At 52.3% G+C, this 101,754-nt stretch overlaps 6 protein-coding genes across 25 annotated transcripts; 2 read left to right on the top strand and 4 right to left on the bottom strand.

Moving 5' to 3' along the window:
• Nucleotides 1-23,717: 23,717 nt before the first annotated feature.
• Nucleotides 23,718-34,295, bottom strand: IBA57 (iron-sulfur cluster assembly factor IBA57). Of its 2 annotated transcripts, none has more exons than XM_043467095.1 (3): nt 33,804-34,295; nt 25,504-25,847; nt 23,718-25,100 (listed from the first exon to the last, which is right to left on the bottom strand). In XM_043467095.1, exons 1-3 carry the CDS (start codon nt 34,142-34,144, stop codon nt 24,709-24,711), a joined length of 1,077 nt encoding a protein of 358 aa, XP_043323030.1. In that variant the 5' UTR covers nt 34,145-34,295; the 3' UTR covers nt 23,718-24,708. The 2 variants fall into 2 exon arrangements, with proteins under 2 accessions (XP_043323030.1, XP_043323031.1); XM_043467096.1 differs by lacking the exon at nt 33,804-34,295 and adding an exon at nt 33,449-33,691.
• A 6,476-nt stretch (nt 34,296-40,771) lies between these two features.
• GJC2 (gap junction protein gamma 2) lies at nt 40,772-50,716 on the bottom strand. Of its 8 annotated transcripts, none has more exons than XM_043467070.1 (3): nt 44,615-49,709; nt 44,225-44,418; nt 40,772-43,082 (listed from the first exon to the last, which is right to left on the bottom strand). In XM_043467070.1, the coding sequence occupies exon 3, from the start codon at nt 43,035-43,037 to the stop codon at nt 41,751-41,753; it is 1,287 nt and encodes a 428-aa protein (XP_043323005.1). In that variant the 5' UTR covers nt 43,038-43,082; nt 44,225-44,418; nt 44,615-49,709; the 3' UTR covers nt 40,772-41,750. The 8 variants fall into 8 exon arrangements, with proteins under 8 accessions (XP_043323005.1, XP_043323007.1, XP_043323006.1 ...); XM_043467072.1 differs by lacking the exon at nt 44,615-49,709 and adding an exon at nt 43,877-43,933 and having other exon boundaries at nt 44,225-44,602; XM_043467071.1 differs by lacking the exons at nt 44,225-44,418; nt 44,615-49,709 and adding an exon at nt 50,386-50,716.
• A 728-nt stretch (nt 50,717-51,444) lies between these two features.
• Nucleotides 51,445-61,727, bottom strand: GUK1 (guanylate kinase 1). Of its 9 annotated transcripts, none has more exons than XM_043467086.1 (8): nt 61,247-61,398; nt 54,103-54,231; nt 53,842-53,883; nt 53,637-53,733; nt 52,312-52,450; nt 52,153-52,237; nt 51,884-51,969; nt 51,445-51,750 (listed from the first exon to the last, which is right to left on the bottom strand). In XM_043467086.1, the coding sequence occupies exons 1-8, from the start codon at nt 61,305-61,307 to the stop codon at nt 51,715-51,717; spliced, it is 675 nt and encodes a 224-aa protein (XP_043323021.1). In that variant the 5' UTR covers nt 61,308-61,398; the 3' UTR covers nt 51,445-51,714. The 9 variants fall into 9 exon arrangements, with proteins under 9 accessions (XP_043323021.1, XP_043323022.1, XP_043323016.1 ...); XM_043467087.1 differs by having other exon boundaries at nt 54,118-54,231; nt 61,247-61,397; XM_043467081.1 differs by lacking the exon at nt 61,247-61,398 and adding an exon at nt 61,573-61,727 and having other exon boundaries at nt 51,445-51,969.
• On the top strand, nt 61,417-65,373 carry MRPL55 (mitochondrial ribosomal protein L55). 2 transcript variants are annotated; one of them, XM_043467094.1, is made up of 4 exons: nt 61,417-61,642; nt 62,370-62,456; nt 64,481-64,685; nt 65,100-65,373. In XM_043467094.1, exons 2-4 carry the CDS (start codon nt 62,389-62,391, stop codon nt 65,247-65,249), a joined length of 423 nt encoding a protein of 140 aa, XP_043323029.1. In that variant the 5' UTR covers nt 61,417-61,642; nt 62,370-62,388; the 3' UTR covers nt 65,250-65,373. The 2 variants fall into 2 exon arrangements, with proteins under 2 accessions (XP_043323029.1, XP_043323028.1); XM_043467093.1 differs by having other exon boundaries at nt 62,367-62,456.
• Nucleotides 65,374-65,518: 145 nt separating this feature from the next.
• Nucleotides 65,519-68,314, top strand: C4H1orf35 (chromosome 4 C1orf35 homolog). The gene is made up of 8 exons (XM_043467088.1): nt 65,519-66,228; nt 66,318-66,468; nt 66,631-66,676; nt 66,764-66,843; nt 67,054-67,126; nt 67,303-67,388; nt 67,811-67,933; nt 68,018-68,314. Exons 1-8 carry the CDS (start codon nt 65,988-65,990, stop codon nt 68,070-68,072), a joined length of 855 nt encoding a protein of 284 aa, XP_043323023.1. The 5' UTR covers nt 65,519-65,987; the 3' UTR covers nt 68,073-68,314.
• A 1,199-nt stretch (nt 68,315-69,513) lies between these two features.
• Nucleotides 69,514-86,649, bottom strand: ARF1 (ADP ribosylation factor 1). Of its 3 annotated transcripts, XM_043467091.1 has the most exons (6): nt 86,493-86,607; nt 84,689-84,811; nt 71,393-71,577; nt 71,208-71,318; nt 70,994-71,118; nt 69,514-70,829 (listed from the first exon to the last, which is right to left on the bottom strand). In XM_043467091.1, the coding sequence occupies exons 3-6, from the start codon at nt 71,538-71,540 to the stop codon at nt 70,668-70,670; spliced, it is 546 nt and encodes a 181-aa protein (XP_043323026.1). In that variant the 5' UTR covers nt 71,541-71,577; nt 84,689-84,811; nt 86,493-86,607; the 3' UTR covers nt 69,514-70,667. The 3 variants fall into 3 exon arrangements, with proteins under 3 accessions (XP_043323026.1, XP_043323024.1, XP_043323027.1); XM_043467089.1 differs by lacking the exon at nt 84,689-84,811 and having other exon boundaries at nt 86,493-86,649; XM_043467092.1 differs by lacking the exon at nt 84,689-84,811 and having other exon boundaries at nt 86,398-86,524.
• Nucleotides 86,650-101,754: the final 15,105 nt, after the last annotated feature.

Raw genomic sequence — 101,754 nt, 5'->3', positions numbered from 1 at the left:
AGACATTACTTTGCCAACAAAGGTCTGTCTAGTCAAGGCTATGGTTTTTCCAGTGGGCATGTATGGATGTGAGAGTTGGACTAAAAAGAAAGCTGAGCACTGAAGAATTGATGCTTTTGAACTGTGGTGTTGGAGAAGACTCCCTTGGACTGCAAGGAGATCCAACCAGTCCATCCTAAGGACTCAGACCTGGGTGTTTCCTTGGAAGCACTGATGTTGAAGCCTGAAACTCCAATACTTTGGCCAACATGATACAGAAGAAATGACTCACTGGAAAAGACCCTGATGCTGAGAAAGATTGAAGGCAGAAGAGACAGGGGATGGCAGAGGATGAGGATGGCTGGATGGCAGCGACCGACTCGATGGACATGAAGTTTGAGCACTTTCTGGGGAGTTTGGTTGGATGAACAGGGATGCCTGGCCATGCTGGCATGGGTTGCAAAAAGTCAAACACGACTGAGCGACTGAACTGAACTGTAGGCAGCATACAGTTTAACTCTACGCCTTTTGATTAGAGAATTTAATCCATTTACAGTTAACGCTTTTATTGATAGGAAAGGACTTACTGATGATGATATCTTGTTTTCCAGCTGTTTTGTAGTTTTCTTATACCTTTCTTCCAATCTTACTATTTTTTTGTGTGAATTGATTTTTCCATAGTTGTATGCTTAGATTGCTTTTTTATTTATCATTCATGAATTTACTGTAGGTTTTGCTTTATGGTTACAGCGAGGCTTATATAAAACATCTTATAGATACAAGTCTCTTTTAAGCTGCTAACAACATTAACTGCATCCACATTCAAAAGTTCTACGCTTTAATCCATGCACCACATTGTTTTGTTCTTGCTGTCATAATTTGTTTTTTAATACTGCATATCTATTAACAAACTATTACAGCTATAGCTATTTTTAACATTTCTGTCCTCTAACATTTATTCTAGACTTTTAAGTTGTTAACAAACCACATCACAGCGTTCAGTTCAGTTCAGCTGCTCAGCTGTGTCTGACTCTGCAACCCCATAAACTGCAGCACACCAGGTTTCCCAGTCCATTAGAAACACCCAGAGCTTGCTCAAACTCATGTCCATCGAGTTGGTGATGCCATCCAGCCTTCTCATCCTCTGTCATCCCCTTCTCCTCCCGCCTTCAATCTTTCCCAGCATCAGGGTCTGTCAAATGAGTCAGCTCTTTGCATCAGGTGGCCAAAGTATTGGAGTTTCAGCTTCAGCATCAGTCCTTCCAATGAACACCCAGGACTGATCTCCTTTAGGATGGACTGGTTGAATCTCCTTGCAGTCCAAGGGACTCTCAAGAGTCTTCTCCAACAGCACAGTTCAAAAGCATCAATTCTTCGGCGTTCAGCTTTCTTTATAGTCCAACTCTCACATCCATATATGACTATTGGAAAAACCATAGCCCTGACTAGATGGACCTTTGTTGACAAAGTAATGTCTCTGCTTTTTAATATGCTGTCTAGGTTGGTCATAACTTTCCTTCCAAGGAGTAAGCATCTTTTAATTTCATGGCTGTAGTCACTATCTGCAGCGATTTTGGGGTCCAAAAAAATAAAGCCAGCCACTGTTTCCACTATTTCCCCATCTATTTGCAAAAAATATACTAGAAGGAATCAATGGTGGATTAAATGATACAGAGGAACAGATAAGAGAGATGGAAGATGAGTGGTGGAAATCACTGAGGCTGAAGAGAAAAAATAAAAAGAAATAAGGACAGAGAGACCTCTGAAAAGACATCAAGCATAGTAACATTTGTCTCATAGGAGTCACAGAAAAAGAGAGAGAAAGAGCACAGACCATATTTGAAGACAATAGCTGAAAACTTCCCTAACGTAGGGAAACACACATCCAGATCCAGGAAGCACAAGGAGTCCCAAACCATATCAACCCAAAGAGAACACCAGGACACACTGTAATTAAAACAGGAAAAATTAAAAACAGACTACTAAAGCAGCAAGTTATACATAAGCGGACTCATTTTAGGCTATCAGTTGAATTTTCAGCAGAAACTCTGAAGATCAGAAGGGTTATTTACGTGATGAAAGGGAAAAACTTACAACCCAAAATACTCTACCCTGGACTTCCCCCGTGGTCCACTGGTAAACAATCTGATTGTCAGTGCAAGAATCAATCCATGGTCCAGGAAGATTCCACATGCCATGGGGCAAGTAAGCCCATGCACAACTACTGAGTCTGCACTCTGAAGCCCGTGAGCTGCAACTATGGAGCCCGCATGCCATAAACACTGAAGCCCATGCACCCTAGAGCCTGTGCACTCTTGAGTCCACACTCTGCAAGGAGAGAAGCCACCACAGTGGAAGCCCGTGCACCAGGGCTAGAGAGCAGCCCCTGCTTGTTGCAGCTAGAGAAAGCCGGCGTGCAGCAACTAAGGCCTGGCACAACCATAAACAAATAAATACATTGTTTAAAAAATACAAGAGACAAAAATCAAAACAACTTTCCTTTAAAAAAAAAAAAAGGAATTTATGGCAAGGCTTTCATTCAGATTTAATAGCAAAATCAGAAGTTTTACAGATAAGCAAAAGCTAAAAGAGTTCAATATTACCAAATCAGCTTTACAAAAAATGCTAAAGGGACCTCTCTAAACAAAAAAAAAAAAAGAAAGAAAGACTATACTTAGAAAAATGAAAATTGTGAAAGGAAAAACTTATTGGTAAAAACAAATATAAAGTAATTAAATCAATCACATACATTGGGAAGTCCCTGGCTGCCCAGCAGTTAGAACTAGGCAATTTCATTGCCAAGAGCTTGTGTTCAATCCCTGGAACTAAGATCCCACAAGTTGTGTGGCATGGCCAAAATAATAATAATCCACAGATAAAGCTGGTAAGAAGGTTAAGAGACTAGGGCAGTAAAATCATCTATATCCACAATAGTAAATTCTGTGTGTGTGTGTGTGTGTGTGTGGTAAGTCATGTTCAACTCTTTGAGACCCCAAGCTCCTCTGTCCATGGAAGAATAATGAGTGGGTTGCTACTTCCTACTCCAGGGGATCTTCCCAACCCAGAAATTGCTCCATCATCTCCTGATTCTTCTGCCTTGGCAGGTGGGTTCCTTACCACTGCACCACGTGGGAAGCCCAGTAAGTAGCTATGAGATACATTTAAAAAATAGATGTAAAATATGGTGTCAAAGCAATAATTGTGGGGAAGGGTAGTAAACATGCAAGGTCTTTACTGCTATATATAAGCTTTATGGTAACTACAAACCAAAACTCAATAATAGATACTCACACACAGAAGTTTAGAAAGGAATCCAAATATAACACGAAAGATAGTTATTAAATCACAAGGAAGAGAACAAAAGAAGGAAGGAACAAAAAAGAACTATAAAAACAAAATTCCCCAAAAATTAACAAAAAGGCAGTAAGTATATACTTAATTATTTTAAATGTAAATGGACTAAATGCTTCAATCAAAACATGTAAGTTGGCTGATTGGATACAAAAATAAGGCCCATATACATGCTGCTTACAGGAAACTCACTTCAAATCTAAAGACACACACAGACTGAAAGTGAAGGAATGGAAAAAAGCATTCCATGCAAACAGAAATCAAAAGAAAGTCAAGGTAGCAATAATTGTATCGGACAAAACAGACTTGAAAACAAAGACGATAACAAGAGACAAAGAAGGACATACCAGGATGATCAAGGGATCAATTCAAGAAGATATAATATAAATATATATGCATGCAACATAGGAATGATTGGACATAAAGTAAATATTAACAAACATAAAGGGAGAAATTGACAACAACACAAAAATACTAGGAGACAATAACACCCCACTTACATAAATGGACAGATCATCCAGACAGAAAGTCAATACGGAAACACTAGCCTTAAATGACACTTTAGTCCAAATGGACTCAATAGATGTAACTAGAACATTCTATCCAAAGGCAGCAATATATACTTTCTCCAGGATAGATTGCATGCTAGGTCAGAAAACAAGTCTCAGTACACTTAAGATCACTGATATCAAATGAAGCATCTTTTCTGACCATGATGCTATGAGACTAAAAATTAACTACTAAAAAAAATGCAAAACAAACAAAAAATGTGGAGGCTAAACAACATACTACTAAACAACCAATGGATCATCAAAGAAATTAAAGATGAAATTAAAAAAATACCTGTAACCATGTGAAAATGAAAACACAATGATCCATAATCTATGGGATGCATGCAGCAAATGCAGTTCTAAAAAAGCTTAAGGCAATATAAGCCTACCTTGGGGGAAAAAAATTCTCAAATAAACAATCTAACTTTATTCCTAAAGGAACTAGAAAGATATAAACATCCCAAAGTTAGAAGAAGAAAAGAAATTATAAATATCAGAGCAGATATAAATGAAACAGAGACTAAAAATGAAAGAAAACAGCAAAGAAACCAAGAACTCATACTTTGTAGATAAACATAATTGATAAGCCTTTAGCAAGTCAAATCAGGAAAAAAAAAAAGAGACAGAGGACACAAAGTGAAAAAATCAGAAACGAAAACCAGGAAAAGTCACCCACTGACACGCAGAAATGCAGGCTCATAAAGGACACATCAGAATCACTGCACCAGTAACGGGGGAGTGAACTCTCCTAAGAAACACAGAGGCTCTAAGGGACTCCTCAGACAACAGTGCACCAGTAACGGGGAGTGAACTCTCCTAAGAGACACAGAGGCTCTAAGGGACACCTCAGACAACAGCGCACCAGTAAAGGGGAGTGTGCTCTCCTAAGTGACACAGAGGCTCTAAGGGACACCTCAGACAACAGTGCACCAGTAAGGGGGAGTGAACTCTCCTAAGTGATTCAGAGACTCTAAGGGACACCTCAGACAACAGTGCACCAGTAACGGGGAGTGTGCTCTCCTAGGAGACACAGACTCTCTAAGGGACACCTCAGACAACAGTGCACCAGTAACGGGGAGTGAACTCTCCTAAGTGACACAGAGGCTCTAAGGGACACCTCAGACAACAGTGCACCAGTAAGGGGGAGTGAACTCTCCTAAGTGATTCAGAGACTCTAAGGGACACCTCAGACAACAGTGCACCAGTAACGGGGAGTGTGCTCTCCTAGGAGACACAGACTCTCTAAGGGACACCTCAGACAACAGTGCACCAGTAACGGGGAGTGAACTCTCCTAAGTGACACAGAGGCTCTAAGGGACACCTCAGACAACAGTGCACCAGTAAGGGGGAGTGAACTCTCCTAAGTGATTCAGAGACTCTAAGGGACACCTCAGACAACAGTGCACCAGTAACGGGGAGTGTGCTCTCCTAGGAGACACAGAGGCTCTAAGGGACTCCTCAGACAACAGTGCACCAGTAACAGTGGAGTGGACTCTCCTAAGTGACACAGAGGCTCTAAGGGACACCTCAGACAACAGTGCACCAGTAACAGTGGAGTGGACTCTCCTAAGGGACACAGAGGCTCTAAGGGACACCTCAGACAACAGTGCACCAGTAACGGGGGAGTGAACTCTCCTAAGTGATTCAGAGGCTCTAAGGGACACCTCAGACAACAGTGCACCAGTAACGGGGAGTGTGCTCTCCTAGGAGACACAGAGGCTCTAAGGGACACCTCAGACAACAGGGCACCAGTAAAGGGGAGTGTGCTCTCCCAAGAGACACAGAGGCTCTAAGGGACACCTCACACAACAGGGCACCAATAAGGGGGAGTGAACTCTCCTAAGAGACACAGAGGCTCTAAGGGACTCCTCAGACAACAGGGCACCAGTAAGGGGGAGGAAACTCTCCTAAGTGACACAGAGGCTCTAAGGGACTCCTCAGACAACAGTGCACCAGTAACGGGGAGTGAACTCTCCTAAGAGACACAGACTCTCTAAGGGACTCCTCAGACAACAGTGCACCAGTAACGGGGAGTGAACTCTCCTAAGAGACACAGAGGCTCTAAGGGACACCTCAGACAACAGTGCACCAGTAACGGGGAGTGAACTCTCCTAAGTGACACAGAGGCTCTAAGGGACACCTCAGACAACAGTGCACCAGTAACAGTGGAGTGGACTCTCCTAAGGGACACAGAGGCTCTAAGGGACACCTCAGACAACAGGGCACCAGTAAGGGGGAGTGAACTCTCCTAAGAGACACAGAGGCTCTAAGGGACTCCTCAGACAACAGGGCACCAGTAAGGGGGAGGAAACTCTCCTAAGTGACACAGAGGCTCTAAGGGACTCCTCAGACAACAGTGCACCAGTAACGGGGAGTGAACTCTCCTAAGAGACACAGAGAGCTCTAAGGGACTCCTCAGACAACAGGGCACCAGTAAGGGGGAGTGAACTCTCCTAAGTGACACAGAGGCTCTAAGGGATACCTCAGACAACAGTGCACCAGTAACGGGGGAGTGAACTCTCCTAAGTGATTCAGAGACTCTAAGGGACACCTCAGACAACAGTGCACCAGTAAAGGGGAGTGTGCTCTCCCAAGAGACACAGAGGCTCTAAGGGACACCTCAGACAACAGGGCACCAGTAAGGGGGAGTGTGCTCTCCTAAGAGACACAGAGGCTCTAAGGGACACCTCAGACAACAGGGCACCAGTAACGGGGAGTGTACTCTCCTAGGAGACACTGAGGCTCTAAGGGACTCCTCAGACAACAGCGCACCAGTAACGTGGGAGTGTGCTCTCCTAAGAGAGACAGAGGCTCTAAGGGACTCCTCAGACAACAGTGCACCAGTAACGTGGGAGTGTGCTCTCCTAAGAGAGACAGAGGCTCTAAGGGACTCCTCAGACAACAGTGCACCAGTAACGTGGGAGTGTGATCTCCTAAGAGAGACAGAGGCTCTAAGGGACTCCTCAGACAACAGTGCACCAGTAACGTGGGAGTGTGCTCTCCTAAGAGACACAGAGGCTCTAAGGGACTCCTCAGACAACAGTGCACCAGTAACGTGGGAGTGTGCTCTCCTAAGAGAGACAGAGGCTCTAAGGGACTCCTCAGACAACAGTGCACCAGTAACGTGGGAGTGTGCTCTCCTAAGAGAGACAGAGGCTCTAAGGGACACCTCAGACAACAGTGCACCAGTAACGTGGGAGTGTGCTCTCCTAAGAGAGACAGAGGCTCTAAGGGACTCCTCAGACAACAGTGCACCAGTAACGTGGGAGTGTGATCTCCTAAGAGACACAGAGGCTCTAAGGGACACCTCAGACAACAGTGCACCAGTAACGGGGAGTGTGCTCTCCCAAGAGACACAGAGGCTCTAAGGGACACCTCAGACAACAGTGCACCAGTAACGGGGGAGTGTGCTCTCCTAAGAGACACAGAGGCTCTAAGGGACACCTCAGACAACAGTGCACCTGTAAGGGGGAGTGTGCTCTCCTAAGAGACACAGAGGCTCTAAGGGACTCCTCAGACAACAGTGCACCAGTAACGGGGGAGTGAACTCTCCTAAGTGACACAGAGGCCCTAAGGGACACCTCAGACAACAGTGCACCTGTAAGGGGGAGTGTGCTCTCCTAAGAGACACAGAGGCTCTAAGGGACTCCTCAGACAACAGTGCACCAGTAAAGGGGAATGTACTCTCGTTAAGAGTGCACTAGGAAGAAATACACAGTATGAATAGACCAATCACCAATAATGATATTGAATCAGTAATTTAAACACTTCCAACAAAGAGAAGCCGAGGACCAGATGGCATCACACGTGAATTCTGTCAAATATTTAGAGAAGAGTTAACACCTAGTCTCCTGACGCTATTACAAAAGCTGAAGAAGTAAGGCTTCCAAACTCATTTTAAGAGGCCAGCATCACTCTAATACCAAAATCAAACATGGATATCAAGCATTAAAAAGTATTACAGGTAAATATCACCAATGAATGTAGATTAAAAAATCCGCAACAAATTAACAAACCTAATTCAACAATACTTTAAAAGGATTGATCATACACCATGATCAAGTGGGATTTACCCAGGAGATGCAAAAATGTTTCAGTATCTACCTATCAATCAATGTGATACACCACACTAACAAACTGAAGAATAAAAATTGTATGACCATCCCAGTAGAGGATGGAAAATCTTTTGACAAAATTCAACATCCATTTATGATTTAAAAATCCACAAAATAGGTATAGAGGGAATATACCTCAACATAATAAAGGACCCACATAATAAACCAACATGTAATATCATACTCAATGGTAAAAAAGCATTTGCAGGAAGGTCAGGAATAGTACAAAAATGTCCTCTCTCACTGCTTTTATTGAACATAGTACTGAAAGTCCTAAGCATAACAATCAAGAATCCAAACTGTAAAGGAAGAAATAAAACTGTTACTGTTTGCAAATGACATGATATTCTATGTAGAATATCCTAAGGACATCACCAAAAAAAAAAAAAATACTGGAACTCATCAATTAATTTGGTAAAGTTTCAGGATACAATATTAGTATATAGAAATCAGTTAGGGATTTCCCTGGTGATCCAGGGGTTAGGACTCCACACTTCCATTGCAGGGCTCACAGGGAACTAAGATCCGGCATGCCACACAGCATGGCCAAAAAGCAGGGAAGAAAGAAAAGAGGAATAGAAGGAAGGAAGAAAGGAGAGAGAGGGAGGGAGGGAGGGCGGGAGGGAGGAAGAAAGAGATCAGTCGCATTTCTATACCTAACAATGAACTATATGAAAGAGAAATTAAGGAAATGTCCCATTTTCCATTGAATCAAACAGAATAAAATATCTAGGAATAAACTTACCTTAGGAGGTAAAAGACACACGGTCAGAAAACTATAAGACACTGATGGAAAAAACTAAACATATCATAAATGGAAATCCATGTTCTTGGATTGGAAGAATTAATATTGTTAAAATGACCATACTACCCAAGGTAGATTGACTGCAAACCCTATCAAAATCCAATGGCATTTTTCACAGAACTAGAACAACTTTAAAATTTGTATGGAAACACAAAAGACCCTGAATAGCCAAAACAATCTTGAGAAAGAAGAAGAGCTAGAGGTGTCACACTTCCTAACTTTAGACTAATTACAAAAATATAATAATCAAAATAGCATAGAATTCACACAAAAAGTTACTTAAGATGAAAGGAACAGAACAGACAGCACAGAAATAAATGCATGCACTCATGATCAATTAATCTGTGACAAAGAAGGCAAGAATATATTGCGTTGGCCAAAAGGTTTTCTTGGGTTTTTCTATAGTATCGTGGAAAAACCCAAACAAACTTTTTGGCCAATCCAATATAATAGGGGGGAAAACAGCCTCTTCAATAAGTGGTCTTGGGAAAGCCAGACAGACACATGTAAAAGAATGAAATTAGAACATTATTCATACCATATACAAAAATAAACCCCCCAAAAGTATATATGTGTGTATATAAACATATAACTGAATCACTCTTGTATACCTGAAACTAACTAACACTGTTAATCAACTATACTCCAATATAAAGTTAAAAGTTTTTTAAAATGTTAGGTAATAAATGTTAGGTAAAAGTGATAAAGAATGTTTGATGAAAATAAAATAAAGACTTAATAATGATTAAACAAAAAGCTAAAATGGACTAAAAACCTAAATGTAAGACCAGAAACCATAAATTCCCAGAAGAAAACATAGGCAGAATACTCTTTAACATACATCATAGAAATTTGTTTTTGGATTTGTCTCCTAAGGCAAAGGAAACAAAAGCAAAAATAAACAAATGGGACCTAATTAAACATAAAAGCTTTTGCACAGTGAAGGAAATCATCAACAAAACAAAAAGACAACCTATGAAATGGGAGATAATATTTGCAAATAATATGACTAACAATAGGTCTTCCTAGGTGGCGCTAGTGGTAAAGAACCCACCTGATGATGCAGGAGACAAGAGATACAGATTCAGCCCCTGGGTCAGGAAGATCCCCGGAGAAGGAAATGACAACCCACTCCAGTATTCTTGCCTGGAAAATCCCTTGGACAGAGGTGCCTGAGGGGCTATAGACCATGGGGTCGCAAAGAGTTGGACATGACTTAGTGACTTAATACACATGACTAATAAGGGGTTAATAGGCTCAGCAGTAAAGAATCTGTCTGCAGTACGGGAGATGCGGGTTTGATCCCTGGGTAGGGAAGATCCCCTGGAGAAGGAAATGGCAACCCACTGCAGTATTCTTGCTGGGAGAATCCCATGGACAGAGGAGCCTGGTGAAATACAGTCCATAGGGTCACAAAGAGCCAGACATGACAGAGCAACTGAGAACACATACTCAAAACTTACAGAGAGCTCATACACCTTAATATATTAAAAAAAAAAAAAATGTAAAATAGGCAGAAGACCTGAATAGACATTTTTCCAAAGAAGACATACAGATGGCCAGCAAGTTTATGTGATACTCAACATCACAGATAAAGGCTAATAAAAAGCACAATGAGATGTCACCTCACACCTGTCAGATGGCTAGCATCAAAAAGATCACAAATAACAAATGCTGGTGAGGATGTGGAGAAAGAGAGTCCTTGTACACTGTTGGTGGGATGTACTGGTAGAATCACTGTGGAGAAGAGTATGTAGATTCCTTGAAAAAAAACTAATAAGAGAACTACCATATGATCCAGCAATCCCACTCCTGGGTAAACATCCAGAGAAAATAAAAACACTCATTTGAAAAGATACATGCACCTCAATGTTTACAGTAGCATTATTTACAATAGCCAAGATAAGACAGCAACCTAAATGTCCATCAACAGATGAATGGATAAAGATGTCACCCATATATACAAGAGACTACTCAGCCACAAAAAAAAAAATAAATTTTTGCCATTTGCAACAACATGGATAGACCTAAGGGTATTATACTCCATGAAATAAGTCAGAGAGAAAAAGGATGAATACTGTATATACTACCACTCACGTATGAAAACAAAAAACAAAATGAAGGAATATAACAGAGAAACAGATTCACAGATATAAAGAACAAACGAGTGGTTACCAGTGGGAAGAAGAAAGAGGGAAGGCAGTATAGTAGTAGGGGATTAAGAAGCAGAAACTACTATGTATAAGATAAGCTACAAGGATATCTTGTACAACGCAAGGAATATAGCCAATACTTCATAACTTTAAATGGAGTATAATCTACAGAAATTTTGAATCACTATATCGTACACCTTAAACTAATATAATATTGTAAATCAACTACACCTCAATGAAAATAAATTAAGTATACAGGAGGATGTGCATAGGTTATATGCACCATTTCATTTAAGGAACTTGAACATCCTCAGATTTTGGTATTCCAGGAGGTCCTGGAAGCCAGGGCTTCCCTGATAGCTCAGTTGGTAAAGAATCTGTCTGCAATGCAGGAGACCTCAGTTCAATCCCTGGGTTGAGAAGATTCCCCTGGAGAAGGGAAAAGCTACCGACTCCAGCCTGGAGAATTCCATGGACTTAGTTGTGGGGTCACAAAGAGTTGGACATAACTGAGCGACTTTCACTTTCACTTCACCATGGAAGCCCAAAATGAAATTTAGGATAGTTATTTGAGGGCTTCCATGGTGGCTCAGAAGGTAAAGCATCTGTCTGCAATGTGAGAGACCCGGCTACAATCCCTGGGTCGGGAAGATCCCCTGGAGAAGGAAGTGGCAACCCACTCCAGTACTCTTGCCTGGAAAATTCCATGGACGGAGGAGTCTGGTAGGCTACAGTCCATGGAGTCGCAAAGAGTCGGACATGACTGAGCAACTTCCCTTCCTTTCGTTTCACTTTCTGGGACCAAGCCCCCAGGACCAAGCGACAACTGTATTTCAAACCACATTCAATCTTTATTACCCTTGGTACTCTTATTTTCAAATTTGCCTACTCCCTAAGTTTACTTGTGACCCCAAAATCAATACTCGAGGTGCTTTCACAGTCTGCAGACTGCCCAGAGCAGTAAAAACTCAATTCTCCCAATGCCCATATTCCTAGAATGAGACATACTCTGCCTTTGTGTCACAGCTCTCAGGCTGTAAACAAATATCCTTTTCATAGTTGATTTATTGCCACATTTTTTTAATTGTTGTACTTTTTGTTGTTTTCACTGTTTCAAATGAGCCCCAAGCATAGAGCTGAAGTGTTTTCTATGTTCCTGAGCACAAGAAGGCTGCGATGTGCCTTACAAAGTTAATACATCAGATGAACTTCATTCAAGTCCAAGTTATAATGCTGTTGGCTGGGAGTTCAATGTTAATGAACCAACACATGTGAAATAAGGTGTCTTTAAAAAGAAACACATCCCAGAGGAATCGGGTGGAGAGGGAGGTGGGAGGGGGGATCGGGATGGAGAATACGTGTAAATCTATTGCTGGTTTGTGTCAATGTATGACAAAACCCACTGAAAAAATAAATAAATAAATAAATCAAAAAAAAAAAAAAAAGAAACACATACAAAATAAAGTTATCTACTGATCAGTTGACAAAAACATGACCAGAGATTGACAGGAATCTAACTCCATTCTTTCTGCAGGAGAAGTGGTTTAGTATTCACTAATTCAGTGTTTGCTGGAAGGTATGAAACATAACTACTGCAAATGACAATCCACATCTGAGAAATGACTGTTATTGAAATATATACTCAATAGTAAAAATTAAACCCCTCAATTAGAAAAAGGACAAAATTCATGAAAAGACATGTCACCAAAGAGGATACATGGGCGGCAAATAAGCATATGAAAGGAGGCTCAACATCATTTGCCATCAAGGAAATTCAAAGTAAAAATACCATAAGATACCTCTGCATGCCTGTCAGAAAATTAAAAACACTGAAAACTCCAAACGCCAGCAAGGATGCAGAGAAACTGTATCTCTGGCACACTGCTGGTAGGAGTGCAAAGTGGCATAGCCACTCTGGAAAAGTTTGCAGTTCCTTATAAAAGTAAACATGAAACTAACATATGGCCCAGCCATTGCTCTCCTGGGCATTTGTCCCAAAGAAATAAAACTTGTGTTCACAAGAAACCTGCATATGAATGTTTATAGCAGCTTTAGTTGTGATCACTCCTAATTGGAGACAACACAAATGTCCTTGAACAGGTGGATGGTTAAACAGGCTATGGTAGTTCATACCATGGAATTAGACTGAACCACAAAAAGGAATTAACAATTGACACAGCGGCAACCTGGACAGATCTCCAGGGACTGATGCTGAGGAGCAAAGGTCAACATATACGGGTTACTACTACACTTTACTAGTATACTACTAAATGTTCATTAACATAACATTTCTGAAATGACAGAATTTTAGAAATGAAAGATTGGTGGTGGTCAGGAGTTAGGGACAGGTCAACATGTCAACATGGGATGGAGATGTTCTGTATCTTGACTCTAGTTGAGACACACTAACTTCCCCATGTGAGAAAATGGCACAGAACTCAACACCTATACACAAATGGGTGCAGAGAAAACAGTGAGATCAGAATAAGGCCAGTGGACGGTGTGATATGGTAGCACATTTTTGCTAAAAGTTGTCATGGGGAGGAACTGGGTAACGGGTACTGGCACCTCTCTGTATTAAGTCTTACAACCACAGTGATCTCCATAAAAACCTCCACTGAATAAAGCAGCCCAGCCCAAGATGATGTGGCAGCTCAGGGGAGGCTGCACAGACTCCAGGCCCTGGGCCAGGGGTGTCTGGAGCAGCCCTGCCCGTGATGCTCCTCTGTGCCAGTTGCACCCCCTCGGTGGCATCCCCTCTGCGCTCACGCCCTCCAGACCACCCCCACCCACCCCTACTGAACACCGAACTGCCCCCGCCCCCATCAGGACAACTGCTGCACAACCCCTGAATTCCCCCAAGCTCCATGGGCTTTAAGGTAAACCCAGTTCTGCCCACTCTTCTGGCAACCCCTCGCCCATCACCCAGGGGCAGGGGTTCTCCTTCAAACCCCTCTCTGCCCTAGGATAGCGCAGGCCATGTACAAACCCCTTGTGGGCTCTCCCCGATGTGGTCTCCCGTAATCCTGCCTCAAGCTGCACTGGCCTCGACTCTCTGAATGATATTCCAGACGTGCAGTAGTCTCAAGGCCTTTCCTCGCTGTGTCCTCTGCCTGGCACAACACACATGCCCTTTTTATCCATCCTTCACATGCCCAGTCCTCCCAATGTGCTCCATCTCCCCATGTACCTCAGCCCTGCCCAATCCCCCACCAATGTACCCAGTCACTGAATGTACCCCAACCTCACACATGCTCCATTTCTACACCCTGACCTTGCCCTGTCCCCCAAATGCACCTAGTGTCCGCATGCATCACAAGAGCACACTCGCCTTGTCATCCCAATGCTCCCTGATCCCACACTCCAGCCCCCAATGTGCACCATCCCCACGCTTGCCCTGTCCCCTCAACATGTTCTGACTCTGCACTCATCCTGCCCCCTAATTGCCCCAACTCTGCTCCATCTCCACGTGCACCCAAACCCCACACAAGCCCAGTCCCCCCAAGGCACCCCATCCTTGCACATGCCCCATGCCCCCAACAGCCTTGTCCTCACCACATAAACCAATAGACAGCCCATCCCCCCAGTGCACCCCATCCCTGCACACATCCCATACCATTCTCTGCTTCACTCTTGACCACAGAGCTATGGCAATCCAGTATACTTTGCATTTTACTTTTACGGTTTGTAGGCACTCAATAATTTGTTGAAAGATTAGAGGAATGAATGAATGAAACGTGGATCAGTACTCAGCAATCTCCAGATTTTTCATCAACAGGGTCCCTGCTGCCAGTAATTTCCCTGACGAACTTATTTTGAGATTTCTGACATAAAATTTATTCCTAAATGATTCCTTTTTGCCACAAACACTAATGTGACCGAACTGAAGCAACATCATTTGAAAGAAACTGAAGCCAAGGACACTAAGTTGGTTAGGAGCCCAGATCAGAGCGTGGAAGGGGGCTCCCCCCAGGCTGAGGAAAGGAAGGCTCCCCCAGACCCCCCTCAGTACAGCCAGGCATCCGACCAAGACGTCTGAGATGTAAACACGGAATCTCCAAACGGGATCAGAAGACTGACAGCACCAAGTGTTGGCAAGCACTGGGCGTGGCAGGAGCGTCAAAGGCCCCATCCCCGTGGCGGAATGTCTCCAGCCTCCTCCTGCTTTCGGCCTCAAAGACACGCCTCTAGGCACCCACCTCACCAGCTGAAAGCCTGCGTCCACAAAGGGCTGGGCTGAGTGTGGAAATGAATGCGGACTGCCAGAGCAGGGAACGGGCAGAGGCTATCTGCTCAGAGTTCGCTGCAGTAAGGGAGTCACGGGCAGTCAGAGGCGGCAGAGCTTCCCTGCGGAATAAGGGAAGGCCCCAGTGTGCTTACAGAGGCTGTGGGCCTGGGGAGCTGGAGCAGCTGACCAGGAGTGGGGTGTCCTGGGGATGGGTCAGGGGGTGTATTTGGCTTTCTCTGGTTGGTTCCAAGTTGGAAGCAGGAAAAAAAAGAAAAGGAAGTTATCAGTTATTGATCAAGTCCTGTGGCTTGGAGCTGATGAATTACTGTTTGGCTGCCTAGATTATTGTGAGAGGTAGCAGGCTAATAACCTGTAGGTCCGGCTATAGCAGGCTGGCTTCCTGGGCTGGCTACTGGAGATGGTGGGTTGGTTTCCTGGGCAGGTGGCCAAAGGCCGTAGATCAGAGTTCTATTTTTACAGATGGTCTGGTCAGTGTTTGTAATGCCCACTGCTGCTTTCCTCATACCAGCCCAAACTGAGAACGCCCTGGGGGGGTCCCTCGATAGGAGACAGAGAAGCTAACTGTGGTCCATACGCTCAACCAGCACCACTCAGCAATAAAAGGACAGCACAGAGACACAGGCATCGTGGGGGAGGTTCAAAATGTGCTAAGAATAAAACCTCCCTTGAAAGTGCAGGACCATCGATTCCACCGACAACATGAGCTCTAGAGCAGGCTCAGCACGTCTGTGATGGCTGAGGCATATAATCTGACTGGGAGGGGACAGGGGAGAGCAACCACAATGTACGGATTTTTCAGAATGCATCAAACTGCAGAATTTGTGCATTTTACCATGTGCTAATTTTACTTCCAAGAGGAAAAAAAAACAAAACATAAACGGTGTTGATGAAAGCATTAGGGTTGGGTATGGCTGAGGTCTGCCACTCACTTGGAAATCTATCAAAAATTAAGAAAGGCTAAGGGGCAAGGGGTGGCTAGAGGATTCGGGTCCAGAATTAACACCCAAAGGAAAAGGCCTAGCAGAAGCTTGGCATGAATTGGGCATGCACAAGGTGTGTTTACTGCAAAAATCTCACTTGCTGTGTTAGATTTTTTCATAACAAAATGTTGGAAACATGCCTAAACATAAAGGGGAAGGGGGTAGGCATCCACCAGCCTCCACTCAGATATGCTGGGGGCATCGGGTATAAATAAGCTCTTGGTATCAGCCTCTTAAAATGGGGTCTCCATCCCACTCAGTCTCAGCTTTCCCACTGGATAACTTTTCTCAAATCTATTTATAAATACTCCTGGAACCAGTGCCACATAAAGAACACAGCACAACTGGCTGAGTGCCACCTACGAGGTAGTGAGCATCTTGCCCAGGACCATAGTAAACCATGAAATCTGAAATGCAGGCAAAGAGTCAAAAGGAAATCATCCCGCAAGGCTTATCTGGAAGAAGTAAAGCAAAACATTATCATCTAAAGAGAAAAAAGCACAAAGAAAACATACCACAAGTCCATCAGTGGCCTAGTTAAGTGAACCAAGCAACATCCAAATACTGGAAGCCACAAAAAACATCCATGGTGAAGACAGATAACAACTCATGAAGTGTGGGGGCAAAATACAGGACACAAAATTAACATATTAAACACAAACAACATTAACTACACAGAGAAGCAACACAGAAATAAACTAGGAAGAAAATGAGGCAAAGTACAAAGTTTTATTAAGTGAGACCATATACCCTAAGAAAACTGTAATTCAAAGACACACACACCCCAATGTTCCCTGCAGCACTATTTACAACAGCCAGGACATGGAAGCAGTCTAGATGTCGTGACAGATGAAGGTATACATAAGTTGTGGTACACATGTACAATGGAACATTACTCAGCCATAAAAAGGAACAAGTTTGAGTCAGCTGAACTGAGGTGGATGAACCCAGAGGCTGTTGCACAGGCTGAGGTCAGAAAGAAAAAAACCAACATCATACATTAATGCATATATATGGAATCTAGAAAAATGGTGCTGATGAACCTATTTGCAGGGTGGGAAGAGAGATGCAGACGTAGAGAACAGACTTGAGGACACCGTGTGGGAAGGAGAGAGTGGGACGAGTTGAGAAAATAGCACTGAAGCATATGCATCACTATAGGTAAAATACACAGCTCATGGGAAGTTGCTCTGTAACAAAGGGAGCTCAACACAGTGTGACACCTAGAGGGTGTGGGATGGTGGGGGTGGAGTGGGACGGAGGCACAAGAGGAAGGGGATATATGCACACTTATGTCTGACTCACGCTGTTGTATGGCAGAAATCAACACAGCATTGTAAGGCAATTACCCTCCAACTAAAAATAAACTTAAAAAATAAAATAAAACACAGTATGATCCAGTAGTTTTTTTAAAAGTGAGCTTCTGGAGAATCAAATTACCTGCAATACCAGCTGGAAAGGGGAGCGTGGCAAGTGAAACAGCAGTCCAGTGAGAAGACAGGGTTTCTTTCATAAAAGGCTGGGTAGAGGGAGAGTGCAGACCCAGCCCCCTGCCTCCCCTGAAGCCCCCTGGATTCTCCCCACTCACATCATCCTGTTAAAAATACTTGGTCTTGTTGCTCCTCTGCTGTGTTTACTTCTTTCCTGTTTATTATTTCCTTCTTTTTACTTTCTTTGAGTCTATTATGTTGCTATTTTGCTAGCTTCTTAAGTCAGAGGCACACTTTTAAAGGCTATGAAGTTACCCCTAATATACACCCACAACCAAATTTTGTTCCATTTTCATGGTCATATCAAGTAGCTGGTAATTTGTGAGGACTTTTTTCTTTGACCCATGAGGTATTCAGATGTGATTTTCTTAACCTTCAAGTGATAAAGGATTTTTAATTATCTTTTCATTATTGGTATCTTTTTAGATAAAACTTGTCAAAGGATATGGTCTCTACGAAACCAGTTCCGGCCTACCTGGACAGTCTCCAAACCCCATCCCTTTGGGGTTTTACGGAGGCTTCGTTGTAGAGGTATGACTGATTAAATCACTGTCCTTCGGTGACTCATTCAACCTCCAACCCCTCTCCCCTTCCCAGAGGCTGGAGAGTGGGATTCAAAGTGCTAACCTTCTAATCTAGCAACTAACCCCCACGCTTAGAGCCTTTCTAAAAGTCATCTCATTAACATAAACTCTGGTGTGGTTGACAGAAGCTTGTTATAAGTATTAACATACTTCTAACACTCTTATCACTTAGGAAATTGCAAAAACTTTAGAACTATGTGCCAGGATTAAGGACAAGATCAAATACATATTTCTTGCTAAAAATCACAGTATCTCAGATGAAACTGACTTTATCTCACACCTCATTCTTGAATGACAGCTTTGGGTATACAATTCCAGGCTGACTTCCCAGGTGGCACTAGTGGTAAAAAACTCACCTGCCAACATAGGAGACATAGAGAGACTCAGGCTTGACCCCCGGGTCGGGAAGATCCCCTGGAAGAGGGCATGGCAACCCACTCCAGTATTCGTGCCCGGAGAATCCCATGGACAGAGGAGCTTGGTGGATCACACTCCATAGGGTCGCAAAGAGTCGGACACAACTGAAGTGACTTAGCACGCACACATGCATTTTTCTCTCAGTACAACAAATGTATTATTCACTTTCCTTCTGGTTTCCACTGCTGCTTTTGATAAATCACTTTTTAATATTTTATTGCTACTGACTTCTATGTGAAGATCTTCCCTTTATCTCTGGGATTCTAGACTTTCACGACGATGTGACAAGGCATAGCATAGCTACAGCAAGCCAATGGGCTTTCTGAACCTAAGAAGCAACAACTTCTATCATGTCTAGAAAATTCTCAGCCGTTACTTTTTTCCTCTGCCCCATGTTCTTTTCTATCCATCTGTAATTCCATTTAGATCACTGTTATCACATTAAATCTTCTCTCCACTCTCCCGTCTCTCTTTCATATTTCCCAATTCTTCAGAAAATACATCCATAGATTCCTTTAAAGAAGTATGCTTACCTCTAGTTCTCTTTGATCTGTTTATATGATTTGCTTAATCATTTTACAGTCTCTTGCTTCTTATTAATATTTAAATGCCTTATTTTTTCTTTAAATATATTTATTTTATGTCTGGTTACTTCAGTATCTGAAAATTTGTAGATTTGACTCTACTGTTTTCCTGCTGACCCCTGTTTCTTTTTGGGTTAAATCAGTGTTTCTAGGTTTTTTGGTTTTTTAACAACAAAGGTATATTCCTTAGAACTATTCTCTGTAAAACCTGAGTAGGACAAGGGTCTGTGAAGAAATGTTTACACTTGCATTTGCCAGGCTTCTAGAAATACTACTATCCGAGGACTACTTTTTTTTTTAACTATGACAGCTAATTTTCAGAACTTCATACTGAGAGGGTAACAGGCAGGAAGGCCAGGCGTCTGCAAATGGAGGAAATAGGCTGCAAGTGTCAGACATTTTTATCTCTCTTAAGCAGCAGGAGGAAACAGACTAGCGATATTCTTTCCTTCTCTATACAAATTTAAAAGGAGGTTTCTCTTAAAATACTGTGTTGCCATAATGACACCTGGTTTCACCTGAAGCTAGCTTCTCAAACCTTGAGTTAACCAATGCATTTTTCTTATGGAAATGTTTGTCTTAAGCTATGTTAATGTACTATGCATTTACCCCAGACTGTCTTCAAGTCAGTTTGCCTAATGTCTCAGAACCTACTTGACAAACCAGTATGTTATACTCAGATATTGTTCCCCTAATCTATGTAAACAAAACTATTTGTATGGTAATCTGCCCTTCTACAAGATTCAAGTCAATGGTTTTATGGCCCAGGATGAATCATCTGGTGCCAAGATTATCCCAAAATGCATCTCGTGGATGAGGGGCCCGGTGCCGTCCTGAGTTTTAAGACATTCCTTTCTATTCATTAACAGACTGCTAGTGACCATATATAGGAGAAGGCAATGGCACCCCACTCCAGTTCTCTTGCCTGGAAAACCCCAAGGACAGAGGAGCCTGGTGGGCTGCAGTCCATGGGGTCGCTAAGAGTCGGACACGACTGAGCGACTTCACTTTCACTTTTCACTTTCATGCATTGGAGAAGGAAACGGCAATCCGCTCCAGTGTTCTTGCCTGGAGAATCCCAGGGATGGGGGAGCCTGGTGGGCTGCCGTCTATGGGGTCACACAGAGTCGGACACGACTGAAGTGACTTAGCAGCACCAGCAGCAGTGACTATATAACATCCAGTTGAAGACTAGCAGGGGGCACTCTTTCTGCCCCCTTCTGATGCCTATGTCAGAAGCTTTCTCCATCTCCTTTATATTTTAATAAAACTTTATTACACAAAAGCTCTGAGCGATCCAGCCTCGTCTCAGGCCCTGGATTGAATTCGTCTCCTCCGGAAGCCAAGAATCCCAGTGTCTTATGGTTCAGCAACAACCTTTCAAAACTCTTTACAGAATAAACTTAAAGCAGACAGGAAAACCAGCAAAGACCTTCCCGAGTATCTACACCAGCTCTCACAGTGATCACTGTTTATGAAACTGAAAACAAATGTGAAGATTAAACACCAGCTGATCCCCTCTGGTCATGTGCATCAAAATGCTGGTGTTAGAGCTCTAAAAGTCACAGCTTTCTGTATGCTCCAGGGCTTCTGTGGAAACTGACTTGGTTTTTTTCAAGAAAGGAAGCACTTCTGTTGTATGGCAGCCTCCTTTTAAAAATACTGAGGTAGAATATGGAATATGTACTTCTTTGGATCTGAACCAAATAATTTAAGGTTTCAGTTGCCTGCAGAACCCTGAAGACATTTACAGGTCACATGATCTCCAAGGCAGCATTTGACTCTGAAGCTGCCCGCATTTAAAACACCATGGCCCATCTCCTTTCTCATTTAATTTATGACTCCCACAACAGGTCACAGGTCAGCACAGCAGTTCAAGCTCAGGCCAAGAGGCTGATGTTCCACAAATGCCACTGCCCAGAGAAGACGCCTGGCTCCCAACCCTGGGTGCTCACTGGTGGTGGGAAGCCCTCCGTGTGTTTAATTCACAGGCTGACAGTGTATGATAACTGTCATTTATGTGTCACGAGGACCCAGCCCATCCTGGTCCATAGCACGTTCTGCCTTCTTACTTCTGCTCGCTTCAGGAGCCTGAGCCTCGGACAGTGCTGCCCACCCAGCCTGGGGGGCAGAAAAGGGTCAGCACTGCCTGGCTGGTTCCCCGCCTGAGGGGAGCCTGGCCTCACGGGACCGGCCAAACCCCTATGTCTCTGTCACCCACAGCTAATAACACACTTAGTGGTGAAAAGCTGAAAGCTTTTTCTCTAATTTCAGGAACAAGACAAGGATGTCCACTCACGCCACTATTATTCAACACAGTTTTGGAAGTCCTAGCTATGGCAATCAGGGAAGAAAAAGAAATAAAAGGAATCCAAATTGGAAAAGAAAAAGTAAAACTGTCACTGTTTGCAGATGACATGATACTGTACACAGAAAATCCTAAAGACACTGCCAGAAAACTACTAAAGCTCATCAATGAATTTGGTAAAGTAACAAGATACAAAATAATACACAGAAATCTCTTGCATTCCTCTAGACTAACAATGAAAGATCAGAAAGAAATAAATGGAACAATCTCATTCATCATCATATCAAAAAAATAAATAAATAAAGAACATACCTAGGAATAAACCTACTTAAGGAGGCAAAAGATCTGTACTCAGAAAACACTGTAGGACAGTGATGACAGGAATCAAAGATGACACAAACAGATGGACAGATATCCACATTCTTGGATGGAGGAATCAATGTTGTCAAAATGACTGTTCTACCCAAAGCAATCCACAGGTTCAGTGCAGTCCCTGTCAAATTACCAATGGCATTTTTCATGAAAAGTGAACAAAATATTTTACAATTTGTATGGAAACACAAGACCCCAAAGAGCTAAAGCAATCCTGAGAAAGAAAAATGGAGCTGGAGGAATCACGCTCCCTGACTTCAGATGATACACAAAGCCATGTGGCATGGCAAAAACAAAACACAGCATGGAAGAGGCCCAAAAACAGAAACAGAGATTCATGGGGCAGGACAGAAGGTCCAGAGAAAAACTCGAACATCTCCGGCCATCTAACCTAGGATAACGGGGACAGGAATGCACAACAGAGAAAAGTCTCAATACGTGGCGCCGGGAAACTGTGCAGTGTAAAAGAATGAAATTAGAACACTACTTAACACCAAACACAAAAATTAAGTCAAAATGGATTACAGACCTAAATATAAGGCCAGACACTGTAAAACTCTGACGTAAATCTCAGCAAGATCTTCTCTGATCTACCTCCTAGAGTAATGAAAACAAAAATAAACAAATGGGGCCTAATTAAACTTAAAGGCTTTTGCACAGCAAAGGAAACCACAAACAAAAAGAAAAGACAACCCTCCAGAGTGGAAGAATACATCTGCAAATGAAGCCACTGACAAGGGATTAATCTCCAAAACATAAAAACAGCCCATGAAGCCCAATATGAAGAAAAACAAACAACCCCATCAAAAAAGACATACAGATGGCCAAAAAGCACACGAAAAGATGCTCAGCATCACTAATTATCAGAGAAAAGGAAATCAAAACTACAAGAAGGTATCATCTCACCCTGGTCAGAATGGCTCTCACCAAAAAAATCTATCAACAGTAGGGCGAGAGAGGGTATAGAGAGATGGGAACCTGCCTACACTGCTGGTGGGAATGTAAACTGGTACAACAACTATGGGGAAGAGTGTGGGGGTTCCTTAAAAAACTAAAAACAGAGCTCCCATATGATCCTGAAATCCTATTCCTGGGCATGTATCCAGAGAAAACCGTAACTCGAAATGATACATGTCCCTCAATGTCCACCGCAACACTGCTTTATAACTGCCAGGACATGGAAGCAACCTAAATGTCCGTCAACAGAAGAATGGATAAAGATGCTGTACGTATATACGATGGAGTACTACTCAGCCATAAAAAAGAATGAAATAATGCCATCTGCAGCAACAGGGATGGGCCTAGAGACTGTCATACTGAGCGAAGTGAGTCAGACAGAGAAAGACAAATATCATATGACATAGATTATACATGAAATCTAAAATAAATGGCACAAATGAACTTATTTACAAAACAGAAATACAGTCACAGACGTAGAAAACAAACCTGTGATTACTGGGGCGGGGGGGGGGGGTGGTGGGGTGGAGGGGTGGGAAGGGGGTGCGGATAAATTGGGAAGTTGGGATTGACATATACACGCCGGTACATATAAAAGACACAACTAACAAGGATCTACTGTATAGCACAGGGAAGTCTACTCAACACTACATAATGACCTATATGGGAAAAACAATCTGAAAAAGAATTGGGTACATGAAGAACTGATTCACCTTGCTGTACAGTAGAAATTAACGTAACGCTGTAAACCAACAACACTCCAATAAACATTTACAATAAATAAATACACTTAAGAAAGAAAGAAGCCAGAGTTCCACATGGGCTGGTTGCGGGTCGCACTTTAATAGCCACTCTGGGGCATCAGGTGGGACGCCCTGTACCCACGAGACTCACATCGCAGTGGGAAAATGAAAGGCAGTGGTTTAAAATGGGGAAGTAAGTCACCCTCTTACTATGAAGACATGACTGCATCAGAAAACAGCAGCAAGCACAGCAAGCAAAAGCTCGTCTCTGCACCCTGGGCACCGCCGTCCCAAGGCAGCCACTCCCTACCCTGAGCTCAGGAGGGCTGTGGAGGGGAGGACGGACTGCCCATGCCACCGCGGGGCCAAAGCTGCAGGGATGTGGTATAAACGGCGCTGGGGCTCCCCCAGCTGGTGCCCCTGAGCACACAGGCATGCCTGGGAGGACTCGGGCGGGTGGGAGCAATGCCTGTGCCTCTACGCACCGACGCGGCCGTTCCACCTGGCCCACAGGATTCCCACCTCCAGGCATGCCCCCGGTCAGCATGGTAAGACAATTCCCAGAGCCCACACGCCCCTTCAGCCACCCCAGACACTGAGAAGCTCCCTTCCCAAGCCTGCCCAAGCAGGCTCAGAGGGGTGTGGGCAGCCTGGAGGCGTCCTGGAGCACTGTCCTTGATTGATGGATGAACCACCTCCAGATCAATATGGTTCGGAATCTCACCCAGGGTCTGGTAGAAGCTGTAGCACTGCTCAGGACAGAGGCAGGCGCAGGGCTCACTTCTACCCACCCTCGGTCCTCAGGAGGGTTCCTGATGCTCCAGCCATAAAGCTTCCAGGAAGGAACAGCCACCCTGGGCATAGGACAGTCCCCAGGAAGCATGATAGGCTGGGAATACCCGGGCTGCATGCAGGAGCATCTCCTGCCGTGTCAGTAGCTTTGGGAGGCCCACAAATGCTTGGGGACCCTTCCAGGGTGTGTCCTTTCAACTGGGCCACCCAAGAAAGTGGGGGCTGGCTACAGGGTGCAGTAGATGAGGCCCCGTACAGGAACGCAGGGGCACCCGAGGCTACTTGGTGGCTGTGGGCCACCAGTCTGGCACAGACGCAGTGAGGGCCACAAGGCCACTCTCAGAGGTTCTGATGTGGAGAGGACCCTTAATCTTCTCAGACCGCAACAGGGCCAGCCCCACGTCCCCCAGCCCTGCCCTGTACTTGCCGGCTGCCTGCCCTGCCTCGGTGAGCACAGGGGCGCCGGGGGCAATGCCGCCACCAGGAACGGCACCTGAGAACTGTACTGGGAAGAGGCGCTTTCGGATAACACCCATGTGGTGCGTGCGAGCTGTCAGCTCCTGGCCAATGTAGCAGCCCTTGGTGAAGCTGATGCCGTTCATGAAGGCCAGGTTGGACTCCAGGGGCAGCGCTACTCCTGGGGGCAGGTCATGGACACCCTCGGGAACACCTGCAGAGGTGGGGAGAGGCTTGGTGAGGTCTGAGGTGTCCTCCGGAGCTGGGGGCTCAGCCCAGGGTGGCCAGGGGTACTGGCCCGTAGGAGTCCCACCGTCTGACCCCCCCCAGTCTTCTGGGTCCCTCGGCATCCTCCAGGTCCAAACTCCGGCCCCTGCTCTGGTCTCTGGGTGAGCATCTTGGTCTGGCCCTCAACACTGCCCACTAGAGAAGGTCCTACCCCTGACCCTGGAGCTCTGCTCTATCCCGACTCCTCCCAGTGCCTGGGCTCACCATGCAGTTTTCCCAAGGCTCCGGGTCACACCTCCTGTCCCCTCCCGCCCCACCCTGCCCCTCCTCCCTGTCCAGCATCAGCCCTCCAAGCCTAACCTCTCCCCAGGTCCACCCCATGTCCATACCTTGCTTGTACCGGTGCCGGTGATAATCCTGGAGGTCCCCAAGTCGGCCCCCGGGCACCAGGGCTGAACCCTCACCCTGGGAGAGGAGCCGCCAGCCCATGCAGGCAGTCCGGGGATCGCGGGTGAGGATGGCGGCACACTCGGCCTTCGTCCGCAGCGGCACCGCCCCGCCAGCGTCCCCCGGGGCTCGGGGCAGCACGGCCCACACGCGCAGCTCGGGGCACGGCTCCACCGTAACCTTCCGCCGGATCTTGTGCAGCAAGAGGTGCGTCTGCAGCGCACACCGCGCTGAGCTGTCGCACTCCAGGAGGAAGGTGGGCTGTTCACCGGGGCGCTCAGGGAGCCTGCGGGGAGAGGCGGGGGTGGCAGGCACACCGAGGAAGTGCCTGTGCCGCCCAAGTGCACCCGCCCCCTCGGACCAGCTGACGCTGCTGCCCAGCACCCCTCCCCGCCCAGGGAAGGAGCCACAGCACAGAGTCTGGCCGGGGAGGACAGGTGCGAAGCAGGGCCTTGGGACCACAGTGGTGTCCGGTGGCCAGGGTGAGGTGAACAGGCACAGACGGCCACACCGAAGTCAGAATCTGCCGCCTCCAGCCCTGAGAAGCACCGAGACGCCAAGGATCCTCAGTCAGGGCACACAAAAGATTTCAGGAGGGGTGCTAGCAGGCAGCCGACAGAGGTGAGGTGCCTGGTGAGGCCACACTTAGCCCATGCCCACTTCCCACCTCCCCCAGGGAAGCCCTGCAACCTGATCAGGGTCCCAGAGCCTTCCTAACTCCCAGTCCAGGCAGCCCACATCCAGTGGAATGACCCCAGATCCTGGTGTCACTGAAGAATGGATGGTGGGACCGGTATGGACAGAGGAGCACAGACAGGCCAGCGCAGGGTCAGATGTGATGGAGGGGCCCTAAGTGGAGATGTCTAGGGCCCAGAGGAGTACATGGCTAGAGTCTGATTACAGATGTGGCTTGAGCAAGGACCCATGGCTGCATGGCAGCTGAGACAGAGAAGTGGGTAAAACCTTCAGGAGCATGTATCAAAAAGAAAGGCCATCAGCTTGGACCCATCAGCTGTGCCTCTGACCCTCTCCCCAGGCACGAAAAGGTTAAGTGCTACCCTGGAGAAGTCAATCGCCAGCCAAGGAAAGAGCTACAGAAGCTTGCCTGGGGTGGTGGTGGGGGAGGGATTTGCCTGGTGGTCCAGTGGTTAAGAAGCTGCCCTCAAATGCAGGGGGCTCAACTTCGACCCCTGGTTGGGGAACTAAGATCGCCACAACTACTGAGCCTGCAGGCCTCAACTAGAGAGACGCCCACGCTCTGTGACAAAGAGCCCAAGCACCATAAGAAAAGATCCTGCGTGCCACAACTAACGCCCAACACAGCCAAAACAATAGAAATAAACAAAGAAAATATTTTTAAAACAAACAGAACTAAAATTTCTCTATTTGTTTTTGGCTGTGCTGGGTCTCTGTTGCTGTGCATGGGGTTTCTCTAGTTGCAGCGAGTGGGGGCTACTCTGGTTGCGGTGATGGCTTCTCACTGCAGGGGCTTCTCTTGTGGAGGACAAGCTCCAGGCGTGTGGGCTTCAGTGGCTGCAGCGCTCGGGCTAAGCTGCTCCATGGCATGTGGACTCTTCTGGGACCTGAGAATCAAACCCATGTCCCCTGCACTGGCAGGCAGATTTCTTATCCACTGTGATACCGGTGGATAACGGAGAATTCCTAAATTCCACCAGAATTTAGGAGAATTCCACCAGAGAATTCCTAAAACAAAATTTCTTTTTTTAAAAAAAAGAAGCTTGCTTGGTGCCCTGATTTCTGTGGCTTCACCCTACAGCACAAACCCTGTCAGGTCCACACACATAACTACCAGCCAAGGGCCAAGTAAGTACAGGAACAAGCATGTGAAGAAAGTGGAAAAGAGCAAGCTGCCACAGCAAGTCAGGTCATTGCCTCACCCGCCAAACAGTCCTCAAAGAAGGTCAAAATGAGATCAGCTGAGGGCTGGGAAAACGATCATTTACAGATAGAATTAAACTGCCAGAAAAAAGAGTTCAAAGGTGCTGCCCCAGATAACCACATGGAAAGAAGTTCAAAGTCACTTATCACGACGCAAAGACAAGTTAAAACCACAAGATACCACGGCACAACTATCAGAATGGCTAAAATAAAAACAGTCAAGGCAGCGAGGATACAGAAAAGATGGACCATTCAACCTTGCTGGTGGGAATGTAGATGGAATACACATTCCAGAAAATAGTTTGCAGTTCTTTATAAGACTAAACATGCAGCGACCACACAATCTAGTCATTGCACTCCTGGGCACTTATGCTAGACAACACCCCAGGTGTTTACATAAAACCTGGGCATGAACATTAGAAGCAGTTTTCTTCTTAATAGTCAAGAAATGAAACCAAAATATCCTTCAGTGGGTGAACGGTTAAACAAACCATGGTCCAGTCCCTCAATGGAATACTACTAAGCAAGGAAAAGGAAGAGACTATGGATGAATCCAAAGGACATCGAGGTGAGTGAATCCTAATCTCAAAAGACTCTGTTAGTGTGACAGTCCTGAAATGACAGGATCATAAAGATGGAGAGTGAGCAGGGGAGTGGCTGTGGGGGTGAGGGGCTGAGAAAAGCAGTGTGCCCCAGAGGGCAGAAGCGAGCCTGATGGTGACGGAAGAGCTCGGTCTTCATCGAAGATACCCAGGTCTACATGTGTGATCAAATCAGAGCTGCATGCAAGCGAGCACGTGGAAACCTGGAAGAACCTGAGTGCGCCCTGGGGCTGGCCCATCTCCGCACCCCCCACCCCCGCCCCGGAATGTGACCGTGGACTATCGGAGGCAAGATGTTGCCACTGAGGGAACTGGGTGAGGGTATATGAGACCTCCCTGCTCATTTTTTTGCAGCTTCCTATAAATCTATAATTATTTCAAGATAAAAAGTTGAAAAAGGAGCTGTCTCTCCTGGCATGAGTCCATGCCAGTGAGAAGGGAAAGAGCAGTCAGTCAGTTTTCATGAAAAGCCTTTACTAGGTTTTTTAACCATGTGTAGGTATGTTTCTATTTTTTAAGTCTCTGATAAAAGAAGCAGACAGAAACAATATGAAATACTGGCAAGAGGAAGAAATGGGCATGGGTGGACAGAACGTGACGCCACAGGGGCAAAGTAAACCCCAGGGGGAGGAGGGAGAGAAGCAGGTAGAACCATGCCCAAGGAGGGCAAAGGCCCAGCAGGGGCAGGGCCTGGGCAGGGCTGGTTAAGGGGCCACCGGGGCGCCAGGGTGGTCAGGCCTCAGGCCGATGCCCCATCTCACTCATGGGGCCAGCGTTCCACAGGGTTCAAGAGAAGCAGGGTGGAGAAGGGACAGGTTCTGGGCTCAGGCACCTTTCTTCTGAGCTACCTGTACAAATGGCCTTGTGCCACTCAGCCCCTCAGGGCCAGCAAAGCTGCAAAGCACCCCTGTGCCCCACCACCCCAAATCAGACCGTCTGCTGCCCCTGCTGCAGCTAAGTAATGGGGGACAGGTCAGCAGGGGAAGCGGTGATGTGCGGTGAGCCTCTGCTCAGCCGGCACAGCCCAGATCTGGGCTGGAACATTCTCTGTGGGGCCATCTTAGGCACTGCTGGGCACTGAGAGCAACCCTGGGCCAGCCCACTCAGTGCCAGGAACAGCCACACCTGAGTGTAGATACCCCCAGACACAGTGAAGTGGCCCTGAGTAGGGCTGCCAGATAAAATACATGATGCCCAATCAAATGTGCATTTCAGAAAAAAATTCATCTTTGAATAATCTCTTTAAGTATTCCCCAAACACTGCATAGGTCATCCCCCCAAAAGTCACTCGTGTCTTCTGAGAGGTACCTCAGCATCCCGCAGTTTTCCGTGCCCAGCCCGGCAGCCCATCCTGGGGGCACAACCACAGCAGCCGGAAGAGGAGGCTGAGAGCACCCGCAGCCTCACCAGCCAGCCTGGCGGGCGGAACCTGAAGAGGTACGCTAGCCCCACGTCCCACCCTCCCTCTGCCAGGCACACATGGAGAACACTGCTCAGAAACCAGCCGCGCCCAGGCTCAGCACGGTCCCGCTGAGATCAGCACCGGGGAATGGCCTGCAGGGAGACGAGCGAGCAGCAGACCTCAGCCTACCGAAGTGGCCCCCAGAGGCATGACTGGGTCCCCCAAAAGCCAAGCAGCCCAGCCCACAAAACCTGCAGGACTCCTCTAACAGCCAGTACTTAACAAACACGTGGTCAGGATGAGGAAAGACCTCAAAACACAAAGCCCCAGCTGAGCCGATGAGTCAAGCCACAACTGGGAGAAAAGGTCTGAAAAGTCACATCTGACAAAGGACTGTCACTCAGAACATACACAACCACTGAAAACTCATCAATAAGGAGACAGTCTGATTAAAAATAGGCCAAAGATCTGGACATCTCCCCAAAGAAAACATACAGGTGGCAAACAGCATACGAAATGATGTTACATGTCATTTGTCATCAGGAAGAGGAAATTAAAACAAGCCCCACTGCACACCTATCAGGATGATCAAAATCCAGAACAATGACACCACCCAACGCTGGTGAGGATACGGAGAAATGGGAAGGGTTTGCTTATTGTTGGCAGGAATGCAAAATGATACCGCCACTTTGGAAGACACTTTGGTGGTTTCTTATAAAACTACACGTAGTCTTACCTTACAGTCTAACAATCACACTCCCTGGTATTTACCTAAAGAAGTTGAAAACTAACCTCTACACAGAAAACCTGCACACAGATGTTTATAGCACCTTTATTCATAATCACAACAATCTGGAAGCAACAGCAAGTCCTTTGATAGATGAATGGATATATAAACTGGTACATGCAAACAACAGAGTATTAGTCAACCCTAAAAGAAATGAGCTATTAAGCCCTGAAAAGACATGGAGAAAACTTAAATGTATATTACTAAGTGAAAGAAGTCAGTCTGAAAAGGCAGCATACTCTGTGATCCCAACTATGTGACACTCTGGAAAAAGGGAGACTATGGAGACAGTTTCTGATCCAAAAGATCCTCTCAGTGGTGGTGAGGAGTCACGAGGGTGAATGGGTAAAGCACAAAGGACAGATAGGGACAATGAAGCCACTCTGTATGATATTACAGTGGTACACACGTTATAAAATATTCGTCCAATTTCATAGAAAGCCCAGCACCAAGAGTGAACCCTAATGTGAACTAAGGACTCTGGGTAATTTTGATGTCAACATAGGCTCATCAATTGTAACTGCTGTACTACTTTGAAGGAAGAGGCTGATAATGGCGGAGGTTATGCATGTGTGGGAGCAGAGAGTACATGAGAAATCTCTGCCTTCTCAATTTTCCTATTAACCTAAAACTGCTCTAAAAAGTCTTTCCTTTTTTATTTTTGGCTGCACCACATGGCTTGCAGTATCTCAACTCACCAACCAGGGACTGAAGCCAGGCCGTGGCAGTGAAAGCCTGGAATCCTAACCACTAGGCCACCAGGACACTCCCTTAAAGAGTCTACTTTAAAAACCAAAACCTAAAGTTTTGTCTGAGACATGGTGCTACATTCGGGAAACAAGATCAGGGTGCACTGAGGAAGGAACGGCTCAAGGATGGGAAACTAGAAGCATGACAGTTTCAATGAAAAAGTCCAGGGCGTTCCCTGCTGGCCTAAGTGGTTAGGATTCCGGACTTGCACTGCTGTGGCCCAGGGTCAGTCCCTGGTCATGGAACTGAGATCCCACAATCCGCACAGCACAGCCGAAAAGGAAGAAAAACTGGAGACAGGATACAGAGAAAATGCCAGGCAGAGCAACCATGAAGAAAGCAGGAAGGCCGCAGGCTTCCAGGCGGGACACCAGTTGCCAGCGTGTCCCCTTCCCTCAGAGAGCAGACCTCAGTGCGATCAGATGTAGGCAAACGGTCAAGAGCAACCAGGAGGGGAAGGAGCACGTCTCATGAACAGCAGCAGGCATTAGACCCGAGACATATCCCAGTAGAAACATCAGGGTCGGGCGGGAGGCCAGAAGGCTCAGCACCCCATGCCCCAGCGCGGAACTGAGAGAGAGGAATCTGGGCATGGTTCACCCAGCCCCCAGGCCCAAGAGCAGCCGTCTGAGGGGGAGTTCTCATGTCTCCCCTCCTCCAACTGCTCACAAGTGGGGCCACTAATTCAGGCTGTCTCTCTCTGATGGAATGAGGACCCCACCCCACCCATTGGAGTTGCACACCCCACAAAAGACTGAACTGGAATCTCAGAAGAGCAACCAGGGTCAGGGGACATCATCACGGTGGACTCCGATTCCCTCAGCACAGATAGCAAGTGGCACACCAACACCCCGCTCTCAGGAGTGAACAGAGAGAAAAGCAAAGTCCTCCACAGTGCAGATCACAGCACGCACAGTGCCTAGAGAGAACTGCCACATGCATGCCTGCTGACAAGAACTGATGGCCCAGCAGCTAAGCAAAAACACACCAAACCAGAGGAAAAGATTTAAAGATTAAAAAAAAGAACTAGAAACAGAAAAATATATATTTTTTACACTGTAGAGTGACTTATCAGGATATAACTTCATTATAGGAAGAATGCAAAGGCAGAAAGATATAAAGGCAGACTGGAGACTCAAGGAAGAAAATGTAAGGACCAAAACATCATTACAACACTGATAAATTAAAAACTGAAATGACCATTATAGGGGCTACTGAATGTTACAGACATGGAGGGCTTAAGATAATCAAAGAATCTAGTTTTTAAAAGAGGTTAAGCAACTACTGGGAAGATAATAATTACATAAAACAGATAATGACAATGGTATTTCTGAAAGAGGGGACACAGAGCAGGGACCACACATGTATTCTGTAAAAGACCAGACTGAAAATAATTTAGGTGTGAGGCCACACAATCTCTACCACATTATTACATTATTAATTATACTTTTACCATTGGAAAGCAAAAGTAGCCACAGAGCATATAAACAAATGGGCATGTAGCACTGCAGTCAAACTTTATTTACAGATACAGAGAACTGGATCTGCCCAAGGGTCATATTTTACTGATCCCTGTTCCAGAGTCACAGAGCTCACCAAGCGCCTAGCAACATGACATGAAAGAAGACCCAAAATAAAACACATCATCATGACACTTCAAGACATCAGGATGAAGATGAGCCCCTACGAGAATTCAGAGAAAAACCAGTCACACACAAAGGCTCAGAAATCAAACAACACTAGGCTTCTTGACAATGCTAGCAGCTGCAAAACAGGTTGTGGTTTCAACGTTTTCTGGGACAATTTTCAGCGGAGTTTTAAGACCAGCCAAGTTATCAGGTATGGAGAAGGAAATGGCAGTCCACTCCAGTATTCTTGCCTTGAGAATCCTATGGACAGAGGAGTCCATGGGGTCACAGAGAGTCCGACACGACTGACTTGACTGACTGACACACACACACAAGTTAAGGAGTCCGCTTAGGTATCCTACCTCTCAAGAAGCCACTAAAGAATGTACTCTACCAGCAGGCAAGAAGTACTTAGGAAGATGCAGACAAAAACCCACAACAGAAGAGGGACAGGAGTGTTTTCCGGGCGGCCTCAGGCAGAGCAACAGCCTGGAACTGCGTTAAGAGGTTCTAGAGAAACCAAGTCTGAGAAAGCTAAGGAAGTGAAAACGGAAAGCTCTACAGGACACCAAACGCTAATACCACTGAATACGCAGAGATCTGGGAGAGAAATGCGTGGACACTAGAGAACTCAGGAAGCAGTGGTACAAGCCAGTGGCACGGAGGTTGCTCCCTGCAGTGTGGCTGCTTTTCCGTGCAGTGGGTTTGAGCGTGAGCAGAGGCCAGGCCGAAGTGCTCCCAGGCGACAGTCGCTGTCGCCGGCCCATCCCTCGGAGCTGGCTCCAGCCCACCTACGGCTGCCTTCCCCCAGGTACTCACCCCTCTGCCCGCTGTGCGGGTCTCCTAGTGCCCTACCCTGGGCGCTCCTTCCATCCTCAGGTGCCCTCTCTTGGGGGCTCACCTCGGCCCACCCTGTGCACAGATTCCCAGATGTCCCTTCCCCTGGACGCCCTGTCGTGCATGTCCGTCCCGAGCTAGTGGTAGTCTTCCCCTAGGTACCCCGCCTCTGGATGTCGTTAGTTCTGCCTTCTGTCCGTCCCTCCCCAGTGTCTGCCTCTCCCCTGGGGGCCCACCATAGCAACCCACCCCCCAAGTCCTCTCAGGCCCGCTCCCGGGTGCCCTTTCCCTGGGGGATACCGCGACCCCAGGGGCCAGTCCTGCAAAACGCTCTCACCCGTAGAGAATGACGTCATAGAGAGTGCGTCCCTGCACGTTGAGAAAGTGGGCGTAGCCCGCTCGGGCCGAAGTTGACGCCTCGCCAACCGCAGGACCCGGAAGCGGCAGCTCATTGGTCAGCAGACCTAGGAGAAAGGGCGCCGAGTCCGGCCCGCGCACGCGCACTAGGGCACGCTCGCCCAGCAGGAAGCAGGCCCATGTTGCGCCGCTAGCGGAGTCAGCGTCCTGACAGCAGCCACTGTGAGCCAGGTGGCGCCTCGGGGCCGCGCGCAGCCGCCAGCTCCAGGCCGGGCCGCCGCATCCTGGAGCCGCACCCCTGAGCAGTGCCGCGGCCGCCATCTTGGGGAGGAGTGAGGCGACCCGCGCAGCAGCTCGGGCGAGCGGCCGGACGCGCGGGGCGAGTGGGGGGGCCGGGAAGCGGTGCGCGCGGGCGCCACAGCGGCCCCTGGCTGCTGACGGGCGGAGCGTGCGCGGGGCGGGGTGTGCACGAGCATGCGCGGGCTGGGGCCACAGCGGCCCCTGGTGGCGGGCGAGCGTTCCCTGCCGGAGAGGCCGGGGTGAAGGTGGGCGGGGCGTGCGCCCAGGCGAGGCCTTGGGCTGTCGGCCGCACGCCCATCTTAGGCCGACTTCTGCTCGTGCAAGTTGGCCTGCCCCTCAATTCTCAGAGATGTTTCCACTTGCTTTATCGTGTTGAGACGCGCATAACCTGAACTTTACTATCTTTACCATTTTGGGGTGCACATTTCTCAGCCATTGAATATGTTCACACCGTTTTGCAGTCATCCCCATTATCCAGAATTTTCTCATCTTCCCAGACCAAAACTCCGCCCCATCAAATGAATACCCCTGTCTCCCTCCCCAGACCCTGGGAATGGCAGTCCAGTCTGTCTCTATAAACCTGACACCTCTGGGAAACTCATGGAAGTGGAGTCATGCAGTATTTGTCTTTTCTGACAGGCTCATATCTACCAGGTTCCTCCATGATGTAGCATGTGTCAGCCTTTGTAAAGGCTGAGTGATAGTCCATTGTATATGTATGTATGTGTTTGTATACACAAACACACACACACTACATCTGGATTATCCATTCACTCATCGATGGGACATTTATGTTACTTCCAACACACAGGGACTTCTTAGGTTGCTCAGACAGTAAAGAATCTGCCTGTGATGCAGGAGACCTGGGTCGGGAACATTCCCTAGAGAAGGGAGTGGCAAACCCTCTCCAGTATTCTTGCCTGAAGAATTTCATGGACAGAGGAGCCTGGCAGGCTAACGTCCATGGGGTCTCAAAGACTCGGACATCTCTGAGCAACTAAGACACACAATTTTGCACACACCATGAACACAGGTGTGCAATTCTACTTTCAGTTCCTTTAGTTATTGTGTAGAACTCACACTCCTGTGTATCTTATACTCTGGCACTGTCCTTCATTTCTGACACTTCTGATCACTAAATGTGGCGGGCGGGGGGGGGTGGGTAGTTCCCCACATGACACAATTTTCTGGTACCAGCTGTGTGTTTTATACTTTAACTCAATTTTTAATCCATCTACCTGGAGATAACATCAGATCCCATTAGACTGTGCGTGCACACATGCACACAGACACATACACATTTTCCCACCCCTTGCCTTCAGATGCCAGTCAAAGTCCAAGTTGCACCTGTGCTTCTGATCAGCCAGCTATAGATCAGAAGTTCCAAAAAGGCCCCTCCTTGAGCTCAATTGTTTTGCCAGAGTGGCTCACAGAACTCAAAGAAACTGTTTTCTTACCAGATTACTGATTTATTATAAAAGGACATAACTCAGGAACAGTCAGATGGAAGAGATGCAAAGGACAAGGTATGTGGGAAGGGGTATGGAACTTCTCTGCCCTCTGAGCACAACCCACTCTCCCTAAATCTCCATGTGTTCCCCAACCAAGAAGCTCTCTAAACCCAGTCCTTTTGGGGTTTTATGGAGGCTTCATTACAGAAGAGATGAGTGGTCAAATTATCAGCCATTGGCTGTTGATGCACCTGCAGCCCCTCAGACCTCCCCAGACGTCGGTGTGGGGCTGAAAGCTCTAACCTCTAATCTCCTGACAACCAGCCCCCATCCTTAGGTGCTTTTCAAATTACCTCATTAACATAAAGGAGCTCCCTAGGGTTTCCCAGGCCCTTGATCCCCTCCCAACCGGCTTCCTGGTTGTGACCAGTCAGGTCTGGAATGTGATTTCACTGGCCTTTCATGGAAAAGGTCGTGCTCTGCTGAGCCTGTGTTCCAAGGGTGACTTAGCACCTCCCTGCCAACCCTGTTGAGGGCAGGGAGGAAACCACTCGAGGACAACATGGGGTGGGGGGTGCATTCCTCCAACCTCACGTCACCCCATCCCTTGGCCAGCAGAAAACATGCTTCCCACCAGCACAACCCGCAGGAAGGGCCAGCAGACTGACCCCGAGCCACCTGGAGCCTTACCCAACCTTCCCAATCCAGGGCCAAGCTCCGCCCACTTGGTTGAGCAGGGCCGCTGCTGCCACCAGGCACCGTTTAAATGCGATTTAACTCAAATGAAGTCAAGTGAAACTTAGCTCCTTACTGCATGGGCCACACTGAAATATCCAGAGCCACACTCAGCTGGTGGCTGCCTCTGTGAACAGAGCAGGCAGCACCTCCCACTATTCTAGAGTCTCCCAACCAGCACTGCTCCAGGCTCCCTCCAGGAAGCCTTTCCAGGTCTCTGCAGCAGCCTGGCCAGTCTGGCAGCAGGGACACCTGCACGTAGGCACTGCCTGGCTACTCCTCCTCTGGTCCGCTCTCTGCAGCTTCTCGTGCCTACAAGTCTGGGTGGAGGGAACTGGAACTGGCCTCAGGGTGCCCTCAGAGAACCCCACTCACTGGCCTGGGTCCAGCTGGGGGCTTAGGTTGCTGCTGGATCCCATGCACAGCCTCTCCCTCTGAGGCCACAGGTCCTGGAGCTGTCGGATGGGTGAGGATCTAAGTGCTAAAAAATAAGCAGCCCTGGGGGTCCCAGACCCTGTTTCCCAGCTGGTGCCAGCCAGGGGTGGTTTCCTGTTATTCTCTCCTCATGGCCTCCTCCCTTCCCAAAGTCAGAAGAAGGAAGCTGCCCCCGTTCTGGTTACCCCCTTCCCTGCAGCGCTCCATGAGCTCCCTGAGCAGCCGGTGAGTTGGCTCCAGCCGTGGAAACGGATGAGAATGAGACAAGGTCATTCTGCCTGATCCTGCTCCAGCCATTTTCCTGGCCTGTCCCTGCCCCTGTGCAGACCTGGGTGGGCCCCACACAGCCTGAGGACCCCAATAGGCAGTGAAGCAGGGTTGGGATGACCTAGGCTCCACACACCAGCCTGCTCCAGAGCAAAGAAGATGAGGGATGAGCTCTCCATCCTCATGGCCATCCAGGCACCGAGAGGCACTGTTTTTTTAAGTAGTTAAGTGAGCATTAAGTGCCAAATTTAGTGGTTGGGCTCCACCTCTGGGAATCTTAAATACTATGTCCTAGGTAGGAGATGGACATCCTGTTAAAATACTGGAGTGAGCCCATGATATCATGGTTATGACTGTCCAGAACATCAAGAAATTGGGGTATGACATTGAGATGGCTGGTGACTTCAATTGGGAGGACATGATTAAATCCTAAGGCACCCCCATCAGAAGCTCACAAAACATATAGGACCGCAGTGGTGCACCCAGGCCCCTAAGTTCCTGAGACAGGAGGCCTATGCCTTAGGATCCCTTCTGTGGTGATTGAGCTTTTAGTTTGACATCCACCTTCTAATGCGGGTTGCACTGCATCTCCCCAAATTCACATCTTGGAGCCCTAATTCCCAGGACCTCAGAATGGTGTTGTGTTTGGAGATGGGACCTTTAAAGAGGTGGTTAAGGTAAAATGAGGTCCCTGGGGTGCACCTTAATCCAATAGACTAGTGTCCTTGTAAGAAGAGGAAATGAGAGCAGACACACGGAGGGAGGACTGGGTGAGGCCCCGGGGAGGAGATAGCTGCCTACACGCCAAGGAGAGGGCCCAGGTACCGACACCCTGGTCTCAGGCGTCCGGTTTTCAGTACCGTGAGAAGGAAATGTCTGTTGTTTGAGCACCCAGTCGATGGTATTACACAGACCGAGCTGACTGAGATACTTTGCAGAGTAGCGCCTCCATCTGCTGCTTTCCTCACAGCTGGTATGCTCTTGATAATCTTTGGCTGATGGGCTGTGTATTACTTGAGGTTCTCCAGAGAAACGAACTCCATGGACGTGGGTTTGGGTGGACTCCGGGAGTTGGTGATGGACAGGGAGGCCTGGCGTGCTGCAGTTCATAGAGTCGCAAAGAGTCGGACACGACTGAGCAACTGAACTCTAGAGAAACAGAACCAATTCAATATACACAGCGGAAGAGACTATAAGGAATTGGCTGACTCAACTGTGAAGGCCAAGAAGTCCCCAAATCTGCCATCTACAAGCTAGAGACTCTGGAGAGCCCGTGGTGCAGACCCAGTCTGAATCAGCCTGAAGACAGACCAGTGGGCTTGGCTAGCCCAAGCCATCAGGCAGGAGCTCTCTCTTACTCTGCCTTTTTGTTCCTCTCAGGCCTTCACCTGACTGGATGAGGCCCACCCTCACTGAGGCCCATCTGCAGATCCAGAATCACCCTCATAGACACACCCAGGATCATGCTTGTTCTGGGCACCCCAGGACCCAGTCAAACTGACAAACGTGAGCCTCACTGGCAGTCTGGAGACTGAATCACTTCTTTGGGAACCTGTCTTTGCCCTTAAGGGGGCAAAGATTGGATAAGGGCCACCCACACCAGGGAGGAGGGTCTGTTTTATCAAAGTCCACGGATTGTTGATGTTAATTTCATCTAAAAACACACGTTCACCCCAACATCTAGACTGGTGTTGGACCAACACACTGCACACAGACTCACAGGCTGAGCCCACCTGACTTCCGTGTCACAGGCATGCAGCAAACAGACTTCCCAGCAGCCGCTGGGCAGACTCCTCCTCCTGGTGACCCAAAAGCCTCAAACTGCATCGGAACCAGTTAGGAGTGGGAGGACTGAGACGATGGACACTGGACAGGCTACACGGTATAGGGGGAATTGTGGACTGATACCAGAACTGTGGCAAAAGAAGGGGGCAGTGTCTGCACAGGCCCTGAGCTCACACGTGGTGGGGGGCTGTGCTGAGCTTCACACCTGGCTAGGGGGCTTGCAGAAACTATTCCACGTGCCCTTACAGTGTGACACTGGCCCATTGAGACGGATCCTGCAGGCCTATGACTCCTGTGATGTGAAGTGACGTGCCTTCAGGGATGGTGATAAGAGTCAGTTGGCCTTTGCTGGGCAACTATGCTCTAAGGAGGTCCAAACCACATCAAGGGACCCCAGCATGGACCCCCAGCTCAGTGAGTGAGGAAATCTTTAAGCCAGCCCTGGCCCCACCAGGAAGTCCAGGCTGCAACTACACCAGGGAATCAACTCGAGTTAGAGAGGGTAAGATCCTGATGTTCCTTTATTCATGAAGGGCCCAAAGAATGAGGTCCTGACCCCTTGAGCATGACCTAAAGCTCCCTCTCTGTGGGTGGGAGGAGGCTTCCGTGGACACTGTCACAATAAAATGAAGAATGTTCTTCCCAAACACAAACCTGCCCAGGGTCTCTCTGTCTGCTGACATAAGGCTTCTTTTCAGGCAGATGCTGAGTGTTCATGCCCCACCTTCTACCCCTTATGGGACCCTGTCACCATCAAGGGTGCATCACAGCCTTGAGATGTGGGAGCACTGACCTTCAGGATTGAACCAACCTCTGAGCCCTGCTGGAAGTGGACACCTGCCTTCCTCACCAGCCCTCTCCAGATACTAGGGTGGTTCTGAACCCTGAAGTCTCCCACCATTCCCCACCTGGAATGGCCACTCATCTCCCTGAGGTCCTGCAGGGCCTCCACTGGCTGCAGGATGCTGTCCGCAGGGAGGCTGTGGAGGGGCCACGGCAAGGGTGTTCACCCACAATGGTGCCTTGCAGATGTCCTTCACCAGCTGTGCTGCTCACTGCCTCCAGTCACCCTGATAGGAGCCAGACATGGCTGGACGGCATGTTCCCCACCACAGAGACCCTGTCTTCCTCGTGACCACTGTTTAACAAGCCCAAATCCAGGGCTGCCAGATCCATAGACTTGCCTCTCTTGGGGAGGTAAATGGTGAATCCCTGCTCTGGATCTGGGTTCACTTTCCCTCTGAGGCTCTACTTCCAGCATGGACATCTGGGACTTCATGGGGGTGGGGCTTACCTGGGGCCAAGGCTCACTTGGCACCTCGGACCAGTCAGTCAGACCCCACAAGGGAAAGAGACTCAGTCTGCATTTGGCATCTGACCAGAGGCAGGCTAGGCTGGGGTTCATCTGGGCTTGGAGATTGGCCCTGGGACCCCAGAGAGGGTTTGCAGTCTGAGAGAACCTCTCAGGGTCTGCCGTGGGCTGGAGGGAGACTGGGAGACAGCAGGGGTCACTGAAGTCTAGACCAAGGTGGCTCCTTGCTGACAGCAGCTGTTTTCCCTACTGTGCTCACTGTTGCTCCCCACAAAAGCTACCACTGCAGGCTTTGGCCAGCATCTGGATAATGCCAGGACCAGAGACAGGACTGCCCCTCTGTCCTTTGAGCTACCACCTTGGGCTCTAAGCATGCACGCCTGGCTGTTCTTTGTTCTCCTTCAGCCGCATCCCTCTCCTCTGGGCCAAGCCTGCTGCCTGGCACAGAGTGGTACCCGAGCGTTCCAGGGGGCTGCAGGGGCTTAACCTGGGCCTTGCTCCCTGGATGGTCCCTGGAGTGGTTTCCTTTCCCACTCATCCTCAAGTTGAGCCATGTGTCCCAAGGCCAGTGGTGGACATGTACACACAGTCATGTGTGTACTCAGACACGTGCACACACCACACCCCACATGCATACAAGCACACACACACATGCAAATGTGGTTGTAAACAAAAGTTAGTTTATTTCACTCCCTTTGTTTTGGAAGCTGTGTCTGAGTTGAAGAGGGGGCTGGAGGGAAGAGGCTGTGGCAGGAGCTTCAGAGTCCCTTCCCTCAGCATGGCCAAAGTCATAGCCCCTGACCACCACCCTGTTGGTCTGAGTGGCAAGGGAGGCCAGTGTCTTTTCGGAATTTCAAGTATGTGCCCAAGGAAGGGGCCACGCCAGGCCAACACAGAGCTGGAGAGGGCATGGTCCCATCCACCCCAGCCCATGCAAGGCCTTAGCCCCAGGTCTGTCTGGGCGGGAAGCAGGAAGCAGGGTGCAGTTCAACCTGCACTCAAGGCAGCTCATATTTGGGACCTGGTGGGGGTGAGGCATGAAGCAGTGCCGACCAGCACTGGCTGCAGCCTCTGACCACCGTGCTCACTGTTTTTCCTTCTATGCCAGGAAGACCTGGCATTGCCTCTAGCTCTGCAAGAACCAGAGCATGGACTAGAAGAGTGTGGGTGCTAGGGAAAGAACCCCATTTGCTAGGCAGGGAGTAGGAATAAGCACAGAACCCCTCAACACGGAAGCCAGGCACCCTTGGGCAGTCACGCCCTGGCTTCTGCAGGGAAGCAGGGCTGGAGTGGGTGGAGCTCCTGCCTGGGGGCCCCCTTGTCCTGAGGGGGCCAGCTGGGTGGCTCTCGGAGGCGGGCAATGCCCCAGCCACAGTCCTATCCCCCATCAGGGTCAGAGGTGGGGACCCTTCTTGGTTCCCAGGCTGTCCACCCTACCCTGGAGGAACACAGGGCTCAGGCAGGGAGGGGTGATGATGCAGAGAAGGTCAGTGCCCTGTACCCCTCCGGAGGGGGTGAGCAGCCAGCTGAGGAAGAGGAGGGCAGGTTGTGCTCTGCACCTTAGGTGGTGTCCAGCCCCTCCCTAGAGCCCCCTGCCTCCGCCCTGGGGAGAGGGAAGATGCAGAGCAGCCAAGGGGAGGCCTCAGATCCACACGGTGGTCTTACCCTCCCTGCTGCTGCTCCCACTGCCCTTCTCTGAGCCCATCCTGGGTTTGATCCCCTGCCGACCCTGGCCCCCCACAGTGCCCCCTGATGTGGCACTGCCCGACCCTGACGCAGGGGCGCCAGCCTTCGGGGGCCCCCGGGCGTTCACTGGGAGGCCCGGGCCGGGTGGACTGTCGAGGTCCCCGAGTGCCCGCCGGTCCTGCAGCGCCTGCAGGGCCAGGCTGGCTAGGTCCTGGTCCTGGGCGCGTGCGCGCTCAGCCGTGCGAACCACCAGGCTATAGTCAGGCGGACAGGCCAGGCCTGAAGGCGCAGCGGGCAGAGCGCAGGGAGGCGGGCGGGGCATGGCGCCGGGGGAGGGGGGCAGTGGGCGGCGGCCGCGCACAGCGTCTTGCGCGCTGCCGAGACCCAGGTGCGCCATCTCACAGAGGTTGAGCAGCAGACAGAGGCAGCTGACCACGTACATGACCAGCAGGAAGACTGTCTTCTCAGTGGGCCGTGACACGAAGCAGTCAACCACGTGGGGACAGGGCTGGCGGCTACACGCGAAGAAGGGCCGCACCTCGAAGCCGTACAGAAGGTACTGTCCCACCAGGAAGGCCACCTCGAAGGCGGCCCGCGCCACCAGCTGGGCCACGTACACGCGCATCAGGCCCTCGCGCTGGATGCGCCGCCGCCCGTCATGCTGGCCCGCGGGACCCGGGGCCGCAGCCACCTTGGCGTCCCCTCCTGCGCCCTTGGCCGCCCCCGTGTCCTCGGCCTCGTCCTCCTCACCCAGGCCCTCGGCCACTCCCGGGTCTTCGTCCTCTTCGCCCAGGCCCAGCATGGGTTCCTCCTCGCCCAGGTCGGCGGGCTCGGGCCAGCCCGGGTGCGGCGGTGGGGGCAACGGCAGGGGCGCGCGGGCTGCGCGGCGGCCCGGGCGGCGGCGAGAGCGACGGCGCTCATCCTGGGAGGCGCGGGCCAGGCGGTGCACAGCGTAGCCCAGGTACATGACGGAGGGCGTGGAGATGACCACAATCTGGAAGACCCAGAAGCGCACGTGCGACAGGGGTGCGAAGGCGTCGTAGCAGACGTTGTCGCAGCCTGGCTGCCGCGTGTTGCACGTGAACTTGGTCTGCTCGTCGGAGTAGATGGACTCGCCGCCCACGGCGGTGAGCACGATGCGGAAGACCACCAGCACCGTGAGCCACACCTTCCCCACGAACGTGGAGTGGTTGTGGATCTCTTCCAGCAGCCGCGTCAGGAAGCTCCAGCTCATGTTGGTCATAGGGGCGGGGGATAAGACCTGCAGGTCACCAGCAGGAGCTCAACCCTGGGCAAGGACAATGGGGGCAAGGGCTGATGGAGTATGGGGGGGTGGACAGTAGCACCCAGAGCCCTTCCAGGGGTACCACTCTCACCCCAAGACCTGACCCTGCCCTAGGATGGCTACAGGGAGAGGCTGGGGCCTCTGCAGCCAGAGGACAGACCCTACAAGGACAGACGCTGGGCCACCTTGCTGAGCACATGCCCTGGCTGCTCCAAGACCTGGCCCCAGGCCTCTGTGGCCTGGAGCAGGGCCAGTCCCTCCCGCCCGCCCCCACCCTGCAGGAAAGCAGGGCCCTGGGCAAGACATGCGCAGCCCCCAGCCTGTGGGGACCCCACTCCAGGCCCTGAGAGCAACAGGGAGTCCATCAGGTGAGCTGCCTCAGTAGGGGCAGCCAGAGAGCAGAGCAGCCTCACTGAAGCGTCTGGGCCTCAGCTCAGATGCCTGCTCCCACCTGCAGCACCCCGGTTCCTGGAGTCCTGTCTCCAGCGCGCCAGGGGTCCACCAGGGGCTGAGCCCCCACTCCGCAGCCACTCCAGTCCCCACCAGCCCGCAGTTCCCCAGCCCCAAGTCCCAGTGGCCCTCCTTCAGCCTCCAGCGTCCTACTGCTTCCCCATCACACCCCGATCCCATCCACCTCCAGACCCAGTGGCTCTGTCAGCCTCCAGCCCCCAGTTCCAGATCTCCCAACAGCACCCCCTCCCAGCTCCCACTGCATCCTGAACAGGATGTTCACTCAGGATCGCGGCCATGCTCCCCCCACCCCCACTGGTTCAGCTGCGCCAGGGACTGGTGCCCACCCTCCAGACTGCGACTCCTCCTCATTGCAGCACGCCCGCGTCCTCTGCACAGCCTGGCTGAGGGCAGAGGTAAGCCCGGGTGTCTGTTCAAGGTGGCACCATGTGCAGCAAGGCCCTCAAACACCATGAAGCACATGCACAACTACACTCAGGCACCTGAGACACTCAGACAACCCTGTGGCCACTGGCCAGGCCCCGGGCCAGTGCTCCTGTTAGATCAGCTACCCCTGAAGGGACCTGTGCCTAGAAGGGGTTCAGCGGGCAGGAGCGCACACCCCTGTACCCCCGTGCCTCTGGGGAGGGGGCTGAAGCCTCCTAACACCCACCCTCCTTCCTTCACACCAGTACCTGCTCCTGTGCAGTTTAGGGGCTGAAGACCCCTGATGCTTTTGGCTCCCTCTTTCTGGAACAGGCCTGGGAAGCAGCGCGGGCAGGTGTGGAATGGAACAGCAGGGGCATTCAGGGCTCCCAGCCCTCTTTATTGAGCTGGGTCCTCTCCCGGAGCAAGGGGTGGGGGCAGGAAGAGGGGGCAGCCGGGATTCCTGGGGAAGTGACCCTATTTCCTTACATCTGTGTGCAACGCCCCTCTCAGAGCCACACACATGCAAACACTCACAGGTATACAAGTGTGTACATATGCATATACACAGTACATGTGCACTGCACTTGTGTACAGGCACACACTCACAGGTACACAGACTGGCACATGCCCAGCTCTCCAGGCCATGTTTCATATACCTCTGCCTCAAGAAGGAATGACCCCCACGAAGGTCTTGCTGAACTCAGCTGGACGTTCTTCCTCAGCTTGAACCTCAGCCCTCTTTCAGGACCTGACCCCATCCCTGACCTCGACAGTCCCACATCACAGGAGGCTGGGGCCCACAGCCCTGCCGTGCAGGAACCCAGAAAAGGGACGGCAGAGCAGTCCCGACTTTTCTCCCCTCCAAGATGGATGCCTGTGGAGAAACAGGAGGGAAGGTGGTGGTACCAGGACAATCCCGACCCCCCATGTGTGGTACTTAACAACTGGCTCTTGGTGGAAGAGCCATAGTGTAGTGTTCACCGATTCCCGTGGTGTAAGCGCTCCCACAAGGCCCATAAACAATGCCAGGAGACGCGCACTGGGTCAGGGGTGGGGGCGATTGTTCTCGAGACCAGCTCTAGCATGGCACTGGGTGGACCCTGCCCTAGGGTGTGGAGGATGGCACTTTGCCCCGGGCGGGCTGACCCGGGTGCAGTTAGAGCCTCCCCAGAGATGAGCCATGCGGAGAAAAGAGGATGCAAGCCTTGCGGGAGGAAACCTCCGCCTTCCCCCAGTGCCAGTGGGGGAGCTCAGGCAAGCTCTGGGTGTGTGGCAGAGGCTCTGGCTCTTTAGATCCAGGGGCCCATGCCTGTGTCACACACGCAGTCACAGCAGGATCTTCCTGTGATCAGGGGGCTGATGCTGACCAGCTCTGGGCACCACCTTAAGTGCCATGCCCTGGGGGTTCCCCAAATCCAGACTTCTAGTGCCAGCTGCCGCCTCCACATAGGCACACGGATGCCAGTAGGCACAGCAAATCCCAGAAGACCAGACCCCAAAATTTCCCTCCAGATTGACTTCCATCTCAGGTGGGCTTATATTGGACAGCTCTCTGCCCCACACTCCATCTGCTTCTTCAGGAGAGACGCTGATCAGACCCGCTAGGCCCTGCAGTCCCTTGGGCCTACCTCGCCTCCGCTGGGCACCTTCAGAAGCCCATCGACCTGTGCTCCTGCGACTCCTCCCGACTTTGGAGTAAAACACCAAGCGTACCTGGCCCCATCGGCACCAGAAACCCCCTTGTGCTCCCCGACACGCGGAAACCACCCGGCTCAGGCTTCTGCTATGTACCCATCCCGGCCAGGCCCACGCCCCGCCCACAGCCCGCCCCTCGCCCAGCCCCTCCACCCTCCGAGGCCAGCCCATGACCCTGCCGGCCGCTGTGCTCCTGGGCACTTGGACCGAACCACGGGTGAATGGGGAGCAGGCCCGGGCTCTCACTGTGTGGGGGTCACAGACAAGTGAGAGGAGCGGGCTGGAATGTTCCACACGGTCATGGCTCAGCATTGGCTATGTGGGTCTGAACTCACCTTCAGCTCAGTATGGACAAGAATAGACATGTGCATATACACTATGCCTGTCAGGCCTATATGGAAAAACACCCCACAGCGATGAACACACCTTGGTCCCACTCACCAATAAAGGAAACTGGGCTAGTGCAGAAACAGCTGGTTGCAGGGCAGCAGCAGGAAACGATTCTAAAGCATCTCTTGGTGTCAGAGGAAGGAAGTGCTAACACACACACACACACTCACACACACTCACTAATGGAGGTGAGTCAAAGGGATGCAACGAGGGAGCTGAGGGGAGCACATGTGTGCACACACATACACATTCTGATGGAGGCGAGTCAAAGGGACACGACGTGGGTGCTGAGGGAAGCGCACGCGAGCACACACTCACACACACATTCACTAATGGAGGTGAGTCAAAGGGACACAATGTGGGAGCTGAGGGAAGTGCACGTGTGCACACACACACACACACACACTGATGGAGGTGAGTCAAAGGGACACAACGTGGGTGCTGAGGGAAGCGCACGCGAGCACACACTCACACACATTCACTAATGGAGGTGAGTCAAAGGGACACAACGTGGGACCTGAGGGAAGCACATGCGTGCACACACACACACTGATGGAGGTGAGTCAAAGGGACACAATGTGGGAGCTGAGGGAAGTGCACGCGTGCACATACACACACACTAATGGAGGTGAATCAAAGGGACACAACGTGGGCGCTGAGGGAAGTAGAGCCCAGTGTCTGAAACCAGATCAATTTGGCCAATAAAGTAAAGTACTGTTATAGATTAGTTTACAGATTATAGCCCAAGGTAAAAAATATGAGTCCCGAGTGATACAAATGATACAATAACTACATAAATGGGGGGGCAGGGAACTCTAAATATTCGTGCAGCCTCTGTGGCCTCCAGGAGGGTGTTCCTCCAGAGAGCAGAGCAGGGAGGAAAGGAGGGGTGCCTGACAGGCATCAGGCTGTGACAGGGACCCCACCCAAAGTGAGAAGCCCAGCTGAGGGCACAGAGCTCGCTGCCCCCGAGGCCTTCTTCCCAAACCCTCACCACAGGCAATCATGAGAGATATTGAGACAAGTTCCAGGAGGTGTTTTACAAACTACCTGACCTTCAAAATCCCAAAGGCATCAGACACTAGGGAAGTCTGAGGAAGTCACCCACAGCAGGGGCCAAGGAGACATGGGGACAGTCACCCCTCAGGGGACCTCAGGAGCACACAGGTGGAAAGTGAGGCGCCTTTGGTTAATGGCGACGCATCAGTACTGGCACCGACTGTGACAAGCGTGCCACTGGGGCACCAGGTTTGGGGCCAAACGAGACCACCCCTGGTCTCGTCATACTTTCTCTGTGAACCACAGGTGTAAAATAAGAAACCTATTTAAAGTGGCTTCCCACCCCATCACTACAAGCTCCTTCTCCCTATCTTTTCCCATCTGGAACGTATTTCTCTGGGTCTGGAGGCTTCATGTACAGTGCGGGGACTTTCACTGGTGACCAGTCCCAGGGCTGTGGGGTACAAGGACCCCAACAGAGCTGGAAAAGTGGGAGGCAACGGCCAGGCCCACAGATGCCTGGTGCTAACGGGAGGAGGCAGCCAGCGGGGGCTTAGCCCTGGCTGGGCCAGCAGGACAGGTGTACGAGGGGGTGGGGGCAAGTGTGGGTGGGGGTCAGGCCCTGGAGGGGGCAGTGGAGGGTGGAGTTGGGGGGCGAGGGGTGACTGGGCGGTGAGCAGGGCACATGCTGGGGGTCCCCGGGAAGGGGGCTGGGGTCATCTTCACCCAGAGCTGCCTGAGGCACCCTACTGGGAGGAGGGCGGGAGGGCACACTGTAGGCTCCAGGGGCATCAGGATGACCTGTGCTGGGGTGAGCTGGGCCCTCTACCCCTGGCTCTGGCACCAACAGAGCGGCTTCTGCAGAGGTGGGCAGCTGGGCACTCTCCCCTTCAAGCCCCTTCCACCCCTGGCTATGAAGGAAGGCCCTGAGGGGCTGGTCAGAGACCGAGACCCAGAGGTGCCCAGGGCCGCCTCCTGCAGCACAGTGAGGCCGGGCCTGCCCCGCCACGTCCCGCCCACCCCGGCCTAGCTTCCTCCATGTGCCCCCTCGCGCTGCGGGCGGGCTTCCTCTGCCTGAGGGGGGGCTGCCGGGGTGCTCGGCTCACCAAGAGGACTGGTGGGACCCTTCCCTGGGAATCTCAGCACCTCAGGTAGCCTCTTCCCCTTCCTGAGGACTCCTGGCTGCAGCGGACACTGGTGGTCCCTCCTTGACATATGAGCACCTTCAAGAGGCCCAAGGTGGACTCAACCCCAGGAGACTGCGGTCTTCATAAAGGACCAGGGCCTGTTCTGGAAACCCACCTCTGCGGGCCTCCGAGGCTAGGGCCTCCCTCCTGCTGCGTGCCCACCTGCCCACCCCAGGACCCTGCCGGGGGCAGTTCTGAGTGAGGCTGCAGCGCCTCCCGCTGCTCGGGCCCTGATGCCGCATGCCCAGAGGGATTTCTCCCTGCCTACACCGGCACCAAGCCCCCAAGACTGCTCTCCCCACCGCCTGGCCTCAGACGCTCAGATCTCCCCTTGTCAGCTCTGGGACGCTTCTGCAGGTTGTCCTCCACACCCCTGCCTCCTCCGGGGCCCTGTCCTAGATGCCCTGGTCATGTCCTGCCTGGACTGCCCGGCCAGTGAGGTGTAGACCTCCCCCACCTCAGGTGCCCAGCACCCAGGCCTGGGGCCCCTCTGCCACATTCACCTGCCCCCAGCTACCCCAGTGTACCCCACAGCCCCCACACCAGTTAGTGGCCAGGCGCCCCTCCCCGCCGCCCACCCCATTTCCCTTCCTGCAGGCACCCCGAGGTGGGGTCCCAGGAAGCCCAGGGCTCTCAGAACAAAACCCATATCCTCATGGGTCCTGAGGGATGACTACCTGACCTGCTCCTACCCAATCCAGAGCTGACCAGGTCTGCAGGCCCTCTTCACACACATGGATACACACACTTACACATGCATCTGCACGCTCATCCTTCATCCTCACTCTCTCTCTCACACACACGCATGCACACCGCCTCCTGCCCTGTACCCCCTCCAGCGGCCTTCCTCTGGGACGTGAGGCTTCCCCACTGCGTGCTCAGAAGGAAGGAGCTCTGCCACAGCGCCGGGTCTGCTGAGGAACCGGGGCCACCTCTGTTCCATTCTAGCCTGGAAGCTGGGAAGCGAGGGGCTTCCTGCAGGGGTGGAGGGTGTGGTGGGGACAAGCCTGGGGAGTGAGTCACGGCGGAGGAGCGGCTGGGACTGCTCCTGCCACAGGGGAGTCCGGGCCGCAGAATACTGGGCTTTGGCAGAGGGAGGTGTCAAGAGGAGCAAGGGCGGGAGGCTGAAGCAGGACCCCTGCCTGAGCTCAGGGCCCCTCAAGGACCTCCCCAGGCACTGCTGGCCAAGAGCAGGATGCTGTGCCCCTCAGACCCCATGTAGTGTCCCACTGTCCACCCCTCCTAGCCACCTATGCTGGTGCTGCCCCAAAATGCCACAGTAAAGCCAATGCACCCCAAACTCTGCCATCTTTCAGTCTGTGGCAGCGTCACTTTCCCTGCCCTGCATACCCCCGTCCTGCCCTGACGCCTGCTCCCCCGAAGGCCGAGCGTACCACAGGACCAGCTGTGTCCCTCAGCCGTGCTACCCCTTGCCAGGACGCCTGCCCAGTCCCACTGCCCACTCCCGCCCAGCCGCCCTGCATGCACCCCGACCCGGACGACTCACATCTGTGGCGCGGCAGGGCCCGCTCCTGAACAGGGGTCTGCTCTGCTCTCTGCTTACCTCCGGGAACCAGATCTGAGAAGGCAGGCCTTAGCAGGCACCCACAAGTGGGGGCTGAGGAAGAAGCCCCCGGCTACATAAAGGCCAGTGCAGGAGCAAGGTGGACAGCAGGCAGGCGTGCCAACCAGTCTGCCTGCCCATGTGGAGGTGGGGCTCCCCAGCCTCCACCCAGGGCTGAAGAGCCCAAGGCCCCGGCCTCTGGACACACCGCAGCTGCCGAGCTGGCGGGGGCTGGCCAGCCCCACACGGCCTGAGGGGTCCCAGCTGCTAGGGGCCCACCCCTTCCCTCCTTCCTCATCAGCCAGCCTAGCAGCCTCCAGGGGGATGGGGGCAGACTTCTGCCTTTACCTCCTACTAACCTCAAGTCATACTGCACCAGGGGTATCGCCCAGTCTGGCTCTTTTGAGGGCAGGGGGCCTGAGATGGACAGAGCCCCAGAATGGAGGGCCAGTCAAGCCCAGACCCGTTATCTCTTGGGGTTGGCTGTTTCAAGGGGTTGTGCCTAGGCCCCTGGGACCGTGGACCCAGAGTGAAGAATGTGCCGCTCAGCCCTAAATGGCACCCCACCCATGGTCTCCTGGTGACATCCTACCTTTTCCAGGCCAGGAAACAAGTCCTTCTGAGCCCTTCCACCTGCTGGCCAGCTGGACACCGCCCTCCTGAGTGTGCACCCAGCTAAGTCCAGGGCCCGACCCAGGGCCACCTCTCACCGCCAAGCACAAAGTGGGGGGAGGGCCTTCAAGGGCTCCATTGTTCCCCCCATGGCCCGGGGTCTGAATCCCTGATTGTCCCTGGGGCTGGACGGGTCCCAGAGAGGGAAGCAGCCTCTCCCAGGCCACACAGCAGGTCAGGAGGCAGCCCAGCCCCGTCTGGCTGGCCCTCAGGCCTGCAGGCTGTGCAGCACCCCTCTGCCTGCCCTCCAGGGTCCAGGCCCAGCTCTCGCCTGCCCTGTCTATCCGGGCTTAGGGATGAAGCCCAGCCTTTCTGTTCCTGCACGGGCTGCCTGCCTCCTCCCAGCCTGCATCTACCATGTCTGGGTTCCAGGCCAGGAACATGGCCTGGACGTGGACCAGGGCCCAGGCAAGCACCTCCTGTGTCTAGTACTGATCCAGCTCTGCTGCCCTGACTAGAGACGGGCAGCTTCTCAAGGCATCTTCTGAGACTCCAGGGCCCGGAACCCCAACAGAGGCCCCCAGGCGTCCTCCCCGGGCGGGCCTCTCTGGGGCCTGCCAGATCCCCAGGGGGCCGTGCACAAGGCCCACCGAGGCAGGCGTCTCCTCTGCAGGCTCCGTCCCTCTCCAGGTAGGCAGTGTCTGTCCCTCTGCCACTCTCAGTCCAGGTCAGGTCAGGAGGAGTGGTTTGAGAAGGATGAGCCCCAGGACCTTCTGACCCCAGCCTCGACGGCAACTCAGAGAGACAGTGGGAAATGAGGTCTTGCACCCGCCTGGTGGGAGTCCTGGGCAAGCAGTGTGCGGCAGCTCAGGAGCAGCCTCTCTGGGGGCCGGCAGCCCACAGCAGCAGGTGGGAGAAGGAGGCTGCTGCCCTCTGAGGGTGGCCGGTCAGAGCAGGGCTGTCCAGACTGGGGATGGGGTGGCTCTGGAATGGTGTACTGTGGACCCACCCGCCCAGGGCCATGATCCAAGGGCTCAAGGACACTAACCCAGCAGTTCTTTATTTGGATGTTGGCCTGGCTTCCACAGGTAAGGGGTTGACAGGGCATGGTGGGGAGGAAGCCTAGAAATGGATGTGGGGAGTGGGGGTAAGAGACAAGGTCCTCCAACCACGGTGGGGGGTGAGGGAAGATGGGCAGCACCCCAATCTCTGGGTGTCAGCTGAGGTGAGCAGAGCCACTGCCAGGAGACTCTGGCCCATTGGCGTGGGCGCCAGGCCCTAGGCCCCACCTGAGAGGACACAGCTGGCATCAGGACTGACCAGTTGCTTGTGCCTTCTTTATTTCCTGCCAGAGAGAAAGACAGGCTGAGGAAAGGAAGATCTCGCCCAGGACCTGGGGCCACCATATCACCTGTCCCAGCCTGCTTTACCCGTTTGGCACATAGATGTCTGAGGCCCCAGCTCCACCCCCAGCCCACCTCGGAGAGCGCCTCCTTCAGGGCCCAGTAGGCCTTGTCCAGACTGTCGTTGACGATGATCAGGTCAAACAGGCCGGGCTCCTTGCCTGAGGGTGGGGGCAGGGTCAGCGGAATCTCTGGGAACGGAGGGGGTTCTGGGGACCCTTCACAGGGACCACGGGGCTGGGTGACAGCTCCAGCCCTCCTCTACCCCTTGGTGGGGGGCACTGGTCTCCTGTGGGGTGTGGGGAGGGTCTAGGGGAGACAGAGTGACAGGCGCCCTCACTCACTGCTCTCCATGTCGGCCCGGGCCGCCGCCAGACGCTTGGCCAGGCTCTCCTCTGTCTCCGTGTTCCGCTGTCGCAGCCGCTGCTCCTGAGACAGAGCACGAGGTCAGAAGGTCCGAGCACCCAGGGCTGCCCGCCCACGCCCTCCCCCTCGGCCCCCACCAGGACATCCAGTGAGGGCGGCTGCACGAAGATGTAGATGGGCCGCAGGTCAGTCTTCTTGATGTTGCGCACGCCCTGCAGGTCCACGTCCAGCACGCAGATGCGGTTCATGGCCTGCACGGCCCGCACAGCGGCCTTGCTGCAGAATGAGGGGAGGGGAGCCGCTCAGCCGTGGGCACCCCGGGTCCTAGGAGCCTCCGCGGGACCTCATTCCCCGTGCCCTGCTCTGGGTCTGTCTGGGGGTGCCAAGGGCCTACTCTAACTGGCATCTGCTCCCCGAGTAACGCTTGCATAAGGGGGCCCTCTGCTGGTCCGAGGGTGATGGTAGGGAGTGTGTGTGAAAGGCACTCTGGTAGGAGCAGCACCTTCAGACCCTGGCCCAGAGCCTCTCCCTCTCCTGGCACCTACCCCAGGTCCTACACCACGCCATCACGCCTCCAGAAGCTTCTGCATTTATCTTCTGGCTTGTGTCCCCAGGCTGCCAATGGCAAACCCCCTGCCATGTCCTGCATGTGACGACCCTGCGTGGGGAGGGATGCTCTGGCCCCCACTGCGCTGCAGGACACACCCCTGGGCTTTCTCATCTCCTGGCTGCCCTCTGCAGGCCTTGGCCCCCACCCGGGGGTCACCAAGGACCATGTACTCCTCACCCATGGGGGGACTGCCCCTCAGTGCGTCCTGTGTGTCTCAACAGGGGTCAAATGACCCCGCTCAGGGGCCCACCGCTCTGCCCATTTGCACCCGGGGCAGAGGACGATGGGTCCCGTGCGGTGCCCGCTTCACCCAGCCAGGCTGCTTGAGGACCTGCTGTGCACAGAGGCAGGCCTGGGCCTGCCTGCCTGAGTCAGGACACTGCTCCCGGGCCTTGTGAGTCAGATGGCAGGAGCCAGCAGAGACCCTGCTCTGGTTGGTTGTTAGGGTGGGAGGGGGGCAGCTGCTGTTTTGCCAGGGACCCTTCTCAAGCCGCCCTACTGACTGGAGGCGATGGGCCACATGAAACCTGCAGACCCCTAAGACCCAGGTCCCCTGAGTCCTCACTGCATACCAGCTCCCTGTCTGGCCCACTGTTCCCACAGCAGCCTGGCCAGGGGGACACAAGTGGGGCTGGGCCCAGAGCAGGCAGCCTGGAGATTTCTGACTCACGCTTCATCGTGACCTCTAGAGGGCTGAGTCCTTGGCCTCAAGTGCCCAGACAGCCGGCAGGGAACACCCCAACCTCACCCCAAGGGGAGAACCCCCAGGGCCTACAGACACCCCCTGCCTGGGTCACGCACTCTCGGTCTCTGGGGGAATGAGAGGAAGGGAAGGCCCAGAGCACGGCCCACCTGGTCCCATACAAGTTCCCTGAGAACTCGGCGTGCTCGATGAAGTCTCCGGCAGCAATGTCGCGCTGCATCACCTCCCTGGTCACAAAGTAGTAATCTGCAAGGAGAAGGTGCGGACGGGGAGACAGACCTCAGGCATCACTCTGACAAGTGTCGGGCTGCTCGGGTCTTGTGCCAGAGCACAGGGGCAGCTGGCCAAGCTCACCTTTGCCGTTCTCCTCTCCTGGCCTCGGGTCCCTTGTCGTGTCTAGGAATAAGTACCAGTGATGGCCTTGGGACACCTGGAATGTCACACATCCCATCCCCAGGGCCTGCCCCATGGCCTGGCTCCGCCCATCCGGAGGTGTGGGAAGGGAGGCTACAGGCTAGGGTCGGCAGTGCGGGGCTTCTGCCCCACTGTGTGGGCGGTGCTTCAGGGCACGTTAGCAAGGGTCTCTGCCCCCAGCTTCTTCAGGACCCTCCCCACCTCCCCGGGCCTCACGGGACACGCTGAAGCCAAAGATGCTGCCATGTTCCTGGAGGAGTCTCTTCAGCAGGGTGCTCTTCCCAGCCCCTGAGGGTCCGCTCAGGACAACGGGCCTTGGTCCTGACATCCCTGTGGGGGGTGGGGGAAGATGCAAGTCTCAGCAGGGCCTTGCTCCCTGCAGCATGGGGGTGCGTATGCTGCCGCATATGGCGGTGGCTGCAGTGCCCAAGTGAACTCTCCCCAGTAAGGAGGCAGAGCCGGGGTGCAGTCACTCAGAGCCATGCTTAAACCCTGCCTGTGCTTCCCTCTGGGTGGTAACACATGCACCAACCGCAGATGTGTGGCCTCCCCAGCTGCCCACTACTAGCCTACCTCTCAAGGAGCCTGGACTTTGGCTCCTGGGAGGGGCACATCCAGGTCCCAATTCCTGTGTCTCCTGGCACCACACCTCGGAGGTGTCCTTGGTCAAGGTCAGTGGAACCCAAGGTCTGCTCTGGGAACTTCCATTGAAAAGCGAGGGGCTAATCCCAGGGTCCCTGACTCCCCTCTGTGACACCTGGGTCTCAGGAAGCCAGCAGAAGAGCAGGGCATCACCCTCACAGGTGAGAACACCGAGGGCAGGGAGAGTGGAAAAGGTCTGGAGGCATCAGCTTAGCCTGCTCTATGCCCACTGGACCACCCTGCACCCCTCATATAGGACCTACCTTCTGAGCAGCCTCTGTGCTCAGCTTGGGGCTGCACTGGATGAGCTGAGAGAATGGTAATCCTTGCCTGCTCCCCACTGTCTGAGCACTAAATCCCTCCCAGAGAAGCCAGCACCACCTGCTCAGCAGAGGGGAACGCTGCTCCTCACCCGAGAAGTGCATCTGCCTCCCCAGCCACGTGACGAGACGGGCCGAGGAAGGCTAGGTACACTGGGAGATCAGAAGACAGGAATCAAGGCTGGCGCTAAGCTAAGGGGCTGGGAGGCTACGCACTGCCCCAGAGGGAGGCAGAGCCCAGAAGGGCGTGTGATGGGCTGGCCTGCCCCTGCAGTGCTCTCTGTGTGGAGGTCCCCAAGAAGCAGTGGTGGCCAGGAGGAACAGGCTGCGTGGGCAGCTCTCCAGCAGGGCCCCTGGTGGGCACTGCTTTCCTAATCTGCAATGTAGGCCAACTTGAGTAATCTGGCTAAAGCGTAGCTATTCTGGGACCATCAGGCTGCACGCAAACACCCTAAAGAAGGACTTAGGAATCAGACATGACCACCCGCTGAAGAGACAGAAGAGACGCATCCAGAGGAGCTCATCAGTGCGCTGCCATTTCTAAGTGACCAGCTCTCAGCTCCTTCGTCTCGTCCACGTTTCCCATCAGAACAGTGAAGGTGAAGCTGCTCGGTCATGCTCGACTCTGCGACCCCGTGGACCGCAGCCCACCAGGCTCCTCCATCCACGGGCTTTTCCAGGCAAGAACACTGGAGTGGGTTGCCATCTCCTTCTCCAGGGGATCTTCCTGACCCGGGGTTGAACCCGTATCTCCCGCACTGCAGGCAGACTCTTTACCATCTGAGCCACCAGGGAAGCCCAATAGTGCACTGTTTTAAAACAGCAAGTCCCACTGACTCACAACTCCTTTCTGGGGTCCTGATTTTCCCACCCAGACACAGCGCCACCATACAAATGCCTACACATTTGTGTGTCTGACTTCAAGCCCACTGCTGTTGCCTGCCCAGGAGAGCACAGTCCCCTTGCTACCCTAAGGGGTGCAAGGGAAGGTCTCACTTCTGCCTCACACTGCCCTTCATAAATCCCCTCCTTTGCAGAACGAACATCCCGTGGGCAGCCCAGCCCACCCCCCTGGGTCTGTCCTGACTTTCTAGATGCTGAGTGACCAGGGTGCTGGGCGAGTTATGGGGGAGGGATGTCGGAGGGCAGAGGAGATACTGGGGGTCACTAGGTCCCCGAGCAAGGCTGCTGCTTCTAGAGGGGCCCTGGAAAGGGAGTACGGAGGCTGGGGTCTGTCACCCACTGCCTGGCCTCTGGATTGCGCCGAGCCACCACTGCACACATGTCCCTGCCAACCTCGCAAGCAGGGGCAGCTGTGGCCGTTCAGCATCCTTGGTCCTCCCAGGCCCCAGCAGCAGGCTGGCGCCACAGGAATGTGAGTTTCTCCAGGGCAGGGGTACCACCAAAGTGGACACGTGCCAGTTCTCACAAGAGATGGACCAGAAAGCCTCCCTGGGCCTTGCTTGCAGCAACAAACTCTCCACTCAGAGGATGCAGATGGCACCTTCCGGACCCAACTTGGGGCATCCACCTCCAGGGAGGGGAGGACCCATCTCACCAACTCACCTGCCTCTGAAGATTCCCCTCAGGAACACTGCTCCTTTCCACACGCCCAATCTGGGCAGGTACCCCACCCTCACATCCCATAGCCTGCAACTACAAGCCTGCCAGCAACACCCAGAGGCTGTGCCTTACTGCTCTGTGCTTGCAGCCTGGCACACAGGTCCCCTCACACACTCCCCTGGCAGCTCTGCTTCCTATGCACGCAGCCACGGCTACACGTTGTGGTCATAAGCTCTAACATCTGAACACTGGAAAACGACACAGGGAAGACATGTCTTCAGTCAGGACCAATTACTGCACACGGAAGTCCCAGTGCCTAAAACCCTCATGGGTCATGTCGTGCACAAGTCTTACTCATCGTCTCACCTTGAAACACTGGTTTCCATCTGGCTTTATACCCCATGTGGGAACTCTGGGGGCAAGCACACAGCCCCTGCATCCCGCTGAGACCTCACACCCCCCAGCCCAACCACCACGGGCAGTGAGCAGCAGGCACATATGCACACACAGGGGACTGGCTGGCGGCTGCAGCACTCACTGCCTGCGTGGGTCATCACTGCACCCTGCCGCCTACCCCTCAGAGGGTATCCTCCCGAGTTCCCCCCGCCCCAAAGCCCAGGCCCCAGGCCTCTTCAGAGCTGTCACCCCTGCTGTTCTTCTTCAAAGGAACACTACTGGTGACCAGGGGAGAGGGAACCCACCGAGCACCACGCCTCGAGGGGAGTGGGATCTAGCCGGCCAAGCTCATGTGTGCATCCATGCAGTCTTTCCTCTTGTGAGGTCCCTCCCTGAGGCTGTCTCCTTTCACCACAGAGGTTCGAACCACACAGACCACACCGGAGTGGCCGAGCCCTGCAGAAGGACCCAGGGGCCGCTGAGCGCTGGGCCCCGCCCAGTGACCGTGGTGACAGGAGCAAGCTCAGCGTGGGGCCGAGCTCAGGCCTCTCAGTCCCAGTGACCAAGGGCGCCAGACCCCGAGACTGATTCTGGCCCCATCTCCTGGCAGAACCGATGGCAGTTAGGGACGTTCTGTAGCCTCTACTCCTCGACTGTTTCACAACTGCAAACTCCAGCTTCCTGGCAAGATACTGGAAATTTTCACAAGGACACCAATAAGGATGAGGGATGCAATTTCTGTAAGAATTGCTGGTACAAGCCTGTGTGTTCTGGAATGCTGTTAGAACCCTTCACAAGGAGCTCCTCAGGCAACCCTGGGAGGTCTGCCTTGAGAAGCATTCCCTGCCCTCCCTTCTGCTTCCACCTGATTTCCTGTCCTGTCCCAAGGGCTGGGCATGGCCACCACCTCTCTCCTGAGAACCTAAGACAAGGTACAACCCTCTGGGGACACAGAGAAGGGACAGTCAGACCCCACTAGCACTCTTGTAAAACACTAGACCTGTGCTGATCTGGGTCAGGATGGCTATCACGCCCCACCCCCCAAACAGGCTGTGTGGGACAGAACTACTCTGGCCTTCGCCTCAGGCACTCCATGTGTGGGATATGTCCTGGCCCAGTGACCTTCAGAAACCAGTTAACCTTCAAGAACCTGATTTGCAGTGGGAGAGCCAGCGGTTTCCTTCTTACTTCTCTTGGTTTCCTTCTTACTTCTCTCGGAAGGGTGGGACCATGCCTTGCATGGAGGAAGCCTGGCCCTCTCAGGGAAAAGGTTTCCTTCTTACTTCCTCTTACAGTAGGGTGGGACCATGCCTTGCATGGAGGAAGCCTGGCCCTCTCAGGGAAGAGGAGGTTTCCTTCTTACTTCCTCTTACAGTAGGGTGGGATCACGCCTTGCTTGGACGAAGCCTGGCCCTCTCAGGGAAGAGGAGGTTTCCTTCTTACTTCCTCTTACAGTAGGGTGGGATCACGCCTTGCATGGACGAAGCCTGGCCCTCTCAGGGAAGAGGAGGTTTCCTTCTTACTTCCTCTTACAGTAGGGTGGGACCACGCCTTGCATGGAGGAAGCCTGGCCCTCTCAGGGAAGAGGAGGTTTCCTTCTTACTTCCTCTTACAGTAGGGTGGGACCACGCCTTGCATGGAGGAAGCCTGGCTCTCTCAGGGAAGAAGCAGCCGCACTGTGGCAAGAAGCGCACAGTGGGGAGGACGTGGGCCCATCACGGCACTACACAGGCAACACAGCGGCGTCTGGGTCTCTCTCCATCAGCGAGAAGAACCGAGAGTCAGTCTCCTGTGAGAGCCTCAGTTCTAGCCCTAAGGGAAGGCAGAGGGAGCATGAGAGGAAAGGGGTCCAGGACATACAAACCATGGAGCCGGAAGCAGCCCGACCCCTTCTGGGTGGAGCAGGTTCACTCTCACAGAGGGGGAAGAAAGGACCAGCCAGGGACCAGGGAGAATCCAGGCCCAGCACACACAGGATCAGAGAGGGGCCTAGAGCACTGGGCTGGGCACACCTAGGGTCAGAGGAGGGCCCAGGAGGGAAAGAGGTTGGTGCACAGCTCCGGCCGGGGGTCAGAGCCCGCCTGCACACCAGGGCCCCAGCAGCTCACCCTCTGCGCCTTCCCTTTTCCCCTTGAGGACTGGGGTCATCTCCTTCCACCCCAACCACACTGTAATACCTTCCTTCCTGTTCTTCCTCAAATTCTCTGAACATGTTTCTTGAGTTATGCTAAATGCGATGCAAACGATAGAAATTAACAGTTCAGACCTTTAAAAAAAAATCTGGGTATGGCTGAAGAAAACTGTACAATTTCAGAACTCCCAGAATCTACTTACTACTCAAAGAAACTTCTGATCTTCCCAGTTCCAGACTAAGGTCGGGTCAACGTGTTCTCAGACTCTAAAGGAAAGCCCAGGCAAACTACACCTGTCACAGGTGTGGCACCAGCTCAGATTACAAGCTGGCCTGGTGTGTGCAGGCAAGTGTGTGAATCCTTACAAGAAGAGAACAGAGTGAGAGCTCACGTGGCGGGAAATTCAACTTGTTAATGATCAGACCGGAGGCCACACCCACCCCATATTCCTCTCAGTGCCAACGGTTTTCCTGGGTCACTCACAAGGCATATGGGCTTCCCTGGTGGCTCAGACAATTACCAATCTGCCTGCAATGCAGGAGACCCAAGTTCGATCCCTGGGTGGGGAAGATCCCCTGGAGGAGGAAATGGCAACCCACTCCAGTATTCTTGCCCGAAGAATTCTACGGACAGAGGAGCCTGTTGAACTACAGTCCGTGGGGTCACAAAGAGTTGCACATGACTGAGCGACTCATACACTTCACAAGTCATGGTCTGGGAGGTGAATGACAGAAAAGCCCCCATTTGGGCAGGCACGCCACCAACGGGCATGCGTGAGGGACAGCCGTGAAAAGCGCATCCTGGCTTCCTCCTCCAGTCCTGCTTGGCCCTGCCTCACACTGGCCAACCATACCCCACCCCATGCTGCTGCTGCTAAGTCGCTTCAGTCGTGTCCAACTCTGTGCGACCCCATAGACGGCAGCCCACCAGGCTCCCCCATCCCTGGGATTCTCCAGGCAAGAGCACTGGAGTGGGTTGCCATTTCCTTCTCCAATGCATGAAAGTGAAGTCACTCAGTCGTGTCCAACTCTTAGCGACCCCATGGACTGCAGCCTACCAGACTCCTCCGTCTTTGAGATTGTCCAGGCAAGAGTACTGGAGTGGGTTGCCATTGCCTTCTCCACCCACCCCTATGAAAGGCAGTCAAAACAAGCGAGGTGGCATACCTCACTGCTCCTCCTCAAACGAGCACCTGGGTAAAGGAGGCTTAGTCCCCTTCACTGCTTCCAAAAGAATGTCTAAAAAAAGCAGATGAGCAGCTCCAGCAACCGAGACTTGCCATGTCTTGTCCCCAGGGACGCTGAACCCCAACTACCATCCCCATGTCACGTCAGGAAGGCCTGCCACCAACAACCTGCTCCCGTGCAGAAGTGCCCAAATCTGCAATGTCCAACAGTGCTAGGTTGGGGGGCTGGCCAAGAAACTGCGGCAGTCCCAGGGGCCCTCCTGTCTGGGAGTCCTTGGAGCAGTCAGCTGTGCCCACTAGGACCCAGCCCTGGGTTTGCAATCTGCGGTGGGAACCAAACATAGCGCCAGAGGTGGACTACCGGGAGGGGTTTCCCTTAAGTGCGGCGTAGACTACATATTTCTACAGGCCAGGTGAGCTAATTGGGACTTTGGTGACTCTGCCATACCTGGGGCAACCTAAGGGCCTTCAAAACCCTGATCTCCCAGGGTTTTTCGCTCTGCTCTGTGGCCCACCTTGGAGAAGGGTGTCAAGCGGCTTTCCCTCTTTGCCCCTCCGCATCCTGCAGGGTCCACAAGGCGTCCAGCATGAAGTTCTCAGATTGCAGGGGTTTTACAAACTGTTAGGAGCTTCCAATATCAGAATGATTTCCTCTTATATTTTGAGGACTGATACAGGGGAACCAGTTTTTAAATTGTCCAAGTAAAAATAATAACTACCAAAGGCAATTCTAACACAGAGACACACTGGGTAAAACTTCAAAGTGAAGGGAAGCCTCCCTGAATTTAACTCCATGAAAAGACTACCTTGTTCTTGTCTCCCCCCGCTCTACTCATGCTGAAACAGAGCTCTGGGAACCACTGAGGGACGCCGAGGGCAGTTTCGGTGGCTGGCGAAATGACAGAATTCACGAGCACAACCCCACGAGTCCCTGAAGGAGGCCCACGACACCCGCGCTCAGCACGGGCTCCGGTGGCGCCTCGCACGCGAGTAGCGGCGGTCCCCGCCTCTCTGCCGCGGATTCAGACCGTGACACACGGGCCTGGATCCTCCTGGGGTCTGCGCGCGCCCAGAACTCCGTCCCGCTGTGAAGGGCCGCCACTCACCGTCCGAGGGGGCCCGGCCAAGGGCGGCCGCTGCCAGCCCGGCCAGCGGGCGCCGCAGCATGAAGGGCCGCAGTCGCCGCCGCCCGGGCGGACATACGTCATATCGTCGCGCCGCGCCGCGCCGGCCTCTCTCCGCCGCTCAGAGGCGTACGTCACCGCCGCGCCAGACCCGCCTGAGCCAGCGGGCAAGTAAGTCAGAGCGGCGACGGTCTCGCTGCGCCTTGGAAGGCTGTAGGTCACCGCCGCGAGACCCTGCGCCCGCGGATGACGTCGGGGCGAAGCCACACGAGGAGTGAAAACTGAGTTTACCTTGACTGTGTACTCACCTCTGGCCAGCCCCGCACCCGTTGGCCTGTGGCGGCCGAGCCGCTGGTCCTCGAGGCCGCTCCGGAGCCGGTGAGGGTGGCAAGTTGGTGCCGGAAAGGCGCCGCGTCGCACGGGCTTGGAGGGCTTCCTTCAAGGGAGGGTCCGGGCCCTGCCGCTAGCTGCCCTTGAGGGTATCACTTGGGAGGTTTATAGCTTTGCGGTTTCCTGTTGAGTCATCTCCTAAGGCGGAAGGAGGCCTGCAGGGAATATAGCAAGGCAAACCTGTTTATCTCGACAGGGAGGGCTCTTTTCCTGAGGTCTTAGTGTTTGAGACATCAGGTATACGATATTTGAAGCAACTGGTTTATCACCTCGGAAACCTCAGTTTCCCTGGGAGTCAGGGCTTAGTAAGCTGCGGCTGCTCTTTGGTAATCCTCACCTCGCTGGATTTTGTGAGAATGAAATGACCTTGGAAAACAGGTATGAGCTAGTTGTCACCGTTTACGTTGCATTCCATCCTCAGAGTGACTTGTCTGACTCAGTAACCCACCAGAATGGGCCCAGGCCCTGCTGCAGACAGTTTTATTGAGTCAAAGTTTTCGGGAGTAGAACTGAGGCATCTGCAGATCAGAGACGTTCCACAGATAATTCTAATGCCAGGTGAGGGCTGAAAGCCTCATAGATTGTTTGGGCAACACTTGCACTGACCTGCTAAAGTCTGTCTGAGATGGCTTTGTTCCTGCCTGGGATTTGTTGAGAACCGATTAGGTGGGAAATCCTGTCTTTTAAAAAGATCTTTTATTTCCTTGCCTAGCAGTTGCACACTGGACCAGTGAATGACCCTAGGCCTTTACGTGCAGCAGGGTCTCTCAGGAGGAATGGCGGCCCAGGGCAGCCTGCTTCGGTAAGCATGGACTTCCAGGCCCTTTGGGACTCCTATAATGGGGCCACCGGAAGAATCCCGACTCAACAGCCTTAGGCTTTGCAGCCTTAGTAAAGTCTCCAGAGCCAGCGTGTTTTATCTGGAGAAGTACATACAAGTACATATTTGTGGGGGTTTCCCTGGTGGCTCAGTCAGTAAAGAATCTGCCTGCAGTGCAGGAGACCCAGGTTTGATTGCTGGGTCAGGAAGATTCCTTGGAGAAGGAAATGGCAACCCACTCCAGTATTCTTGCTTGGGAAATCCCATGGACAGAGGAGTCTGACCGCTATAGTTCCTGGGGTGGCAAGAGTTGGACATGACTTAGCGACTAAATCACCACCACTACATATGTATGGACACCTTAACCGTGTTGAAGGAGGAATGGAAGTGACTTGCGAGTACCTGGCACCAAACAGATGTGGTGGTGGCCACTGTCCTATTCAGAGCCTGCAGGCCACCCCTGGAGAAGACCATGGCCTTCCTGCTCTTCCCACCAGAACTGCCTCCCCATCTGCATTTTCCTCTCTTCCCCTGATCTCCCCAAGTGAGTGCTGATGGAGGAGAGAATGAATGCAGGTTTTAAATTGTTTCTGTGGAACCTAGGAAGAGGGATGTAGCACTTGAGCTGTGGGTTAGTATGAAGATGGGGAAGGGACTTGGTTGCAAAATTTCCAGGAGGGCCCTTGTGCTGGAAAAGGTTCATGTTGAAACTGCAGCTACTGTCCTGGTGGGAAAGCATTCACTCCTTCCCCTCAAGGGTTTGTTCCAGCCCCTTCCAGGAGCCTCCTAAATCACCAACCCCAGATTGTCTGGAGTGGCTGTGCCCTGAGCTCCATGGTATTGCTTAGGTACAGGCCCTGCCCAACTCACTGTGGGTTCCTCTGGTGTTGGAGTTCACCCACTTCTTTCTCCAGTCTTGCACTTCTGGAGGATTTTGCCAAAATTTACTGAACCCTCAGCTAGGGAGAGTCTGGGGCTTCATAGCAAGTAAGATGCAGTTCTCTCACCCGAGGCCATCAGACTAGTGGAAGAAATGGGCTATCAGTCTGAGGTGTCAGCTGGAAATTGCAGCGGGGTGGCAGGAACCACAACCAAAGCAGAGGCTGCCATTCTCTGGCTGTGCATGGCCTGTGGCTGCTTTGTGGAGAGAGAAGTCCTGAAAGTCTGGTGGGAGCTACTGAATTGATGTGAATATCAGGAAACAGATGGACTGAGGCACAGTCTGCGGTTTGGAATTCAAGTTTGTATGAAAGCAGGCTGGAAGGGACTCTGTGTGTGGGGGGCGGTGTCACAGGGCAAGGTTAGGATGGGGAAATCCAGGTCCTGAGTGGATGAGAGAAATGTTGCCTCACGTAGCTGGGTTGAGTGGGGCATGAACAGGCCCTATTCTGTCACCTTAGAGCATGCGCTCTGCTGTGTGCCCATCACACTCAGAAGCCAAGTGGACCAGATGTCTCAGTCGGCTTGGGCTGATCTAGCAGAACATCACAGACCAGGCAGCTTATGAAAACTGGAAGTCTGAGATTAGGGTGCCAGCAGGATTCTGATGAACCAGGTTCCTGGTTCAGAGATGGCTGCCTTTGGTGGTGTCCTCGTCTGGTGCAGAGAGTTAGCTCTCTGGTCTCTTCTTATAAGGGCACCAATCATACTGTGGGGACCCCACCATCATCTAACCCTAATCACCATCCAGAGGTCCCACCTCCTGACACCATCTCACTGGGGTTAGGGCTTCAACGTGTGATTGGGGACGGGGTGGACTCAAATGGCCAGTTCACAACACCAGGTTTGCAGTCCCCTGGACGTCAGTTTCCCATTCAGTGCTATAGTCTAGCACCCTAGCCATGGGGTCAGGCCTCACTAGAGACCCACCAGGTTTCTGGATGTGGAGTGGAGCTGCTCTGACCACATCCTGCCCTGGTGCATGTTGCTGTGTGCCCCCTTAGGAGCTGGGCTGCGTGGCCACTCTGGTCCTGGCACCAGCCACTGACCAACGTGTGTGTCTGCAGCCTGCTCTGGCAGCATGGGATGACAAGAGCTGCCCCTGAGAGCTGCCGCCACCTGTATATGTCCTCTTGGCGGGCTGATTGCAACAGAGCCTCGCTCACTCGATTGCACCGGCAGACCTACGCACGCCTCTACCCTGTTCTCCTGGTCAAGCAGGATGGTTCCACCATCCACATCCGCTATCCGGAACCTCGCCGGATGCTCACAGTAAGCTTCCTTCCCCGACACTCCCTAGGATCAGGTCCTGGGGGACCTCGCCTGTAGAAACTACTCCTCCAGGAGCTCATGGGCTTAGAACCCACCATCGCTGGACTAGGAGGGGAGTGAATTAGGTCAGAATTTTTGGTTGAGGAGAGGGCAGGAAGTGACCTGCAGTGCACTCCACAGACCAAGGTAAGAAAGCAGTGAGCTGTATGGTTGAAAAAAATGGCAAGTCTTGGGAAAACAAGCAGAGAAAGTTGAAAAAAAAAAAAAAAAATGAAAGTTTTGAAGGGAGAGAAAACCCATAGAACACATAAAACCTAAACTACATGGTAGATGATAACAAGGTGAAGTGGAGACCCTGGAGAACATCCTGGTACCCTCCACCTGAGCCATGTACACACCCCGTTCTCCCCACAGATGCCTGTGGACCTGGACTCCTTGTCCCCAGAGGAGAGGCGTGCACGATTGCGAAAACGAGAGGGCCAGCTCAGAGAGAAGGAGGAGGAGCCAGAGCTCGGTGACGACTTTGATGTGGAGCGGTACAAGCAGTTCTGGACCAAAAAGTGATGGTGCCTGGAAGCTGCTGTGTCCTAGGGAACGCTGTGAAGCAGGGAGGGGCACGTGTCTTTAAATCATGAGTTGAGGACGCTGTCTCTTGTGAAATCAATACAAAAAGGACATTCAAATAACACTCTTGACACTTTGTTGTAAATCCCTCAGAAACCCCTACCATCTCAATTCAGGGGTTGGCTAGTGGAGTGGCATCCCTCCACCCACTAGAATTGTTGTCATTGAGTCTAATCTGGTCTGCTGTGATGATAAACAGAACGCACTTGCCCAACAACTAGCTCACTTTAGTTCGGATACTGACCCATCAGCAGTGACTGCCAACACCTTGGGGGTGACTGAGGCATTCTCTGCTCTGTCTGGGGAGTGAACCCAACGAGGTGTGCTTGCCTGCTTCCTCGGAAACTAGACACAGCTGGTCCCCCCGAGGGCGGAGGCTGAGCGTTGCAGGCACGACCTGACCTTGGCCGCTCTCCTGTCTCCCAGGCAGCCGGCTACCTGATAGAAACCTCCATCGGCTATAGTTGGAAACCTTCAGTCGTTATCTCTCTGGTGCCTACCCCTCCTCCAGCACAGCCCCGGGAACACGGCAGGCAATGGGAACTGTAGCTCTGCGGCGTCACCCACATAATATGATTTATAAAATTGTCGGTCTTGGCAGCGCGATGCTCAGGTACAGCCGCACGTTTCGCAAGTGCAGATGCCAGGTCGCGTTATTGCGCAGGCGCTCTGGCTAGGATGCTTGGGGCGGGGGAGGGGGACAGTGCGCAAGCGCGTGGGGTTGGCGCGGACGTGACGTCACCGTGTGCGACGTGGGAGTGGGAGCTGGGACCTGTAGGGCCTTGGTACCGGGAATCCCGGGGAGAGGTCCTGCACGTTACCACAATGTTCGGCTCCAGCCGGGGCGGCGTGCGCGGCGGGCAGGACCAGTTCAGCTGGGAGGATGTGAAGACAGACAAGCAGAGGGAGAACTACCTGGGTGAGTGGGGCGCAGGGACCCGGAGCTCGCGGGCTGTGGGTTCGCCGACCCGCGGGCCGTGCAGAGGGCTTGGCGCTCTGTTCCCGCAGGCAACTCGCTGATGGCCCCAGTGGGCCGCTGGCAGAAGGGCCGTGACCTCACTTGGTACGCTAAGGGCCGGGCGAACAGCGCTGGACTGAGCCGGGAGCAGGAATTGGCGGCTGTGAGGCAGGCGGAACAGGAGGCGCTCATGGCAGCTCTGTGAGTGTGCCTCGAGAGCTTGAGTGGGGAGGCGGCGGCGGTGGGGTGGGGGTGTTACTTCTGGGTGGGTGCGCGGCGGGGGTGGATGGGAGCGCGGCGGGGCTGGGGGAAGAGGCGAGGCGAGGCTCGCCGCTCCCTGAAGCTCACGCGCGGCCCCCGCAGAGGCTACAAGAACGTAAAGAAGCAGCCCACCGGCCTGAGCAAGGAGGTGAGATGGGCTCTTTTGGAGGGTGGGGCTGGGTTGGTGAGGGGGCTGATCCCTGCTCTCCAGCGAGCACTGCACTCCCCTCCACAGGACTTTGTCGAAGTTTGTAAGCGGGAAGGTGGTGACCCGGAGAAGGGAGTGGACCGGCTTCTGGGTCTAGGGAGCTCCAGGTGCGGGGCCGGGGTGGGGGGGGGGGTCCTCGGGAGCCCCAGAAATCGCGAGGGTGCGGCTTTTTGGGGCTTGGCACCGTCAGCTGCCTAGGTGGAAACCAGTGCGGGTCATCTAGGCCAACCACTTCTCTAGGGAGGCCTGGGGATGGGGGGCGGTCCTCGTCGTGGGGGTGTTTCACCATAAAGAGTATTTTACCCACGTCCCCGCAGTGGCTCTGTAGGGCGAGTGGCGCTGTCCCGGGAAGACAAAGAGGCCGCTAAGCTGGGGCTTTCGGTATTCACGGTAATTACTCCCAAATATGCTGGATCTCATGGTGGGGTGGGAATCGGTCTGAGCGCCTCTTCCAGTTGAGGGCCACGAGGCAGGCCCTTGGGGAGGCCCTCCCAGCTTCTGGCTGGTTCTCCCCTGTCGGTATGCCGGGGCACCCTGCACGCCCCCAGAGTGGCATTTCTCGGCAGCACCACCGCGTGGAGAGCAGTCGGCCAGGGACCTCCTTGGCTTTGGCCAAGAAGAAGCCTCGGTCAGAGGAGAAGGTGGAGCCGGGGTAAGGGCCCCCAGGGCACAGAACTCCTTTCTCTCAGCATGTTGGCTGCTTCTCCAGTCAGGCTGCCAGCTCCAGCCCCCTTTTTCTTCTGAGGAGCTTTGGGGTGCAGTGAGCCCCAGGGAAGGCTCATGACGGCCCACCAACCCACAGCAGGGTCAGGGGCGCTAGAGTGTCAGCACTTGGCCCCAAGAGTGCAGGGGCATCCCAGTGGGAGGGCTGGAAGCAGCTATGAGATTGTCAGGTAGGTGTTGCCCTGCAGACCTTTTGCCATAGTCCTAATGTGTCTGCGGCGCTGGCCACACGTGGTACTGAGTTATTCTTAGTGACTTGAGGTTGAAATGGCTACACATGGTCAGCAGCTACTGTGGTCTAGACCCCCAAAGTCCTAAGGGCTTATAGCACTCACGCACTCCCCCTTGTAGTCCTGAAAGCCACAGGAAGAGCAGGAAAGAGAAGAAAAAGAAGAGGCACAAGAAAGAGAAGAGGAAGAAAGAAAAGGAGCGTGGGAGAAGGCTGGACTCCTCACTGCCCCCTGCCCCTGTCCAGTAGGTGCAGCTGCCTGGGGGTGGAGATGAGGGCGTGCTTGGCAGGCAGAGCCCCTCACCCCAGGCGTCTCGCGGTCTCCCTAGGCGTGACTCTGACTCCTCAACTTGCTGCAAGAAGCGCAGGCATGACAGCGACTGAGGCCCAGGGGTCTGGAGGACTGGCCTGTGGGGGTTACCCCAGGCTCCCAGAGAGGCTTGCAGGTCCCTCAGTCATGTCCGACTCTGTGACCCCATGGACTGTAGCCCACCGGGCTCCTCTGTCCATGGAATTCTCCAGGCCAGAATACTGAAGAGGCTTAGTTGTGGCCCAGTATGGCTACTGCTATTTTTCTTTGTATTGACTCCCTCTTTGTACTTAAATAAACTTATTTTAAGTGGCAAGTGTCTTATACTAAAAGGAAACTTGCTGTTGTGTCACAACAGAAAGTGATGTGTGAAAATGCAGTAAATCTTGGGAGTTCCAGCAAGGCCGTCTGCAGTCACACTGAGGGGCACTGTCCTTTTGGTGGTCAGCATCCTGGGGTCCCCTGCTGGCCTGGTCCCTGCATCTACTTCAGGTGTACCAAGAGCCCTGGATTATGTGTGGTCAGCAGGGAGGGCAGAGGGACCAAAAGGTGCTCAGCTGCAAGCAGGTGACCGTGCGAGAAGGGGGCAGTCTGGGCTGGTAGATCATGGGGATGTGGACTTCCTAGGCCACCAAAGATCTCCTAACCACCAACTCACCCTTACCCCGCCCTGTAAAGGCACTGGCTCCCTCCACCCGGCGCCCATCCCCAAGGCTGAAGGCACATACAGAACCTTGCCATCCACAGAAAAAAAAACATCCTACAATCACACTGGAATAAAGACAAAACCTAGACTGGATTCATTACCGAGGTTCTCGTTTTGCTGCTGATTTTAAAAGAAATGAGAACTGAAAGCAACTCTCTTAAAGGCACTTGGCACTGGTTATCAACCTGTTAGAGATCACTATCTAGGGCAGGGCCTGTCTCCTGGGGGAAGGCCACCTGGACTTTGGCCTGCCAAAGGCCGCCCCAGTGGGGAAAACAAGGGTGCCAAGAAGGGCTCCAGGTCAGAGAGGCGACCCCTGCAAAAGTGGGAGGGGGTCTATGGCACAGACACACAAATCACCCAGCCAGGCATGTGTCCATTACTGTGGCAGCAACACTGGAGATTGTCCTGCCCCTCCAGAGGACAAGCTGTATGGCCTGCGGGTACCAGAGAGAGTGGATGTTAGGAAGGGGGGGTTTCTTCCATACCACCCTTGGCCCTGGCCCCTGGGGCATACCCTATATGGTGACCCTGCTGTCCCTCTCCTGACTGGGCACTGCCAAGCCTGGGGCCAGGGGGCTGGACTGCCAGCACTGAGACCAATGACGTGGTTACCACAAGGGCACTGAGACCTACACCCGACCACTGCAAAGTGCAGGTAGGGGTGTGGGTAGGGAAGGGATGGGCAGAGCGAGAGAATGGGCAAGGCAGAGCAATGCAGCCCTCACCAAGTGAGGAGAAAGTGGCTGTCCTTGCCCAGCTCCCAGAGGGCAGGCTGTCAGGGGCACCCAAACACAGGAGAGCCATGAAATAGTTAAGAGATTTTATTCTAATAGCTGTAATTACAGTGCTTGTTTGTCGAAATGAAAACTGAAAACAAGTATACAAAACAGTTGATTACTAATTGTGTATTGAAAGCAGTAAGAGGTTCCACGACACCAAATAAACCAGTTCTGAGGTTTTCCCCAAGATAAAGTTTAACAGCTCCAGCTTCTTCAGTGTTTATCAAAATACAAAAGAAAAAAGTAGAGGTTATCATTTTCAATGGCAAATCTGACCCTTGCAGGCTGAGGGAGTGAAAGCACATGTAGACAGGGGCTCTGAGGGGCTGGGGCTCAAGGATGACCACCCGCACTCCTGCTGGTGAGACCCCAGAGAGCCCGGAGCAGGCAAGCAAGGGGACTGCAGGACTCCCGCTCCAGCCAGGGCGTTCCAACCAAAGTGCCCATGCTGACCCGAGAAAAGGCCGGGGTTCTTCCAAGGGGTCTGAGAACGGCGGCTGCAGCCTCCACCCCATCTCCTGGGCGGCCATGTATGCACAAATACAAGCACAAACGCTATGGGGTGTGGGATGACCCGAGACAGAGCAAATCACAGGGACCCTATTGTGACCATGCAGAACGGATATCATGGCTGGTTCTGCCCCGTTTCATGTTCCCAACGGGAAACAGACCACCGGTGGACTGGACTCAGGCCGTTACCGCAGAACCTACATTAGGCACATTTCTCCCTTCTGTGTGTTCAAGTGTTCTCCTTATTTTGTATTTGTAACTATTTTAAAAAATGCACTGAGTTTGGGTTAAAAACCAACCACCAAAATGGATCTCAACACAGATCTAAAGCCCAGAGGAGGAGTATTGGGCTCGTCTGACACACAACTCCTGGATGACCCGTGTGCCTAAAATCCCTTCTCAGTACTAAACAGTGGGTTGATTTTCTTTTTACAATAAAAAAAGCTGAGTAATATTGCATAGGAGTACCAGAAACTGCCTCATTGGAAACAAAAACTATTTACATTAAATAAAAACCCAGCTGCAGGCTGCGTCTGCACATTTACAGCATGGTGAAGCACACTGTGACCGGCCATGGAGACAGCTTCTGGCACTCACACCACAGGGGCACGTTTGCCACATGAGAGTAAAGCGAGGGTGGGAGGAGGGAGTGAGGGGGGGAGGACTGCAGCTCATTTCTGGTTCCGGAGCTGATTGGACAGCCAGTCCAGTCCCTCGTACAGCCCATCCCCGCTGGTGGCACAGGTGGCCTGAATGTACCAGTTCCTGTGGCGCAGAGAGTGCAGGCCCAGCTTGTCCGTGATCTCGGCCGCGTTCATGGCATTGGGGAGGTCCTGGGGGGGGCGCAGCACAGCAGGCGTGGGTCAGGGGGCTGCGTGGAACCCTTTCCATCTGCTCTGTGACCACCCCCCGCCCCCGTTCAGACCTCCAGCCCTGGGAGGCTGGCTGCCTGACATGCACCCCCCACCAGCACACTGGGTAGCTCAATCACACGTACCTGTTTGTTAGCAAACACGAGCAGAACGGCGTCCCTGAGCTCGTCTTCTGCCAACATCCTCATGAGCTCCTCGCGGGCCTCATTCACACGCTCTCTGTCATTGCTGTCAACCACAAAGATGAGACCTGCAGAGGGGACAGTAAGCGTGAGCACAGGCGCTCAAGACACCCCGACCCCCACTCCTAAGGGGTGTAATGGGGTAGCTCACTCTTACCTTGTGTGTTTTGAAAGTAGTGGCGCCACAGAGGCCGGATCTTGTCCTGGCCGCCCACGTCCCACACAGTGAAGCTGATGTTCTTGTACTCCACAGTCTCCACGTTGAAGCCTGGAGGAGACCTGGGTGAGCCTATCCCCAGAGGCACCGCCACCTCCCAGCCTCCCAAGGCCCAGCGTCCTCACCGATAGTGGGAATGGTGGTCACAATTTCACCCAGCTTCAGTTTGTACAGGATGGTGGTCTTTCCTGCAGCATCTAGGCCCACCATGAGAATGCGCATTTCTTTTTTGCCAAAAAGGCCCTTGAAGAGGTTTGCAAAGATATTCCCCATGCTGCAGACCGGTGGGAGCAACACTGGCCAGAGAAACCTGCAGGAACAAGGAGTCCTGGGGTTTTTTTCTGTGCTGCCCAGGGCCAGGCAAGCAGGAACAGCTCGGAGACCACTCACCCACAGCCAGGCTGACGCAGCTCCTCCTATATCACAAGGCACAAGCTGATGAAAGTCTGGTTCCTATCCAAAAGAAAACAGTCCTGCACACCTACCTCTTGAGCCTCTAAATCACTCTTACAAGGCAGCATATGGGAATCTTAGAACAAGGCTGACTGGAATTTGAAGCAGTTGCTACCATTATCTGAGGAACTTACACCCAAGGCCTTAGGGCAACTTACCTCTAAAGTCCTTCAACTTGCCACTCTGGGGCGCAGTAAGTGTGGCTTTCAAATGAATGCTAGATTCTCCATAATCTGAGTTCTTCAAGGGGCCAGAAACAACCACTTCAAGGCGCTACCATGTCTCCCAACTGCTCCAAGTCTCAATGAAACAGAGTTCCATGGTAAGACAACTAATACCCGAGAACCTAGGAGGGCCTGGCTGAGACCAAGAGCCAACCCTTCCTAACAAGCTGAAGCTCAGCACACCCTGCAGGCAGACTGGGTGAGTGAGAACACCGGGGCTCAAGGGGCGCATACCAGGGCATTCAGTCCAAGGCTGAGCCCACAGCATGGCCATGTTAGGGAACACTTTCCTGAGACCTGTGGTCAGCGCTGCTCCAGAGAGAAGGCCTGTGTGGTGCAGCCACAAGCGTGCAGAAGAACGTGTGCTGTGTCTGGGCTCCCCGGCCTTTCCTCACTCAGCAGAGCAGACTGGGAGCAGTCACTGAGCGGACTGGACCCAAGGTCAGAGCCCAGGCCCCAATACCCAGACCTGCAGGAAGGGATAAGTGATCACAGAGGAGGGGATCTCTTATACTGTAAGACCCACAGGGCACCAAAGGTGCCCAGATATGGCCTCTCCACACTCAGTACATTTATCCTTCAACTGTTTTGTTTCCAAACAAGGCTTTAGGAAAAAACAGTCACTTTCTCAAATGCTTAGGAATCTGGACTTAGCACCTAAAGTGAAGTCAATCTGTGGAGAGCTGAGCAGCCTTCAACTGGGCAGATTCTGTGTGAATGTTGACAGAAAACCAAATGAACCACAAAGAGTTTGTTCTAAGCTGATGGGAGATGCTCACACTTGATCACTGCGAGGGTGCTGGTGGAAGCTATTGTCAAGGTTGGGAAGGACCTTGCCCTGCATACCTAACCCCCCAGAAGTAACTATGAGCTCCCCAGTGTTTGAACTTTGGATGGACACTGCTTGGCTGAGAGGCCAGGCCCATGGAGAACGCAGAAATGGGCCTGCCACAGGCACTCCCCTCTCCATTCCGCCTAGGGGGTGTGCCCCAGATCCCCACCACCACACGTCACCTCTGATGACAGGCCGGGTCTCCATCCTAAGTTCCTTTCTGCCTTAGTCATCAGTGAGCATTTGGGGACTACATACATGTTCTGTTCCTCACCCAACTCCCACCCTTTAGTTTCAGTATTCTGACATTTCCTGGCTGAATGACTGCCATGAGGACTGTCAAATGGTGGTTTCCTATGGAGTCATTCCTCCAGCTTTGGTTAGCCTTCTACCCAAGGAACCACCGCCCTCTTCCCCGCCTACTGACACAGTGTGAGCCCAGGACTCCCCACTACTCAGTGGGCCAGGACCACCGCCCCACTGTGACCCAGGTGTTCCAGTGGTCTTAGGGGCGGCCAGCGGGGCCCCTTCTAGCAGGCTTCGGGGCGCTTTCAACATTTTACAATTCTGCTTGCTTTTGAATAATATTACCTATTAATAAAATTAAATTTAAAAACATCTTTACTACGGTATTTCCTTTTTGGCAGACAACCACTTTTCCTAAATATAGAGGATGATAAATTATGGAAAACAGGAGAAGGAAATGGCAACCCACTCCAGTTTTCTTGCCTGGAGAATCCCAAGGGCAGGAGCCTGGTGGGCTGCTGTCTATGGGGTCTCACAGAGTCGGACACGACTGATGTGACTTAGCAGCAGGAGTCAAACTTTATGCTTTTGCAAATGTGTAAGTAGTTGTTCTACCACCATTTCTGTTTGTGGAGTGTGTACATTTAAGGTGTACATCACGTTGCTTCAGTAAGTGTACATATTACAATATGTTTGCTCTTCTGATATTTCTCATATCACTTACCTATAGTGCATTATTATTATGTTCAACAAACCTTACATTAAATCTCAAAAAAAAAATTATGGAAAACAGAATGAACTGAACGCATATTTATCTCAGCTTATTCCTGAAGTCACTACCAATAAAGTATAAGTGATGATTGACTAAAAGGACAGAGAGAAGGGGGTACAATTCTGGTGGGGTCTGACCCTGACCAAGCACTCATCCTCAGTCCTGCAGGAGAGCCAGGGGACCTTTTTGGAGCAACTGAACCAGGGGTCCTGACTCTGTGCTCCAGTCAGAGGATGGCACAGTGCTCTGGAAACAGAGGAATATGGCATGCTGGGAGGCACAGTGCCCCCACAGACCTGCACATGAGACACGGAGGCCTCAAGGCCGGGACTTAACTCTCACACCTGGAGGCCCCCAAACATCCACGCCCCATCTCCCTCTAAGAAGCCCCCAGTGGAACTGACTGAAACAAAGAATTTGGAGAGAAGCAAGACAGAAGATAATTTAAAAACAAAGTAAACAATTAAAAACAAAGTAAACAATTCCCTCAATTATGTGGTGAACCTAAAACTGTTCCCTGCAAAGAAAGACACAAACACTGCTTTCCATCTGTAGTTCTGTGTCAACCGAAGCATGGAGTCGGTGAAAGGGCAGGACAAGGAGGTCACAAGTGCAAAGTCTCACACACACCTGTCTCCAGGTTGCCACAGGCAAGGCCAACACCTCCATCCCCGCCTAAGGTGACAGAGGGGACGCAGAGGAAGGCCTGAGCAGCAGCCGGCCCAGGAAGGAGGAGAGCTCCAGGAAAAGAGGAGCACTTTACCTGTGTGGTTTAAACACGGGGCTCGGCAATTCTAAGGAAATTGGGAAAAAATAATGACAAACATCCAGGAAAACACCCAAAGATGAAAATGAAAAGAAGTCATTTTAAGATTTCCTGAGGGAAAACATAATAAGCCAGTCACCACTTGACTCAGCAGTGAATAATATTTATTTAGTCATGATACTCTGACTGGCACTCCTGGGTACCGGGAAGCCAAGGACAGAACTTGTGGTCTCAAGGGCCAACCCTCAGTGTCCAAAGCTGACATACTGAGAGACAGTATTAGCACCCTATTCAGAACAGTAAGGCATAAAGGGGCTATCCCTGGGAAGCAGGCTGGAAGACTGCTGTTTACATTTGTTTTAGCATTAAGTTCATACACACGGACACAAAAACCTGGGCACTAAGGAGTGAAACCGTTTTCTGCACTTTGCCAACCCCTACACGGCACTGACGGCACGTCCCAGGTAAGCTGGGCCCAGCAGCACGCCCACACCCGCACGGCAGCCCAAAGACGCGGCCAGCCACAGCCACAGCCGGCCAGGGCCTCCTCTGCCCCCCACCCAGCCCAGCACGTCTGCCCACTCACGCTCCCTGGCCTGCCTTGGCCCTGGTCGGCTGAGCCCTAATGATCAATCTGGTCCCTTCCCTCCACGGTTTTTCAACTTACCCAACTCCCGCAGCCCCAGAGGGAAAGTGGGCCATATATTTGGTGGCTAAACCTAGATGGGGATGAGCAGGAACTCTGGGCTTCCCTGGTGGCTTAATGGTAAAGAATCTGCCTGCAAGATGCGGGTTTGATCCCTGGGTCAGGAAGATGCCCTGGACGAGGGCATGGCAACCCACTCCAATATTCTTGCCTGGAGAATCCCATGGATGGAGGAGTCTGGTGGGCTACAGTCCATAGAGGGGCAAAGAGTCAGACAGACTGAAGTGACCGAGCACACAGCACCTGGTTTCTCCCACCATACAACCCACCTAGCTACATCCGCCCTGCACCTGGTCCAGGGGCCCTGTCAGCTCCTAATCTAACACAGCATGTGTCGCAGTGGAAAGGTTCAACAGCGACCACAAGAGTTGTTCTGTGGCCTCTCCATACAGGTTCTAACCTTCAGGACATCCAGCCTAAGCCTATTTCACCCTTTCCTCCACCAGGATCCTTTGCACTCAGCCCAAAACCTGTTTTTCAGGTTCATGGTAATGATCGTATTTGTAAGCAGTGAAGACATTGACTTTCTCAGAAGAGCACTTCTCTGCACCTGCCTGAGTTTGCACCTTTGCGCTGGCTCATAAAAAGAGTAACAAAAGATCATCTCTTTCCTGAGACAGAAGGCACTGAGCAGATGCAGCCCCTTAAGAACATTTTTTCCCTTTTCCTGGTTAGGACCAGAAACAAGACTGGGTGGTGGTTCAACATTATAGCGAAGAACAGGACACAACTGGCTGGCTACATTCCTGTCTGCGAAGATCTACTAGGATGCAGGCCAAGGCCAAACAAGATGCCACCCCAGAAAGCCAGGAGAGGGAGGGAAAAAATGTAGCTGTAAGTTTACACCTGTTCCATGCCAGTAAATGAATCCAGAGTAACTGGTTTATAGCTGTTAAAGAGAAATATATATCTCCACGACCTCTACCTGTGCCCACTGCATCTCCTAACAAGTCTCAGAGGATTCGGGATGAGCAAGGAAACCCTCCCCTACAGAGTTGTGCAGCTTATTTCTGCAGAAGGAAAATCTGTCAATTTTCTGAAATGGCTAGGAGCTGGTTTATTTAACAGAATCTCTGTAACAATGGATATCAAGATGACCCAAACTATTGAGAATCACTGCTGCTAAGTCGCTTCAGTCGTGTCCAACTCTGTGCGACCCCATAGATGGCAGCCCACCTGGCTTCTCCGTTCCTAAGAACACTAGAGTGGGTTGCCATTTCCTTCTCCAATGCATGAAAGTGGAAAGTGAAAGTGAAGTCGCTCAGTCGTGTCCGACTCTTCGTGACCCCATGGACCCCATGGACTGTAGCCTACGGGATTTTCCAGGCAAGAGTACTGGAGTGGGTTGACATTTAAGAATAAATCACTAACCTAGAGCATGGCTTGGGAAATGAAAGTGTGACCCAGGAAGGCAAAAAAAAAATTTTTTTTTAAAAACCATGTGTTTTCTATTCTGTGCTTCAGACGGAGACAAGCTGCTGTGGTCCTTCTGTAAATAAGAGATCATATGGGTCTCCCCTACTCAAATGAACAAGCTAGGTGACATCAGAGCTTTTTCTCATTTTACTTTTTTTTTTTTTGGAAGTTTATTAGGTTACATAAGTTACATATAGTAAAATGTACAGCTCAACAGTTCATAATGTCAGTTTTAATATCTAATTTGAGAAAAATTAACAAAGTGAAGATCTTCCCGAGGAATTGACATAATTATAAAACATTTTAACTGTTCCATTTATTCTTTTAGCAGAGTGAATGTGCTTAGATTATCAGCCACTCAAAAGCCTAATTCATCTCTGACATGTAGGATTTAACACTAAAGGGGAAGGTCCCCTACTTTCATAAGCGATATGATCACATATCACCATCTGCTACAAACTGATGTTTGTACATCAACTTGGGGTTCCAGCACATCAACTAAATAAAGCCTTAAGGCACTACTCTGCTAGTCCAACATTCCACTTCTGTAGCGCTAACATTTTTCTGCAACTGAGTAGACCACCACATATTGTCACTATTTTATAAAAATTAGTGTAAGAAAACTGAACATGCCAATAATAATGATAGACAGATATGCCTTACAGGCCTAACACAACTGTGACAAAGCTAAGGATCAACATGTTCAGAAGGAAAAATAGTCACACTGAGACCCTCAAATGATATAATTAAGTTGACTGAACTGTATTATTCTCAGGTGTACAAAATAATGATCTGTGTATTTATTATGAAACGATCACAGAGTTTAACTTTTGTCACCTCATAGAGTCACCCTTTTTTCTTTGTGATGAGAACTTTTAAGATTTCCTCTCTTAACAACTTTCAAATATACAATACAGTATGGTGAATTACAGTCAGCATACTGTACCTTACATTCCAGGGTTTATCTGTCTTGTAACTACAAGTTTGTATCTTTCGACCACTTTCACCCATTTCACCTACCTTGACTCTGAACTTTCAATACAAAGAAAAAGAATAAATGAAAGAACATGAAAAAACATTCTAGAACAGTGTAATTCTCATCTGCATCTAAAGGTGAGTTCCCATGAGAGACTGATTTTTGTTTTTCATGATTGAACTTTCAGGATGTTTTGCAGGAATCAATCAGTTAGACACTAGATCTGGTCTCTATGCAGCAGTTACCCACAATTCCCGCCCCTAAAGAAGGATGAGTGCCAGAAACCCAAAGGCTAGTACAGAGACACTGGAGAGCTGGTCTCCAGGTGCCCTGCAAGCTGCCTCCCAAAGCTGAAGGAGGGGATTTCTGGTCAGGTCTGATTCTTAGACCAGTGAAATTCAATTTACATCCCTCTCTGCCAGCTTAAGATTCAAGTTGAAATTCTTAAAATGACAACAAGAAACAAGTTTCCTTCATGAATATGGCTCTTGGTCTACACTAACTTGAACACTCAACAGTCACTGTCCAGTGTCTAGTGGAACAAGCACACTAAACCACAAGGCAAATATTCAAACAGCGTAACTGCAATTAACCCTACTTTTCATTAACTGCAAAAGTCAAAGCATTAACTGATGAACATATTTAGGTTTTGCAGTTCCTTCTCATTCATCGTCTTTAAGTTTTATTTTACTACTTTTTAAAAAAAAACATAACTATCCTCAAAATCCATTACCAAAGACACTTACATCGATCTGAAATCTACATATGAGACCAAATAACCAGATGATCTAGCCCAAATGAAAACAACATCCACATAGGACCTCTGAACAGAAACGTCACATGGCCTTCAACTGGGGTGAAACAAGGAGTGGATGATACCTACAAGTAGAGGCTTCGCTCAGATACCCCATCAAGAACTCTCTCACAGCTCTGTGCATTTGTCCTGGCCGCAAACAGAGGCCTTCCAGGGTAAACCTACATTCCTAGTACCCGGCAGCTATGCAGGACCATCTGAGTACGCTGTCCGCGGGATGGGACGGCTTGCAGGTCCTGCAGACCGGTGGTGGGCACCTGGGCCCTCCACTATGGAGCAGCCGGCACTACGGACCCTAACAAGTACTCCTATTCTGGGAGTCAGGGCACATACACCCTGATTCCAAACACACTTACATCTGAAGAAGTTGTTACTGGGAGGGAAAAAAATCACAAGACCCAAAACACAAATTTGCATCAACCTCACAACATTAAAATGTGCAACAGGGTCTTCCTTTGGTGGTCCAGTCATTAAGAATCGGTCTTCCAATGCAGGAGACATGTGTTCAAACTCTAGTCAGGGAATTAAGGTATCACATGCTCAGGGCAACTAAGCCTGTGCACAACAACGAAAGAGCCCATGAGCTCACACAGCTAAATAAATATTTAAAAAAAAGATGTATAACAAATTAACAGAAAATGGAGGAAACAAAGCAACTTATGACCAAAACGCAAAGCAGGATATGAAAACTACAGGCAACTCTAAACCACCTGTGCTGTGCTCAGTCACTTCAGTCGTGTCTGACTCTCCGCGACCCCATGGACTGTGGCCTGCCAGGCTCCTCCATCTATGGATTCTCCAGGTAAGGATACTGGAGTGGGCTGCCATGCCCTCCTCCAGGGGATCTTCCCCTAAACCACCTAGACACCCTGAGAAGTGCCCTACCACTAACTCCTTACTAATTCTGCACATCAGCAATCCTTTGTTCAGACCTTAGCTGTGCTCCCAGTCGCCTCTTCATACTGATTCTCCACGTCATGCCCACCGGGCCCTTCACTCAACCTCTGAAGGCAAGTTCAGATGCTGCCTTTCACAAGAAAAAGTCCTTTCCTTTTTATGTTTTTCAGTGCACCCTCAACACACAGTGGGGTGAACGGTCACCACACTCACGTTAAGGAGCAGCTGTGTGAGGAGCACAGCTTTGGGCACACAAAAGCGCAATGCTCACTGAAACCAACTGACAGATGGTGAAACCCAAGTGGACAGTGACATGCTTACCCTCCCAACCTCACCTCAACGGTAAACTAGTTTTTAGAGGCCTTTGGGCCTCTCATGTCAAATGTCAGAAGACTGACCCATAGTTACACTGGGGCCCAAAGCTTTAGTATGTGCACGTGAGGGCACGCACGCATGCACACAAACGCATGCACACACATCTCCAGCTGCTGAAGTCTCAGTCCCCATGATCCTCACAGAAAAAGCAGGCACATCTGTCAAACAGCACAATCCTGTGTTTTAGTTTTAGAAGTGAGAATGAGAAAGAGATGGCAATTCAGGATCCTGTTGTGAAATAAATCACATTAATTTGCTTTCGTCACTCTACTCTAATTATGTAATCACCCAAATGTGCTGAAGCCTCTGTGGTTTCTGTTCTGCTGTCTTCTCAAAAAGGCCACCTGGACCTACAGTGCAGACACAGGACCCTCTCCAGGCACGAAGGTAGGGCTCTGGGGAAGCCAGTGTTGCCGAGACCCTCTCCACACCCTTGAAGAAAAAGGGAAGTGCAACCAACTATTAGCTTGTCAAAGTGCCCAGTTCTTCCTCAAAGTTCTCAGAGTGGCAGGTGTCCCCACCCCCAGGCTTTTTCAGAGCAAGAAAACTTTGTGAATGACTAAAATGACTAACGGAGTCACAAAGAGTTGGACACGACTGAGCGACTGAACGAAAATGATTAAATCAATCTCCAAAACTTGATTTTTGCCTGCAGAGAACTTTCATTTTGAAAGCAAAATGTAAAAAAGATCGCAGCCCTACCTCTTTTTCTGAGCGATGGGCTTCCCAGAGGACAGAAAACAGGGAAGAGCAGCAATGGTCCAGTCTGTTAGATCCTGTACCTCTGACGCCCCCTGCCAGACCCGCCTCCCTGAGGCCCTTCTTAGAAGCACCCAGAGATGCTGCACCAGCCCGGAGCACTCAGGACACCCTTGCTGGTCTTGCCTGGGAGGCCGATGTGATTGGGTGAACTTCTCCCTGGCCTCAACAGCCACAGCAACCCTCTCAGTTGGCCTCTTCCTATCCTGCTCACATTTTAAACTGGGGGCAGCCCTGGACTCAGGAAAATTTCATTCATATACCTGCTCCTGCCATCCTCTGCTTAAAACCTCCCAGCACTCCGTGGCACCCCTCTCATGTGACCAGAGGTCCCACCAGTGCAAGACTCAGTGTCTTGTGCTTTCACTCACCAGCACTGCCCTGTCCAGCCATTCACTCCCAGAGGAATGCAACCCCCTATATGGGACTCCAGCTGAACCTTCCTTTCATCTCCAGACTTATCTCCTATTTCCCCCTCAATGCATGGATCTCCCATCAAAATCTCATCCTCAAATATAAAAGGACCCTCTCTTTCCCACTTCAATCCTGTGCAACTTCCTCCCAGTTCCTCAGACCCGAACCTCAGAGATACCCACAATCCCACTGTGTCCTTCTCCCCCCTAGTCTGTTTACTGGCAAGTCCCACCATCTCTTTTTTCCAAGGGTGCTTCCCCATCACTGTCTGCCTGTGCCTGGTCCTGGTCACCGTATCTCCCGCCCTCTGGCATTCCCAAAGCCTGTAGCTGTCACTCCACAAGGTGTTTCAGATGCCAGCAAGAGGGGACTATTAGGAAAGATCAGACCAAATTCAGGTTCCTTAAAAAGATCAGAGCCAACACTCCCATGCATTTCACAGCATCACCTCTACCATTCAGAAGGAAGCTAGGAGACAATATAACCAACATACTCACTGGACTGCAAAAAACCCATGCTGCCCCAACTAAAATGTAACTGGGAAATGAAAGACAGTGTCATATGATAAAATGTGACCTTCAATACTGGTCATGACCACAAGTTCAAGGGAGGCAGTCAGAGAACCACCTAATGAAGACTGTCACAAATGCAGCCAGCATCTCTGACACTCAAGGCCTGGTGTGTCCACCAAGTTTTTTTTTCTTCCCCTACCTGGAAACAGATACCAACTCTTGGTACGATTCTGCAAAGAACCAAGTACAATCACCCTTAATTTACAAAGTAGTTTTATTCTTGGAGAATTCAGAACATCTATTAAAACCAAGGGCTTCCCTGGTGGCTCAGATGATAAAAGAATCTGCCTGCAATGCAGGAGACCCAGGTTCAATCCCTGGGTTGGGAAGATTCCCCTGGAGAAGGGCATGGCAACCCAACCCAGTATTCTTGCCTGAAAAATCCCATGGACAGAGGTTCATGGGGTCGCAAGGAGTCGAATACACCTGAGCACCTTCAATTAAAACCATACACACACAAGTTGACTCTGTACATAGAAAGAATTAGGTTTAAGATATAAACAGCCTTTCCACCTACATGAAAGTCATGCAGAACGCATTCTTGCTTCTAAATATCAGTATTGCCTCCCATCTTTGACAGAGCCCAAAATCATCCCACACATTTCCAAAATACCCTTTCTGTGGGGCTTCCCCTTCAAGGACCACTGGCACACACCAGCAGGCCACCCTCCCCTCCTCTGCTCCTAGCAAGTCTCCAAAACCACTAAGTGCACTCCCAGCTCAGGGCCTCTGCGGCTGTTTTCCCCCATTTCTTCCAAAGACCCACAGGAGCCCCTCCTTAACACCTCTGCTCACGTGGCACTCCTCCCGGTCCTCCTGGCAGGCCTGACTAGCTACACTCAGTGCCCACTCCTCCTTCGGGTCCCGTGGGCCTGCTTTCCCATTCCACTCACTGCCACAGCCCTCCACCTTCCACCCAGCCCTCACCCACCTTCCCTCACTCACCTCCCTATCTCTACTTGTCTTTCTCCACTGGCCACCTCCCTGGGCACCCAAGAGATTCAGACAAGGAGAGGAGAAAAGAATCATAAAAGAATATTTAAGGGCTTTAAGGATTAAAAAATATAAAGATTAATCACACACGTTTTTCTAAAAAATTAGTTTGTCAGAAAAAAAAAAAAACAACTATCAAGTCAATGATGAATTTCACACTGGTTTAAAAGTATACATGAGTGTGGTGGAATCCGAACATTTCTTTGACATTCCGGTGAGGAGGAAATATGAGATACAGTTAACTACTCAGGGCAAACGTGTGCATCTGAGGAATGTTCAATGCCACAAAAAGGGTGTGCACACAATCTGCTTCCTAAACCTGCCCTCGGGTACCTGCAACTAGTGACTAAGAATACATCTGCACTGATCTCAGGAATTTGCAAGACCTCGTATCACTTTGATAGAAGAGAAATGTTAAAAACTATAATTATTTTAAGCAAAGTTACATCACCAGAATTGACAAGATTCAATGAGTTAGGAACTGCATGCTCATTTACAGATGATAGAAAACTCCACAGGAAAATCTACTCTTCATAGCAATTTTTAAAGATACCCTTTATTCTGAAACCTGTGCTCAAAATGCTGGCACATCTAACTTTGCCTTTATTCCTACTTTGCACATATGAGTTTAGACAGAATCTTGAAATTGTTTTCTTGGTCATTTGTCCCTATGTCAAACTGACAGGATACTTAAAACTTCATGTTAAAAAATTTCCAGGGCCTCAAGAGACCTAGCACCACTCAACTTTCTGTTTAGCACCCACATAAGAGCACTGCAAAAATAATTTGATGTACAATACAAACTGAAAGATGCTGGCTATTTTACACATGACTTGCTCTTTGGAGACAAATTCTACTAACTTGCTAGCATCTTTTAGAGGACAAAAACTTACTAAATTCTCATTAAACATTCTCATTAAACATGTTTCTAAAATATACTCTATATATTTTTTACTTCTGAAACTGTGCATGGATCATAACTGGGACTCTTAATTTATGCTGCATACTAACAGTCACCTCTGTCGCCTCAGGTGTGTAAAAATGTTTGCCTCCTGAAGAGAATCACTCCCAAGTGCTATGTATGTAAAAATCTGTCTGCCTTGGATGTTTTCTGTCTCTTTTAGTCAGTGAGAAGTCCTATTCTTCCCTTCCTATTTGCCGATGAAAGGCTGCCCAGCTCAGTCTCCAACATACGCAAAAAATCAGGAAACACGGGTTTGTTAGGAATATTGAGGTTAGTTCCTGCAACAGATAGCTTCACTATTTCTTCCCACTCATATAAGGAAGCTTAAGTGAAAGAACTGGGTGAGGGCCTAACAGATTCTCCTACAAATAAGGAGCATTTGATGTGTTTGTGTTAAACTCTGCCACATTTTTTCTAGCTAATCAGGCCATCTGATCCATCTAAGAATGCTGAAGTACCTTCCAGAATAGTGTTACAGCTATACAGCTGTAACAGGTGCTGTATGTTAAAGAATTTTTAACAATCACAAAAGGGTAAGGATGAAGTACTCCCCTCACCTTGGCTCACACTCTGAAATTAACCAACCACCCTTTCTCATACTCACACATTCCCAAGCCCTCCTTTACTTGACAGTAGGAAGCATTACACCCAACCCACTGTTCGGTCAAAAACATTTCCAAAAGACCACTTCGGATGGTGCTAGGAGGACATTTCTAATACCATCCACATCAATGAGGAGCAGACGGATCACAAAAGAGATTAAGTTCTTACCTAATTTTAAGATCCCAACTGAAAGGAATTTTTCATGTTTCTTTTCCAACCTCTGACAGATGTGCATTTTACTTCATTCTCCTAATCCTACAAAGGTTGGAAGGTCAAGGGGAGACTATGGAATGCTGTGCACAGAGATAGTCATAAGTGGTACAGGAAGCACAGGCTAGATGGGTTTGAACAGCAGCTCGGTAAGGGATCACAATGCTCAGAAGGGCTACAGAAATGCTCGGTGAGCCTGACCTGTGATCAAGAGCAGACTTAAATTCATGTATCAAGGCAACATTCAATTTGAAGAACTTAAAGAAAATTGATTCAACTCTCTCAAACCAAGTTAATATACTATTTATGAACTTGCACAAGGGTTTTCCCCACTTTGTTAGGTTTATTCCTAAGGCCATTTGACCATGGAGAGCAACTCGAGGGTCCATACTAAATTTTACTAAAGTCAACAGAAAACTCAAGATGTACCTTGTTGTAGTTTCAAGCCTCTCGTGGTCTTTGGAAAAGGTGGCTTAGCAGGTCTGAACGTCCCCTTCACATTGCGCAAGAGGCAAAGCAAATAGCTGAACCGCACAATTTAAAAAACCAGAACTGTAAGAAGCACAGAACCAGTTTTTGCTTTCTAACTTTCTTACAATGATGAGCAGACAGTATGTGAGTCAGCTATCATCCAAACCAACTATTTTAAATCTTTCTGAAGTAGCAATTTTGAATACTTGTATCTGAAGTTAGCCATCACAGGAAACAGATTTCTAATGACCAAGTGACAAGGATTTGTTTTCAACAGGACATTCCCAGTGAAGGGACACATTACATTCTACCCATTGACTAGAGAAAACCTTTATGGGAGGAAGATAGCACACTGTAACAGAGTGGCCATATTTGTGATAAACACATACACTCAATTACTCATAATTTTGGACTCAGCAACACCATGCACCCAAAGTTCTTCCAGTTTTGGCTACTCAGGATGGTTTCTGAAAACTCCCAAGGACATAGCACACGCCATGGCATCTCACACTCCTTCAGACACTCTGCCAAAAACGCAGGAGCAACCATGCAAACAGCCAGCAGGGGGGAAAAAAAAAAAACGCTGACCACTAGTTCTGAAACAAGAACAAGAGCTGACCACTCCAACACCAACTACATCAGTTACGACTACAACTACATAGTTCTCAACAGTGACTTCCGGGGCCACCCAAAGCGTTTGAATTGCCCGTCTCCTGCCAGTGATTTCTTGTGCAATTTCGCTAGAAACAGCAACTTGGTGTTCTGTTGAGCGCTGAAAAGTGCTCAACTGGTTAGCTAATATTTTAAGTACTCTGAAATTAATTGCCAAGCCTTATTAACAAAGCTACTGTTTTACCGTCCGTAACTGCTTGGACTGGAGAGCGTTAGGACGCTCTGCTAGGGAGGCTGCCTCAACTCCGGCCAGGTCGCGTTCTATAGGTAGGTTAAAGATTCACCAGCTCGGAAGTGCATTCTAATCCATGTCAAAGGCACCCAGGAAGCAATCCCGGGGTTGCAGCAATCTTGGACAAAGGGGCCCTACAAAGCCATAGGCGCGTCCATCGAGGGCTTCCTTGGCCATAGGCGCTCCTACTCAGACCCAAGCGCAACAGCACGCGCCTAGGAACCCGGGGCTCCGCCCGGCCTCGCCGGCTCTGTCCTCAGAATAAACAGGAACTGGGCTCAAACCCTGGCCATCGTGTGACCTTGGCCGTGTCCCGGGCTGCGGGCCTCAGTTTCCTGGTCTTTGCGACCCCGAGACAGGAGGCCTTGGAGGCGGAGCAAAAGCGGGGCTTCCTTGAGAGCCCGCGTTGCGGGCCGGACTTCCGGGAGCCCGCCCCGGCCACTCTGGGGGGCTTGGTAAGAGGGTGGCCAGACAGACCCCCTCCCCGGCCCCGACTCAGCCCCCGCCCCAGCTCGGCCCCGACTAGACCCCCATCCCAGCCTAGACCCCTGGCCCCGCATTCTGCACCCACCCTGCCCCGCCCCGCCTCGGTCCCCAGCCCAGCCTGAACCCCCAGCCTGGCCTAGTCTCGCCGCAACCCCCGGCCTCTATTCGACCCTGGGCCCGCCGGGCCTTGGTTCTCCGGCTCGACTCCTCCTCGCCTCGGCCCCCGGCCCGGCCTCACGTCGGCTCTCACCTCGCCCCTCACCCGGCCTGGCCTCACCTCGGCCCCTGTCTCGGCCCTCACCGCCCCGGCTCAGCCTCGCGCCGGGCCTCAACTCGGCCCCCGCCCCCGCCTCGGCCCCAGCCCAGCCTCACCCTCGGAGGCCGCGGCGCAGATGCTGCTCGGAGGCAGGCGTTGGTTTCGCTCCCACAAGATGGCGGCTCTGACGGCGGCCACGTCAGTGCCTGCTGCCGCGGGGGACGCTGGGGAACGGGGCAGTCCCCCCCGCGGTCCCACCCACTCTCCCTTTGCGGTGCGCACGCGCAGACTCTGTGCGGGAGGTAGGGACAGGACCTTGGGTAGGCGCGGGGCCCAAGGAGGACGCCTCGCTCACCGCTGCGCTTGCGCGCGCCCCCCGCGTCCCCAGCGCGCCCAGCCCCGGCAGAGTCCGGCTGCGCCTGCGCGCGCCTGTCGGTAATCTGCCTGGGGGTGAGTTCTCAAGCCCATTTGGCAGATGCAGAGACTGAGTCCCAGGCGGGCTCTGTGGTCCCGGGGCGGCGTTCTGGATGCCAGCTCCCCTCTCCAGCCCCAGCCCCGGTGACCGCAGGGACCCACGCTGTCCTGTGCGCGGTCGTGGAGCGACCTGGAGAAGCAAGAGTCAAGATCAAATGGAGAAGGCATCTAGTAGCACGGGTGGAGCAAGCAGCCAAAGCTGGGCAGGGAACAGTGCTGCCCTGGGGTGCCACCTAAGCGGGATCCAGGTGACACAGGGGAGCCCCACCTCTGGGAAGCCTCCTTAAGCTGATCAGAAGGGAGAGGGGGCCTATTGTCGTTCCTCTCCACATTCTCCAGGCTCGGGCCTTACTGTGGCCCCCTACTTGGGAACTCACAGTGGCCTGCCGACCCGAGCCACCCCCCGCCCCCCATCGCTCCACTCCTGTGCTACTTGAACACTCTCCTGTACTATCCTCCAGCTGCTGTGATGGGTCCCCCAATCAAGAGGCATAGGTGGGATTGCTGGGGCAGCCTTCCCTCGGTATCTTGCATGTTGTGGAGAGCACAAAGCAGGTCATTACCTGGGCCTTCGTCCAGGGGCCTGCCTGGCAGACAAAAGACATGTGTTGTGGAGCATGCCGGCAGCCTCCTGTCATCTCTCTCCTGTCCCCCCCACCTACCCACTCCTCTTGGGGCCTCCGTACTCTGCTGGGGTGGCTGGGACCTCACCAGCCCTCCCTGGGGCGCCCCACTCCCCCCAGGCAGCCCTCCTGCACCAAACACTGATGACCTCCTCTTCCAAGAGGCTGAGGACCCTAGATCTTGTGAGCCAGACTCTTATTTTGAGCCCCAGCCTCCCCCAGACCTCATCATTTATGGAAGACCTAGTGTGTGCTCTGCACCCCAACTTCTGCCACCACCACCACCACCCCCCCCCCATTGCTGTAAACACATCACAATGCTCACTCAACGTTCCCTCAGGGTTTTGTATCTCCAGAGAGGGGCACAGAACCTTCTGGTGGTACCAGCTCTCTTCCCTAGAGAACTGACACACAGCTGAATGCCTGTAAATGATTGTGTCCTCAGGAGCGTCCTTAAATAGCCAGGAAGGAGCATGTCAAAGATACATACACAGTTTTAAAAAATAAGGTGGATTCCTCTGTAAGCCCCAGGTTACTAAATTTACCTGCTTCCTGATTCTTTTCTCCTGGTCTGGCCCCCACCTTGGGAAAAGAGGGTGTCTTCAGACCAGACAGGTATGGGGGCCCAGGGTGGGCACGTCAGGGGAAGGATCCCTGCCCCAGGCAGGAGACGTTAGAGAGCCAGGAGGTACTAGGCAATTGCCTCGGGAAAGTGAGGCCCTTATGCCCACCAGGACCTCCCTGTCCCCTTTCCAGGGATGGAAAAGCTGTGTACCTGCCCAGCTTTGGCCAGGAGAGGGCAGAGTGAGCCAGCTAGAGTGCCTGCCAGCATCCACGGCCACATCCACTGTCAGGTTCAAAGCCCCCAGCCCAGATCCTCACCTTCAGCTTTACCTAGAGCGGAAATCTGGGGCTAAGTTCCTCCCCTCTCGGCGGGGTGGGGGGGGGTCCCTGAGTCCAGAGACAAGGTCAGACACAGGGATGCTAAACCCTAGGAAGGGTGGTTAGAGGAACAGAAGTACCAGAAAGAGCAAAGGGGCCGAGGCAGGAGGGAGAGGGAATATGAGTACACCCTCTAAGCCCCCCAGCCTGGTAAGTACTTCATGCAGCTTCTATGTGTGGCGTTTGTGAGGGGGGCAACATTTGTGCCAGCCTACTGGCAGTCAGAGAGGTTGCAAGCCCACCCAAGGTCACACAGTTTGAATTGAGCCCCTGGATCCCGGATCCTAGCATGTTTGTTGCCAGCATCTCTTCCTCTGTCCCTACTCTGCCTCTGAAGACATTGGAGCTTCAGTGCTTCTGTAGGCTGCAACATTATCTTGGATTCCTCCAGTGATGGGGAGCTCAGTACTTATTAAGGCACTCAACACCCAGGACCTAGTTGCAGAACTGTATCCTCTTAAAAAAACTTCTCAGGATGGTGGGCAGATTGGAGTGTCTCTGCTTGCTTGCCCTCCCCTGGTGAGCTGGCCTTTAAAGAACCCCTGAGCCCAGAGGGGACCCTAAGACAGGTTTCTGTCCCAGATACAGGTGGGATGTGAAGAGGGCCCAACCCTTCCCTCTGCTCAGCTCAGAGCCCTTCTCTAGGACCCGCCCTCAAAGCCCTCTCTCCTGCGTGTCCCTCCTGGTGCAGGCTTCAGGGATTATTACAGCTGTTCTGGTGGTGTGGGTCCTGGGACGGCACCTGCATGCCCTCCATGCCCATGCCCATCCCCAGGCCATTCTGCCCCTTGTCCTGAGCCTGGGTTGGAGTCTGGGGACAGCTAGGTTATGTCGGAAGCCTGTGTTTGGCATGGGGGTGTGCCCACCGAGAGCCGCATGGCAGTCAAGAGTCAGTGGGAGGACCATGGCCCAGTTCCATGCCTGTGAGTGGGCTGACTCTGGGGCCTCTCTCACCTTGAGACTCTTTGAGCATACCCACTCCTGCCTCAGTGTCCCCGTATCATGCAGGCTCCTCCCTTCCCTGCATCCTCTCTCTGGCCCAGCTCACAGTAACAGCCCAGGACCATTCCCTACCCAGGGCTTTTCGCCCCTTTCCTGGGCACTACCTGGGAATGTGCAGTTCTTGAACACTCATGTCAGCGCTCCTGTGCATGGCAGTGCTCTCTGGAAGGCCAGCTTCACTGGGAAAGATGTTTCTTACCTGGTTCTTGGTCTCACTTCATGCCTGGGCAGACGATAGGTAAGGCGAGTCCAGGGAGTGCTTCTCAGTGAGCTTCACACTGGGATGCCAAAAAGCACGCCTTTGTTTTTAGGACCCTCTGACTGATATTTGCCATCCCCTCCCATTTTGAATATAGGTGACATTGCCAAATAGCGGTATGCACTGGACCTATGATGTTGTCAGCAACAGAAACCTCAAGACAATTATATGTCTTGTCATGGCTGTTGCAGGAACCATGAAATCTTATTTCTGTTCCCTGCTCAACTGAAATTACAGAGGTTGTCAGCCTGCAGCCAGCTTTTTCATCTCCAGTGCTGGCAACTGAGGCTGACAGAAATGACAGTGCTGCATTCCGTGCCCCCTTCTGCACAATGCTTCCTTTCCACGTCTTCCAGCATTATGGAGCTGAACGCAGTCAGAAGGACACACTGGATGTATGCAGTCTGGAAAGTGGTAACTGCACTCAGTACATTTTGGAAACCATCATCCTCATCGAGGTAATAGAAACCTGTTGCCCCTGAAGTCACATGCCACGAAAATCTTAAAACTTTTGATAACTGGATCTGTTTCTGATGGTGCATCATTTATGTTAGGTAGTAATAAAACCGTATTCTGAGAAGGAGTTCATGGACTTCCCTAGTCTGCTAGGGGGTCCCTGGTGCCCACATAACCTACCTGCTCTAACTTCTAGATGAGGTCAGTAGGGGAGGGAGAGAGGCCTCATTTGGGGATGGCATGTGGCAAGCTGCCAGGCAGGGGACCAGCAGAGATATCTGACATGGAATTTGAGGGACAGGAAGACCCCAGTGACTCAGGCACTTTCCATGGTGGTCCCTGCTGTATGGCTGGCGACCAGGAAGCCAGCAGGAGGAGATCATCAAGACCAGGCTGATCAGGGTGTGGAGCCATGGCACTCAGCAAGTTGATGGGTAGGGGAGGGAGGGAGGAGGGGCAGGCCCTCATGGGTCTGGGCACAGATTGTATCACAGATTGTGAGGGGGCCTGCAGCCTTCGTCGCCACCTGGACCAAGCTGTTCTCTTGGGACTCACCTCCAGGTTTGAGAGGGCTGGTGTCTGTTCCTCTCTCTGGGGGGGGGCCCTTCTCCCCCTTTCAACCCCCAGAGGACAGCAGGAGGGAGGGACCCAACCTGTCTTGGGAGGCATCTGATGAATTCAGGGTTTCAAAAACCCTGGGAAAGGGAAAAGTTTGTTGGTCCCTGCCCTATCTGTGGACTGGTGACAAGTTCCACAAGCCCTAGTGGCTTAAAATGACAGCCCTTATATAGGCAATCTCCTTGGGGGTTAGGACCTAGGAGCATCTTGGTGACATGCACTGGTACCAGGATTGCATGTGGTGCAGCCAAATAGCAGTAGTACCTGGATTTACCCCACGGGATTTTCAGGGGGTAGAATGATATCCCCCCAAAGTCACATCTGTCCAGAATCTCAGAATGGGATCTTGTCTGGAAATGGTGTCTTTGCAGTTGTAATTAATCGAGAATCTTGAGGTGAGATGACTCTGGATTAGGGCCCTGGATTCAATGACAAGTGTTAAAGGTGATTTGAGACACAGACGCCAGAAGGTGGCCGCCTGACCACAGAGGCAGAGGTTGGGGTGATGCAGCCATAAGCCAGCGGATGCCTGGGGCGCCAAGAACCAGGAGAAGCAGGAAGGGTCTGCCCCTAGGGCCTCTAGAGGGAGCACACTCTACCCACACGTTCATTTCGAACTTCCAGCCTCTAATCCCAGGAGAGAACAAATTTCTGTTGTTTTAGCCACTACATTTGTGGACATTTGTCACGGCCTTCCCAGGGGCTCATGTGGACTGGTTTCTGGGGCTGAAAGTATGGGGGTCCCCTAGACACCCCTCTTTCCTTTCACCTGCCTGTCCAGGTGGTATCTGCACACATTGGCCTGAGGGTAGCCAGCTTCTTGCAAGTGGCCACATGACCTGTGCATCTGGGTGTGTGTCCCCCACTGGGCAGGCGTCCCCTGCCGTGACTGCCACACCTCGCAGTGATTCTGGCTCTTGGGGTTACAGCAGTCCTTTCCTGGGTTCCCCTTGCCCTGCAGCCCCTGGCAGGACCAGGGGAAGGACACTCTCTCACCCTGTTTCCTTCACGCATCACTCCCAAAGCCCCAGGTCTGGAGGGAGCCAGCCATGGAGAATGTCAGCCTTGTAGCTGCAGTTATTGCAGAACTGTTCTGAAGAAAGATGGGCAGCTATGGGGCAGGACTCATGTGCCTGCCTGCCACCGTCTCTCCCCAACAGCTCCAGGCCCAGGCCCAAGTGTGAACCATCCTCAGACTCACAGAATCTGTCAAGGACTCACAAGCGTCTCGCTTGCCGTTCCACTGAGCAAGGCTAGGGAGCACCAAGCAGATTGGTGTCCGAGTTACGGTGGTCAGGCATTCTGGTTCCTGGAACCTAGCAAGTGGCCCAACTCAGAAGCCCCAAGTGGTCCTTGTCCACCTGAGTGACACTGAAAACCTTCCATGCCTATGACTTTCTGCTGTCTGGCTCCCTCTCATTTTATTTTTTAAAGTTTGTATTTATTTTTGTTGATTTCTGGCTCTGCCTGGTCTTCATTGCCACGCAGGCTACTGTCCAACTGCGCTATGCGGGCTTCTTGTTGCAGTGGCTTCTCTAGTTGTAGACCAAGCCGCGGAGCGCAGGCTCAGTAGTTGTGGCCCAGGGGCTGAGCTGCTCTGCGGCATGTGGGATCTTCCCAGACCAGGATTGAACTGGTGTTCCCGGCATTGCAGCTTGCATTCTTAACCCCTGGACCACCAGGGAGGCCCTCCCTCTCATTTTAGTTTGCTGGTATCAGGCAGCTCAGCTGTGCCCAGGGTTCTGACCCAAGGCCTTTGCACTGACTGCCCCCTTCCAGGTGAGTTTGCTTTCTCCTTCCTTCCTCCTTCTGAGGGTCTATGCTCCTTTGAACTCCCCTCTCCATTGAAAATAGCCCTCCCTTCACTCCACTGTCCCCTATTGCACATGAACATATTTAATCCATTTATTTGTTTCACGCGGGAGACCTGGGTTCGATCCCTGAGTTGGGAAGATCCCCTGGAGAAGGGAAAGGCTATCCACTCCAGTATTCTGGCCTGGAGAATTCCATGGACTATATAGTCCATGGGGTTGCAAAGAATTGGACACGACTGAGCGAATTTCAGTTTCACTTTCACGTTTGTTTCATGGTTTTTTTCTCTGTTCTTTGCCACCCAGCAGGGCCTTTACAGTGGACACGCTATAGATGCTCAGAGACAGGAAGAAGAGAGGGGAAGCCAGTGGGGACAGTGGATCAGAGAGGAGCTGCCTGATCTTGGGCCACACAGAGAGGGTGAGAGGTCACAGGCCCTGCGGGTGCCATGCCTGGCCATGGGCAAGCAGTACTTTTTCTTGCCACCTGAGGTGTGCCAGCATCCTTTGGAGCAAGATTAGGACCGAGATGGTCAGGTGGGGGCGCTCCTGCCTAGGCTACCACTACCCTGGCTAGGACCCTTCAGTGCTTTAATTAAAACCCATCTCTCTGCCTGAACCCGCTCTACCATCACATTCTCCACTTAATTGGGGCCCATCAGAGTGGCTGAGGTTAATTAAAAAGCCCAGCCCAAGGAGAGGGGGGCAGCGTGTCCCAGCGTCTGCTGCTGGGATCTGCTGCGCGCGCCCTGCCTCACAATCCAGAGGGCTGGCCTCCACACTTGTCACTTGGCTTGGGGTCCAGCTCCATGCTTTCCACTCTGGTCTCTCCAAGACTGTGAGCATCTCACAGGGATCCTGAGGCTCTGAAGTGGCTTTCAGTCTCCACCAAGTGAGGGCAGGCTGGCTCTGGAGAGACCAGTCTGTTTCTGCCGAGGAGGGGGGCGGGTGCGGCTGGGTGCTGCTTCTGGCTCCCAGGTCAAGGTGGGCCAGCCCTGCCCTTTTCAGCACCCCAACCCTACCTGCAAGCCCAACTGGGCACCTGCCCTGGGAAGCCCCCTTTTCAAGAGGGAGCTCAAGCCTCTTCCTACACAGACTGCTACCTCCTACCACCCCATGTCAGGGCTATCTGCAAGGGGAGAGGCTAAGGTCACCCTAGAGGGCACCTGGCTCCCCAGGTGTGTTTAAGGGGTGGGTGCCCTGTGAGGGAGGCCAGTGGGGAGGCAGAAGCCTTCCAGGTGATCAGCCAGGGACATCAGGGTCTGTGATCTGATCCTTCAAAGGTCTGGTCATAAAGAGGGAGACAGACAGGCCGAGGAAAGCAAGTCCCTGACAAAAGCAGCCACTGTTCTGTCATAGATGGGGAAAGAAATGGCCAGAGTGCCTCGCTGCTGCCCAAAGGGGTGGATGTCTGCCTGCTTGCCTGCTCAGAGCTGGACATCAAAGCAACAGGCAGTCCAGGTCCAGAGGTCCAGCAGAGCCAGGCTGAGGGATGGGAGAACCTGAGCAGGCAGGCCAGGTAGTGTGAGGAGGCCCAGCATTATTTCTGGTTCTGGAGAGAAACTATTCCTCATTAACTGGACAAGGACACTTGACACTGGACCCAGAGCCGGAGACCGCTGGCCATGCCGGGAGCTTGTCTGGGTTGGGTGTTGGCTGGCGGGTGCTGCTGCCCACCAGCATGTCAGGCCAGGCTGGGCGTGAGCTGCAGGGGGAGCTCTGGGGAGACCTCTGGTCCTATTCCAGGGCCCAGGTGTGTCCTCTGAGGAAGCATGTCAGAGTGGATGGTGGCCTGTCCCACTTCTCATGTCAGCCTTGGGCTGGAATGTAGGAGCTGGACCCTGTGGGCCTGGGCTGGCTGAGCTCACAGTTGAGGATCAGCCCAGGGCAAGGGGCTAAACCTGGGGTCAGGAAAAAATCTCCCCTTTTTTTGTCCATCATAGGGCAAGCCATGTGACAGGGAGAGGCAGAGTGAGTCTGAACGACCTGTGAGTGTGTCTGAGCCTGAGGCATCACACCTGTGCTGTGTGCAACTCCACCTATAGTGTGCTCCCTTGCATTGTCCCCACCTGCGGCATCCACAACAGCAGTGTCCCCACTTGTATCCTCCCCGCCTGCTTCGTCCTCACTTACAGCATCCTTCTTACCTTCAGTGTCCTCACCTGCTGCCACCTCACCTGCGTCCCCACCATCCCTGTTATTCTTGGCTACTCTGGGGCAAGCTGAGCCGACTTTCTTCCACACTGTCCTCCTAGCCTGAGTGGGTGGGTGCTGAAACAGCCCCACCGGGGTTCCTCACATCAGCTGTGGGCTCAGTGCCCATCTCCCCCACCTGAGAGGCTAGAACTCGCCAACCTCCACATTCACTAGGCGTAGTCTTCAGACAAGCACTGGCAGAGTTGTGAGCCACTGGGAAGTGCCAGAGCGGTTCCTGATGGCCCGGTGGGTGGGGGCCATGGAGCTGACGCTGTGCTTGCAGATGTGTCCAGGAGCCTGGGTGAGGCCACCCATCCCCCACACTGGGGGGGACGTCCATGAAGACCAGCCGTCTGGACATAGGCAAGGGGCATCCCCAGACCACTCTGACCTGCCGGGCTGACTTCTGACCTCAGACTAACCCTGATCCTGTCCCAGGCAGCACCTATCCTTGCTAGACTCTTGCCCAGCTGGAGCTGCCCACAACGGATGCAGCCCGTTCTCAGTGGCCTCCCAGAGCAGGGGTGATGCAATGTGTGATTCTGCCTGTCCGCAGTGTGCTGTTGACTTTGAGAGGCTGGGACAAGTTCTGCCTCTTTCCCAGCCTCAGTTTCCCTGTTTGCAACGTGACCAGCTGCTATCCTGTCATCCTGAGACCTGGGACACCCTTCCTCGTGGCCATCTCCTGGGGACCCTGATGTGGGAGGTGGGGAGAGGTTCCACGGGAGGCATCCACACAGGGACCCTCGGCATTACTGATACTGAGGCCACATGTTGTAGGGACGGCCCACTGCAGGTGTCCCAACCATTCCCAAATCTCCTCCCAGATAAGGGGCATTCTCCTGAGGCATTCTGATCATTTGACTTAGACTGGCCTGCCTGAGGTCGGAGCTGGAGTTGGAAGGGTGGATCTGTTGGGAGCTAGGTCTAGAGCTAGGGAGATAGCTGAGCCCTTGGAACTGGTCAGGGCCCCTGTAGAGGCCTGCAGCCCTGGGAATGGATCAACTTGGCACCAGAGATCCCTCCCCCACATGCAACATACACAGGTTCTCCTCTGCCTTGCATGGGTCCCTAAGGTGCAGCTGGGTCCTGGGGGACCGTGATATAGGAGCCACAAAGATTATGGCTGTGAGATGGTGAGGAGGCCTCAGCAGAGGCCAGGAGATGCCTGAGACTGAGGGATGGAGGCAAGGGTGAAGGAAGTTGAGAGTGAACTGCAAGTGGGACCAGAATGTATGATGTGAGGTCTCAGCTCTCCTTAAGACTCTGCCTGCCTAACACGCTGAGTGCCCTCTGGGCAAGTCATGTCCTGCCCAGGTCAGTTTCTCCATCCATAGATTAGAGGTCCCCCTTTAGCTCAGAGTGGGACCAATTTGTGAGGGTTGTAGGCTGAGGCACTCCAACTCCAACTTGGCACTGGAGAGCCACGGAAGGTTCTTGAGCAGAGGAGGGGGCTCGTTTCCTGTTCTGTAGCTCAGACCTGAAAATTCAAAGTGCACTCAGGGAAGAAGCACATGGGATCTATGGTGCTCCTTCCCAAATCCAAACATCAAACAACTTCCCCAGGGCCCCAGGCTTTGCCTTTCTGTAGGTTGCAGGCTGACAGACTGGGTGAGCCAGGTGAGGTAGAATGAATCCCTGCAACTTGTAGGCAGCAGAGGGAGCTAAAGAACCTAGGACAGCTATTAAGTCCGGCTGCAGGTTCTACATTGGCCGGCCTGCTTCTCTGCAGTCCAGTTGTCAGGCAAGGGGCAGACACTGGGAAGTCTCCCTTCTTTCCCAAAACCTCTCCACTGCTGTCTTGGAATTCCACCATTCAACCTCTTGCATTAAGGCCCGGGTCTGCCCACATTCCTGTCTTTAGTTCTGGAGGTGGCTGTTGGGGTTGGGAGAAGGTGTGTGGGTAGAGGGTCCTAGCATCTGCCACAGGGACTTGGAGAAACTTGAAGGAAATGGAAGCCTGGGAGAAGCTTGGACACAGAGCCCCGGGGGAATCTGAGGGCCCTGATGAACCTTCAGAGCTCCCTTTGGAGGGTCCTCTCTGTCACAGAGACTCACCGGCTCCAAGAAGCCCTCCTGGATTAATGACAATGCCTCAGGTATTGGCCAGCTCCAAACACACAAGTGCCTGGCTGGCAGGATTCTGGCCAAGTGCTGGCCCTTTGCTGGTGGATGAACCAGCTAGTTCCTTGCCTCAGGCCAGGCTGCAGGCATCAAGGTTACTGGGAGCAGGCCTGCCTTCTCCTTTAGAGTGAAGGGAAGGCCTTCCCAGAGCCGGGCCTCCATGGGCGGGAGAGCATGCCATCCCTGCCAGCCCAGTGCCTCCCTCCCAGCCTGCTGTGTTTGGGTGGACGAGTCCTGGTCCTTATACCATAAACACCAATTTGCAGGGCCCTGAGAGCCAAATGACTGTTTACTGTGTGCTCCAGAGACTCAAATAAAAAAGAGAGAGAGAAAGAGAGAGAGACGTGATTGAGGAGCCAGCCTGGATCTAAACATCAATTAGCACCTTCTGAGTAGCTCCTGTCCCAGCTGCCAGGCCAGGCAGTGGCGGCTCCCAGGCTGGGGCCCTTCCAGGGCTCCCCCAGTGCCCTGGGTACCCGCCGGATCCTGGCATCTGTAGGGCGGACCTCTCAGAAGTACAGGATGCCTAAGGGGCACAGATCGAGGATGTCAGAGCCACAGAAACTGCACCACGTGCTCACCTCCTCTTGGGAGCCCTCCCAGATGACCTGGAAGGTATGGAAGGGCCCATCGCCCAGATCTCTGGGGCCAAGGTCATCTGCGGGGATGAGGAGTGTGTAAGTGGGCGTGCCCTCTGTTAGCTGCTCCTGATGCCCCCGTTTTATGGGGGGACAGGGAGGGAGAAAATGGGGTAGTCTTGCCTTCATGAACTCACACTGGGGAGAGAGGCTTTATCCAGTAGGTCTCAGTTTCCCTGCCAGTGCCTATGAATAGAAGGACTGGAAGAACTCCCACCCAGGTGGGATGGCAGAGATGCAGTCCTGTCCCTCTAAGGCTCGGGCATCACCTTGGGAGGTTGTCTGCTGTCCAGACTGAAGCTGGAGTTGAGACTGGAGTGCAGTGTGGGTGCATGAGGTGCCCTGTTCCTGCTCAGGCCAGGAGGCCAGCAGGCTACTGGAGAGGAAGCTGCTGACTGCTAGGGTGCCTTGTCCTTGTGAGTCCCAACCAGAGAGTTTCATGAAGGGACACAGGGTTCCTACAGGCAGATGAGTTGCAGGCAAGAGGACCATGCAGCTTGGGGAGGGACCATGCAGTTTGGAGTGGGGCTAGGCCTCTTAAGGGGAGAGCTGAGGGACTGGGGCTGCCCCAGGCCATCAGGCCAGACCCCAGGATGGGCTAAGTCATGTCCCCAGACCAGACCCTCAGGAAAGGGGCAAAGGCATGGCAGCAGGATCTTGAGGCCCATCCAGTCCAAGCTCTACTGTAGAGGTGAAGGCCATCACTGTGTAGGACTAGGGAACCTGGCTGGGGGTCCTCAGTGCTCTGTAACAGGCTTGGTGACCCAGAGCCCTGCACCTGTTGCTCTGAGGGTCCCAGCCCTGGAGATTCTGGGCCAGCATGGGGCGGGGCGGGGGGGAGATGGGATGGTTCAGAGCATCCTTGAAGTGTGGAAACAGGTCCTAAGGACCCAGAAAGTGGGAGTATGAGGGAAGAGGGGGGAGGGGAGAGGGGAGAGGAGGGCCTGTGGGGGTCCTAGGAGGAGGGGGCTCACCACACCCCCTCCAGGACTTCAAAGCTGAAGCCCTGGGGGTGTGAGATTTGCAGGGAGCTGGGCCAAGGAGGGGCCCTGGTGGGGTGAGGCCCCACTACCTCCGGGCCTTTAATATGGTTATTCCTCTCCTGTCTCAACTACCTGTGAACAGGCCCACCAGGCCCATTTCCTCCTTCTTCAGGGCTGTCGGGAGGGGCTGTAAACTCCCTGGAGAGGTGGCTTCTAAGGCCCAGGCAGGCTGGCCGCCCTGTGTTCTGCCCTCCTTGTGAGCTGGGGGTAAAGGGTGGGGGTGGGGAGGCTGGACCAGAGTTCATGGGAACATGCCGATGTTGGCAGGTGAGGGGGGCCAGTTGGGCTCCAGAGAGGCCTCCAGATGGAACATCCCACATTAGCAAAAGGCAGGGGCAGAAAGGCCCAGGGGAGCCCCATCATCCCACTTCCTCTTCCTCTAGCGGGAAACTAAGGCTCTGGGTGGGGCTTGCTCCTGGCTGGCAGAGAGTTGAGGGTTTCACCTCCTCACTCACACAGGCTCTTGCTAGCTCCCCTCGACCATTCACTGGAGCCTGTCCTGTGGACCTACGGGCCTCTTCTGGTGGGGTTCTGCCTCTCTCTGCCATTGAGCCATAGACATGGGGAGTGGGGGCCTAGTGCCTTACTTGGTGGAGGGCTGAGACCCAGCAGGCAGAACCTACCTCTGCATCAACTCCCAGGTAGCTTCCATCTTCCTTCTGGGTGTCTGACCTCTGCTCTCTTAGGAAGCCTGGCTGTGTCCTTGCTTCCTCTCTTGGCCTCTCACCCTTGTGACCCTGTGGCTATGCCTCTACTCCCTGACTAGCCCGTCTCTCCTACCCTTTCATCTGTGGAGCCCCTAGCACCTAGTTTTCAGCAGGTGCCAATTAGGGCAACTCCTGCCCAGACCCTAACTAATAAGAGGTGCTGCACCCTTTGTACTGTCTGTGCACTGTGGATGTGGCCCATAGGTAGCTCTAGTGGGGCACCTGTCAGCCCCCTCCCCAGGACCTGACCCTTGTGTGGAGTCTCTGATCTCGCTCTATTGACTGGTGGGCTATGTGGGCCTGGGGTCTTTCTGCTGGTGACTCAGGCCTGCAGGTGAGATTGGCCACCTGTGCTCCAGGCCTGGACACTACCCTGTGAGCTTAATCAGTGTCTCCCTCTTTATAGAGTCTGACTGTAGTCCATCTGACTCCAGCTCACCCCTTGAGGCCCCAGTAGGGAGTCCCTGGTGGTCAGCTACAGCCCTGGGGCAGTGGTGACCTGGCCTGAAATGGGCCTGGTGAAGGAGGCAGTGAGCCCCGGGCCAACAAGGGTGAGGTGCTTGGGTGGGACTTGTGTGTGCCAGCCTGGGAAGGTGATAATGATTTGGAGTGTGAAAGCAGAGGATTTGGGAGTCCAGAGCCCTGTGTCTCTCTGAAGTCCTTTTTAAAAATATATATTATATCTACTTATATTTATTTTTGACTGTGCTGGGTCTTTGTTGCTGCACAAGGTCTTTCTCTAGTTACAGCAAGTGGGGGCTATTTGAGTTGAAGTGCCCAGGCTTCTCTTGTTCCAGAGCACAGGCTCTAGGGTGCGCAGGCTTTGGTAGTTGGGGCACACAGGCTTAGCTGCCCTGTGGCATGTGGAATCTTCCTGGACCAGGGATTGAATCTGCCCCTTGCATTGGCAGGCAGATTCTTAACCACTGGATGACTGTGGGGAAGTCCCTGCCTCTAGTCCCTTAGCCTTGCTGGACCTCTTCTGGCTCTGACTTTAGTGGCTTGGAGCCTGCAGCAAAGACCAGTGTGGCCATTAGCGTGATGGGGGTGGTATTCCCCAGGTCCTGTCTGGAGTGATGAGGCCACGACCTCCTATCACCGTGTTTCCTCTTTCCTCCCTTCCTCCCTTGAAGGGTTCCTACTCCCTCCACCAGGCAGCTCCCAGACCCTCTCTCCCAGTGCAGGGCTCTGTGTGGAGTGGATACTCTTGCCCATGCTGGGTCTGCACAGCCCTGGCCAGGACCCTGGCCAGCCAGCTCTGGCTCTCTGTTGGCAGAGGGTCACCCTTCATTCCTTTGCTCTCAAGGATACCACGTGGCCCTGATGTCTAGCCATGGAGCCAGCTGAACTGGGCTTCCCTCCCTCTGCTCTCAGCAGGCACAAGCCTCCTGATTATGAGGCTCCTGTCTGCCCCCAGTCCCCTCCTTTCCAGCATATGGCTTCTGCAGGGCGGCTGTGCTGAGCCTGACCTCTGAGAGGGGTGGGAACTAGGCCTCCTCGCCTCAGCTCCAGCATCAGCTCTCCCCATGTCCCACCTGCCCCAGCATGCCCCTCCACCCCTGCTTCCCCTTTCTCCCTCCTTATGGGTCTACTCGGATATCAGGCAGGGCTCAGAGGCAGTGGTAATAGTAGGGAGGAGAGCATGGAGGGACACAGAGAGAAGCAAGGACCCTGCTCTTGGCTTGAAGAGGTGAAGATGTGGTTTGAGAAAGCCATCCCTTCATCTCCTGGCTCCTGTAGCCTCAGTTTTCAGAAGGCTATCCAGCTCTGCATACCCTGAATACCCTGGATTGAGGGTGGATGTAGGCAATAGCCACGGAGGCACAGCGTGACACTTCTGCCAAGAGTATGCTTTGCTTGCCCTTGAGTCTCTCCCTGTTTGCCTTGGAAAGATCCCCCCACCCCCACAAGATTCTGAGCACGATTCCAGGATCTGGCCAACCATACATATAGAGACTGCTGACCCCTGCCAGTCCTCAGACACCTGAGCTATGCCCTGTGGTGGAGAGGAGGCCAGGGTCCAGGGTCAGCTCAGGCCTGAGGATGGACAGAGGCAGGAAGGAGCCCCTGAGAGTTCTTGGCTTCATACATTAGCTCTCTGCCAGTGATGGATGTCCCTCATGATCTCCCAACTGGATTCCTGCTGCATGAGCTGTGACTTCTAATGTGGCCTTTGCAGGAGGCAGAAGGAGGCGAGGCCCAGTGAGAAGTTCCTGCCTGATTTCCAGGCTTCTGGCTGGTGAGCCTCCGATTGAGGGAACGTGTCTTGCCTCCAGGTCAGACCAGGCTCCTAGAGTGCCCCATGGCAGGCTGAGAAGGGGACCCCACACAGAGTTCATGTCCCCAAGCCCAGGAAGCATGGCCACATAGCTAGTCATGGCCACATAGCTCAGATGTCAACTGAGTGAGCATGCTGTGGAGGTTTGGGGAAGTGGCTTTCAGCTGACTTGGTGGATGTCCTACTGCACCCCTGACTGGCGTGAGG

This window comes from Cervus canadensis, chromosome 4 (genome assembly GCF_019320065.1).
Source record: "Cervus canadensis isolate Bull #8, Minnesota chromosome 4, ASM1932006v1, whole genome shotgun sequence".
Taxonomy (NCBI): Eukaryota; Metazoa; Chordata; class Mammalia; order Artiodactyla; family Cervidae; genus Cervus; species Cervus canadensis.
This window is presented reverse-complemented; position numbering and strand designations above follow the sequence as displayed.

Coding starts and splice junctions, on each gene's coding strand:
- IBA57 (XM_043467095.1), bottom strand. CDS start 34,144: ATGGCGGCCGCGGCACTGCTCAGGGGTGCGGCTCCAGGATGCGGCGGC. Junction 25,848..33,803: donor TATGACGTCATTCTCTACGG/GTGAGAGCGTTT, acceptor CTCTCCCCGCAG/GCTCCCTGAGCGCCCCGGTG. Junction 25,101..25,503: donor CCGGCACCGGTACAAGCAAG/GTATGGACATGG, acceptor CCACCTCTGCAG/GTGTTCCCGAGGGTGTCCAT.
- C4H1orf35 (XM_043467088.1), top strand. CDS start 65,988: ATGCTTGGGGCGGGGGAGGGGGACAGTGCGCAAGCGCGTGGGGTTGGC. Junction 66,844..67,053: donor CTGGGTCTAGGGAGCTCCAG/GTGCGGGGCCGG, acceptor ACGTCCCCGCAG/TGGCTCTGTAGGGCGAGTGG. Junction 67,389..67,810: donor GAGGAGAAGGTGGAGCCGGG/GTAAGGGCCCCC, acceptor TCCCCCTTGTAG/TCCTGAAAGCCACAGGAAGA.
- GJC2 (XM_043467071.1), bottom strand. CDS start 43,037: ATGACCAACATGAGCTGGAGCTTCCTGACGCGGCTGCTGGAAGAGATC.
- GUK1 (XM_043467078.1), bottom strand. CDS start 61,307: ATGCTGCGGCGCCCGCTGGCCGGGCTGGCAGCGGCCGCCCTTGGCCGG. Junction 53,734..53,841: donor AGGAGAGGAGAACGGCAAAG/GTGAGCTTGGCC, acceptor TTCTCCTTGCAG/ATTACTACTTTGTGACCAGG. Junction 52,451..53,636: donor GGGAACTTGTATGGGACCAG/GTGGGCCGTGCT, acceptor CTCATTCTGCAG/CAAGGCCGCTGTGCGGGCCG.
- ARF1 (XM_043467089.1), bottom strand. CDS start 71,540: ATGGGGAATATCTTTGCAAACCTCTTCAAGGGCCTTTTTGGCAAAAAA. Junction 71,319..71,392: donor GACCACCATTCCCACTATCG/GTGAGGACGCTG, acceptor GGTCTCCTCCAG/GCTTCAACGTGGAGACTGTG. Junction 71,119..71,207: donor CTACTTTCAAAACACACAAG/GTAAGAGTGAGC, acceptor TCCCCTCTGCAG/GTCTCATCTTTGTGGTTGAC.
- MRPL55 (XM_043467094.1), top strand. CDS start 62,389: ATGACCCTAGGCCTTTACGTGCAGCAGGGTCTCTCAGGAGGAATGGCG. Junction 62,457..64,480: donor GCCCAGGGCAGCCTGCTTCG/GTAAGCATGGAC, acceptor GTGTGTCTGCAG/CCTGCTCTGGCAGCATGGGA. Junction 64,686..65,099: donor AACCTCGCCGGATGCTCACA/GTAAGCTTCCTT, acceptor TTCTCCCCACAG/ATGCCTGTGGACCTGGACTC.